Source organism: Tauraco erythrolophus, chromosome 2 (genome assembly GCF_009769465.1).
Source record: "Tauraco erythrolophus isolate bTauEry1 chromosome 2, bTauEry1.pri, whole genome shotgun sequence".
In the NCBI taxonomy this organism is placed as follows: domain Eukaryota; kingdom Metazoa; phylum Chordata; class Aves; order Musophagiformes; family Musophagidae; genus Tauraco; species Tauraco erythrolophus.
In genome coordinates, this window is record NC_141466.1 from 100,955,742 (window position 1) to 101,057,951 (window position 102,210).

General features: G+C 47.6%; 1 protein-coding gene and 1 non-coding gene across 2 annotated transcripts; one reads left to right on the top strand and one right to left on the bottom strand.

Moving 5' to 3' along the window:
- Window positions 1–690: 690 nt before the first annotated feature.
- Window positions 691–62,035, bottom strand: LOC104375982 (uncharacterized). Its single transcript, XM_009982463.2, has 5 exons — window positions 61,587–62,035; window positions 42,247–42,322; window positions 40,476–40,966; window positions 16,762–16,815; window positions 691–872 (listed from the first exon to the last, which is right to left on the bottom strand). The coding sequence occupies exons 1-5, from the start codon at window positions 61,689–61,691 to the stop codon at window positions 744–746; spliced, it is 855 nt and encodes a 284-aa protein (XP_009980765.1). The 5' UTR covers window positions 61,692–62,035; the 3' UTR covers window positions 691–743.
- Window positions 62,036–93,183: 31,148 nt separating this feature from the next.
- Window positions 93,184–93,270, top strand: TRNASTOP-UCA (transfer RNA opal suppressor (anticodon UCA)). The gene has a single exon. It is a non-coding gene; the product is annotated as a tRNA-Sec (tRNA).
- The last annotated feature ends 8,940 nt before the right edge of the window (window positions 93,271–102,210 follow it).

Below are 102,210 nucleotides of genomic sequence, written 5' to 3' on the forward strand. Positions count from 1 at the left end.
TTTTCTTGGATGGCTGAACACAGACCTTCCATTCTAGAATTTTATTCTAACATCCAACCTACAAGTGGGAGACTCATGCCTTCCATTTCAATCCCATTTTAGATGATACCACTGGGCTGCCAGCAGACCAACTGCAACACTGGCAGCTACATGTGCCAGTTGCCCCCTCCTGCCAACCCCTTCTGAGGGTCTTCCACTCAAGAGAGCTTGAAGTGAATGCAATTACAACAGAGAGGGATTATCTTGCTTTGCAAGCAGCCCTGTATAGGCTCTATCTCCAATCCTGAGCTCACTTCTGCATGGGAGAAGGGTCAGGTCTATAGCAATGCACTGTAGGTGCATCCCAGGTACTCTTGGAAAACAGACTGATCACCCTGATCACTCATCCCTACTGCTATGTAGGCCATACTAGCCCCTGAACCCCTCAGGGATATCTTCAATTACCACCATCCCCATGTTTGACACTGCCTTGGTAGCTGCCCTTGCAGTTTGTGGACCTGACTGGTTTGTTTTGCCCTGAAAGACAAAATTCTCTCCCTTTGCCACTATTCAGATGTGGCAATGGTATGAAAACAGGCACTGCTGCAAAGCCGCATGCTTCCTGCTGCCAGAGAGGCTATATTGCAAAGATGCGTCATTGTCCCCTTCTCCTCCCACCCACCCCCTTGGGTATCACCACCTCCCCTTCTCCCTGCCAGGCAGGTGGTTGGTTGACAGTTCCTGAGGTTTTTGGAGAAACTCCTTCAGTAGGCACATGACGGTTCTTCCACTGGAGCTATTGGGCTCAGCGGCTTCAAGGTGCTGAGGGAACGGAAGGCAAAGGTGGATGGATCATACACAAAGTGGGGCGGCGGGCGGCCTCCATTGATGCTCTGCAGGGGAATAAAAAGAGGGACAGAATCAGTGCTCATACAAGCTGCAGTGAAGTTCTTGCCTCAAGTGCTTTGTCACATCCCTCTCTGGTACAATTACATCTCCTTGATCAGACCGGTCATGCTTGTAGCTGCAGCAAATGGCACTAACATAAGTAGTAAAGTGCTTTGCTCATGTCCTTGCTCCTACCCCTCAAGAAAAAAGCATGTGTGCTCCCTGCCTCCAGGACTGAGGTCCCTGGGATCCACAACACCAGGACCCATATCACCTGTAGCCACTAAGCAAAACAGGATATCCATGACGCATTTATAGTTCCAGAGTCAGAACAGCACCACTGCCAGAAGGTATCACACAGAAAAACTAAATTCAGATTCACTTGGCCTTGAAAGAAGATCTACTACACTTTTAGGGCAGGGAGATAAACCAAGTCATCACTGAAGACTCATTCTTCAGTTCCATTTTTCAACAGCTCTCCAGTAAGGATTTACAAATCACCCTTTCTTAATCTATAAAGTTCCAGACACACTGAAACTCTCCAGAGTTTTGGCTCCAGACTCCACAGTTCAATGAGGAATGGCTGAGAGATGCTCAGAGGAAAAGATCCCACCTGAAGGCCTTATAGCCTGGTTTGTACCATGGCCAACAAGGACGATTCTCTTCCCTTTTGCTCCCTGCCTTCAGAGCATGGTCAAAGCAGATCCAGAGTAAGGAGGCCAGAAATACCTGTGCACTCCCTGCACTGCATGACAGGACAGAAATGCTGTTCCCCACTAAGCTTCGCTGGGACCTGTGGACCCCAGAGGAATTACGGTGTCAAAGAAGTGATTCCGCTCTGTTAAATATAAGTGTTTTCCTCTTACCTCTCAGGAACTTCATTTTGTTTCTTTCCTTACGCAAGCAGAAGCACCAATGAGGCAGCTGCTTCACGGACACTCTTTGGCCAGTAGAGGAGGTTTCACCATTCTATGGGCCAGCACAGTATTTAGTGATCCTGCAGAGCTAATGCCCCAGGGATAGATGTGAGCTACTGAGTGCCATACTCTGGCAAGCTGAGCAAATCAGAAGCTTGTGCAAATGTCCCCTATTCTCATCTCACTTCTATCACTACTGGGAAGAGCTTTACCATTGATTTCATGGAGGTTAGAAAAAACCCAGTGAGGGGAGATCTGACCTGGGCTCTAACATTATATGCCTGCCTGCTGCCTCTTCTAGGCCTTTCCTAGCAAGACCCAAAGCTTCCCTTGCTCAGCTTGCACTAAGGAACTGTTCCTCAAAGAACTGACAAGAGCAACTGACATCATCTACCTGGACTTGTCCAAAGTATTTGATATCGTCCCGCATGACATCCTTGTCTCTAAACTGGAAAGACATGGATTTGACAAATGGATGGACCACTCAGTGGATAAGGAACTGGCTGGATGGTCGCATTCAAAGAGTTGTGGTCAACAGTTCAATGTCCAAGAGGAGGCCAGTGATGAGTGGTGTTCCTCAGGGGTCAGTACTGGGGCCAGCGCTATTTAACACATTTGTCGGCAACATAGACAGTTGGGATCGAGTGCACCCTCAGCAAATTTGCTGATGACACCAAGTTGTGTGGTGTTGTGGACACACTGGAGGGAAGGGATGCCATCCAGAGGAATCTTGACAGGCTGGAGAGGTGGGCCTGTGAGAACCTCATGAAGTTCAACAAGGCCAAGTGCAAGGTCCTGCACGTGGGTTGGGGCAATCCCAAGCACAAGTACAGGCTGGGCGGAGAATGGATTGAGAGCAGCCCTGAGGAAAAGGACTTGGAAGTGCTGGTGGATGAGAAGCTCAACGTGAGCTGGCAATGTACACTTGCAGCCCAGAAAGTCAACCATATCCTGGGCTGTATCAAAAGAAGTGTGGCCAGCAGGTTGAGGGAGGTGATTCTGCCCCTCGGCTCTCGTGAGACCCCACCTGCAATACTGCATTCAGCTCTTGGAGTCCCCAACACAAGGAGGACATGGAGCTGCTGGAGCGAGTCCAGAGGAGGGTCACGAAGATGATTCGAGGGCTGGAGCACCTCTGCTATGAAGACAAGCAGAGAGAGTTGGAGGTGTTGTTCAGCCCAGAGAAGAAAAATCTCCGGGGTGATCTTATTGCAGCCTTCCAGTACTTAAAGGGGGCCTACAGGAAAGCTGGAGAGGGACATTTTACAAGGGCATATAGTGATAGGACAAGGGGCAATGGATTTAAACTGAAAGAGGGAAGATTTAGATTGGATATAAGAAAAAAAAACTTTTCACTCTGAGGGTAGTGAGGCACTGGAACAGATTGCCCAGAGAAGTTGTAGATGCCCCATCCCTGGAAGCGTTCAAGGCCAGGCTGGATGAGGTGTTGAGCAATCTGGTGTACTGGGGGATATCCCTGCCCATGGCAGGGGGGTTGGAACTAGATGATCTTTAAGGTCCCTTACAACCCTAACCATTCTATGATTCTATGAATTTGGCTTTTGAGGAACGATTACCAACTCTGCTGTCTTCTCTAAGACAGGTTCATTTTGGCACTTCAAAGTCAGGTCTATCAGACAGGTGCAACCACATAGGTGCATGACAAGCTGATGTTTTGATGCCACCTGCCTCTATCCTGGTTGAGTTTTAACTTGTCATCACAGGACAAACACAAGCAACTTTTCCCAGAAAGCTGCTTAAGTGTCTGGGCTCACCCAAACAGTCACATTAAGTTAGAGAGCACTACAGAAGTGTCCAAGCCAGGCCCTGGGTGCTCCAGTCACTGCAGCAGGATCTGGAAGCCTCTACCTCCAGGATCTTGGTCACAGCTCAGCCTCATGAGGCAGCCTTCATGTCAGAAAGAGTCTCTTTAAAAGCCAGTGTAGGCAGCATGTTCCTGCCTAGTTGGTACCTCCTCTGCAAATTAAGATGGGCACTTGAGAATTGAAAATGCCAACATGGTGCTTGGCATCAGCTGTGCCTAGAGTTTCAGCCAGCAAATCATGCCCTGCTACATCCCCCTGACACCTTGGCCAGCAGCATAAGAAACAAGAGAGGCAGATTTAAGGGCCTTTACTCAATAGCCACCTGCTGTGGGGTTATATATGGTGTGTGATCTGGCAAGCCTTAGAGTTGGAGGGTAACATAGCAACCCCTATTCAAAGCTAAGGGGCAGAATAAATCAGCACATTTGTCCTTCTCCAGAGCAGAGAAGGTCCCCTGCCAGTGCCAAGAGGGAACGGGAACAAAGAACCTGGCAGTCCCCTCCATTTTGAAATGCCAGACAGGATTAGGGAAGGCAGCTGAATCCGTTCATTTCTGGCGGACGGCAGATGGAGAAGAGGCTAAGGAAAGATGGGTCCAGAGGACAGACGAAAGTCATCCACAAAACTCACCAGGCTTTGAGTGGGAAGGAGCCCTGGGGTTTCTCTCTGGGTCTTCTTCTGGGGCCAGTGTGTGGGGCAGAGAGCCTTCCTGGAGCACCGCAAGGGAAGCGGGCACAGAACAAGGGCTGAGGTGAAGGACAGGGATTTGAGAAGACACAGGAGGATGCAGAGATTCACAGGTGGCCAGGCAGCTGCAATAAGGCTCAAACCACACCCATCCTGTCTCTTCATCACTGCTCCTCTTAAGCAGCCACAGGACCATGACCGGCTTTCAGCAGCACAGCCACCATAACAGCAGGAGGGTGGGATGAGAAAGGCCCTGTGTCCAGCCATAGGCAGCAACAGGAGAGGCCGTAATGCAACCGCCCTCGTTCATGGCAACGCCTCGACCAATCTGCAGTCATTTATAACCCTGAGCAGTACAGTGTCGGGGGAGTTTCTGGCTGCTACATGGGCTAAACAGAAAGCACCTGTGCCTCATCAAGACAGGTGCTGAGTCACATTGGTCAGCCGGAGACCACGTGACCCATGGAGGCTTAAAGGCAGGGCACTCCGAAGAGGGAGGGGGGCAGTTCCCTCCTGGAGACTGGAGTGGTAGGAGCCCCTGGAGAGCGTGAGTTGGAGCTCTCTGTTGGATTGAGATAGCAGCGAGTTTGGATCAGCCTTCTGATTGTGAGATACGTCGTGGTCGCAACAGCCGTTTGGTTGTGACCCACTGTGAGAAGATACAGGCAGTCCGCGACAGTACGGGTCTGTCTTGCACTTACTCCATGGCTGACAGGGTAGCACCTCTGCTAGGGACCTTGCTGGAGTGAAGAACAAGCACTGGCATCAAATCACTCCCCTCTCTTCTTGCAGAAGAGCATGTGTTCTTTGGAGCTCAAGTCCTGCTCTAAGGATGACCAGGCCTGATCTGGCTTAGTCCACGACACCATTTGGGATCACAGCATGTGGTAGTCTGGCTCTGATGAATAAGTAACACAAGGCAAAGCTCTACAGACGTATTCCCAGAAAGAAGACGGATAGGGTGGGCTGCCAGAGAGGAGAACACGTTCCTCCCACCCCGTCGCTTGGGCCAGCTGCCTCCCTGTAGTCCGGGCAAGTGTCCTAGCCAGCCTGCCCCTCCCCTTGGGCACCCAGCACCAGCTCGTGATGCCTGGGACACTGCTTTGACTACAGAAGGCTGTTAGAGTTGCTGCTGCTGCAGCAGGCCCCCAGGGAGCTTGCCATAAACCTGCCTGACAGCCCCTGCTGAGCAACCCCAGGCCAGCTCCTGCAGAGGCTCCTTGGAGCACAAACACTCCACGCTTGACATTAAAGGCCAGTGTGTTCACTCTAATGGCATTCAGGCAGGTCACACAACATGGAGCCTAATATGGGTCCTGCGCTAATGGCAATCATTAACCAGAGCCCTGGGTTTGTCAAGTGATGTGTTTACACAGCTGGAGAACAGCCGAGACACAAGCACTCACTGCCAGCTGGAGGATGCACACACTCGGATGCGAGCTGTCACACACCCCTGTGCTCACCTGCCCATGCTCACCTGCTCTCACACGCCTCAGGTTCTCCCCACTACACATGCACTTCCCTGGTCACTTGTCCACATCCCTCTGCCCACACACAGACCTCCTCCTGACTTGGGAATCACAAGAGCTGTCTCCTCTCCTACAAATCTTGTCAGCTCGCATTGTAACTCAAGCCAAGCAGGGCCCTAACTCCACCAGCATCCAGGGGACAGGCCAGGGGAGCACAGCTCATCACTTGCATGTACAACTGCCTGGAGCAAAAGGTAGTTTCAGTACCTGCAGCCATCCATGCTGCCTCATTGCACGCCTCATTTGAGTTAGATGAGCTCCTAAGGGAGCGAGCTTGTGTTACACACGTTTCAAGCAACGATGCGTAGACCACCTCGGTCATACGTGCTTGTCAGCACGCACCCAGCCACACGGTTCTTCCTTCATATCCACACACCTACATACACACTCTCGCAAACGTGTGCTGTAGTTGCTAGTTGCGTTATCACCATTAAATACAGGTGGTAAATAACCAACCAGTCTTGACACATATCTGAAGGACATTAACAAAGAGGCACACCTAAAGATGGTACAGATGCAGGTGGCTCAAAGGAGACCAGTGAGATTAAACACCACTGAAGAAATGCAGAATTTCAACCATCTTAACAGCCCTCAGAAAAGAGAAACGGGCAACTGCTCCATAAATCCATCTAGCATAGTTGTGCGTTTCAGCAAGGAAAAAGTACATAGGAAAATGAACAGGTAAAAAAAATCTAATACAAATAAATCTACTAATACAAACTCACATTCCTCCTGGAAACACATCCCTTACCCCTATGAAGTCTGGGAAAATATCCCAAATGCAGGTTGTGAAATAACTTGATTTTGGGCTCATGATTCCACAGAAGCATGGTTCTCTGACAAAGCAAATGGAAGCACAGCCTCCAAGCCTGCTTTTAGCTGTGGGAATAACAATCCCTACAGGAGGGGGGATATGAAGTTACTTAACACAAAAATTTAGAAGGGAGTGGTGTGTTAGGGGTGATACGAAACTAAGTCCTGCTTAATACTCTCTGGTCCTTTTTCGTAAGAGCTCTAGTATCCTGGTGGGATTCAAAATTGGATCAGCTTGTGCGCTCTGCCAACACGTCTCCTACTCAGGGCCAATCCAGCACAGGAGTCCCTTCTTTCCTACCCTTGGGCCTCAGTGGTTGGGAAACGCTGTCAAGCTCCATTTAAAGGACACTGCCTTCCAGTGGTGGATGCCTCTCAGTGGTGGGTGAATGATCCCTTTGCAGTCTGTAGACTCACTTGTTAAAAGTCCTTTGGGATGAAAGGCACCATGTAATTGCAAGTTGTAAAGGCGCATCCGATTCCCACCACCTCCCTGTGTGAAAAGGAATAAATCCCCAGAAGAGCCTTGGCAAAGGCGGACGCCTGCCTGCAACATGCCTGTTAGAGACAGTCGCCTTGCCCAGGAGCGGACAGAGCCAGAGGTAGTACCGATATATTCAGGCAGGGCACAGGTGGAATAAAGGCTGTCAGACTCCGCAGTGGAGCATTTACAGGTTCAATGCTTTAATTCCACTTTGCCCTCCTTCCTCTCACCCCTGACAGGTGGTTAGAAAAGAAACTAGTGACACTTCAACTTCAATGTGTGAAACCATCAGCTGTGAGCAAGGGCAGGGGATTCTCAGGCCTGCTCCTAGCTGCGTCTCTAATTCTGGAAACAGTCCTGACCAAGCCACTTCCCATCAATCTGTGCCTCAGTTTCTCACGTGTATAATACATACACCAGTCAGGCAGCCAGGAAGAACTAATTAACATCTAGGTGTTCCGACCTTCTGACAAGAGGCGATTTCCTTTCAATTACAGTCTTGCTTCAGGCAGTTTTCTAGAAATAGTCGCTGACAAGCAGTACCAGCTCCTCCAGTGGAGCAGCAATTCACATTTAACTGCTTCTTCATTAACTTCAATAGGGCCTCTGACAATTTATTCCAGTCACAGACCTGGAGCAGCTCAAAGAATAACTTTTCAAAGGCAAACCTCTTCCCTCCTGAAAGTCTCTCCTCCACTCCCAGGTTCATATGCAGTTTAATTTCACGTTACAGCTAAAAGACAGACCATGACAGAATTTCATTTTAAGACTACTCTTCTCCTTTCCCTTCCAAGAAAAGGAAATATCAACTCCAAATGCTGTTCTGACAAGGAAAACAAGACTTTGCAGTTAGCACTGTTTTTTCTGTGATCTCCATTACCCTTCCCTAAAAGGCTGAAAGGCCTGTCTTCTTCCATCAACGTAAGGCTGCCTAATACCTACTTCCCTCTATACAACTACACTGCAAAGACCAGTTCAATAGTTTACAAAGACATCACTGTTCCTTTTAGAAAGGAAATTTAAAAAAATAAAAAAAAAATCTATCAAACATTTGCAAATGGGCATGCAGAGTTGTCAGATGGCAACTACCAGACTTAGAGAGGTGCCACCAGACAGACAACACTGAATTTTTTTAGAAGGTACTTCAAAGGGCCTAGCAGATGCTTGCTGGTCATTTGCCCAAAAGCAGAAATAGGCCAGTTTCAGAAATAAGTCCTTGCTGGCACCAGTGTAATAAGCCTTTCTTCTCCTCCTTCTCACATGTCTTTGAGATGTGTCTTTGAGAAAGCTGACTGCAAGCTTTGATTTTGCCTGCCTGACAAGCTGAAGGAAGGAGACTCCACAATGAAAAGGGACAGATGGGTCGTTCAGAGGGGCAGGTTGTCAGTGCTCCCTGGCCAACTTCAGGAACTCACCACTCCAGGGTCCTAGTGAAGGTCATGCTCCGAAGGCCACACAAATCTCTTACCAACAAGTGAAGGAACTCACATAGCCCTACTAGTGAACTGTTTCTTGTTTCCACTCTCTCTCTTTTTGATAGAAAATGCCCTATGCTTCCCTGCCAACACCTGCAGCAGTTCCTGCACACACTCCAGGGTTTGTGTGAGCAGGAGGAGGAGCAGGGACGAGAGGAGCTCCAAGAGAGCACAGGCATAGGCAAGGCACAATCTGGCCCTAAACCTCTCAACAACGTCCAAGTGGAGTCCTTAGCAGTTTTGGTCTGTACACAAGTAACACTACCTTGTCCTCTCCTTCCTTTGCACCTTCCCCTTTCCAGTCCTTCCCTATGTGACAGGAACATCCTCCCTCCCTCCAGAGGGATCGCATCTGGCTGTCCTCAGAGTCCTCCTCCCTTTGGGCCAGGAGCCTCAGGTATGATGCTTCTCACAGAGCTGGCATGTGGTGCGTACTTGGGCATGTGCAGCTTCCAGTTTGCAGGAAGCCAAGGGCAACCCGATTCCCTCCAGCCAGGCAGGCTGGCACAGAGCAGCATGCTGCTTTCAACTCAAAGGGAACCCAAATTAAAACTGCAAAGTGAGTATTAATTAGCCTGGCATGAGCCAGCTGCAAACGCATGCTGACACAGTGCACTTGCCTCTGGACAAACCACCCCAGCTGTGGAAGCCAAGTGCAGGAAGTGGGTGTATTATGCGAGAGGTGTGTGGGAAAAGAGGATTTCAGCTCTGGGGACTGGGAGAGGGAACGGGTGCCAGGTTCCCACAGCCACGCGAACAAAGGGGAGCAGGGAGAAACTGCAGTGGGCCGGAATGTGGTGGTAAGAGACAAGTGTTCTGCCATCTTGGACTTGAAGCTCTGCCAGAAAACAGTGGCAGAGCCACCGTGACCCTCTGCCAACCCTTACCCCTTTCTCTGCTCCATCACCCAGGTGTGACCCAGAAGTCACCAAATCTGTCCCCCTCTCTGTGAAACGTGCCTTGCCACTTCCTGGTCCCTTGAACCACAGTACCACCAGCCACAGCCACCACTGATACACAGAGCTGTCCCAGGAGCAGCCTGTCACTGGGCTCCTTTCTACCTCCTTTCTACCCCTCCCCACCCCACAATTCTTAAAGCAGACCCACAACCCACATGAGATCACAAAGTACGGACAGTGCTGAAAAGAGGATGTCAGCCTCTTGACTCACCAGCTACTCACTACTTTTGTGGTGCTGTCTGGATTAGAGCTCTTGGTTATTCCACCACGTCTATTCTGCAAGCATTTACATGATTTAACGGGAGCAAGGGCATACATGGCAGGAATTTATGAAAAACAGGCAGCAATAAAAATTCTTTAAGGAAGCAGAAGAGAGACATGACAGCCCCTCTTCTGGCTGCTACGGACAGGCTGAAGGCTGGTTAGCCTTTGCCATGAAATCCAATAAAAGCAATGCTAAATAAAACAATGTCTGGAGCCAGATGTTTGGGATAGCTTTTAACAGAAGCATTCCCACCTTGGCTACACTGGATGCTTTCCCACGCTGAGGAAACTCTGGACAAAGTCTTTTGTCAGGAATTATTCAAAGGGCTAAGGTTTTCCAGGGACAGCTATCACTGCACAGAGACCTTCAGCAAGCAAGTCAGTGGCTGGGAGGAACGTTGGGGGAGCAGGTTTCCCCAAGAAGCAAATGGATATTTGTGCTCTCACTTAGCACAGAACCTTCTCCATTTCACTCAGGAGAGATAAGCCCATCAACAGGAAACAAGAGCTGGCCTATTGAACTGGAGTACTAAAATCTCCATGAAGGACCTCTGCCCAGCAAGTAACCCAAGAATGCAACTGGCCAGGGAGATGAGTCTCTCTTATTGATTCTAAAGGGCAGGTTCAGGTTTGGGCACTCAGTCACATACTGAAGGCAATCAGGAGGGTTTGACAAACTTTTAGCCAGCTGCAGTTTGGGATCTCTGCTGCCCAAGATGTCAGAGCCGTTTAGACTGCATGATATAATATAAATACAGACCCAGCTTAAGGAAAGCGGTTTGAAGATCAAAGCCCAGACTTCAGTTCTCCTCACACTGTCCCTCTTCAGGCAAGTCACATTCTCTGCTGGTTTCCCAGTTTAACTCTCTGAAATTGCAATCACGATATTTACCTGCCTCAGGAATGCTATATTTAGCAAGGCTTGCAAATCACCTTGGAAGCCTGTGATGGAAGGGGCAGCGTATATGTGTGTGTGTACACACAGACAAAGAGTCTTCTGATTTTTTTTAGAAATCTTTACTTCTTTCTGTGCAACCAGAACCAGAGGTTTGCACCAGTGCTGCTCTGTCACCTAGTATGCCTTCAATTTGTGAATAGCTCAGGCATCTGCCAAGAAGGCTCAGGTCAGCATATCTCCTGCTCAGCTCCAAGCTGAAAAGGTCCCTTGTTTTAGGAGAAGAAAACCCAGCATGTTTCTGCAGTGGCCTTTTAGGATGCAGACACAAGAGATAAGAGACAGGGAAGTCATTCCAGGGATCTGGCCTCTGTCCAAGAAGAAGGTGTTCTCAACACTGATAAGATCAAGGCAAGAGCACAAGAGGGTTATGTTCCAATTTAAAATTCTTATTTTATTTTTACATAGCAGAAAACATCTCTCTGATCAGCCAGGTTATCAGATTGGCCTTGACATCCTTACTCCCTTTCTGCCTGCCCCAACAAGAGCTCTTGAGATAACCAGGGGCTTGCCAGTTGCGTCTTCTACCCACTTACTGCTGCTGAGATAAGGCTGGCTCCACCAATCCCATTCAGAAACTGCACGTAGGAGTTTGCGAAGGAAGAACAAGAACAGGACTAGATGACACATGTGCAACCCTCATCCCAAGAGAGCCTGGAGAACTGAAGACTCTGGAAAATGGATCTCTGCATTCAGAGCTTCCTACAGCTGACCAAGCCTGGTCAAGGCAGAGGCAGTTACACCCTGTGAGCTGCCCTCCTTCCATACAGCTCCCTCCTTCCACCACTAGGGAAGTGTCTCCACACAACACCAGACTGCACCACGCAAACATGCTCTGGATGCTAAAATGCCCACACGTGTGTGCAACCCCTCTCACTCACACCTAGCACCCTGCTTCCAGTTACAGGCATTACACTGGCTGATGCTTTAGGGCACTGAAGTATTAGTGCCCTAAAGCACTACTTTAGGGCACTAAACTTATTTCAGAAGTCATGGCAGTCTGATGAAGTTCCCACTGACTGGAAAAGGGGAAACATAGCACCCATCTTTAAAAAGGGAAAAAAAGAAGACCCGGGGAACTGCAGGCCTGTCAGCCAAACCTCTGTGCCCAGCAAGACCATGGAGCAGATCCTGGCGACTATGCTAAGGCACATAGAAAATAAGAGGTAATTGGTGACAGCCAACATGGCTTCACTAAGGGCAAATCCTGCCTGACTAATTTGGTGACCTTCTATGTCGAGGTTACAGCTTTGATGGATAAGGGAAGAGCAACTGACATTGTCTATCTGGACTTATCCAAAGCATTTGGTACTGTCCCACACGACATCCTTGTCTCTAAACTGGAGAGACATGGTTTTGATGGATGGACCACTCAGTGGATAAGGAATTGGCTGGATGGTCACACTCAAAGAGTTGTGGTCAACGGTTCAATGTCCAAGTGGAGGCCAGTGACGAGTGGTGTTCCTCAGGGGTCAGTACTGGGGCAGGTGCTATTTAACATCTTTGTTAGCAACATGGACAGTGGGATCGAGTGCACCCTCAGCAAGTTTGCTGACAACACCAAGCTGTGTTATGCACAGGTTGGGTGAAGAACAGATTGAGAGCAGCCCTGAGGAAAAGGACTTGGAAGTGCTGGTGGATGAGAAGCTCAACATGAGCTGGCAATGTACACTTGCAGCCCAGAAAGTCAACCGTATCCTGGGCTGCATCAAAAGGAGCGTGGCCAGCAGGTCGAGTGAGGTGATTCTGCCCCTCTACTCTGCTCTCATGAGACCCCACCTGCAATACTGCATTCAGCTCTTGGAGTCCCCAACACAAGAAGGACATGGAGCTGCTGGAGCGAGCCCAGAGGAGGGCCATGAAGATGATCTGAGGGCTGGAGCACCTCTCCTATGAAGACAAGCTGAGAGAGTTGGTGGTGTTGTTCAGCCTGGAGAAGAGAAGGCTCCGCAGGTGATCTTATTGCAGCCTTCCAGTACTCAAAGGAGGCCTACAGAAAAACTGGGGAGGGACTTTTTACAAGGGCATGTAGTGATAGACCAAGAGGCAATGGCTTTAAACTAAAAGAGGGCAGATTTAGATTGGATATAAGAAAAAAAAATTCACTCTGAGGGTAGTGAGGCGCTGGAACAGGTTGCCCAGAGAAGTTGTGGATGCCCCATCCCTGGAAGTGTTCAAGGCCAGGCTGGATGAGGCTTTGGGTAACCTGGTGTAGTGGAGGGTTTCCCTGCCCATGGCAGGGGTTTGGAACTAGAAGATGATCTTTGAGGTCCCTTCCAACCCAAAGCATTATATGATTCTATGATTCTACTAGTGACCAGGTCTGCACACATACATTGCCAACCTCTTTGTGCAACATGCATGTAGGCCCACATCTACCTCTCACCCTCACTGACAACGTGCTACACTACATGTATCTATTATGCACAAATCCGTACTTCATACACATGCTGTCACCTTCAATTTATCTCTCCTTGCCTGCCTGAGGGGGCTGATTCTGCTGTTCCATTATCATTTACTGGGGGAGGATAGAAGGAAAATTTTTTTTTCTAGTATTTTCTCTTCACCGTAAGCCCTGATCTCTCACAGCTGCTATTCCTGAAAACATTGCAAACATGTCCGAGCTGCTGCATGTTTGAGAAGTTCATTAATCTCTCTGCCTTAATCTGTCTAGGTTCTTAGACTTGTCACATCACTGTCCCATCATCCCACTTAAGAACTGCTGAGCAAGCAGACAGGCTGTAGCCTAGCATTGCCTGAGTTGACCCATGGGAAGCTGAAATACAAGGAACAATGACAAGGTGGCATCTTCATGTTAAAACAGCACATGGAGAAGCAAAACACAGCCTAGGTCACCTGCTTGAGAAAAACTCCCAAAGACTATGAACATTTCCAAGGGCTGAAACTGTGTTTCAGTGCCAGAGGGCAAAGACACTGGCCCTCCATCTCACATTCCCATGGGAGACTCTTCCAGCAGAAAAGGGAGTAAGAGCATAGCTGGGATGATGCATAAGAGCACATCACCTTCCGTCCTGACATGCCAGCAAAGCCCCAAGATGTCAAGGCAACCACAATATCAGTCAGGAGGAGGGTGTTTTTTAAAAGCATGCATTATCTCACAACCAAATGAGACATCGTCCTCAGTAAAGACAACATAAAAATGCTTCATTGATGTTACTAGCAAGTCACTGTCATCATCTGCCTCACACAGGAGGGAATAAACATAATCTTTCCTCCTTCAAGCTACTCAGCAGCAGGAGAAAGGAGAAGAGAAAGCAGGGCTCCTTGCTTCAAACCCCTGGCATAACCCATCAGGTAGTCTGCCTGCTCCTCAGATCAGCTCATTCACTGCATCTCCATCCAGTCGTACGCTGTCTGGTGTTCATAAAGAAGCTGCATGCTCTTTACCTATGCTGAAACAGGAGCACTTGTGCATCAGGGCTTCTCAGGGCTACAGCAACACAAGTGAACCGGTTCAGATGGTGAAGTTTCCTGTTCAGGCATGCAGAGAGCTCCCTGGTAGCTCCTGTAACAGCTCATCAACCCCTTTGCTACGATACCCGTTCTCGTTTCTTCCACCCTCACCATTATGGCAAAGTCCCAACACTGAACCTGTGTCACCAGATCCTCAGCAACAGAGAACCAAGCCTCTCCCCTCGCCTCCTGCTATCATTCTTTGCAAAAGACCACATTCAGTAGGGCCTCAGAACAGCCCTCTCAAGTGAACTAAGGTCCCTGCTGTGCTATAACTCCATTACTGAGTGCTGGGCAAGAGTCACAAATCACAGAATGGCTGAGGTTGGCAGGCACCTCTAGATGCACCTCCCTCAGACGAGGGTCGGCAAGAGCACATTGCCCAAGACCATGTCCTGGTATGCTTTGAATATTTCCAGGGACAGAGATTCCACAATTCCTCTGGGCAATCTGAGCTTCCTGCGTTTCAACTTGTGCCCGTTATTTCTTGCCCTGCTGCTGGGCAACAATGAGAAGGAACCCTGTGCCAGGCATGTCCTATTGGCTGGATTGAGGTTTCCCTTTATATTGAGAGCACAGCATCATCCCTTCAGAGGTATCAACCTCTGTCAGCTGCTTCCAAAGCTGAGGCACTTCAGCAAGGTATTCTGCCAGGGATCTGCTGCCTCCTTTCTAAGCTGGGTACACAAAAGTGGGTACTCGCAATCATTTGAAAAATGGAAGCAAAACTGCTCCTTTACCTAATGGCTCTGCCAACAGACAGACCAACAAGAGGCTGTGAAGTATCATATGCTATTGTCATGGAAACCACACGAGCACCTCAGGTAGAGATGCACTGTCCCGGCTCGGCAAGGTTGGCCAGAGAAGCATGGATTCTGTGCCATCTGTCAGAATAGTGTGCTCTCAGTTTCTGCTGTTTATTTTACTGTGAGCTAACATGGGCTCAGTAGGGAGCAAAGGGTTAATTCTGCCTCTCAGATTCTTCAGGGGCACAAGAGTAAGTCGCAATAATGAGCTCAAGGTGTCAGGGGAAACCACCCCACTGGGGCATTGCTGAAACCCCAGGGACCAAGGGACTGCCACCAAGCAGCACTGGAAATAGCTGCAGTCCAGAGACACCTAGAAAAAACAGTGAGAACATGTGGGGCAGGTATAAAGGAAGGTAATAAACAAGTTGCACTAAAACACTGCAGCAGGATTAGACTGTCGGTAGGTCTGACGGACAGACACAGTCTGGGGAGAGCTCACAAGGCACACAAGGGGACAGCTCTACTGAAAACAATCCAGGTGAGAGCACAAGAGAATACATAACAGATCAGGATTAATTGTGCAGTCAGAAGTATCAGGTCACTGTGGGGCTGCTGGAAGACAGGACTGAAGCGCCCTGGCAGAAGGCATATGATGAGTTGGAAAAATCCTCTCCAGCTCTGCATAAGGATCTAGCCAGCCCTACCTGCTCCTCCTCCTCTCAAATACCAAATTCACCCACAAAGCAGCGATGGGTAGGGACACCCAACAGCATGCCCATAAACAGTAGCACTTCTGGGTACACAAAGGCATCAGTTCTGCTTCCTGCTGGGCAAGGTGTAAAACCTGAAGGATCCTCGTCTGCCATTCATCCCTCTTGCAAGGCTGTAATTACCGCAGTGAAAGTAGCAGTTTTATCACAACTGATATCTGTTTTCTTCACCCTGACCTGTTGTTGCCTGTGTATCACAAACATGTCGAGGATCATGTGGGGCTCAGTGGACCAAGGCACTTGTTTTGGCTGCAATGTGCAAGGTCATGCACACATCTCCTGCAGCACCATGTAGCACTGACAGAAAGGAAGCCAAAGTACCCATAAAGGAGACAGGAGTTGGCTGAAGAGTCAGGGGATGGGGTACTAGAGACAGACTCAGATGTGCAGGCAGCACAAACTACAAGCAGGAGAGCTAAGCAAACCTAGCCCTGCTAGGCACGTGTGTGCTCCAGAAAGGGAGATGCTCAGACACTGCAGTGTCAACCCAGCTACAAAGCCATCCAAGCAATCTAGCTCTCTTCTGCCATCATCTAGCCTCACATCCCATACAGCTTTGCAGACACCCGTGCACCATGCAGGTACAGTCCCTTTTCCGCAGCTATCTACCAGTACCTCTTACCCGTACTGAGCACGGCTTGTTACCTCAGATCAGCACTTCCCTTGGTCATAAAGGATCCGAATGACACCCTACACAGCAACTATGCATAACTGTATGAGCTCACAGCAGAGGATGTAGATTTTCACTCCACGGAAGCTTTGAACCCATAGTCTCCAAAACAGAAAAGCCAATGTATTATTAGCCTCGTCAGCACCTAATCTAAATTGCAACTACAGTCTATACTCCAGACTAGCAATTTCTGTTATACAGCTGATCAAGCCACAGGAAACCTGCAGAAATAACGTTCTGGGTGTAGATGTTCGAAGGGAATCACCACATTTAGATACATGTGGAAAGATGGAAGGAACTGCACCAGAAAAGGGCAACTTACACGAATTTTAATAACTCTAGTCTTCGCTCCACAATTCTTCTTGAGCAGCATCTTCTGAAAGAGAAGTAGAATCCAGGGATTAGTACCAGTAGCACGAGGGAATGGGAAGAAGGAGGTTGTAGGGAGTCTCTTTTCATCAACATTTAATTAACAAACAAGATGGATGGATGGTTAAGTGAGATATGAAAGACTAAAAAATCCCAGAGCTGGCCATCAAGCAATCAACCTAATTTGATACTGTCTCACTCAGCCTGGACAGAGTCCTTCGGCAGTGACTGATAACCCAAGGTTTCAAAGTAACATACAAGAAATTCCAGAGAGAAAGAGATGGAACAACGGCCTAAAAGGAAGTTTCTTCCTAGTTTCTGCCAATTAGTGGTTAGACTTTGTCCTGAAGCAGGTGAATTTATCTTCCTTTTACGAAGAAAAAAGTCCATTTAATGTTAATGTGGATGTTCCCATTATTTAAGTTACTTTCATTATGTTTATTAAGAATTTTTTTTAAAAAGTAAAAAGCACCTGCCCACAGTCCTAAATCCCTTTGCCATATACTGTAAGAGCCATTAAAGTTGCCATGACATATGAACCACACCATCTAGCAAACAAGATATTCTTAAAACAGCAATTACTCTGTGTAGCTACAGAAATAAACAAGAGAGTTGCAGCTCTATCCCAATTCTCAGGCAGTGCTTTGAAAGTTGGCAAGTGAATAAAATCATTCTTTCCTCTCAAAAAATTTTCAAAAAGCAACTCAAAGTGGAAAAACGAGGCTTCAAGAGAACAGTTTTTCCATAAAAAAATACTTTAACTATGTTTTTCATAGTGAAAAACCTGGTGATAGAGGCATGTCAGGAAGAATCTCCTCCATCAGCTTTGGAAAGGAAGAGATTTTCCTAGCTCCTCACTGTTTTCTACCCTTCTCCAGTCGGAAAGCTGTGTGAAGTGTGGGAAAACACTCTGCCCACCCACACACGCTTTAACAAAGCAACTGAAGTATTTTTCAGATTAAGTTCTTAACACAGAAGACCCATGGAAAGACATCCCACCATTTTACCAGTATGGATGGTAAATAGCAAGACTCTTCTACTTCCTCTCTCTTTTGTTTGTAGTCTTCCTGCTTTTTCCAATAGAAGACAAGATAAAACCAATTCAGTAAAAGGAGCCTTGGAAATGCAAAAAGCTTAAAAAAAATCCCCCAAATATACAAACAACTCACAAAAAAATCCAGAAAAAATAAAAACAAAACTGAAGACAGTGCTCAGGTGAAGGTATATATGATTTTTCCAGTAAAAAGTAGTGCTGCGGGGTGGGAAGAGAATTCTCACTCCTTTACCACCTTCTGTCATTCCACACTCCATGAGTACATCTTTGCAGTCCAAATCCACACAGCTGCCCAAAATTCAGAGGGTGCTGGAGACCCACCCATCATTTTTATGTGCAGCCTCTTGGATCTAAATCCAACCCTCAGCACACTCTCAGTCCACTTACATGCCTGGAAAAGACACGAGCACTGCAACAAGTCTTGAAACTTGTACTTGGGTAGTTCAGGACCTGAGGAAAGTGCATTTCTCTGTCTGAGCATGCATGGGGGAGAAGGGAAGTGCTGCAAGGATTTGGAGCTTTTTTTCTCTTCATCCTTTAGCAGGTGAATCCTAATGCTTTGTCATTCATCAAAGGGCTCAACAGCAGCCTGCCTGATGCCTCTGCCCCCAGGACTGACCTGGCAGCGCAGCACCAGGGTTTCTAAGCTAAAAGGTCCCAACAGGTCTTTGCACAGACCAGGTAGGAGGAGACAAAGGGAACTGCTGAACTGAACTAACCCGAGCCTGTGCTGTCCAACTGAACAAGTAATTCTCTGGGAATTCCTATAAAACAACGTGGGCTCCGTTCCCAGCCAGGCTGCAAGGCAGTTACTGTAAGATTGGTATTTACTGTGAGGTTACTGCCTTTAAGACCCCCCGCAACCACACAGTGAAAGAAACTGAGAAGGAGGGAGAACTTGGTGGGGCTGACTAACCCCAGGGGTGCAGGGAAGGGCAAAACGAGGACTTGTGAGGTCTTGCGGAGTTTTGGTCTCTCCATAAGCTTTTCTTCTGGACTGCTGTGAAATGCTGGCTGGTGGGGATGAGGAAGGGTAAGCTAGATAGCTCAAGTCCACTGGTGGGATAAAAAGTGCAAGGAAGTAGGGTCAAGCAGTGAAAGTGAGAATCAGGACTCCAGATTTTGAGCCCCATCCTTTAATGGAAGAGCACTGTTACAGTAGGACAGATCCTGCCGCATCCCATTTGACTACAAGCCATGTGACTTTGGGCGAGACTCTCAGCTTCTCTAGGCTGCTGTAAAGCTGAGCTTTACAGTTACACTGGGCTGAACCCCAAGGATGGAGTGAGGCTGTGACACCAAATTCCACAGTGCCTGAATAGCACCACAGGATCCTCTGCTGAAAAAGAAAAAGTATCTTTAAACACAACTCTGCCAGCCAGGGAGCAAATACACCATCTTCCAGTATAGTCCAGCAGGGTCCAATGCCTAGCAAGGACCCATCCACAGATCCCTCAATGACTATCTGCGTGCAACAAAAGACATTATTTCCCAATTACAAATTAGCAGAGGCAACAAAACCTTAACTTTACTCATCCTGGCCTTCTATTAAGAGGAACAGCCATTACAAGATGACAAAGACTGATTGAAAAGTTTGAACTTAGCCTGTGGGTGGATGGACAACCAGCCAGACCCTACCAAGAGGAATTCAAGTGCTCAGCTGTATCCCAAGTCCTACACTTCTGGCAGAAAACAGAGGTGCTCTTTTAGAAATAGTGTTGTGATGAGCTTTAATCATATGAGGATCTTACTACTATTTGCTCTATTGCTACGGTTCAAAGAGGTTGCATTGTGTAGCAGGAGCAGGATGCCCTACAAAACTATTTTTGTTAGTAGTGATTTCAAGTGATGTGTCTCTTGATGGACTTAGTAAAATGAAAACACGACCTCCCTTCATCCTCAGGCTGTAGAACTGGAACATAAACCTCTGCAGAGGAAGTTCTCTGAAACTGCTGGGTTTTCCTACTTGCACTTAGACTGGAAGTGGAGCAAGACCACTGGTGCTGCACTCTTCCAGCTTCACTGCAAGGGTTCAACATGATCAGAAGAGACAAAATGGGGGGGGGAGGCGGGGAGGGAAGGCAAGTCAGCCACATGATCCTGCAGCTGAGAATGAATAAATAGAAGGCCAGTTATCAAATGTTATTCTATTTAATCAAATTGCTTCCACCTGACTTGCACCCACACACACCCTCCACCCAGCACAGCAAAGCTATGCTTTACAAAAAGTACGTCAAGCATCTTTGTATGGTTTTCCATCCCTTGGTTTTCCCTTTCCTTGCCAAGCCTGAGCACAGACTTTCGAACAGGGAAGCTAAAACGCAGTGCTGCCTAGCAACAGCCAGGGACTTTCCACGGCAGCCTCTCCTCATCCTCCCTCTGGAGACCTCCACGTCACAAGCCAGCCACGAGATGCAGCAACTCATTAACTCCTATTTACATAGATACAAGGCAGAGCTGAAATAACATTTATTTGGCTGCATGACTTGCAGAAGCCTAAAGCTGGGAGGAAGGGCCTATAAGAAAGGTGACACATTCAGTTTAGTAACCCTGGGATCATTCCTAACTACTAGGCCAATCTGAAAGTGCCGGTTTATTTCCTCAAGTTATTTTTTTGGGAGCTATGAGAAGAGTGAAGATTTGCCAAAGGTCATTGAGAATGTTAGTAGCAAAGCTGAGAATAAACCATAGGGTTTGATTTCTGAGACTGTCTTCCACCTGCAGAAAAGGAAATGGAAGAAAAAGAGGCAGCTTCTGTGTTCAGCCTCCCTATTTCAATCAAAAAGTCTCTCCTGTTGGTCTCCAACAGAACTGCTGGCATCAGAGCTGAAACCTACAGCTTGGGAGCACTATTATTTGCATGAAGGAAAGTTTATTTTATGATCTGCTGTGGCTTCTACTTAAAAGGAGGAAATGACATGACTAAGGAAATGTGGAAAGTCTTTTTGAGGGCACAAGAGTTACATCTTACACTAGAAATAGGATGAATGGGAACATTTTAGGGTTAAACTCCCAGAAAACAGCAGTATCAGTTTTCTTATAGTCACCGACCCTCCCACCAATCTCACCTCCTGTTATGCTCTCTGCTTATAACCCAGTGACTCTCTCTTATCCTGGACCTGGATTCAAAAGAAAGTTGCAGCGACTGGAAATGATCACTTTGAGGGTTATGTATTTACTCAATGACACGCAGTAAGGAACCCCTGAACAGGCACGTGTGGCTTTGCTGCACATCACTACCACATCAAAACACCACATGAAGAGCAGAGATGAACCACCAGACCTGCCTCTCTCAGAGCACAGTTCTCTAGTCCAGCCTTGCTTCAGGAGACATCTCTGATTAAGCAGTAGTGCTCCAAGTCCTTGAACACTGACTTGAACAGTTCTGAACTAACTCAGATGGTAAGTTGTGCACACCTGTATTTGCTTATGCAACACAAGCTACTCTATCTGGAACTACTGGATACACACTGCATCATTCAGATGATTGTCATACATGTTAAACAAAATACAGGTATTCTTAATGCAAGGTCATTCCAGGAATAGCGAAATCCTCAAGAAAGATGAATTCATGTCACACTACTGCAGTTCAAAAATAAATATTTAAAACTGACAACAAACAGTTTAAAGGCAGGCATTGCAGCTTAATTTTCAAATATTTACAAGTTTGAACAACCTCTTAAATAGTGTACAATGCAAAATATCAGCTTGTATATTAATAAACATCTTTCATCTTATGTCTGCTTTTTATACGCACATTTTTAGAATGGTTTCATTTTCACTACCTCCATAGGACAAAGCTTTTTTGTCTACTGATGGGGTTTTTTAATTATTATTATTTTATTATATGGTTGTAGTTTTAAACCTAAGGGCCTGTCTAGAGTGGGATGCAGTTTAACTACTATCAGTTTTTTCAAACCAGTTTAGTCTATTTCATGCAAGACAGCACAGAAACTCTCAGTTCAACTTAACTCATTTAATTTACAATGAATCAGCACACTTCATCAAATGTTACATACGGCTATACTATCAGCTTGTTTCAACTTCAGAATTTTCCAGGGATTTTCACTTGTTTAATGAAAAAAGATCTCAAAATTGAAAGAAAATCTGCATTCAGTAACTGGGCTGTAACTTGACTCAGAGACCAGACTTTTAGAAGAACATCAAGCAGGCCAGAAGTCTGCCTTTCTCTAGTTTTGCGAGGACTTTCCACAGAAGGACTGGTGCACTCTGACTGAAGGTATGGACGTGTTGACATCTTAAAACTCTTGACAGGATACAAAGTTTTAAGCAGACCAAGTGTTAAGGAAAAATCTCCTCAGCTCCATAACTCTTTTTTTACTTCTAGCTGTTAACTCTACCAGCCAGTTTCCCAGTTGTCCAGTCTTCCAGAAACAACAAGGCAAACCAATCTGAACATCTATCACAGAAAGCAAATATAGAAACAGACTGATGATGTTGCTTTGTTTGCTCAGAAAAAGAACCAAAAGAAGAAACATTACAATGTGAGGAGAAACCGCACTCTAAGTCATAGCAGAAGGCTGATGTGAAGGGAGAAACCATGCCCAGTGATGCTATGTCCATAATGAGAAAAAAAAGGTGACAGCAAGGCAGTGAAGCAGCTCCATGGCTCAACAAACAGAGGGCTGAAGGGGCCTCAACAAAATACCTCTTCCTACAGGGAGGTGAAGCAGACGCCAGTGCAAAAGCAGCACCAGTGCGCAAGCTCCAGCCTAACACCACTCCCAGTGCACGTGCTGAGCTGGCTGGGTGAGCACAGCCCCTGGGCTCTTTGCTCCTGGGAAGGCGTTTGAGAACAAGGAGCCTGCCCAACCTCCTTCCCTAGCAGGCCCCAGAGATGGGTTTGGGCCAGGAGGAGCAGCCTCCCCCACTGGCCAGCTGCCGAACAAAGCTTGTCCCCTGCCCCACCACTGCTCAGGCCGGGAGAGCAAGCAGAGAGTTAAGGCGCAGGGCAGGAGCACAGCTGGAGCACAGCGGGCAGATAAGGTCAGGGCACTGCACAAAGTGGCTATTATGTGGCACACTGCAGCTGCAGGCTTCTGCTTGACTGAGTCCCACCTCCATCCCACCGTGTGACACAGGGTGGCCGGCCCAGGGAGCTGCAGACCCACAGCTGCTAGCCACCAGAGAGCAGGGAAACATGCATACAGGCAAACCAGCATCAGTCTCATGCTACCAATGAAGCACGTGATTCCAGCAGGGCCCTTTTTACAGCATGGGCTGAATTAAAGGAAGGGGATCAGCTACCCCCAATGGCAGTGCTCCCACAAGCCAGGTGTGCGACCCCACACGGCCCCAGCCAAAGTTCAGCAGCAAGGCTTAAGCTTTCTCAACAGCTGCACCCATCTCTGGGCTAAAATACCACAGCCCAGTGTCCTCTGCTTTTGTAGACATCTCCCACCCAAGCAAGTGGTGCTCTGCCCACGCAGCACAGCATGAGAACGCCAGACCATGGCAAGGTGGTGATGAGCACTCTGCAGGGGCAGTGCTGGGTCTGTCCTTCCAATCAGTTTAGGAGAATAATAAGCAAAAAATACCACCACACACTTTTAAAGCTATTTTGTAGGCTGGTTTTGGACTGGGTTTTTAAATTCCTTGGCACTGAGCAGTGCTGCTAGGGCACAGGCATCACCTCTTAGCTCTGCAGTTCAAAAACTGTAAGGAAAAAGAGTAGGTCACAGGCTCCTCCTCACTGTTGTAAAGCTGAAGCAACTCCAGCTGACCTTACCCCCTAGCCAGGCTCAGGCTCTCAGGAACACATCACTTTAATCAGCAAACAAGGGGACCAGCCCTTCCCAGCAGTCTCCTGAGGGTACTCTGTATTTGCATCACTCCTTGCAGCCCTCAGCCAGGGATACCCCATGCCAGGGGAGAACCCACTGCCTGGGCCCAGGGGGTGCAAGGCCACTACCCAGCACATCCACGTGCCAGCTCTGGACAAGCTCCCTGCAGCAGCCCTGTACCAGGAGGGCTGTATTTCAGCCACAGCCTTAAATCACAACTATCATCTGTCACAGTCTGCAGACTGCTCCTCCAGAAGTTAAACAGCCTCACAGCACTTTAAAATACAGGCTAATTCAAGTGGTTTGGCCAACGGTCTCTTCCTACAAAAACAAACCCCAGCATCCAAAGACCATAAGCTGTGGTGATACTGTGGAATATCCTGAAAAGCCTCTGAACTCTTCAGAAAGTTATTTCTGTTTCATATTCAGTTGAATTAGTCATTAACGCTTTTTTTGTCACATTTATCCTCAATCTGTCTGAAACCCCATTAAAACATCAACATGTTTGGTCGCTCAACACTGTCATAAAGGGCTCTAATCTCTATCAGACAGGGGAGCCTCAGTTTTCCAGGCAGCACCTCTGCCAGCAAGTGCCACAAATCCACAGCCTCCATATAGTGCAAACACTGACCGCTTAGCACCTCTGGACAGGGTAGCAGAGGAAATGCTGATTACGAAGTGATCACTGAGAGCAAATTCAAATTAAAAAAGAAAAAAATGAAACAGACAAGGCCTTACAAAAAAGCATACTGCAGTCACTTGCCCAGGATTACACACTCAGCAAATGGTGGACCATGAAAACCCCAAAGTAAATTCTGTGGTCACCAAAATCCCTTCCAACATGGTGTCATTAGTCACCTCATTTTGTGCACTACTGGAGGGGGGTCAGCTGTCACTGCTGAAAAGAAATGGGTGAGAGGACAAGGGGAAATGGATATAAGCTGGAACATAGGAGGTTCCGCTTAAACATGAGGAAGAACTTCTTCCCAGTAAGGGTACCAGAACACTGGAACAGGCTGCCCAGAGAGGTTGTGGAGTCTCCTTCTCTGGAGATGTTCAAAACCCGCCTGGACGCGTTCTTGTGTGATCTGATCTAGGTGGTCCTGCTCCGGCAGGGGGATTGGACTAGATGATCCTTTGAGGTCCCTTCCAATCCCTAACATTCTGTGATTCTGTGTGAGAGCCCACAGCAAAAACAAACCAGCCATGAACCACAGGTGAGTTAACTGACAGAACAGCAGGTCAATCTCACCAGTGACTGCTCTCTGAATAAGCCCAAGTCAGTTGCATCTCAATCCAGACAGACGCACAGCTGATCACAGCAGAGTGGCACCAGGATGCCAGGCCTGGTCAATGCCTACTACAGGCAGGTGTGAGCCAAAGCCTGGCCAGCAAGGTCTGCCACCTGGCGAAGCATCCCAATTCCCACTGCTCTCAAGGCCCAGAGAGCAGATAAAATTATTAAAATTACAGGCTGCTTCTTGAAGTTCTCCCTGAATATTGTACGAGAGCCACAGCTGATGCAAACACAGCTACCTACTTACACACCTATTGTCTAAGCAAACAGACTCTCTGCCTGTCTGTGGGTGACACTGGTTTTCTACTGCTCCTCTGTCACCTTTGTGGCATACAGTCTCCAGATATGCTCTGGATCTGTACAGAAGCCCTGTCCCCCTAGGCGCATATAAAACAGGCCAGATTTGCCCTGGCACTTTTACTACTAGCTCTTTTGATTTGAATTTGGAGATGGAGGAGATGGAGGAAGTGAACACCCTGTATGAAGCATCTCTGGCTCAGCAGCCACTTCCCCTGCTGCTCTGGCAGAGTCTGAGTCTGCTGATCTGCAGGGTACATCAGATGGTTCATCTATTCACTCCTCGCCAACCCCAAATCCCTTGCTGAGTTTTCTTTGAGGCCTGGAAAAAATGCAAAGCTCCATTTGTGCAGGAAACAGACCTGACCGAGGACTCCAGCACCTGTGGAGTAACAAAAATAAAAAGGAGCAGGATTCATTAATTCCCCATCACTCATCTGCACATGCCAAAGTCACCAAAGTTCAAATGCTGGGCTTGCCCCTCCTGCTCACTAAAGCCTGGGAAGGGAGGAGGGGTGCAAAGGGACCAAGGGGGTCTAGTTTCACAGCTGGCAGGCACAGTAGCAGTTCCTGAGAAAAAGCTTACAAGGCTTTTAATTCAGGGTTGCCAATGTGACTCTTTCCTCCCTTCATTCCTGGCCTTTGCTCCAAAGCTGTCCACAGGGAACGACCAGTCTAGTCTAACACATCATCTGATGTCTCTATAGTTTTGTCTCACTTCTGCAGTCCTCACTTGCGACTTAACTGAAGCCTTGGCTCGGATGTGACTCCAAAGCCCTCCCTCCCCACGGACTTTTGCCATAGGCAGAGCTGGGGCAGAAGGTACGCTGCCTCCTGCGGCTTTATCCCGTTCCCCTCAGCGCTGTTGCTCCAGCAGCAAAAGGGAGATGGCAGTCCTGGGGGCTTGAAATAAGCAGCCCCAGATGCTTCCACCATTTGCTGTTTAAACACTGTCCTCAAGCACACCAAGAAGGGGTTAAGACATTAGCACAAGTCAGGCAATAGAGTAAACACAGTTTCCTCTAAGCAGGGAGACAGAGAGGGTGCTGAAAGTCACACAGCTGTATACCCTGGGAAAGAAAAAAAAAAAAAAAAAATCAGTGAAAGGTACAGACTCATCAGCTGTGATATTACAGGGATATGAAGAGGAAGAGAACCCACAGATGGCTGCTCCAAACCCAATGGACACAGGTGCTACCAGTGTGTGGAGATTACCTTTACACCATCCTCAGCTAACAAAAACTACAAGACACTCCTAAGGCTCTGTGCAAGCCACAGGGCCTCATGCGTAACAGTCAGAAAGTGAACAGCCATCCAGGACACCAGACTTCCAGGAGAGACTGCACGCTTGCACAGGTTTGCCCCAACAGAGGAAAGGATAGCTGTATACATGGAAAGGAAAAGAAAAAAACAACGAAAAACACACAGCTCAAAATTGTTTCAACTCCAGATTTTTAAGCCAATTTCTTCATGGTTTTGACTCAACTTGAATGTTTTAGATGTTGATATCAAGTATTTATATCTAAAAGTCTAAAATCTTGGCCTTCAATGCCTGTTTGTCAGCCCAAAAACCTGCCCTAAAGGTATAGTTAGCACAAGGGACTTTTCAGAAGATATAAAGCCCACATTGTATCTATCTAATCCATCACAGAAAACACGCAATGGAGATCAATGGGTTTGTCTGGGGAGAACATGGAATGTGCACCTTTTCAGCAGATTCTTAGCCAGAGGGTTGGTCTTAGTGGAGCTTCTCAAAAATAGGGCAAAATATGGGGTATACTCACTGCACTAAACAAGGAAAGGATTTTTCAGCAGCACAAAGGCAGGCATGGCCTGTTCTTCACAATAGAAACCTCAAAAGGTGACTCTGAATCGCTTCCCACCCTCTCTCCAGCTGAGTGCAAGGGACATTTCCCTGTGAGAACTCTTGCCTTGGGTTCAGCTGGTGCTGCTGGGACTACTCACAAACACAACTTTAAGCAGAAAACACATAAGGTCACATCTTCAGACAAGAACTTGGATTTGTGGACAGTGGAGAAACATTGAAAAAGTCAAATGCAGACTGATTGCACAAACAGCTCCGGGAAGCTAAAACAAGCCTTTCTCAAACAAACAAGCAAACATCCCGAGCCACGGGGCTTGCTTGGGCTCCACAGAGTCTGAATGTAGGGCACAGAATCCCACTCCTCTTCCTGACACACACACACATACATGTCATGTCTGCCCAGCCCCGCAGCATATTTCAGCATCTTCTTTCACATGACTATGCCTATTTGTGAGATCTCATTTGTTTGCATGAGCACATGAAAATAATTTTACATAAACAAGTACTATATCAGAAATTACAGGCCAGAAGATGATTTAAAAGACAGAGACCATTTTTTGTCCTCAAATAGACATCCGTGAAGTGAGAATCGTAGAACATTATTAACCACAGCAAGAAATGATGACGTAACCCAACTGTTCCCACATTCCCACCCTACCACCTACTTGTCCCCCTGCTCCCCCGAATCTCACATACACATTAGTGACAAGGGAACATGCTGAAGTTGCTAGTAGCTAATAGGATAAAGACCTCTTACTCCAGGGAACTAATCCTTTTATGGACAACATCACTAACCACTGCACTTGAAGAATGTTGTCTCATGCCTGCATGCAGCAGTGCCTGTCCACACTTGCCTTGCAGCACAACGCTACACAGCACATAAGGCCTGGGGTAGTGTTTGCAGGTTGAAGCTCAGAGCTTGTGATGGGGTTTGACCTACCAACTTTGAAAGGGCCAGCCTAGGCCTACACCCATGTGAATAGTGCAAGGACTTCAGAGGAGCTGGTATCCCCTGTCTGGTGCTTTGTCCTTCCACTTAAGTAGGTACATGGTTCCCTTCAGCACTGGTGATGACCACTTGTGGATGCTGATACCCTGTTGCATCCCCTTTAGTCACATCCTCATGGCTGCACGTGGCTAAAGAAGACACAGAAGCTGGTCCAAGGAAGCCTTCCCAATATGAGAAGCAATATAATCAATTTGGCAAACAGTGCTTTTCCCTGGACACTTCAATGTGCTGAGCTTCAGCATCCCCACTTGTCCATGGGTGCCAACACAAGGATACAGATTACTCCTGCCAACTTTTTGAACCTCCCCTACACAAGAGCAGTGATGTGCCAGCTAGAGCCAGAAGCAGGCCACAACCCTTCTAAGCAGGTGTTAGCAGAGCATGGCAACCCTTAGAGCTATGCCCGAAGCTCTGCACGAACAAGTTGGAGAATTGCTGACCTCAAGTATTTCACTCCACTGTCTGTATCAAGATCCACTTTCCAAATAGTTGGAAATAAACCTTCAACTCAATAGCCTGTAAGATCCATATCAGAGCCTGTGTAACACATGCCAGTGCTCACAACATACACATCAATTTTAACACACAAATCATTTCAGTGTTTCCTTTTTTCGATTCAGGATTTTGGCTCATCTCATGCTTATGAAATGGTCATGTCCTAGGATCAGGAGGGCTTGTTCACCCACCACACTGGAGAAGGGCAAAAGTTCAGATCTCATTAAAAGAAGAAAGAGTGGAGTACAAAGACAGACCTGAATGTCTCAAGGCCAAGATCATTAAGATCCTCTGTGAAAAGAAAGGTTGATAATAAAAGCAAAAATTTCTACCACATTTATGTGAATAGTTTCAAGGGTGTTTGAGTGATTTGGATGCTTGCATCTGGAAAGCAAATGAACCAGTGTCTCAACTCAGTACAGAGTTCTATACAGTGGATCAAGCAACAACGCAAGTCTTTCAGTTGCAGTAGTAGTTACTGCCGCTTTCTACTTTTAGCCCTACCAGCAGCCACATCATGAGATAGCAATCTGATTTCTTTCAGCTTCTTGTGGTTTACTGTTTCACTTGTCTCTAGGGTCCTTCCATAGGCTGTTTAGCATAACTGCCCATAGTAAAAGAGTCTGCAAAATGCAGACGGGAAGAATTAGCACATCAAAAATGCCTTTCACACTTCTGGTAGCAGTCAGAGTTGAAAAGAACAGGAGGTGTATATTGAAAGAAGAGATACAAGAATACTAAAAAGATGGTGTACTAGAAGGCTCTCTCCTCAAAAAAACCCCACATTTTTCCAAGAGCACCACTTCTGCTGCTCATAATTACACTTATTCATCTAACACTTAGAAACTTACAGAGTTGGCCCTGTTATTCAGAGGACAGGAAATTATATTAAGTTGAAAACAAGTTAAAAGCTTGATTTGATAGCACACCAAATTCAGAACTACAATGAAAATACATGTGTCATTAACTCACTGTGCTATTTCAATCACAGCTATGAACAGAGCCCCACAGCTTAGGTTTCAAAGCTTACATTAAGGTATGCTCAATATATAGTCTTATCTAGCCATATATGCCACATTCTTGTGTGAGGCTTATCTGTTTTTTCCTGCATATACAGAAAAAAATAGCAATAACAGACTTCCCTGAACAAATCCAGGACGTTCTCTGACCTACGGCAGTTCTCCCAGCTGCAAACTGCATCACCTGTAATATGACAAGTAACAGGTTTACAACAGTACAAAAAAAAAAAATCAGGCATCTGACTGGCTCCATTTTAAAGATATTCCTACCTAGCCTAGGAACTGCACAGATCCACTAGCTTTGCAATTTGGAAAACGACTGGTTAAAGTATGCCTTGTTTCTTAATCATATTATGCCCACCTACCATCATGCCAGAGCCTACAAAGTGTCTCATGAGCCTCTGAAGTGATATGCAAGACAGGGAGTTCCTAAAGTCTCCACAGGCAGGCAAAAGACTTCTCTATGCTGTGAAAAATGAGCATGATTACAATAAGACTGCAAAGTAACTTGCAAAGTGATTCAGAGTTTCATCTTTTGTATAACTATTCAATCTATTTTTTTTCTATAATCAAACACATGAAGGTGAAATTACAGATTGCAAGGATATACCAGGATTTTAAAACACAAGAACAATTTTAGAGTTAAAAATATAGCTTGCCCTAGCATAGACATGACCACAGAGTTCTCATTGACATTCATTTCCTAACACTCTAGAGGATCCTTAGGTCTTCAAATTCATGCCTATGGAATTGCTTTGCATGAGTAAGCAAAGTCCAACAGGAGATTGAAAAGATCATTTCAGTGAGGAAAACCAGCAAACTTAATAGGGTTTCTCTTAAGTAACATCATTGGGGCTTTTTTTAATTTACCTGTGGCCCAAGGACACGTATGCTTTTGAAACCTTGAATTTAGAAGAAATGTAATCATATGGTTTTTGCTCAGAGAGGGAGGGTTCATCTCAGACTTATTGGTCATCATTTCCTCAAAACCAGTTGCAGCTCAACCAGAAGCGTGTATGCGGGAACACAGCCCAGGAGAAGGGCAGGGAGTTTCAGAAGTGAATCCGCTCTGGTTTAACTCAAGTCTCCATCTACACAAGAATAGATGCCTCTAATGAGTGCCTCATCCTGTGAGATGAGCCGTGGACCAATGCCCAAAACTCCCATTGACATCAACAGGCTGAAAGAAAGCGCGAGCAGAGCCCAGCAGCACGGTTCTCGTGTGAGCCAACAACGGAGAGGCTATTCAGAGCTAAAGCAAAAAATCAGAGCTAAGCCCAGCCCATGCCAAGGACAGCTGTGCTGTTGACAGCCAGGCTGGCTATTCTACCATGCCAAAGCTTGTCTCAGAAACAGTATTTCCTAGAGTGTTTACTCTAGTCCTGGGCTTGGCCTTGAAAGCTCAGCCCGCCTCTGCCTGCTGAACAGTAATGGCTGCTGCGTTTTCAAGTCTCAGACGAGCTCCAGGACAAGCTGCTTGCTTCCACTCTGCAGTGGCAAAACTGGAGCACAAACACCCAGCATTAATAGTTAATCTGCACCATCACATCATCGCCCTCTTTCTGCTGTTTCCAAACCAGCTCTCTCCTTCTCACTCACAGGCAGTATCCCATGGGGAGACTGCAGGGTGCAAAGCACGCCTGTGTCACCTCTCAAACAGCAGTGCCAAGCCATGCTGGCTAAGGAAGGTGTCCTACTCGAGATACAGGACTGAGCAGTGCCAGCAGAAAGCAAAGAGAAAAAAAGCTCTTGCTTTCCATTCTTTGTTCAAAGCACTACACAGAAGCAATGGTAGCAAGTCTCTTACCTGATTTTTAAGCAGTAGCAGGCCCTGTTATCTTGTGGGTGCTGACTTCTAAGAGACTAGTCACTTGTGTAAGTGCTTAAGCTGGGAATTCAACACTTGGTGGTAGTGGTAGAGTAGGAACAAAAGAATAAGCCTCATGTCCTCTGCTCATTTCAATTTCTTAATCTATATAATAAAGTCAGAAAAGCAAGTAGAATACTGCCACCACCATCACACGTTCTCTGGAGTACACAAGGAATAACCAGCTTGGTTCTAAATAGCCATTTGCCCTCTCCAGTCTCCTCAATTTCACCTCACTGATCCTCTGAAAAAGTAAACTGTAAGGCTGTCTCCTTTTCAGAGGTTGATACCATAAGCAAAAGATGTAACTTATCACGCCTGAAGAGAGATCCATTCATTCACCGAATACAACATGGGCAGTGACAGCATATGGTGAAGCCGCCTGCAAACTCCTTTTCTCCCCAGGCAATAATGAGATATTTGTATCACAATGAGCCACACACTGAGGGAGGAGTGGGAAGGGAAAGGTATCTGGCCAACTCAACAGCCACATTGGGACCCAACTCAGGCAGCCCTCCTAGTCCAGACACACCAAGGCTGGGGGAGGTGAGGGCAATCCAACCCTATTCCAGAAGACAGCACTGTAGAAAAGGTCCTGACCTTCACTTCCAAGCAACATCTACTGACTGGTCTTGCTGGAAAGTATAAACAGGTTGCAGCAAAACTTCTTAATCTGCCAGGCCCTCCAGGCTACTTGGGCTGAATTCAGAGAGAGAAAGAGAATGTGCCAGCATTATCCTTCTGCACTGTACTGTATCAAAACAAGAAACAAAACATCCTTTGGAAAATCTTCCTCAAAAAGGAGCCACAACAGCCAACACATAAGAGATAGAGATATGCTGCAAGATGGCCCCCCCTTGGGTATCCAACCCAGCACTCACTCTGTGACTGTCATTCAACCCACCTCAAATCACATTTTAAACAGTTGTGGGGTTGCTGCAGTTAGGATCTCTAGGTTTTGCTAAGTGATGCTTTTTGTGGCCTGCTGGCAGCCCACCATAAACCATTGCCAGTAGATATGGGAGACTGGACTTTTCCTTTTACTAGCTCAGTAGGAATTACTCTGTGGTGCTTTGAGAGAAAAATGCTAGAGGTCAAGACCTCAAGCTTGTTCATTCACATGCAGAGATTCTGGCAGCCACTTTCAAGTAGGAACATCTTTTTTTTTCCCTCTCCCAAATTTTCTCCCTCCAGGCCTACTCGCCCCTCAGACATACACCAAGAGTCCAAGTCTCACACAGTATCACTCAGGACTTCTCCCTAAGTCACATCCCAGGGACACATGCCAGTGGTGCCCATATGCCCATTCGATCTCCTATCTCTGGTCTGCAGCCAAAGAATCAGCTTTAGTCTAATACCTTCTTACCAGGCTTTAGAGCTTAGAGAAAAAAGAAAGACAGCAGTGTTGGGAAGGCAGCCAGCAAGCCTGCCAATCTAAGTGATAAGCCATTGGCTTTAACCTCAGGCTCATAATTTACTGCCACTGGTGCCAGGTGCTATTATTGTCCCTTTGGGAATCTTAATACAACAAAATCACCCTCTCTAGCTGTCTCTACCCATTCTCACCCTCCTCTTCCCCTTCCCATCCCACAGATCTCTCTTGCCTTGAACACATACTCTCCCAAACTTCAGCCACATCTAATTTCCTTCCCTCATCTTCCTTCTCCTCAACCAAGCTCCGGTGCACTGCAAATCACCCTGACGAACCTAATCCTCAGTCTTCTGTGATTCAAAGCAGGACCTCAAGAAACTAGGTTTCAGATGTTTCAGCAGATGTTCTAGTTACTGGCTCATCCTTGGAGATAGCCCAAATGGTACTTAAATCCCATGGTAGTTCAAAGAACTATATTCACCAACATGCAAGATCCCAGGAAAAGAAGGCAGAGTTACACAGCCAGATACCCAGGCAAAAAGAGAGATGTAAGTATTTCTGGATAGAAGCACTCATGTAGTGGCTCTCTTGTCCATCTCCCCCTTAAACTACTCTCCCTTTGCATAATTACAAAACCAGATCAAAAATGCACTCAGGCAAAACAAGGAAGGAAGAGATGAAGGTTGAAGAGCAGAAGCATTTGGTGCTAGAAATGAACAAGCCAAAGCACTCTGTGCCAGGGCTGACACAATGGTGGAAGAGATCCAAGAAGAGAAGTGTGATCAGAATGAAAGTCTGCTAGCAGCACACCTGAAAGGTGAACGTAGTATCAACAGATGTCATGGGGTAGGACAAAATGGGAGCAGACTTGCAGAAATTAATTCTGTATTTCAACAATGCACAGAGAATATAGATCCTCAGAGAAGCTGTTGATGTACAGGCTGAATGAGCAGACAGAAAGGCGAACTGAAAACTGGGTGAACAGCTGAGCTTGGAGGGTTGTGATCAATGGCACAAAGTCTAGTTGGAGGCCAGAAACTAGTGATGTACCCCAGGGGTCAACATGGAATCCAGTCCTGTGTAACATCTTCATTAATCATCTGGATGATGGGACAGAGCGTACCCTCAGCAAGTTTGCTAATGACACAAATCTGGGAGGAGCAACTGAGACACCAGAGGGTTGTGCTACCACCCAGAGAGAGACTGACAGGCTAGAGAAATGGGCTGACAGGAACTACATGAAGTACAAGGGGAAGTACAAAGTCCTGCACCTGTGGGGGAAAACAACCCCAAGCACAAGTATATGCTGGGGGTCACCCAGCTGGAAAGCAGCTTTGCAGAAAAGGATCTAGGGGTCCCAGTGGACACCAGTTTGAACATAAGCCAGCACTGTGCCCTGTGAAGAAAGTGAATGGCATCCTTGGCTACAGTAAGAGGAACGTTGCCAGCTGGTTGAGGGAGGCAATTCTTCCACCCTCTTACTCTGCACTGGTGAGGCCACATGTGGAGTACTCTATCCAGTTCTGGGGTCCTCAGTATAAGAGCAACATGGGGTACTGGAGAGATTCTAGAGGGCCACAAAGATGAAGAGATTGGAACATCTCTCCTATGAGAAGAGGGTGAGAGAACTGGGTCTGTTCAACCTGGAGAAGAGGAGGCTCATGGAGGAACTTAACTGTGTACAACTGAAGGGAGAAGCCTGGTACTTTTCAGTGGTGCCTCAACCAGGGCCAATGGGCACAAACTGAAACAGAGGAGAATGTTCCCTCTGAACATCAGGAAACTCTTCAACTATGGGAGTGATTGAGCATGAGTTGCCCAGGGAGTTTGCAGAGTCTCCATCCTTGGAGATATTCAAAAGCTGTCTGGACATGCTCCTAGGCAACCAGCTCCAGGTCATCCTGCTTGAGCAGAGAGGTTGGACAAAATGACCTCCAGAGGTCCTTTCCAACCTCCACCATACTGTGAAAATGCTCTAACCTCTGTCATGCTGATTGATGCCGAAAGCTTAAGAATAGGACCAGATTATCCTACCTGCCTTGCCCTTGGCATTTACAAGTGGGCACCATGAAGCAGGTGAGCCTTACCGTCAGTGAAGACATTGTCAACTCGCTAGTCTCCTTCAGGAAAGAAAAGGAAATTATCACCCTTTCTAGGAAACAACTAGGCCAAGTTCTACATGGGTTAGTGCTCTCTTATGCTCCAATTCATCCATCCCTGGCAGTACACAGGCACTTCCAATACAGGATGCTTTTGCATGGATTAAACCATCCAGGGAACACTTAGGAGACAGAGCAAGAGACAGATACCGGCTGCCTGGCGGAGTCATAATTACTCCCTCAGGGCAGGGTGAGGTTCCTCATGCCTTCCCCTCACTATTGTGCATTTGTCTCTCCCTACCTCCCAGACAGCACCCTTCCTTCCCACCCTCCCTCTCTCTGCCACTGTCAGGCTATAAATGCCTTAATCGGCAAACCAGACATCAGCTGGGTGGCACTGAGCCAAAGAGTCTTTGTATCAAACCAGAAGAGAACATCTCCTCAGCTCCTCCAAAGGCACAAAGAATGAGACATGTCTACCCCATGCCCCATCGCTCACTCATGTGGTACGTGTCTAGAGTCCCAGAGCCTCCTGCCACAGAACTACATCCTCACAGGCAAAGAGATGGGACAATCCAATCAATCATTTTCAGCCCCAAACTTTCTCATGTCAGGATTGCCTTGCAGCAGCCAGGCATAGCATTTGTTTTGCTGGCTTCAGTGCCAAATGCTGGCAGGGGTAAGACAGACAGGGGCTTCTGTGCTGGAGGAACAGCTGCTGTAAAATGTTTCTGGCGGTGAGAAATAAAAGCAAAATTGCAGGAGGTTACCAGAAGCAGGATTTCTCATTCTGTAATGGCGCAATCAGTTTCTGCAACAGTTTCCTTATTATATTGCTTCAACAAGCACTCTACTGCACCCAGAGACAACTTTTCACACCTGGGAGAGACAAGTTCTGGCACTGGGCCACTTAGGAAATGGTGTAAGCCTTTACGCTCAGCACAGGCTCCTGAACTACACTCAGTCACTCTGGAGGGCAAGACTCAGGGCAGAGATGGCCTGGAAACTATCACCAGCACCAGCAGTGAGTTTTCCAGTACCCCCTCGGCACAGAGGCAAGCTCAGATGGGCAAACAGATGATAACAATTTTCAGGAACTGACAAGGCCTGGATTCAAATGGGAGGCCGAGAGGTGAAAAGGACTCATGAGCTGACACATTCTCTACCTGGAAGGTATTTGTCAAGTCCTGGAGAGACAGGCAAGGGCAAAGCCCAGCTGTGCTAACAATACAGAACTCTCACCCTGGAGCCATCAGCAGCCCAAAGCCCAGACCCCAGCATAACAGGGGTCATGCACTGGCCCTCGGTCACGCATGGCGAGTTCTGTCCTGCAGCCTCTCTGCAACCAGTGTCAGCCCAAAGAAAGCTTTCAGCGCCGATCGCCCTACGAGGCCCAGTCCAACCAAAACATCAGTATCCAAATATCTAGCGGAAGGACTGTTGGGCTTAATATTACACAGCTAAGTCCAGATCAGGGCTCACACTGTATCCAGGCCACTTCCATGGTCAAGGCAAGGCAAACTTCCACTCACCCATCATGCACTGAAACTACTCATCCATCGAAAGGGCACAGCATCTGCCGTGAGAAATCCAAATGCTCGTACAGGATGTTCTGTGCTGGCCTTTTTTCATCCTAGCATCTCAAAGCATTTTAAATAATGCATTAAGCCTCCGTAAGACAATGGCATTTGCATTATCTACTCATACATGCAGGCTACCCATGGCAGAAGTGTTTCACAACTTGCTCAGAACTACCTAGTGACTTTGTAGCATAACTGGAAATATATCCATGTACCCAAACTCTCTGCCTTCTACTTTAAAATTACACTTTCCTTACCAGTCACCTACCCACACATAAACGAGGACAATTTGCATTGCTTATCACACCAACCCAAAGCTGCTCTCCTTCAAGAGAGATCTTTTACGATCTCTCTCCCTGCAAATGCTACACTCTGACTTCTCAAGCTGCTGAAAGTAGATTTCAAAGGAGCTCCAGCCAGTCCCACTAAACAGCACATGATCCTTTACTTCCTCTCTGTTTACACAACATGCCAAGACCAATTAGTCTCATCCCCTGGGAACAAGCTCAGCAGCTCCAAGGAGTCTTTGTGACACCATGGGCTTCCTTACACCTCAGCTGACCCTTGTGTCCCCCCCCCCCGGTACCTTCAAACTCGAGCCATCGAAGGATGTCCCTGCATTGCCAAAAAAGCTAGATCTGCTGAAGTTAACAGGGTGTCTGCAGCCACAGCCTTTCTAGGACATGCACAGCCTTCATTAAATAGCAAGCAGCTGGCAGCAGAGCCTGCATGTAATGATGTTGCTGTCCAAGGACCATGATCAAGGGGTGGCTGAGAGAGGGCATTCACTGCAGCAACACGGGTATCTGTGCAAGCCAGGGTATTTCTGCCCAATTAAGGGAGAGAAAGGAAGAAGTCTTCTGAGCTATTTTTCTGGTCCTTTGGAGGAGTGAAGAAAAGCACGCACTGAATTGCCCTCGCTCAGCCTCAATAGGGAAGAGGCTGGGTGGCCAGCTGACCAGCCAGCCAGAGTGGGAAATACGCTCACCAACTGTCCAAACTCCTGGCTGGGGCACGAGAAGAAAGAATCACACTGCCTTGTGAAGCTGGAAAGGCAAGCCTGGCACCTAACCAGAACAGGACTTTTTAAACCTGCCCCTGTGCAGCCTTTCCTGCTGAGGGAGGCTGAACTGAAAGGCCCAGATGATGGAGATTTCCATTTATCCATAGGTCATGGAGGCAGAAGCACAGCAATTCCCTAACCCCTTAAAAGCACTCAAGATTGCCCCCAACCCAATTGCCTCTCCCAAATTTGCTTCCCTTCCTTACCAAAAGGCATCAAACTACTGGAACACAGGAAGACATTTGGACACCACATGCCACTGATCCACGGCCTTCCGGTGAAAGCTGCCTTAAGCATAACTTAAGCATCCCAACACAGAGCCACTCCACACCACAACTCTTCAGACCAATTTTCCGCCACCATCCAACAAACAGGATTTAATGTAATGGCAAAGCACTTGGAATCTCTTCATCTACCCTTAAGTAACCCGTAATACACCCAAAAGTGTCTTCTTGTCTCAGAACACATTTGCTTCTGGCACAAGTTAATCTTGCCTGATACTCTTTGTCATCTGTCAGCTGCACAGAGCTGCAGGAATGGAAAGTAAAGCTCAGGGACAAGAGTGAAAACTGCATCTGCTGCTCTAAAAAAGTTTCCATCTGATCAAGCTTTTCAGCTGTATTCTCATGGGCAAGCACATGATAGTAAGTATAAATCACGGAGCAAGAATAGCTTGATGTTCAAAGCCTGGATTAAGCCTTAAAGTAGCCAGTTTAATATTGCCATTCCTCATTCACATTGTTCACCTGACTAAAAACCACATGATGTCAAGTGCTGCCCAGGTGGTTAATAAGAGGCATTTTTGTTGGAGAATGAAAACAGACTAAGACAGAAACACCTCGGTCCCATTTTACAGGTGGGGAATGGAAGTACTGAATGAGACTTGCCCAACTCCATACAAGGATTTTGTGGCAGAACTCAAAACAAAACCCAGATTTCAGATCACTGTCATAAGAGATTGATGATTTTAGCTAAGCTGATGGGAATCCAAATGTCAGTAGAAGACTGAATCTAAAACACTATTTCTATCATAATTTTTGTAGCAGAAACAAGTACAGGTAGCAAGAAGTTATCATAAAGCTTCAGGATGTTACCGGTTGAAGATTAACCATCTGAAACTATAAAAATAACATAAATGACCAAACATTGTTTCAATATTCAGGCTACATCTCAGTTTGCATATCCCCCCCAAGTACACTTTTAAATTAAAACCACTAGCTGAATATCCTTTCTTTAGCACAGGGATTCCACAAGCTAGAAGTGTTAATGACATCTACAGTAAAAATGTTATTTAAAAACACACACCCACCTCCACTCCAGATTTCAACTTCTTTTGCAAAGATCTTTGCCACAATTAATCCAGAAGTGTAGAGAGCAGATGGACTAGGAAGCAAATTGTTCTCACAAGGTTTATCAAAAAACCCACAAGAGTTTGGAAAGCTTATTTAAATTAGCCCCTAACCTTCACCAACACACTGCTGAAAAGAACTTCAGGCAGAGCAGGTAGATCCTATGCCTGGGATCCAAACCAGAGAAAGCATCTGGGCCAAAAGGAACATTTCTCCATTTACTCACATGCACTCTGAAAAAAAAGCAGGCTGGGCACAGGCTTACCAGCTTTCTTCTCTCATTAGGATGTGAGGCTAATTAAAGTCTGTCAGTATCAGTAGAAGATTTGGGTGATGTGAAATGCAAGACTGGGCCTTTTCAATGTTCTGTGAGCAGAAACTTGGCTAGAAGGGCGAAGAGAGGGTGAAGAAAAATGTACTGAAACCACAAGTCTCTGCATTATGTATTCATGGGATGTGTGCTGCCAGCAGGACTGAGAACAAGCAGCAATATAGCAGGGAAATGGAAGGGTCTCACTTTTATAGATCTTGGAGAATAAATACATAGTCCTTTTCTTTCAGTGAGTCCATCTTGTAGGCTTAAAGAGGCTGTTGTTAGTGAGGTTAAAACTAGTACATCCAACTAGAAGCATTGAAATTTTCCCCTAATGAGAAGGAATTCAGAATTGAACATAACTGTCTAACTTACTGCAATTTACCAGGGTCAGCAGATGTCTGCTGATACTCTTTCAAACTGACACTACATCAAGAAGACAGACAAATAATGAAGAGCGAGCTGAAATACTAACTCCACAGCAATGCCTTCTGAAAGAAAGGCACCAGATGGGCACTGTGCAGGGCAGGCCACCCCACCAGTACCAGGCACTACGCATTTCCCAGCCTCTGCAGAGATAAAGCAAACTCCTAGCATTTACACACCTCAATCCAAGGCCCCACAAGTCCTGCAAAATCGAGAGTAACTGCATCTAGAGAAAACTGTAAACAGTTTGTAAAGCGTTAAGAAGGCAAAAAGCACTGTTCCATATTGCTGCAAAACTCCTAAGAAGTATAAAGAGGCCTGGGCCCAAGAAGGTCAACAAGCATACCTATCATCATCAAGTCTACAAGCACTTTCATCACAAAGGTATTTCTTTATACATCTCTAAGCAATTAATTTATTTTGGAGTAAATGGTACGAGTCAGATCACGACAGCAGGGGTAACCCGACAAAAGCAAACTCCACTGATTTGGTTCCTGTGTCATGCAGCGAACTGGACAGTATGGGTGCTGCCTTCCTAATGGGGGTAGCAAAAGGACAGCCCAGCTATAGCAAGAGCTGCTCAAACAGCAGCAGCTTTTCCTCTCAGGAGAAGTATCTACACTGAGGTTAGTTTGTCCTAGACGGACAGCAGAAGCACCAGTTATGTCCCTGAAGACATCACCACAAGCAGCAACCCTATGAATTTACTGAACCTTGCCTCAACAACCCTCTTCTGTCTTTGCTTACAACACTTCCTCTCAAGGGCTGCTGCTTTCCTCATATGCAGTTCTGCCTTACCTGCTGCATTTTTTCCAGGTCGAGGCTGGGCCTGCTGACCTTATCCCCGTATCCTTGTCGATGTCTCTTACATGGCATGACTTGCTCCAGGCCTGCCCCGACGCTCGTGAGGATTAACGGTCTGGAGGCTGGGCTCCGCACCAGGGGCTGGAGTCTCTTGGGAGGGGAGGCACTGAACAGCACGGGGCTTGGGCTGGCATGCAAGCCATCGGCCTGCTCTGCCACGGGCCGGAAGGACATGGTGCACAAGTTCTTCACTTCTTCGTCACTGGAGGAGGTGTTGTTGCTGTCACTGCAGCAGGCAAGCCTGCTGACCTGGGACCACTTCCGCTTCTCAGCGGCGAACTCTCGGTTGATGCGCTCCAGCTCCTCTTCTGAGCTGTGGCGGTCAAGGCTGGCATGGAAGAGGGCCCGAACCTTGCAGCATTGGTTCTCCTGGTTCTGGAGCTGGTTGGTGGCCAGAGGGGTCAAGGTACAATTCCGTCTTCTCTCTGGTGGGAGGAGGAGATAGAGGAGTGGCAGAGACCTGTGACCCACACCCTAATAAACTGGGCCTGCTTTATCCTGACCTGGTTTTTTTTTTTAGCCTCCTCCCAAGTAAACTTCTGAGCTGTTTTCCTACCTTTTCTTCCCCAGAAGAAACATCCCCCTGCCCAGCTGAATGTTTCCCTTTGGAAGTTTCCAGATCTTTGGTTAGACCAGACTGCTAGACATCCCCTTGCAAACTGTCACCTGGAAGTCTAGCTGCAGAGCAAGAACACAGACTTGCCACCCACCTCATCCCCTGAATGTGGGGAATACATCTTAGAGGTGTGTTGTTAGGCACTTGCCTCTAGCTAAGAACATTAAGTTCTAGTGACCAGTTCTCAGGGCAGAGGAGGCAAGTTGCATTATTTTAAGCAGCATGTCTGTGGCTCAAATAGAGGTCTGGTTTCTGGAGGTGAAAGTCCTCTTTCTATTACAAGGCTTGTCATACAAAAGAGCCTGCCTTCAGCCATAAGCTGGGCACACTTTACCTGTTCTGCTGAGCTCTTTTTATGTTAAGCACATGGAGCAGGGATTTGAATTTCAACAGGACATGTCCCGTGGGTCAGGAATTTAACTTCTCCTGCCTTTACATAAGAATCCATTTGAATTTGGTTAAACAATGATAAAACACAGGGCACGTAGAAATGGCAGACTTAGCATAGCTCAACAGATGTATTTACTACAGATTTCACCTGCAGCTCTAAGCTGCTTCATACCAGGTCCAAAAACAATAGCAGAGCACCTGTCTCTCCTCTAAGAGCAAGAGCCTTAGCTAGATTAAAGAATAGGGCTGCCCAATACCAACAGTACAGAAGAAAGGAAGCAAGCTAATCAGACAATGAGTCCAAGGGAATGAGGAAAGTTAAGGTCAAAACTCAAAATGGCAACGAACAAGAAACTTAGAACAAAGATGATGCAGGTGCACAAGCAAGGAATAGAAGATGCATTTTTAGTCCCAGCTTTGCTGCTGGTCCAATTGCAGACCTTCTCTGCAGCATGCCTGCAGCACTGGGGCCTTAACACGTGGTCAACAATGTCTATCTCTGGTAAGAAAAGTGCGACTGTAGCGTCTGGTAACACCAGTTTCTCCCTGTGAGGTCCCAAAGGCTTCAAGGTGACTGATTTAATGCATCTGGTTGTGGTACATTGGGGAGAGTGAAGGAGACACTTCCAAGACTACAAGTGAAAAGCAAAATGGACTTCCACTGTAGCATTCTAGGACCCTCCTATGTCATCCCTTTACCTCTGTCGATCTGAGCAAGTTCTTGGTTCTCTCCCTCAGAGTCATCGCTGTCCTCATCACTTGGGGGGTAGGAGATCTAAGGGGCAAGGAGAAAGAAAAGGCTTCATCATGAACACTGAACACTGCCCTGCTGCTGCCCAAGCCACTTCCCCCCCCCCCCCCCCGCCATATCCTGCAGGCATCCACCCCATCTAACCGCACACGCCTGGACGCAGCACCCCCCTATATACACACATCCTCATCTCCCAACCTCAAACTCCCATTGCATCCTTTTACTTACGGCAACACAAAACATACAGCCTACCACCATTTCCACCTCAGCGCAGCACCAACTCTTTCCCAAGCACAACGAACATACTCTGTCCTTAGCTCCCCAGACACGCAGCTTATAACCATCATGGCCTACCACATTCACATCACGTGGACAACTGAATCTGCAAAACCCATCACTGAAATAAAGACACATCCTGTCAACAGCACTATCATCTTGCCAGGCACCCACAAATGGAAGTGGCATGTTAACTTTAACCATCCTATGTATGTACCCACACTTCCCCCTTGAAAGCATACACACAAGCCAAAGAACAGTCTCATTTTGCTTTCCTACAGGACAACTCTGAAGAACATAATAGAAATAAGAGAAACTGATTTCACAGAAATGCAAACAACAACATTATGCTGTCCCTGTGAGCAAAGAATCTTACAGCACCACTGAACACCCTCAAATGCTCCAAGAGTAATGACAGTTCACATTTTGTCTACCAGGAATTTTCAGGAACATTTGCTCTTCGTCAGACAAAGGGCTTCACCAAACCACTTGCTGTATACCCAAATACTCATTACTCAAAACATGTTCTAACACTGAACAAACTTGTAGCTGCCTCTTGAGAAAGGTTGAGAGATCCAAAACTAAGCTTTTGTAGGTCAGATCCCACTGTTGCTGAGTTTCCTATATGGAGGAAACTACCTACCTTGTTCCTGAAGTAACTTTTGTTCTGCTGCAGAGAGTACACCTAGAAGTTATTAGATCAAACCCAAGTTATGCAGTTTAGTATGTGTCTCTGGCAATGGCCAAAACCAAATGAGTCAAAGAAAAATGCAATACTTCAAAAGAAACCTTTAAGAGACAGTTCTGGAATAACACAATTACTGCAAGAGGAGCTTTATTATTCCTCACATCTTTTTATTCAGAACAAACATTCCCACCATTCTTATCCCAGTCTCACAAGCTACTTGCCCACAACAGAATCCAGTGGCAACAGGTTTCAAAAGGTTACATGCTGTGTTTCCATTGTAAAAGCATCTGATGTGCTGTGCTTGACTTTTATAGAAGATAAGGCAGCATGCAACCATTACACTGATACGGACCCATTTCACCTCCACCACTGTTCCTAGGGAAACGTCCTTAGAGGGTCTGAGCCTCTCAGAGACCCAAAAGAACAACTACACTTAACTAGGTGCCTATGAAAGACACACACGGCTGATGCAGAAGCAGTAATAGTGGAGAAATTCTGACTCATACTGAATTTTACAGCTATTAAGTCAACATTTTGTGACCATTCTCCAGGATTGCGTTTGGAGGCTTTGTTCCTTCAAAAGCCTGTTGCCACCTTTTTTTTCTCATCCTTTTTTAAAGGTACCTTTTGCCCTTCTATATTTACATTGTCCTTTAAGAAATTAGAAAATATTTTCCTTCCTTGCTAGTCTTTAAACTACTTTCCCTACTGTGAAATGATGAAGGAGGAAAATGGCACAGATTTATCCCTATTGCTGATATTCTTGAAGTAAATGCAGGGGGTTATTTTTCCCACTGCAACTACAATTTTTTGGTACCTATTCACACACGTGTCATTTAATAAAAAGGCAGCTGGCACTGAGGAACACTGCCAAATTAACAGACTTCTGGTTGTCCCCAGAACAGGTATAATACCTTGTTTGTGCTATAGTAGTTCACAGAGGGGACAGCTGACACTGAGGTGCCATTGTGCTAGCTGCTGTACAGACACACAGTGGTCCTGTCTTCGTTACAAAAGCTAAGGCTCCAATTCTAACTCGAGAGGTACTGACCTTCGACTGTGGCTCATTCCCACATAAAAACCTTTCATTTGGACGCAGCAGGGTTTTCAGTGAGGTTTAATAGTTCTGCGTGGGAAACCTATCAGCTCCAGGTTTTGTGCTATGTTAATGTCAATACATGGCATGGCACTGCTTCCAAAAAAAGAGGCAATGACATCTAGCACATGCCGGTCAAAGAGCTACTGCACAATGTCACTGGCTTGAGATGCTTAAGATAGGAGTTGGATTTGAGTCAATGATTGACATTTTGAAGGTCTTTGTGTCTACCAGTCCTGGGCTTCCTAAATATTCACTCCTTGCACAAGTGCGATTTTAGTAGCCCCTAGTCTCATATGGATAACTCTCCTCTACCAAGTCCTCCTCAGTCCCACAGGCAGCCCAACACTAAGCCCCTGTGCATTGCCTTGAACACTTCTCTAGAGGCTTTGTTCAGAGCACCTGCAAGAAAAGAGAAATCTCTCAAACAAGAAGATATCAAGTCTGTGGATTTGGTCCCATGGCATGCCCAAAAGAAATTAAAGTGGTAGGACAATACAAAAGGCTTAATGGAAAAAAGGCTTCCAGAGTCTTGCTACTCTAATACTAGCCATGGACAAAAGTAAGCACCTGCTCTTCTACAATCAACTCTGATTTTTTATGAGCAACATATCAAGCACTTTTCAGAATCAAGGCAATTAGAGACACCTATTGAGCCACTCTTCCTGACATCCACCTTTTCTTTTGGAAGAACATACCAGTAGCACATTTCTCCCAACATTCAGACTTGGTTTCTCCCATTAATCTCATTGGTTTATTATATCCTTGTTCTAGACAATACCCTCAGAAATTAGAATATTTTCATAATATACATCATAGGCTAACCATAAAAAAGCCTTAAAATCCAGCAATTGTGCATTTTATGTATGAATGAAGTAAACAGATAAGACTCAGAAGTCACATTGCCTCTGATGTCCCATGATCTGCACTGTCTTTCGCAAGTCCTCTCATCTCTGATTTTTGTGTAGGTTACATACATGCAAATACCTTCCTGCTTGGTCTTCACATCTTTCAGCCAGAAGCATCATTATTTTCCTCCTATTTGTCATTTACCAAGGTCTTATATTTCAGTATTGTTATGTTCTCTTTTTATTAGTAAATCCTTCCACAAATTCTGTCCTGGTTATGGAAACTGAAGTCTTCCTAAGCTCCTATGGACGAGACTCTAGCTCCCATGTTCCCAAACAGAGAATCATCGTTCGTAGCAGACTAACCATTAATCTTGAAGAGTTCAAATTTTACACATGAAACTCCTTGCCATAATATACCACTCAAAGATTAATGGAAGATCAAAAAAAGGACTGTGTCTGTATGAATAAGAAGGAACTACAGAAGCTATCAAAATATAGGGAATCAGAGACTAATGCTCTGACTAGTTGGAGATAAATGCTCTCTCCCTTGAATCTTCCCAGGCTTTAACAGTAACACTGTACTCTCTTCAAAAGCATTCCACTAAACACAGCAGTATTGTGTTCCAGCCTCCCTTGCACAGCCCCTGTCTTATATTAGCCACAGATTTACTTTTGTCTGAGGCAGCACAGCCTTGTTTGCCTCACAAACTCACAACTGTGGCACTGTGATAACACAAAACTTGATCTCCATGTCGAAGATCTCACTAGATCATGGCTTCGTTCACAGCATACGAATCACAGAACTATTTAGATTGGAAGAGACCTCTCGGTATCATCTAGCCCAAGCCGCTGCTCAAGCTAAGTCAACTGGAACAGGTTGCCCAGGACTCTGCCTAGTACACTCTGTACAAAATGTGCAAAATTAAAGAGAAGAAAAATCTACAATTCACATAGATGTGTGAATGTGTGCAAGCCATGGCACAAAACAAGGCAGAAAACAAAGGACAGGTACCCATCCACCCTCCAGTCTTTCTTCAGGAAATGTATCAGCTCTGAAGTTCAAAGATAGCAGCCTTCTGATGAGGATCTCAGTCTTACACCTGGGTGCTTCAGCTCCAGCACCAGGCATGCCTTCTGTCAGGCTAAGGACTCTACCATGCCAGATAGAAACGTAGACAAACTTCCCCACGCATTTGACTTTGCATCAGTCTCCAGCAAGGAAAGATGGGTTTGTGAAGAATAACCAGATGGTATTTAAGGAGAACTCAGTGTAAAGCTTATAACTTCGAGGAAGATTTAACATGAAAGATAAACTAGCAGATAGAAGAAAAAGCTAGAGATAGAAAAGTGTTTGTCTTTCTCATCACACTGCTGCTTGTCAACTGAGTAATGATAACTCACTACAGCCAGAACTTTCCAGGTTCTAAAGGGTCTAGTCACCCTTATCTGCTTAAAGCCCTGAAATATACCAGACAATAAAAACTGCCCACCGTATTAAAGCTAAGTTCCTCTTAGTTTTGCTTACAGAAGAGAAATGAACCCGCTAACATATGATCAAAAGTAATTACATCGAGAATCATCTAGTAGCTTACAAAAGAGAAGGGAACCTCACTTCTAAGGCAGAACAAGTATCTCCCAACAGGCTTCACTTAATGGCTGCATTGTCCTAAAAAACTAAACCACCAGCAACGTGGTTCGGTGCAGTGGAGGGTGTCTGCCAGGGGAGCAGACAAGACAAAGATACAACTGACCACAGGCAACTCCTCATTCCCAGCTTGAATGAAGAATGCAGACGGGCTGGAGGGCATCATTCCCAATGCCTCTCTGCAAGAGAGGGAGTGAGCTTACCTCCATGTAGGTGGCTTCCCCAGCAGAAGCCAATGCTGCCTGTGCTGCCATATATAAGGCAGTTTGTGACACAGGCTCATCCACTTGAGCCCTAGCACTCCAGTAAAGCCCCTTCCATGTGCCAGAAAGACTCTGCTGAGTTGGTCTCACTCACTGGTTCCTGGCACAAAAGCAGAAATGGATGAGCAGCTTACCATGACTACTGATATCTCTGCTATAGGGCACCAGTTTCCATTTCTTCAGACCGAAGAAATGAAACCAGTGCTCACTTGCCTTCTCCCTGCCACACTGTCTACAGAGCGGCTGCTAGAGACAGGAGCATTGTACAGCACAGGGCTCTGCTGCGGGCTCTTCTCCATCCCAAGTGCTTGGCTTTAGTAAAAATATTACATTACATTTCCCTAGTGTTACTTTTCCAGGTCAACAATTGCTGTAGTTGCCATGGGACACTGCCTGACCTTGAATGAGGGAGGTGACATCCTCCCAATTATAAGAAACTGAATTAGAGAGAGTGGGGAAACAAGGGAGATTGTGAGACACTGAAAAGCAGTTTTGAGACATGGAACAACATGAGGAAGGAATGAATGAGTCAAACAGACGATCAAATTAACATCTAACTCCTCTCCCAAGTTCTCATTTAAATTTCATTTTAGAGATATTCAGTATTACAGCGACAATTTATGCTAGTAAAAGAGGCTATAATGCTTGCTCTCTCCTCATGAAAAGCAGCAGAGTTAGAGATCAGAGGAAAGGCTCAGTTCAGTCTTCGAACATCTACAAGCGAGATATGACTGCCCAGACTAGATCTGGGTTTCACAGCTGGAGTCCTTCAACAGCTAAACTTCCAGCCAGTACAGTCCTAGTTTGGAAAAGCTTTCTAAAGCCTTTTTTTCCATTGTTATTATTATTTTCTTCTTTAAATGATCATAATAGCTCTGCCTCCAAACTCCTTTCCCCATCTCCTTGCAAATGGCTACAATTCAAACCCAGGGTTCATAACCCTTGAACATTGTCCTGTTTAACAGAGCAGCTGTCTGGTTGAGTCAGTGAAAGCAGTGATGGGGCAGTGGGACACAGCACTCCTCAGGGCCCTTGTTTTCCAGGCCTGCCTCCTGCTGAAGACAGTAAAATCCCTATTTTTATAGGAATGCTGCAGGTTTGGTCAGACATCTTCTGCACAAGCCTAGGGTCTACTTAACTGTCAGTGGTTTCACAGATTTGAGGAAGGCCAAGAATCGCTCTAGGTAGCTGAGTCCACAATGTCTTAACAATACAGGTGTTATTTTTGTTGAATGTTTACCTTACACAGACACAGGCAAACACAGTGACTGGCAACTCTCAGGATGCAAGTGGTGGGACTCATTAACCAAAGAACATGGAAACCAAGCTTCTTCTGAGGAACAATGACTGAACTTGATTTCCAGAAGCATGGTCTTAAGTCGGGTTACCTAGATCTTAAAGAGGAAAAAACAGGCTTGCACGGAACAATGAGGACACTAGTGGTAGGTGGGTGTGGGGAGGTGCAAGTGTGGTCGTCCTGTTGTTTAAATCCTCTCCTTCATCCTTCTGTAACCCCACAAACAAATTAATATGTATGTTTTGAATGTACTGCTTGCACTGCACAGCAAGATTATGTTTATCTACTCTCTACAGCTCCTGGACAGAAGTTAAAACTGTGGCCAAACCTGACTAGAACTACAGAGGTGACCGGGCACTGCCCTAGGCTTGGGGACCCTCATTTGCAAGCAGAGTGAATCAGAGGACTGTATGCAGAGACAAGTGCAGCTGCCCAGCCTTCAGCACTCTCCCTGCTCTTCCTAGGGCTAAGCTGAGACGATTTTGCAGGGGAAGACTAAAGAAAACAACGCCAGGGGTTTTCACAAAATAAAACAACAGGAGGCCTTGATGCTTAACCATTGCTCCAGAGAAGTACAGTTCACAGCACCAGTGAGCCTATGGCAGATGAACACATGGACTCCGTAGTCATCAGAAATGGCAGACATTTAATGTTCTCCAGTCAGAAGGAGCTGAAAGGATTTGATGCCTACAATTGAGCTCCACTGTTTTACAACAGCTAGGGATCAGGTCTTAAACATAGGTACCAAGTGAGACCCAGTAATAGCCTTTTCCCTTGACTCCTGTCCACCATGGGTCTGTTCTCAAAAACTCTAGGTGAATATTGTTAGAAGAGCAAAACGAAGATCATCCTTTTAAATTCCACTGAAGATAAACCTCCAAAAGGCAGTACTTGTAAAGGGACTAGAATAGACTCAGTTCTACCCAGTAGAGACCAGTGGTATAGACACCCACATATATTCACACACTCCTTCCACCAGACATCAGTCAAACTTGTGTGGCAACACAGGACAAAAGGAATGCTAGTAATTAAAATAAACTTTAAAAAGCCTCCTAGGCAGAAGACACCCAGACTCTGGTCCTTAGCAGTCAAACTACTCCAAATCTTAGAGAACTCCATTCAGTTTATTTATCCTCAAAGCCAGTATGAAAACCAGAATCTTTGTATAAACATAGCTGCAGTCATGTTTGGGGCCATGATTTAACAGGTCACAACATTGCAAATTACGGATAGAATGACATCACTACAGCCCTCACTCAGCAGGTGGATGGGGTCCAGTAACAAAGGTGTTACCACTGAAAGTACAGCCTTTAATCCTCCAGTTTTGTCATTGCCTCCCAGACCATAATGTTTTACCAAATAAGACTGTTTCTGATGTACAGGAGCCAGGATAGTGCTGCAGCTTAGTGCTGTGATATGTATCATCCCTTCTGATAGCAAGAACTTTTACAAAATTCTCAAAATACCCCTATGTTGTTAGCTTACAAGGCTGGCTAAGGTTTATAACTCTTACGGTGGTGACAGAAACCATATACTCTTCCAACTCCACTTCTACCTGCAAGTGAAGCTTCCAGATGTGCCATTTCCCAGTATGTCTCCAACTCTTCTCCCATCGCTCAGTTTCTCCTCAGTGCAAATACTCATCACTGCCTGGCCTCAGCCAGCAGTCACCTGCATGTGATGAACCACGCGAGTTTCTCTCCAGCTCTGTTACCCTACTTATGGATTTGCTGATGTGATTAAGAGTTTTATGGCTAATGCATATCCAAGTTTCAAGGATTCTCTTGGAAAACTAGCATCCACCTGCTACCTTTCTCATCCTATGCATGGAGACTGCATTTTACATATATAGTTCAAAATGGAACTAGTAAAAAAAAAAACCAGCAGTAAAGTGTCAGGAACTACCCATCAGAAAGAAGCAGCAACCTACAAAACAGTTGTGCTGCAAAGAGATCCCTTTGCAAAGGAGGTCAACTCCTCTGACAGTTCACAGCACCGAGCCCTGGCATTCCCCTGGCTCACACCCCACAGGAGCACTGTTATTCAGCAGTGTTGACACCACAAAGCACAGCAGTCAAGAAGGAGCCTGAAGGATTAAAGACCTTCATTAGGAGGCCTCATCCACCCTGCATTAAGATACAGTGACTTAGCTCCATCTGTAATTTACAGCCCATTTGCTGCTGAACCTCAGCTCCAAACACAGTCAGATTACAAGTATCACTATTTATCACAGGCTGACAACCCTCTCAGACATAAGGGGAAGAGAGTACAAGGGACACCTAGAACTGGAGAGGCACTTACAGAATAGTTAATCTTATCGGTAATGCATGTACTGAGAGGGAAGCACAGAAGATGGCTGCTCACACCAGCGCCAACCATCCCTGCCTAGGCCACAGGCATTCAAATACACCCTTCCCAACTCACACCCCATCCCCACTGGCCTAGCTCAGTTATTACACTGCTGTGGTGAGAAGAGGTCCCTTTGCACAGGTCAGCTTCTCTCGCAGTTTACAGCTGCTCCCTAGCATTGCATGGGTACCCTCTACCAGGGAAGTACAGCTGACAGCAGCTGGCATAAACACCACATCTGGTAACAGTTTTTCCATTCCCTCCTCAAAAGACCCAGAGAGGGAAACTGCAATTGCCGTGAGATACTTCATTAGCTGAGAAGAAGCTGCCTGTATTGAGAGACCTCACTCGACACTCACCTCTGCTCAGCCATAAAGAACTACATTAGCCAGATTTGCAAACACAAGGAACAATGCCTTACAGTCACGCTGGAAAATACATTTGGAGCACATGAGACATTTCAGGCTTCTCCTCCTCGGACAAATCCCTTATTAACCCTTCTGAGTGCAAGTGAACATGGGCTGTTTCATCTCTGTGGATTAACACCAAATTTACTGTGTTTTATCATGGAGCATGCCAGCAATATAGGATAATCCTTCAAGACCAGATCTTTGATCCATCTGGTCAGGCATCTTTAAAGTAAGAGTCAGGACCATGTAAAAACTTGCAATGGCTCTCATTGCATCAGATCCTTCCCTGGTAGGCATTGTGTGATTCCAAGTGGTTCCTAGTTGGGAGAATCTGGCCAAAGAGGTGGTCTCCTCACCCCGCATAGAGGGAGAATAGGCTAGAGATGAGTGGCGCAAAGTGTCAGCCTCACCTCTGTGCCTGGCAAGGTCATGGAGCAGATTCTCCTGGGAACCATGCTAAGGCACATGGAGAGCAAGGAGGTGGTGGGTGACAGCCAACATGGCTTCACCAAAGGCAGATCGTGCCTGACCAACTTGGTGGCCTTTTACGATGGGGTGACAACATCGGTGGACAAGGGTCGACCAACGGATGTCATCTACTTGGACTTGTGCAAAGCTTTTGACACTGTCCCGCACGACATTCTTCTCTCTAAACTAGAGAGTCATGGGTTTGATGGATGGACCACTCGGTGGATAAGGAATTGGCTCAATGGCCGCACTCAGAGAGTAGTGGTCAACGGCTCAATGTCCAAGTGGAGACCGGTCACGAGTGGCGTCCCTCAGGGGTCCGTGTTGGGCCCGGCCCTCTTCAACATCTTTGTCGGTGACGTGGACAGTGGCATGGAGTGCACCCTCAGCAAGTTCGCCGATGACACCAAGCTGTGTGGTGCCGTCGACACGCTGGAAGGGAGGGATGCCATCCAGAGGGACCTCGACAGGCTGGAGAGGTGGGCCCGTACCAACCTCATGAAGTTTAACCAGGCCAAATGCAAGGTCCTACATCTGGGTCGTGGCAATCCCAGGCATAAATACAGACTGGGTGGTGAATGGATCGACAGCAGCCCTGAGGAGAAGGACTTGGGAGTACTGGTGGACGAGAAGCTCAATATGAGCCGGCAATGTGCTCTTGCGGCCCAGAAGGCCAACCGCGTCCTGGGCTGCATCAAGAGGAGCGTGGCCAGCAGGTCGAGGGAGGTGATTCTCCCCCTCTACTCTGCCCTCGTGAGACCTCACTTGGAGTACTGCGTCCAGTTCTGGAGTCCCCAACATAAGAAGGACATGGACCAGTTGGAGAGGGTCCAGAGGAGGGCCACGAAGATGATAAGAGGGCTGGAGCACCTTTCCTATGAGGACAGGCTGAAAGAGTTGGGGCTGTTCAGCCTGGAGAAGAGGAGGCTCCGGGGTGACCTTATAGCGGTCTTCCAGTACCTCAAGGGGGCCTACAGGAAAGATGGGGAGAGGCTGTTCAGGAGGGCCAGTTATGATAGGACAAGGGGTAACGGTTTTAAAATAGAGGGAGGTAGGTTCAGGTTGGATATTAGGAAAAAATTTTTTACCATGAGAGTGGTAGAACACTGGAACAGGTTGCCCAGAGAGGTGGTGGATGCTCCATCCCTGGAGACGTTCAAGGCCAGGTTGGACAAGGCCCTGAGCAACCTGATCTAGTTGGAGATATCCCTGTTCCTTGCAGGGGGGTTGGACTAGATGACCTTTGAAGGTCCCTTCCAGCCCTAACCATTCTATGATTCTATGATTCTATTAATCAGCTACCCAAGGCCAATCAACAGTTTGTTCCCTAGAAATGTTAGAAACCAAGGTCTGACCACTCTCGTTGTGGACATTAATGAATGTTGAGGTATTTGGGAGTACTTCATCTTGTTCTTTCACAAATCTAAATTCAGATAAGGCCCATTTACCTTGCAGTCAGGTAGCAAACCTCAGGTCAACCCATCCCTGAAAAGAGACTAAGAAACCTCCTCAGGATGCTTCAGCTCCAGCACTGGTTTCCTCTTTTCCTCAGAAAGTGTTTCTAGCCCTGAACTCTTAGGTCTTTTCATATGGGCTGATGCTGGACCAAGGATTGGGAGGTTATCCCAGTGTCGTAAAAGGCTTTTCTGGTGTGTTTGCTGAGTACAACAACCAACCAACCTCATCACACCAGTCCCACATGACAGCAGCTCATTTGAGGAAGAGAATCTATAGCCTCACAGTTCAGCAAGCCTGAGGGACACCTTCCCAGGTTTCACCACACCTCCTCACTGACACCACTCATTTAGAAGGTATATACCAGTGGGCCAGAGGAATCTCCGTTCACAGCACTGCAGCTCAAGCCTTGACAAGCTGAAGGGGCTCTGCAGCAGCACTTCGTTTCTACAGTGAACCTGGATGGTGGGCTGCCTGGCTACGAGTGCTAGGGAGAGAAAGGGCTGGACAACAAAGACCAGTCCACACAAGCTGCTTGCAAAGCTGATAGTCACGCATAGAACTGTCTTTGGGCTTTTAGTCCCTGCCACTCCCAGATGACATTCTGCCATGCTAATCCAGAACAACTAGAAAGACCCAGGATTTGGATTATTGCACATGCAGCTATGTGGCAGCTTCAGTGCAAATCTTCCAAGTAAGATACTTTCTTACATCCTGGTCCACTGGGAGGTTTCCATAAGCATCCACAGATTTCACCCTCCATTAAGCTATCAAGACTGCACTAGAGAGGCAACCACGTGAGCTCTTCACATGATATACCTACACAAGGGTACTTTGTTGTAGCTTTCCTATTCTCCTAGTCTCAAAGACAGAATAGCAAAATATCATCTGGCTGAGCACTTGGTGTGCTGCAGTAATTCCAGAGGAGGACAAGAGACTACTTACCACGTAAGATCTGTTTGCTCTGCCTCAACCAGCTCCCAAGATGCCCCAGCCTCAAAACACCTGTCCTACAACTGAATAACTCAAGTCTGATGGATATACCGGAGGCCAGGTCACTGTCTAAAGAGACCAGCCCACAGCAGGGAGGAGGTTATACTGGGTCTGAAAAGCACAAAGAACATAGCAAGAGAGGGGAGAAATGCCCAGAGGCATCCTCCACTGTCTACCCCCAAGGAGTGACCAAGCTGGTCCAGAAGAAATCAGACTTTGAACAGTTTCACCTGTGTGCCATATCCCCACATGTGCCCATATTGACATGGAGACCCTTCTGCATAGGTCACATTGGGTCATACGTCCTTTACATCAGCCTTTAGGCCTGGGTCACAGCAGACTTCATGCAGCACAGGGAGCACTTTCTGTGCTGATAAAGGTCACAACTAATTGGCTTTTCTCTAAATCCTTGCCTGGGTGTTCATGCTGAGCAGTCGTGGGTGGTGCTGGTGCCTATTCAAAAACAGCTTAGCTGGCTGACTCGGCCGGTCAACAGTGGCAAGAGGACAAACGGGCTCTGCCCACGGCCACATACAACAGTTACTGCAGCAGCAAATAACCCTGAGCACACACATACCTGTGATGCTGGTTGCTAGGAAGAGTTGGGTCACCCAGCAACCCAAATCCCACTGAACAGGAGAACAGGGGCTACAGATAGATAAATGCATGGAGGTAGGAGGGGTTGGTGCTGCCTACTCTGCAGGTGGGAGTGTATTTCCCCCTGAAAAGGAAATAAAACCCTTGCTTCCCATACTGAGGCATCCCAACAACACCTCTGTGATCCCAGGCATGCTCCAGGAACTGGAGGAGGAGGAGGAGGAGCTGGTCAGACTGGCACCCTACAGCAGAGTGGTGCCCTGCCCACCCATCACTTCAGAGACCTCTTAAGTGGATGCAAGCTTGCTTTTTGCTTGAAAAAAAGGGGAACCTATTGTTTTCCAAGAGCCATAATTAAAATAACTGATAACCCAGGTCTGCTTCCTATTTTCACTTCAAATAAGCTATCTTCCTGCTCAGGAAAACTTTTAGCATCCCAAGCAGTACAACATAAATTCAGGAGCTGTAAGACAGTGCATGACAGCAGGAAATGAAGTAGAACTGCACTGTCCAGCAAAGTAAGATGGATTAATTTATTTTCACTGAAATGTAAAAGTTAGTTTTACATCTTCAGAATTCAATTTTTCATTCAAATAAAAATGAAGAATTGGGAAACACAAAGAAAAGTAATGAGATTTCTTTGTGACACTGGGGGGTGGATTGATTTATTTATTTATTAATCTAGCTCATATTTTCATATCAGTCAAGAGCAAGGCCAGTTGAGAGGATGTCTCATTGAACTACCCCAATGTCAGGGAACTTCCTATTACGCTGCATTTGCAATATCTGCAATTTGTCTCAAGTCCCACTCTCTGGAATTAAGTCATTGCAGGATAGTATCAATGTTGAATGTCTACACAGGAAAGACGACAATAGTTGAAAATTCAGACCTTAGAAGCCAAGTAGAAAGAATTACAAACCTGTTATTGTACAATGCCTCAGGCCGAAGTCTCAAAAACTTAAGGTTTCTGAGTGGCTGGGATAGCCAAGGCAAAGAATAGAACAGGCAAAGTATCTATCACAGCATTTCTGACCCACTAACATAATTTTAGCCCAAATTATCACAAGCCTAACTTTAGTTATATTCATAGATACTCCAATTGCCAAAATTGTACTTACATTCATGCAAATGCTTGTCTCCCTCCTGAGTGAGATGAAGACAAACGAGAAGCATCTAACTCTACTAGGAGTTCACAGAAGGAAAAGCAAAGCTTCAATGTAAAAGAGAGTCCTCCAGCCCTAGAGGAATGAATCCGTTTGGTCGGAGACCAGTGTCAAGCGGTGTTCCTCAGGGGTCTGTTCTGGGTCCAGTGCTGTTCCAACATCTTTGTCAGAGACATGGATGACAGCATTGAGTGCACCCTGAGTAAGTCTGCCGACGACACCAAGCTGTGTGGTGCTGTGGAATCACTTGAGGGAAGAGATGCCATCCAGAGGGACCTTGACAGGCTTGAGAAATGGGCCAGTGCAAACTGCATGAGCTTCAAGAAGTCAAAATGCAAGGTCCTTCACCTGGGTCAGGCCAATCCTAGGCACAAATACAAACTGGGCACAGAGGGGTTAAGAGTAGCCCTGAAGAGAAGGATTTGGGGTGTTTATAGATGAGAAGCTCAACATGAGCCGGCAGTGTGCTCATGCGGCCCAGAAGGCCAACCGCATCCTGGGATGTATCAAGAGAAGCGTGGTCAGCAGGTCAAGAGAGGTGATTCTCCCCCTTTCCTCTGCTCTTGTGAGACCCCCACCTCGAATACTGTGTCCAGTTCTGGTGTCCCCACCATAAGAGAGACATGAATCTGTTGGAGTGTGTTCAGAGGAGGGCCATAAAGATGATCCAGGGGCTGGAGCACCTCTGCTACAAGGACAGGTTGCGGGAGCTGGGATTGTTCAGCCTTGAAAAGAGAAGACTTCAGGGGGACCTAATAGCTGCCTTCCAATACCTCAAGGGAACCTACAGGAAGGCTGGGGAGGGACTTGTTTTACAAGAGTGTCCACTGATAGGACAAGGGGAAATGGGTTTAAGTTGAAGGAGAACAGATTTAGATTAGATCTTCGGAAGAAATTCTTCAGTATGAGGGTGGTAAAACTTTGGAATAGATTGCCCAGAGAGGTTGTGGATGCCCCCTCCCTGGAGGTGTTCAAGGCCAAGTTGGACAGAGCCTTGAGTAGCCTGATCTAGTTGAGAGGCGTCCCTGCCCAAGACATGGAGGTTGGATTAGATGATCTCTAAGGTCCCTTCCAGCCTATGCCATTCTATGATTCTATGTACTGAAAAACCCATGAAGGAGAGAAAGCCTTCACACACCACAGGAGATATATGAAGCTAAATTTTCACTTTGCCAAGCTATATTCAGCCAGCCTGAAGACCAGTGGCTGACTGAGCACATGACAAGCAGTCAACCCAAAGAAAGAAGGAAATTAATTTGTCCTCATTCATACAAAGCCTGAGTCCTCACACAGATCTTTGAAAGCACACCCACTGTGCATCAATAATAACGATGATATTCCACTCTTTTTTTTGGTCTGAGGAGAAAAAATTTAAAAACACACTCCTGGCTCTGCTGAATAACCAGCTACAACCAGGAGAGTGACTCAGAAGTCACTGCCTGCAAGCCTGAGGCTCGCTTCGCACAACCAACTGAAACCCCTGCATATAGGAAGGATCAGAATGATTCCCAGTCACTTGTCAGGGCCAACCAGTCAGACTAGAGCCTCATAGCTGACTCTGGATGCAGATGCTAGCAGAAAATAACTGACACGACTTGCTGGTCCCCAGCTCTGTATATGCATACATACAAGCTGCAAGGGTACGTGAAGTGAGCTGACACCATGGCTTTGTTACTGCCTAGACCATAGCTCCCTTGTAAGCAGGCATAAGGCTAAAATTACCTAGCAGAGAAATGCAGTTCTCTGTCACCAGAAGAGACTCACACATGACTTCACTTCCTTGATCAACATCAGGGAAACGACAAATATGCCTTAATCACCTCTGCCCAGGACAAAAAGGAATATGCCAAGTATGTAAGTAATTTAACAACTTCTGTGGATTAGAACATCAGTTGTATCACCTCCAAAGTTGTTTGTGTCAACAGTAAAGTTGGAATGGAATTGCCACCCTTAAAGTGCTTGGTTTTCTTCAGCTACATGTTCCAGCCAGTTAATTTTTTAACACACCACAATCCAACTGTTTCATTCTGATAACACCTAGGGCCACTAATTAAGGGCTCAGTTTGAATGGCAATGCACAGACTTGTTCCAACCAAGATGCTCCCCTGCCCCAAGGAGCTTGCTTGCGAGCAAAGCTTAGAAAACAGACACCTACACTTTAGCCACTACACAAATATGCAAGGACACAAGACTTGAAGAGGGATTTGGAAGAAACACATTTGTGTGAGAAACCCCCACCTCCAGTTGCAGGGATGAACAAGATGTTTCATTTGTAGAGAGCTCTTTGAGTCAGTTAGAGGGCACTCCTAAGGGCTCAATAGCAGCACTCCATCACATAAACCCACATGTAACCCCAGGATATGCATTTTAAAAGCTCCTGGAACAATTTGACTTACAGTTCAGGAAGGGCTTCTCAGGGCTACCAGTCCAGAACTATGATAGAAAATAATTTAAAAACTGTACTAGACTGTAATACTAGACAACTAACAAAAAACCTCAGGCCTTGAGTTACAGGTCCCTCTCACTTTCCTTATTTGAAGCATTTCACTACAGTATAGGACAACCGCCTGTTCTCTCTCGTCTGTCCCACAAAGACTGCTCTGGAACAGACCCAGTTGCCAGCTGTTATCAAAGATGAGCCCCAACCTGTAAAGCCAGATCTGCTTTTGGCTCTTGATTTTTAACTGTCAGCCAAAAATTGGAGGTTTCTGAATCCAGCCTAATCTCTAGCAAACAACATCAGACCATTGAAGCAAGAGGTGGAACAACAGGCTGAGGCACAAGGCTCCAATTCACAATCCTTTCTTGAATTTAGCCGCAGCAGCTGAAGGATTGTAAGCCAATGGGCTGGACTATGGACCGCAACAGCTCAGGAGTGGACACGCTGCCACTGAGCTAGCTGCCCCTGCTACAGGGGCACAAGCATCCAGCAGGGAGACAGCAAGGTCAGCAGGACCAAGTCTTCCAAGGCTAGAGCAAATTTGAATCATAGCACCCTTCACAGCCCAGCCACCCTTACCAGAAGTGGCTGGCAGCGCGCACTGACCCAACAGCAGGTGAAATGTCAGTCAATCTCTCCCTTCCCATTATGGTGACTTCTGGTGAAAGTGCAATAAAGGGACACTAACTTCCTCAACAGCACTAGCACAAACCAGTAGACCTCTTGAGCCAGCCAAAGCCCTCTGAGCAGCCTTAGTTACCAACTTAGTTGCCTAAAGACCAACTTTACGGGTGGGGGAAGAAAAGTCCATTACATCAGCACCAGAAGTTTGCATATTTCCTGATTTCACTTACAGGAGGCAATGGCAGCCTCTCAGCTTCTCCAAATGGAGAAACGTTAGAAAGACCTACCACAGCCATACTAAACCAATTCAGGACACATGGCACCAAAACAAGATCTTCACAGCAGGCAGAAGTTTCAGCCTTCCCAAAGCTTGAATGCCAATTCAAGGTTGGTCAAATCTCCCAAGCTTACAAAAATGAGTTGACAATTTACCTGAGGACAGTGTCCCAGAACTTTGCCTAATGGCAGTACTGTTTCAAGCTAGAAACATAACAGCAGCTTGTTTTCCCATGAATTTGGGAACTTCCAACAAAGGTCATAAAGTGCAAAAGCAAGTGAGTGATGAAGGAGAAGGGCAGCTAAGCATGCTGGTTTTGTAGCTCAAGAAAGGTCTTGATTTGGGTGGTGGATGCAGATCAACTCTTACTCCACCTGAATTAGTCATTCGTTCTCCACTTCCACACTTACAGACCTGATTTTATACTCACACCTAACTAACTTTTCACCATGTTTCAAGGACAGCAGACTTGACCTCTTAAATGATGCACGTACCACACATGCCAGAATACGTACACACCTGCACAGACACAGACCAATGTGAGGAAGTTGAGAAGGCAGAAGTTCAGTCTGTGCCTGGCAGTCCCACATCTTCCGAGGGCAGTAGAGGGAGATGGTATAGGACATTTGGCCTCGTCACAGGGTCCATGCACAGTACAGCCACAGGAAGCTGCCACACTGCTCACTGCTTGTGACACCAATCCCATGTCCACACCTACCAGGAGATCTGGCCCAACACCTAAGACAGAGCACTGCACGCTCTGTTAAGTGATTAGTATGCTGGTACAAGGCTCAACCAAGACCAGGCAGCTGCACACGGTCCCCAAAGACCTACAAAACATATATAAACTCAGAGTTTGAAAGTCTGGCTTTCTGCCCATACACATGTATACCAGTCATTGTACCACTGCCCATGGCAGACTGCAATGGTACCTCTGAAGGTCTACGCATTAGCCTTCCAAACAACAGTGCAAGCTTAAGTCTGTCTTCTCTATCGAGCATGCAAAAACGCAGACCACCTGTTTGCAGCACGAAACCTTGGCACTAATATGAACAAAATGGCTGCAGATACCCACTCCCACGGGTTTTCCTGCATGCCTCTGAGCATCCTGAAGGCTCTATATACCTCTGAGAGCTCCTTCCAAAGATTCTCACACTTTCATAACCTGAAGAGGTTTTCATAACCAAGAGACAAGCAATAAAGCTAAAGGAGGCAATCACAGCCACAAGGCCCAGAAACACAAGTGTTTAAAAGAAATCCCCCACTGCCTCTGCAGTGATACTCTGCACTGAATCTGTCCACTACAACCTAAAGCATTGCCCTTATTTTATTTCCAAAAATAAAATCCAATTCCACCTTCCCTAAGAACCACCAAACGTGCAATCCTTGCAGGAAGAAGTACACAGACACAGTAAACTTTGAGGAAACATTAGCACCGTTTCTAACAAAGTTGCCATCAGCCTGTCCAGAGTGACTGCGCAGGAGTGCAGTCACACGGCAATCCGCCTCTGTGTAATCCATACAAAAGACTCCACTGGAGTCTGGTATACATAGATCCCCAGCCCCCAACTCGGGCAACGAGGGCTGCTACTTTTCCCAGATCCTTTCTTTGACTTGGGGCCAAGCACTACACTTCCCATAGTACTGATGCCGATCCAGAGTAACTCTGCTGATTTCAGCAAGTATCCCTCAGTTCACAACACTTTCGCCAAATCAGGATCTGATGATTTTTTCCTAAGTAACTCATCACGACTCCATTTTTATCGCATTGCATATGGCTCAAAAATTCCTCCTTGTGTTTGGCATGAAGGACTTAAATAGTCCTTATCCCAAATCTGTGATCCTCATTTTTCTTTTGAGCACTAAGAAAGGATGCAAGCAGAGTTCAGAAAGCCATGGGTCAATGCAGTGAGCCAGACTGCAAACTTCAGCTCAGATTCCAGCCTTCAGGACCAGAAGGGAGAGAAATGCAAATAACGAGTTGAAAGGCATTTTAGGCAAATCATGTTTGCACATTACCTAGCACAGTGGGGTTCTAGCCAGGTGAAGGCTGGGAGACTACAGCTTGCACACATACAAGGGTAACTAGACAGACAGGCAAATGCCTATGTAGCTAAATGTGAACCCCGTTAAAAGTAAATACTTCTAAAGAACAGATACATCTACCTTTATCTACCTTTCCACATTATCTATTGAATTGTGCAGGACAACTCTGAGAGCAAAGGAACAGGACTTTAGTCAGGAATACAGCCTAGGCCAGTTCCTACCGAGCACACTAGCTGAGAGGAAACTGGCCCAGCATAATAAACACTGCAAGTTACTAGCGTCTTAAGGCCCCGTTATTAGTTACCTGAAGGGTGCAAAAACCAATCAAGACAGAACCGGCTCTTCTTACCTTTAACTGGAAAGGTTGAATTTCGTTCAAACTCTGGTTCCTGAGCTTTTTAGTGAGGATATTCAGCATGGTACAAATCCGAGGAGCCAAAAAAGGGTTAAGCATACACACGCGCACGCATCTACATCTGCCGAGCCGTCGCTGCTACGCCTGGAGGAGCTCCGCAGAGCTTGCATCCAGCACCCCCCAAGTACACGGCGGCTAGGGGGGAGGAAGGCTCCGGACAACCCGCTTCCAGCTGTGCCACTCGCTCCTCCGCCAGCGCACTCTGTCCTACAGCCCTCCGCGGGGGAAGGGAGAGAGAATCCCTTTCCAAAGCCTAAAGCGAAAAATAAATACCAAACTTCCTTTGCTTTCCACCCCCCTCCCTGGTTACGCTTACAGAAAGGAGGGAGGTACCAGCTGGCAGCGTGCTGCAAGGGACAAGAGACGTTCGGCGCAGAGCGCTTAACGAGGGACGGCAGAGCTCCCTAGCCGAGGCCCCAGGCTCCGCTCACGGCAGCGCTCCCTGCCACCCGCCCCCATCAGCCCCGCCGCCGGCGGCCGAGGCGGGCAGCGCGCCCCGCTGCCGTCGGGCGCCGCCACCCCGGGCTCCCGCACCGCCACGGCCGCCCCGCGCCCCGGCTCGCGACGGGAAACTTGTAACGAACGGCGCCCATTGGCCGGACGGGCGGGACGGGGCGGGGCGGGGCGGGACCTCCGCTTAAAGGCGCCCCGCCAGCGTGAGCGCTCGCGCCTGCTTCTTCAGCCCGGAGCAAAGCTCCATAGGCGGGATCCATGCACCCCATCTCGAGCTCCTTGAGCCACCCAAGGAGCTTGCAGAGGGCCAGCAACAGCAAGGAAGCTCACCGCCGCCGTTTCTTAGAGCGAATGCAAGTGTGGGGCCAGGATGACACGGGCTGCTGGTGCACCAGCTGCCCTCGGGCAGGAGCAAAGTGCTCCATTTCCATGGCCCGTCCTCCAGCACCTCCCTGGCAAAACAGTCAGGAAAGTTATCGGGGATTGACTGATACGCTCCCAGCCACTTTGAACCCACAGGAAGCCACCGACACGCTTACCAGCAGTAACAACAAAGGGCTTTCTTTCACCCACTGCCAATTCCATGCCAGCGACAAACTCCCCACGCCTGGGTGAAATGTCCCTTTTGCCCATTACCACTCCCTTGGAGCCAGCAGTGCCTTTCGTCCCGACCTTCCTGCTGGGACAAGTTCGGAAAAGCTGAGGAGGTCTCCACGTGTGTACAAATTCTAGAGGGGCACCGGGTGGTTAACGTATCGGTTCCCTGTTCTCAGCCAGCACGGCTGTAACGAGATAAGGAGAAAGCACTCATAAAATGCTGGCTGCAGGGGAAAGGAAAAGCCTCGGCTCAGCTCCAGGTAGCGAAGTATTTTTCCTGAAGGAGTACCACAGGCACAGGGTCTGAGCCAGAAAATGATGTTTCTGCTTTTCGGATAGTGCCTTCTTAGAAGATGCCCACAGTAGGAAGCTCTCTCATCTATTAAACCACGCTTGCCCTGTGAGTTCTGCACTCACACTGTGGACTTAGTTTCACCTGGTTTTCCCCAAGTTCAGACCAAACTGAAATCACCATCCAGTCTTACGACTCTAAGTCACCATACGTTGTCACAGGTACGTCTAGTTTCCTTATTGCATGAACACAGCAAAACAGGTAACAGTGCACGTTGTCAGATCGCTAGTCTGGCATCCTGGCTCAAACAGGAGAGAGTGAAATGCCAGACAAAAGCAGAAATCCTCCATCCAATTATGCAATAATACGTCTAAGGTTAGGTAAGAATTACTCCTGGTCCCTAACCAGTAACCAACCCAAAGACTGACAACTGAGAGTCTCTTACTCTGGTGAATGTCACTTTAGAAGATTATTTTTCTGGCACTGGAGCCACTGGCTTTCCTCATAATGGTCTGTAAGATATGACCCCTGAACCACAGTCAGCTTAAACTACTGGGTACGATTGCTTTCCCATATTTGAGCTCTCTGGGTTCAAGTGTTGGGACAGGCACATGCCAGGGCCCAGTTGTTTATCTCAGAACAGATGGAGCTGAAAAAGCTCCCTGAAACACAGAAGAGCAGAACCTGCCACCCCACCTGCAACACCTAGAAGCCTTTACCTGAACTCACACCATCCCACTGCAGCTCAAAACAGCAGCCGTGACCACAGCCTGGTGGTGGGTTCATGCTGGGCTGCCTACCCTGCACCTGGTACAGTGCAGCTAAGGTCAAGCGGCAAAAGCAAGTGCTGATGAGGCTTTCTCATGGCGCTTGTGAGGTGAGAGAAACTAATACTGTAATTCCCTGTATTAACTCCGCTTCTGCAGTCTTTGCCTACATGTGTTTCAGCAGATACCTGCAGAGTAGCTATTTCTTTCTTGCTTTCTATTTCGTACAGCCACAATAGCCAGAAACATTAAGTTTAGGTACACCCAGGTCTTTTGAGGGTCAAGTTGTACACACCTGCTCCCAGTGTTTTCTCAGATTGCATAGCCATGAGCATCTCTGTGTTCCAGCAGGCTCAGGAGAAACTCATGCTTTCAAGTTCCTCCCCAGCTAATCTTGCATCTTGCACTGGTAAAGTACCATGACCTCTCTCCTGCTCCACTGCCGCAATGCCAGGAGCAACTGATCACCAGATCACAAGCTCTGCAATGGTCCACAGCATCCAGCATCTCCTCTGAATGAGGCACAGTGACACACAGCTGCAACCAGCAACAAGCCATTTAGGAGACCCCCAGAGGAAAAGAAGCCCTTGCAGAAAGCAGAACTGCAACCTACTGCTCCAACTCTTGTCTTATGTGATCCCTGCCCCGAGGATGAGGCTTGACATGCTAGATGTGTTCCCAGTAGACGACAAGTCACGCTGCTGAATCATATACTGACAAGAAAGCTTCCTGAGAGGTCTGGAGGTGTTGCTCCTCCACACACATACAGGTTGCAGAACACTACCAAGTAACTTCTGTCCAAGGATAGCAAAATATTTTCCAGGGGTAAGTAATAGTGTTACTCTCAAAGGAGAAAACTAAGTTAGAGGAAGGTTTCTGAAGGTCACTGAGGAAAGCTATGGAAGATCCAAGAATAGAAGTGGTATCTCCTGGCCCCTAGCCGCATGGTCCCAGACTGTAATCTAGCCTGTTACTAGATCCACTGCTGGAGCTATGCAAAATTCAGTGGTTTCACTTCCCAAGCATCTCATGTGATCACTTTGCTTTGGTTTTGGTTCCTGTGGGTTTCTCACCCCTGGAGTTTTGATCTGCTTACTGGGTTCAAACCAAATCCAAATCTCAAACCGAGGCCAAGTTTCCTCTGGTTGCACGATAAAAACATGAAAAATGCATTGCATAACATTTATGGTAAGCCCACACCCCTGCTCCTGCATTGCTCGAAGATCTCTTTAAATTCCTCATGGCCAGATCGGGAGCAGAAGAGAGACAAATAGCAAGCTCCCCCTGCAAGAACGCATGGCATTGCAGAGACAGGGAGAGGGCAGGGGCCTGTGAGCTGAGCCAGGATCCACTTCCACAATACCCACAGGTTCCTGCCTGCTGCTGCCTTGGGGAAGACATCCCTGGAGAATTGCCTTAGCTCTTGGAGTGCCACATCCTATTTTCCCTCTGAGACATTCCTCTGTGGGAATCCTGGCCAAATAGTGCAATAGGGGAGACAGGCAGGATGGGTGAAAGCAATGCAGCACGGATTGGTTTAATGCACAGATCCCCTCTAAGCTGTGTTTCCCGTTGTGCGCAGAGGACAATCTAATACCTTCTGCAGCTTATCCGGCCCAGGGTGTACCCCTGACACTGCAAGATGCAAGAACAGGAATGCGTGGGTGCAGAAGGCCCAATTAGGCAGGTCTGGCCAAGCCTTCTCATAAGGAAAGAGATGCTGTTTTCACCCTTTGAAGCCACCGGGGGATTTGCTGGGTCCACCTCGCACACTGAACTGCTCTTCTGCTTCCCTTTCCTGCACACTGGCCTGTGCCATAGCAGGATCGTGTTGCACCTGCGCGGCGACTGGTCTGAACGTCCCGATGTTGAAGGCAAAAAAACTGCCGGCGAAGAGGTTCAAGTGCCATCTATTGGGGATCTCCCCTCATTACACCAAAGGAGGGAGACGGATGAGCTGGAAAAACCCCATCCATGCCCTCTCACTTACGGCCCTAAATGGGTAATGTCTGAGACAGACACTGGAGCTACAGCCAGTGCTGGGCACGAAAAGAGTATCTGCCTGCCAAGGGCAATGCTAAAAGCAAGGCAGAAGCGGGATGAAAGCTGAGCCTAGAGCTTGCTTGGAGGGAGATGTGGGCCCAAGCCAGGCACATCTTGAATGGTACCACGGAGCAGGGCCGTCCACCAGCTGTCTCAGCCACAGTCCAATGTACGTAGATAAAAGCAGCGGAGAAGGACAGTCCACAAAAATGATGAGAATTGTTCCCAGAACAGTACGACTGACAAAACAGGCAAAGGGCACTGAGCTCTACCCCTGAGCCAGTCACCAGTCACTTACAGCAGGTACCACAGAGCATTTCTCCTCCCAGTGTGTGAATTGCCGAGCCTGTAGGCTCCTCAAGAAGGGATCATCTCTGACTTTGCCTCTGCACGATGTCTGCCCTAACACGGTGACCACAGCCGAGTCCCCACCATGTAAACTGTAAACATCCTGTGACCCAGCTGCAGGGATGAAGTTGCAGCTTCTCCAAGCTCGGGCCATGTTGTCTTTATAGCAGGAGTGTGGGGCAGGCAGTTGGGAAACATCCCACACGTGGTCACAAAGGAGCTCTTCACTAAGGCTTTTATAGGCACCCAAAGGTGAGAACTGGCCACAGTTACTTTAACACTGTCCCAGAACTGAGCCAGCTGCTGTCACGGAAACACTTTGGACATTCAGGGAGTATCAGGAAGTGCTGGTCAGATATGGCTGAGACTGACAGCTGTCCTCTTTCAGATACATCTCTTCTAGGCACATCTGAGTGGTGAACTACTAGTATACATAGTTTTGCAGATGCGGTTTTTGACTGCCACGAAAAGAGGAAAAGAAGCAGAAAAATTGAAGAGAAAGGTGTTCAGAAATTACTGATCCCTGCTATTTGATAGAGAAACGATGACCATGCCAGCATAGGCCATGTGACAGCAGTAAGGAAAAGAGATGATCCTCTTAACAGCACTGCTGGGCAGCCCCAGTTCTGTTATAACTCCCTTGCTGCCTATTCTCTCCCTGCAAATTGCTCGGGCAAACTGGAAAGTCACCGTGTGGATAATACACTGAGAACCAGGGGGATCAGGATTACCAGGGCCGTTCACACTGTGCTTCTCTAGCTGGTACTGCAGACATTTGTTCTCTGCAAACAGGCCTTGAAGGGGCCCCACGACACCCACTTGGTAATGGGCTGCTTGGCCAGCACTCACAGGGCCAACAGTTTAGCTTGGCCAGCCGGAAGCTCCCAGAGGGGCAGCCTGGCCTCTCAGAAACATAAGCAAAGAGAAGTAATGATTTCTGCTTTAGATAACTTCTTCCCTCTAACCTCTGGGGAAGAGGAATCATCTCATCTGGCTAAAGGATCTCTGGCCTTCTTTCCTTCAAATATGGTCACTGCAACTCAGTCATGTCTCTTCCTTTTCAAACACCTTCATGATAACAGTCTTCAGCTGGGATCACACAGTGGTTCTGAGCCCTGCCAGGTAGCTAGCCAGGAGCAGTCAGTCCAAAGATGAAAGAAACATCCAGTCTATGCATCCTACCCCCGCAGAGAGGGTCAACCAACTCATCAGCTGCCTCAGACTTGAGGTCTTTAGATCAAAGACAAGAAATCTCTAACTTCAATGCTTAGAAAGGCCTAGGTTCCTGCAAAAGCAGGAAACTTCTTAAGCAAAAGTGCTAGGAAAAGAGCACACACAGTCTCTGCAGAGGAAGGGAGAAAATATTATCGTGGCTGCTAGTTTGATGGGGGGAAATTCCTTTCTGGAGCTTCCTGGCTGCCCAGACAGCCTCTGGGCTTATCCTAAGCATATGAATAAAATACAGCTTTCAACCTCAAAGAGGTTTCCCAGTCCCTCTAGTTAGGCACCCCATCTAGATCTGTATTTGTGAGCAGTTTCAGTGCTTCTAAGCAAAGTGAAAAAAGAGCCAGTTTAGTATCACCAGAGAAAGAAATCCCAGGAAGAATTTCCAGGAAGTGCAAGTTTGAACTTGCTGACTTGCAGCCCATCCCTACCGTGGGCACGGTGCATGGATGAGGACAGCAACAGCCAGGCTGCACTCACATTGTACCCTGGCTGGCCAGCCTGAGGGACTCTGGGTCACAGTGCCTCACTGCGAGCCTGGCCAGACCTCTCAAATTGCCATCAGATGATCAGAAAACACTAGCCAGGCACTGGTGATGTTTGACAGAACTGCTAGGACCCTCCTCAGCCTGAGCCCCATTTCCAGCTGCTGCCAGGCTCCAGTTCATCAGTGGCGTGGTGTCGTGGTTTAACCAACTAATTCTGTCCCATCCAAAACCAGGACAGGAAGGAAGACAGTTATGGGTCTGCAGAAGTCAATGTGTAGACCTGTGCCACTGAGCTGCTCTTAGCATGGCAGGGAAAGCTGAGCAGAGGAGGAGTACCGCGTGCGGCCTCTGCAGGAATGACAGCATGTCAGAATCCTCAGAGAAAGGCTTGAACGTAACCTAAACAGCCCTTAAAACGACTGTAGAACTGAAAATGGCTGAGGATTTGTGGCCACAAACCAGCTGGAAGCCAACCAAAAGGGTCCAGTATTCAGTAAAACTGCACTTTGAGGAACAGAAAAAGACAACCTGTCTTCACAAGCCTCTGCCTCAAAAGCTCAGATTGCTAGAATGGCTGAGGAAGGAGTGACCTTAGAATATTTTGTAATGAGAATAAATCACAATCACGTGTCATTTACCCTTTGCTTTCTGAACTCTGCGAATGTATGTTGCATCTGTACATCCCCCCCCCCAGCCCCCCCTGGCTCTTCTAGAGGCCAAGGCCAAATGCTGAAACCTTTATCAGTTTCTCACAAATAAGGACAGTTATTAGCAAGCTATCCACCACAAATCCCAGTTGGAACAGCTCTCTAGGCAGCATGGCTGTGTAAACAAGGATGAAAATGGCCTTGAGAGGGAGGAAATGAGTTTGGCATCAGAAACTGTGAGCTCTGCATGCAGGCACGCTAGCACTAAAAATGGTCAAAAAAGGGGGCAAGAGAGGATGGGCTAAGACAAAGGGCAGATAAAGGTCTGGGATGAGATATTTTCATGGAAAGCTTATCATACATCACTCCCTTATGTCTCTCTGTTTCCAGGGTAAAACCTTTCAGCTAAGAGGTGCTGTCAGAACAGGAGCAGGATCTGGGTGATCCATGGAGACACGGCAGCCATGGCCCGCTCCTGTCCGACAAACCTTCCCTGTGGGGGGCCTGGCTAAAAGAAACCTCGTGAAACGCCCTACAATGTACCGGACGCTTTCTGTTGCCTGTATTGCATACCAGCGGTCCCCAGAGGGCACAAGAGACCATCACTTTGCCTGTGCACCGGCTCCCCCTCTCACACCGAGCACTGCCAGGAGAAAGGACAGTGGTCTGGAGGAGTTCTTGTTTTTTCCCGGCTCTGCCTCTGTGTTCTTCCACATGGGCTGAGGGCAGAACGGGGATTACCATAGAGCAGCAAGGAGCTGCTTTATGTTGACGAGCACACGCGCAAGCAGGATGTTGCGCTTTATTAGCCAAAGGTCCGGGTGTCTCACGCACAGCCAGCCGGGTTGCTGATCCCAGGCTCTGCACGCTCCCTTGTCAGCGCTTCAGCCCAGAACAGTGCAAAAGGCCAGAGGGAGAGGATCAGGCCTGCCTCCGAATCTCACTCTAGGATGACCTCTCCTTTTCTGAGTGTGGGAGATGGGCAGTTGACCCTGACTCTAGTTACACCCCATCACCAGTCTCTCCTAGCCCTCAAAGGAGAATGAAAGTATGGCCAGAAAAACCTGACTGCGTTAGGATGAGGCAATGCAGAAACAAACTCTCTCGGTCTTAGTTTCCACACCACAGTCAGCATTCCTAAAGGTATTAGAGAGTCATTGTCTGAAGCCTTTCTTCGAAAAACCTCTTTTCTTCCTCAGCCAAATCTACCCAGCTGCATTCTGGCTGCCCTCTAGAAGGGTAGTGGGCCTAGATACATAGCATCAAATCTCCCAAATTAACCCGCTCACATGTTGCAAAGAAGCACACATAGCAGGTGCGTGAGATTCCGTCCCTGGAAGACGTGTGTAGCTGTGTAGCAAATTGCAAGAAAAATAAGACGGACAGATTCAATCTAAAGGATCAGATGTTAATCGCATCACTCCCCAGCCCTCCCTTTTCCTCTCTTGTAAACCCAAAGAAGGACTACAGAAGATCCAACCAAATTTTCTGTATGTATGGCAGACACTCATCACACCTGCAGATAAACCAATTTTCAATATACTTCTGCCCAGTTCCTTGCTGCTATCATCCTGTATTGTCACCACAGTATCAGACCGGTCCCAACACATATTTACACACAGAGCGGGCTGTGGTTGGGATGGTTGGATACTCAAGTCACATATTGCATAGCAGAGTGGCAGTCCCACTAGATGAACCAGACTCGCAGAGATAACAAGGCACTATGTCGGTGTTCATCTCAGCCCTGGCCTACGTACTCTGATGCTAATGTGGTGGCTGCATTGACAGAAATGAAGCTCAAGTTATGGTAAGAGTCTGGCTAAGAGGATAACGGCCAGAAAGAGTCAGGAGAAAGAGTTGTGCTCAGATCAAACAGATGGGTCAGGAAAAGTATATGACTCGGAGCGCTGTAATTAGCATCCTGATCAATGAAGTTTTGTTCTTTCATATCAATGCAGGTTTGCTGCTGTCAGTCAGACACCTTTCTGCGCCGTTCTTCAGAAGACACAGAAAAGCTCAAATCTCAAGTACATTCACACAGTGGAAACTCAATAGCACTGTTCCCAAGACATGTTATACCACAAGGATCGGTACAACTGAATATACTTGCAGGGCTGTTCCCTTGCAAAACCTAGTCAGCCCCTCCATAATTTCATATAGCAAAATTAGCGTAATCTTAAAATCTCCAGGTTGTACCTGAAGGCAAAGGAAGCTATTTTCTACAAAGCCTGATGAAAATTAGCTAGGCTTTTAAAATTACTGTTTCATATGTTTGTATTTTTTCCTCTTACATTTTGCATTACTTTCTACTTAAAAATATAAAAAATGTTAATTAAACAGAGGTCACTGTTGTTATATGCCACTGTCATGAAGGCAGCAATAACAAAACTGTATAATTGCAGCCCACTTTACCTTTCACAGGGTGTCTGCTATTTAGGGAAAACACTAAACAGTCATTAACACCAGAAGGCAAAGCTTTTTAGCTAAGGTGATAGAAGATTTAAAGGATCAAGGCCCATGTCCACAAAAAACACAAGGTCCCATAAAACGGATCTTGGGAGAAATCAAGTATCTAAGTCCAGGCATGCAGCCCTTAAAACTCTGCTTAATCCCTTGGGCTCCTAGACTATGTCTATACCATTAAATTAAACATGCCCAGGACTGTTCTCTGGCACTGAGGGCCCTGGCACAGGATGGCTTGCACCCATAACATTAAACTCTTTTATCCTTCAAGCAAGGCATTTGGATCCAAGTGGTTGTAGGGAACAGCCCGTGGCCCACACCAACTCCCTCAGCCATGCCTGGGAATTGTTTGGAAGAGCATTAACTGGCACAGGCCAAAACCATGGCAAGAATAAATTAACAGGAATCAGTTACTGATTTCATAGACGATGGAGCTGTAGTGCCCCAGAACATTTGCTGACACAGACATAACCCTGAAATCCTATCATGCGTACATATAGTATCTATATATACCCTTATATACTATCTATATATATACATTGGTGTAGAATATTATGTGCTCATATTGTATACTTACAAGTATCAAGTTTGGTCTGCATAGAAAGGATTTCTTGGCAAAAGTGTGGCGGATAAGTGTTTATGTTGCTGGTTGACAAGCCATCGGCAGTCCTTACTTTCAAGTGTTTTCATTCCTCCCTTCCAGATGAACCTTGCATTTCCACCTTCTCGGACACTGCAATTTTATTCTGAATAATTGAAAACATTTGGGGGTAATTTTCACATTTATTTTCACAACTGGAGCGTGTATTCACCATGCTTAGAGGTGTTTGTCTGGAGATCGCCTTTGCTTTTGAGATTTGCTGTGAATCTCTGACGCTGTCTCATGTCTATGCTGTATGTGATCTGTCGGATCCCAGGAACAGCGCCAAGTCCAGGACTCCCCTGTGACTGAGCACCTCATGTCCAACTTGCCTGAAGGGAAACTGAACCACAAGCTCTACTTGCTCTTCATGGTAAACACCGCAGCACTTCAGAGCTGGAAGCCATTGCTCTGTCTTGTCTCCCTGACGTCAGTCATTTTGCAGAGGCAAACGGGATACACAGGGATGATGGGATTGGCACAGCATTTTTGGGCCGATTCCTGTAGCACATATATGACCTTGAGTGTGTCCCAAATTACAAAGTACACTTTGATTTCCCCTGCTAGTAGTAGTTCTTTTTCCCTAAAACTACTCCAGGCAAGTCATATGGAGGCATAAGGTATTTATTTACAGGCTTAGCCTTCAGACCACTCCTGTTTATCCACGGATAAGATAGCATCCTCTGTCCATCCAGTCGTCTTGCTTCAGCGGCAGAACATGAGCAGTAGCTGGTCTTGACTTTTACAGGAAGGAGCCTAAGCTACAAAGTCAAAACCCCACGCTGTAAAAGAAAACTTCAATTCATAAAAATTTGTCCATATAAATTGTATTATGTACTTGTTCATATAAAATAATACACTTGTGCACATCTTAGATGCAGGACGCAGCCTCTAAACAGTCTGGACAATATCCAGATTTAGGCTGTTTCATTGTACCAGAGGCATCTGAATCAGCACGAGCTAAAACTTGCTGCCTTAAGACCTGACTCTGCAGGGTGTGCAACGCTGGGACACTCACAGGAGCCTGTCGCTCTGTGCAGCAGATCTTCCATGCTAGCAGGGCAGCCTGAGCTCAGAAAGCCGGCTCAGCGGCACTCTGAAGCTGACTTGCCTGGCCCGCAAGCCATGATGACACCTTTAAATGAGCAGGGGATATATAAGGGCCATCGAGAAGGCTGGGGAACAGCACCCTGCCATCTGCAGCTGGCGCCTGATGGGTGCTCAGGAGCCTGCAAAACCAAAGCCCAAGGCTTGTCTCCAAGCTGCTTGTAGCCCATGTGTGAGCAGGAGAGTTATGTCTTCACATCTGAAGACCTGAGCCAAAAGTCAGAGCAATATATTCTGTGACTGATGCCGCTGAGTCAAGAGGAAATGACCCACTCCTAGATAGCGCTGCAGGAACTGCTGCAGGGATGGAGTCATACATACGCACGATCAGGCAAGGCACTCCGTAACCGAAAGCATCTGCGATCCCGCTCGGCGGCAGGGGCCCAGCCAAGCCATGCGCCGCGCGGGCACCACGGAGGCCTCGGAGAGCCGAGGGGTCAGGAAGGAGGGCGCAGCCCGCCCTGGAGGGGGCTCTCTGCCGACCGCCGGCGAGGGAAGCGTTGCTCATCCCTTAACCCGTCAAAAAAAAAAAAAAAAAAAAAAAAAAAGAGCCGTCGCGGGGCCTCTGACCCGCTCTCCTCCGCCCGCCCGGCGGCCCCGTCCCCTCAGCGGGGCTCCTGAGGCGGCGCCGGCACGCGCCCAGCAGGGGGCAGCAGCGGCGCGTGCACCAACGGCCGCCCGCGCGCTCCGCTGCTGTCCCGACGGCCGGCGGGGCGCGGACACGCCCCGGGTCCCGCCGCCCGCCTCGGGTCCCGCCGCCCCGGGTCCTGCCCGCCGGCGGCTGCCGGGCACCCCGCGCCCCGGGGGAGGCGGGCGTCTCGCCTGGCGGCGGGGCGGTGCGGCGTCGGGCTGGCGCGGTTCGGCAGGGCGAGGAGCGCGGCTGTGCCCTAGGGCGTCCCGGGGCAGAGGCTGCTGCCCGGCGTCACCGGGCGGTGCTCCGTCCGCAGGGGCCTCCGCAGCCCGCAGCCCCTGCCCGGCACCCCCGCCTCCGAACAGGGCCGCCTGAGGGAAGCCCGTGCACACTACGAGAGCGCTGGTGCGCGTTTTAGAGCACGCAGCGACCAAAACCATCTCGGTCCCCTTCTCCCTTCGTGGGGAAGCAGTATCTCCAGGTTTCCTGTCGCTACAGGAGGGCGGTGGCCTTGAGCCGAAGGGGAGTGTAGCCTCTGCCACCTCCACACTTCATCCCAAGGCCTCAGCCAAACACACCGATCCAGGGTTCAGGATTATGGCTGCCTTTACACCCCCTCTTCTGAGCTTTCCTCACTTCGGTGTAATCCCTTCTTGTAACAGTTGGGACATTGAGGCCAGTTGCAAGACTGCGTGTGCAAAGCCCTGCCAAGATTTTTCCCATTGTCACGGCTTGCTGAGTTCCTTCCCCTTCCTCCACCCACCAAATCCTGCTGGTTTACTGGAAACACTGCAGTCCTAATGTACCAGTGTCTTCAGCCACCTATGGCAGAAAGGGATTTTTCCAGGAAAGGCATTTAAGACAATCATCACAGTCGTTCCCGACTTCTTTGCCACTTGCAATTGCTTCTTCCTTACTGAAAAGGAGTGATAACCTATTTTGACAGCATAAGCTACCAAAGGGGAGAAAGAAAGAAAAAAAAAAAATCGTTAGGTGACTGTTCTCCCAGCTCCAGGATACAGCCAAGCTGGCCAACCTTGTCCATATAAAGCCCACTCCAGTTGCTGTCACTTCCGTGGTCACCAGCCAGCAGGTGTGCAGATTGCCTAGAGAGTGGCTCCCTCTCCTCCCAAACCTTAGGAAACTTGAGGAAAAAAACCAGAACTTTTATTTTCCAAATCCTTGATCACATTTCTTAATTTCTCTGAGTCTCATGATATTCAATATGGCAACATCCTACCCACTTGTGCAGTGGCGGGAGCATTCTTGATGAAGGCCACTATGTAGGCAGGCACTTTAATTATATATGTTTAAAGTGACAATTGGATCTTTTTATGACTGTGACCTGAAGGAAAATCAGACTGCCAATTAACTAGAGGTGGAGAACACTCCATTAACGAAGGCAATGAAGGCAGGACTATGAGGTTCTTGTTACCTTTCTTAAGGCTGGATTATGCTGTAGTTCTGCAAAAGCAAATTCACTTTTAAATGCTGTGACTCCTCAAACTGCAAAATGGAGGAAAATGCCTATTGCACAGGAGCCACATGAGATTTATTTATATAAATAACACTGGCAAGGTTCTTGGAAGTTGCTGGATAAAGCATGTCACATAAGAACAGAGAACAAAGTAAATATGGCCGATAGCTTTATCGTGAAGGAAGTAACAAATATCTTTGTCTTTATGACACTGAGAAATATAAGGAATGAGCAGTCTCCTTTTGCATTATACCTCCTATTTGCTTGCTGAACATTCCCTGCTAGATATCCAATTTGCTACTGAGTAGAACTCAGAAGGACTCACGCGTTATTTTCTTAGCACATCAGACACGACCCTACAGAGAGTGAAATGCAAACAGAGAAACAACCAGAAGCTTTCTTGTACCATCAAAGATGTAGGAAAAGGAGCAAGGAAAGGTGGCAAACCACAAAGCTTGCCCAACAGAGAGGCCGAAAAAGGAGAGAGAAGCATCAAAAGCAGCCACAGGCATCTGAGAGGGAAGCACAAGTGAGTGGGAGGAAGACAATGCAAGAATACAAAAATAAAGCCCCTGGCCCATTTGGGCACATTCAGATTAAAGGGCAGGGGCCAGACTGACAACTATCTTGGAGCTCTTCCCTAGGGAGCAAGACGTTGGGTGCTTTTTGTATACAATAAAAAAGCTTTAGGCGTTTCTGTTCATGCCAGCTCCCTTTATTACTTGTTCCTCAGTGAACTAGAGTCTTCCCCCCACGAAGGCTTTCCCCAGCAGCCGTACCTGAACCCTTCAGGCAAGTGCTGCTTTCTTCCGCCCGCAACAGCAGCAAAAGACAACATCCCCAACACAACACCCCACCGTTGCCTGCCCACCAGGCCTACCAAGGTACAAAATCTGCTGGAGCAACTTGCTACAGACTTCCTTGTTTTGATCATTCTGAGGGCAAAAGTCACAAGGTTTTGGTCACATCTTTACCTAGCAGACCCCCACTGACCTCATGCATGAGAACCATTGAGCAATGCTGGCCAGCTGCGTTGTATCTTCACAAGCATAGGAGCACACAGCGAGCCAGCCCTGTACAGCACTGTAGTGGTGCAAACTGGAAAGGCAGCTAGGAAATCTCCCTTCTCTCCCTAACTCCAGAAAAGATACACACATGGGAATACCCTGACATGCTTTTTAAGGGCTTTTAAAACATTCAGTTCTTGCCCCACAATTCAGAGCCCTCTGCGTTTCAGCAGCATAGCACATGCAGTGTAACACAGCCCAGCAAAACCTCGGCGTGATGTAGGTGGACTCAAAGCCCCTTCTCCCATCTAAAACTGTTCTACAAGAAATCATCCTCACAGCCCCACTCGACCCCTAAGTAAATTCAGCTCCTGTTTTGGCATCCTCTGTGAACTGCTGGAACCTCAGGACTCCTCCTTGTCTGAGAAGACCTCATAGCATAAAGAGCAGGCCCTGTAGTTGCCCTTTTCTCCTCTGTATTTGTGGAGAACTGGACTGGTGGGAGCCCCTGGACAGCACACTCTGATGGTTGGGAGAAGTACAGCAACCCAGGAAACGAGAGAAAAGCTGATAGCACTTCTGGCTTTTTGTTGTCTCCAGGTAATTAGGGTGTGATCCGGCCTCATCCTGCTTGAAGAATCTCCAGCCAAACTACCCACTGTTCTTTAACGAGATGCATGAGGCAGAAAGGACACAGCCTGGTTTCCCCCACAAGCTTGGCTCGCCAGGCTGATGGCAGAATGCTTTTGGGTAAAAGGATGGGAAGAGCCTGAGCATCAGAACTGCTGTTTCTCCTGGCTCAGAGGTTCGCTAGGGAAACCTGGTCCTTTTGCTTTCCTAGATCTGAGGAGCTTGGCTTGACTCCAGAGAGATTAAAGGTGCTGAACTAGGAGGGCTGCCATTAATAAAGGACTGGTTGCAAGTCGGGGGAAGGAGTCTATTCCGTTATTAAGATATCTGTGTTCCTTCTGGCAGCCTTTGACCTGGAGGGAGGGTCTGAGTTCAATGTCATTCTTCAGATAGGTAATTAAGCAGGAGGCTGGTGTAGGAAGCAATCTCTTCAATCTCTCCTTCCTGCTCCTGTCTCCATAAACTTCTTGCACCATGAAACAGAAGTCCTTATCTGTGCACAACCCTTACCCATGGCCAAGTGTTGGGAAAGCTATGACTTCAGGAACTGTTATGAAAAGGTTACTGACCTGCTGAAAATCTGACAACATCTCCATCACATCCAAACCATGGCAGACAGTTTGCGCCCTGCACCTCCTTCCACAGCTTCAGCAGAAAATGGGCAGCCCAGCAGTTAATGCTTGCAACTCAGAGTAATTGAAATTGCACAGGGCCCAATTCCAACCCTGCTATTGTGCAAGTCTGGGAAAAGCACCAATTCTCTCTGTGCTCTCATCTTCCACCCCTGAGTGAAACAAAACACCCATCAAGCAGCAGGCTGGCTTGTCTGAATGAATTAATAGCTGTAAAACAACCTGAGTGCCACACAGGTCCATCAAAGCCATTATCAGGAGTCCGACATTGGCTATCCCCTCCTCCTTCGGAAACAAAGGGCAAAAAGAAGCCACATCAGGCAACTGCAGAATGACCTAGCCTCAGAGAGAGAACTGACATCATGCAGATACCTAACAGTAATATTTAGCCATGAGGACTGACACAGACTAGACTTCAGCCAGGCAATCTGGAGATTCGTAGCCACCCTCTTGGCTCCTAAGGCTCAGAACTTTAAAAGATTTAAGCATCTAAATAACATCAGCTGCCTGAACCCTAAATACCTTTGAAGAGCAGGGCCTCAGGATTAGCCTGCTAACCAGAAAAGCCTAACTTCATGCCACTGGGAACACCAGCCCTGATGTCTCACCTGATATTTGCAAAGAGGCAATCGAGGATTGAGAACCCACCTAGTCAATTAAAGCAGCGTAGTATCTCGCTTTTTAATAGGGAGATATAATCAATGTTAATCTTCTGGGTGTGCTACTAAATATCCAAAGGGGATGTTTGTTCTGCAATTTCCCTCTTCCTTAATGGCAGCTTTTCCTTACCCTGCACAATCAGTCACCCTGCGATTCACAGCTATAAATATTTTGGCTTGCTAGATAGCTGTAGCATTTCAGTGTCTTTCACCTCAAGCTTCACCTCATCCATTATCCTCTGCTCCTTTGTGGCAGAGTTTCTGAGCCAATCTCCTCCTGTTAAGCTGCACAGGCTGTGAGCTCTGTGTAGACTTTTCGTGAAGCTCTGGATGCCAAGCTGATCCATACCAGGTACCTGGAGGAGTAGTGTCAAAGGAGAGCAAGCTCGTGCGTCGGGCAACTCAGAGAAGATGCAAGCCATTCACCTGAACCACCAGAGACAGCAGAGATGTCCATCTCTGACTGAAGAAGATGCATTAGGCTGGGAGGCAGGGTAGATTGAAAAAGGGAATAGAGAAGGAAAGGGACAGGATGGGTAGTCAGGAGAAGGGCAGGGGGAAGCATAAGGCAGGGGAAAGCTGAAGCAACAGAGGCAGTGGGGGAGAGGCAAGATGTCCAGGGATAAACATGGTTTGAAATAAAGGACTGGGGTGACTGGCAAAGTGGGCATGGCTTAGAGTCAGACATGAAGTTTAGCTGAGGAGCCAATGTACATGGAAGAATAGAGATCATGTGGAAGAAGGCAGCAGTTGTGGGTATGGATGGAAAATCTAGTTATGGATATACTTAGATTCCTACCTACCAAGTCCTAGCTATGGGAGCAATTTTGGAGTTGCTATACAGTGGCCTTAGCAAGGGCCAAAAAATACCCAACAGCTTTTTACAACGAGGCTTGAGAAATCTCTGACCTGATGTCTGGAGAGGACATGTCTAACATGTGACTGGAGAGGATGAAACTTTGTAACCTGGAGACTCTTCCTAGGCATAAAGTTCGGGAGGCTTGAGCATAGTTGGTGAGTAAACAGAAGGTGGCCTTAGTATTCTGGAGGAAGAAGAGCAGAAAGGGTGTGCAGAGAATATGAATGGATTGAAGGAAAAGCAGTGCTGGTACCGTTGTTCCTAGCCTGTAGGGCAACCATGTGCAAGTGCCCTAGATGAAGCGGCTTTGCTACAGGCTTTACAGCTAATGCCATTTTGATTTCTGACATGTCACTAATGGAGAAAGATTTTACATTTATTTATTCAATGTCACTAAAAATACTCCAGCAGTTGCAGGGGAAGGAGGATTGGTCTAATTGATGAGGGAGGCTGGGAAGGACCTGAACTTTTGTAAGGACCAAAATGTGATGCTTACAAGTGGGATTTGGAAAGGCTCTCTCTCCCAGTAACTGCTGAGTATCCTCTGCCATGAAAACCTGCTGTCAAGTGTCGTGTCAAATCAGGGAGACTGTGGGCAGAGACTGAGAGAGACCTTTTTCCTAAGTGCAGCCTGATGGACGGGGAGTAATTGCACTGCTATGGCATTGCCTGAACCTGGCAGGTTCTCACTAGAAACAAATACTCTTTGCCTGGTAACGAAGGAAAGGTTTAATATGATTTCACTCCAGATGAGTGTTCAGTACAACAAGTTCCTTTGCCACTGTTAACACACACTGCGTTAGCCGTGAGTGGTCATCTGGCAGGATTTAATCTGTTTCACAAAGTCTGCAGAAAGTGTGGGGAAGTAGATCAGCTAGGAGGACAGCTGGGTGCGTCATTTTCTTCCACCTTCTCCTGTGTGGTGCAAAGCCAGGTCACTGGCTCCTATCCTGTGCTCCTCCCTTGTCTCTGCATGGAGAGGCTTGGATCTGCAAGGAGGGGTGGAAGAGGGCCTTCTGTCTTCTTGCCCCAGAGCTGGATGCAGCTCTGATGCACAGATTGTGCAGGCTGTACAGACCTGGCCCTACTTCCACATTGTGTGACCTGGAAGGTAGACAAGACACCGGCCAGAGGACCATGGCTCCCTGCATTCCCTTGGTAAACCTGCCCTGCCTTCCTTGGAATAACAGAAAGAGGATTTAATGCCTCCTGAGCCAGGAGTGACCACGATGTCCTGACTTCTCCAACCCAACTGGGCTTTTGGTCAGTAAATCATAAAGCAACAGGAGGCTTCTCTGCCCACAGTATGCAGCTCTGTCCTTGTGCTTGCTAATTAGAGATGGGCTCACATAAAATGCTAAGATTCGAGCCTCTGTGAGCACCAAGGGAGCTCGGATCCAGATTAGACAGTGCTTGGATGCTTTGGTGATTGGCACCTTAGGAATTACATAGATAGACAGAGCACAGTGGAAATAGATGAGACTTTGCAGCTTTGGCTCTTCTCTACTAGTTATAATTATTCAAGATGATGTTTCACATCACATTCAAGCTCCTGTGCAGATAGCGGCGGCAGAGAACAAGAGATCTCAGCCACCTAGGAGAGGATTATGTGGATATGACAATGTTCAAACCCACTGGGCTCTGCCACGCTGCATTATTTAAGCCCAGTAACCAAATTTAGTAACCAGCCCCTGAGGCGCTGAGAGAAAAACACAGCTTCCAGAGCTCCCTCCCTGCAGTCCTGTTGGCCTCCTCCCTTAAAGGAGCCACCAGCTTTTGTCTTCCTCTCTCCGCCCCACCAGCCAGGCCTGACCTCCCACATTGCTCCCACAATGAAGTCCTTTGCCAGGTGCCACGCATAACCCAGGTACAAGCCATCACACGCAGCGTGAAGCCATGGGAGTCCTGGGCAGAGTTACCCGCACGGAGAAAAGAAGAGCCGTCCCAGCTCCGGGCCTTCAGGATGCAGGGCACAGAGGTTGCACCTGTGCAGTGAGCGTGAGCTCAGGTATAGCCAGGCCAACCCTACAGCTACAGCACAGCCTCTCTGGGCTACGGGCTGCTTCCCAGCTGTAGCTCTGTGCTAGATATCCATGTGTGCTCAGGCTGCTGGTGCTGCCCGCTGTGCCCAGTCCCGGCTCTCACCTTCTGGGGAGCTTTGCAGCTCCAGCTAAATCTATTCATGAACGTGCCTCCTGGTAAAATGCGTGGACAGAAACAATTCTGGACATATGACAGGCTCAAACTTGTGTTTGGGTGAAGATTCCTCCTTGCCTCCCGTGCCTGCCAAGTGCTACAGCTGGTGGAGAGATGTGGGCCCAACGCTGCCTCTCACCAGCAATAATAGCCTGCCCTCAACAGCAGAGCTTTGTCACTGCTCCACAGTGTCACGATACCAAACAATGGCACTTGTTAACCAATTTTCAAAAGATAAAGGCAAAGGGAGCCTGGGGGGGCTTGGGCAGAACCTCTTGGCCAGCAGCTCAGTCTGTTGGTCATGCGGCTTGTGTTGAGTGAGCAGCTGTTATACCAGAGCAGGACCTTGTCTCCCCGCTAAGACAGGACTGCCCAAGTCCCTGTACATGGCCAAGCTGTCTGGAGCAATCTAGGGGAAGGAGAGGTTGAACAGAGTGAATATTTAACTAGCACTGTGTCAAATGCAAACACATGCCCACTGTGAGTTTGCCATCACAGGGCACTGATCTTGTACACACGTTTGAGGCAATGCAGCTTAACTCCCCGCTGATTCTGGCAGAGCTGGCTTGAGAGACCCAGAATTTACCTTAGCATGTGAAGAGGTCATTTCAGTAAAACCCAAGCTCAGCCTCAGGGAGCCACGAAACAGTGCTGAGACCTGCTGGTACTGTAGGTGACTCCTGCCACCATGGCTATTAACTGCAAGGCGTGTCCTCTCCACGGCGGCGATCGGACGCCACAGCCTCTTAAAACTGTCTGCTGTCTCTTAGATCCCTCCCTGGCCTTCCGCCCAGAGCCCTGGGGGCAGCGAGTCGGAGACTGGTGTTTACAAACACAGCCTTTTTTAAACTGTGCGTGGAACGAGAAGAAGAGGCAAGCCCAGCTGAAGGGCCCTGGGAGGAGCAGATCTCATCAGAGGTCACAAGGAACGTCTTCCTGAGCCGCCTCTCTTGACCTAGATGAGCCATGGCTGAGCTGCCAGAAGGAACAATGGCAGGCCAGCAGCAAGGAGGCCCTCCAGGCAGCCAGGTCTCCTGCCAGATCTGCCTTGCATGAGCTGGGCCTCACTGGTTGCTGCCATGCCAGGGAGCACACGGAAAGACTGATCGTGAAGGCCAGCTGTGCAAGGAAAGAAAGACTTTTGGGTTGCATGGACGGTACCAGCCAGTCCACAGGCCATGAAATCTCTGCCATTTTGTGCCACTCCCCAATGCTGAACTGTGGGTATTCAGGACTGATCAGGCTTTTTAACTTCTTTCTTGTTGGTTTTGCAATAGTCAGCCTGACCAAACTTGAAGATGGGTTATTTATCACATACCTCGAATGCCATGACACATATGGCCCACTGCACCAGTGCCCCTAAGCTACCTCTGGCCCACAACCATTTTATCTGTAAACCACAAGCTCCTTCCCAGTACTCCTATTGTTCCAGTGACCACCAGAGCTGATATCAGCATTGGCCTCTGGTGGATGGTCCCGGCAAGCAGGAGACACTCAGCATAAACTGAAGAATTCTCCCTCCCTGAGCCCCCGTGCCCACTCAGCACTTCCCTCCACCACACGGACCCCCGCCAAGGTGCTGCAAGTCTGTGCCAGCAAGGATGTCAGTAGTGGCTGTCATGTGGATGTCAGTCCTTGGAGAGCTGTCCTCATCCAACACATTTCCCACCAAACGCCTGTCAGTGGCTGGCTGGCTCCTGCTGTGCAGCACTGGGTGTGACACCCGAGAGCTGGGTGATTTTCAGCGAAGCCAATTTACTCAAGTCCTTTCTGAGGTCTTGTCTCAAGGGGGAAATTCTCCAGCATTGCTGTTGTGGGAGAAGCTATTCTGCAAAAACTTTTAAAATAGCTGCCCATGGGGACACAGTATGCTGGAAAAACAGTCATTTCATTCTGCTGTGATCACTCCCAATTCGTGAGCCTGGCTCTTTCCCCCCCCTCCCATCCACTGGAAATTAGCTCGCTTGATTCAGCTGCAAGGTCTTTGCAGGCAAGGATTTGAGGGCCATGGCTCGGCCTGTGACAGCACAGCCGCCCAGATCCATGGGCTGGTGTGCTCTCCTTGCTGCTTCAAAACAAACAGCAAAGTGTGCAAATGTGCAAAGCTAGGACGTAGCCTGCTCTTGGGAAGGGATGTGACTCCTCAGCCTTCTCTAGGGACCTGCATGGAAACCGAGCTGTGAAAATAAAAATAATGGTCCTGGTGAGAGCACAGCAAAGACTTCCAGCAGCTGTGACTAACATTAAACCACTTGGCAAAGGGCTTCTTGTTCTTGCTCTCTCTGCCTCTCCCTCTCCCTCTCTCCAGGAACCTCTGAAAGGGCATAACTGGAATCCCTGTCTGGGGAAGAGGAAGATGAAGAACATGTAGACGCCCAGCCTGGGATTTCCTACAACTATTGCTCGTACCAGGCAGACAAGAGCCACGTGCAGTGGCTCTGAAAGCAACTCACAGGAAGGGAAAGGCGTGAGATTGTTTGTGTGAAATACATACACCAAGGCTGGCTGAGGGCAGCCCAGACCTCTGCTTCCTTGGATGCAGAAGCAAGGATCAGGGTTTTGCCAGCAGCCTGCCGCCACTCAGCCTGCTCTCTTATGCTAGCAGGGATGCATCTGCAGCAGCAAACATCCAGGCAGAGGGGATTTTCAAGACGGGTTGCTTGGCAGGGAGGGAAGGGGCAAGTGGGTGTGGAAGAGGATAAACCTGTAATGTTCCTCAGTTGGGGTACAGAAGCAGGCCTCAGATTTCCTCCTAGGGCTCAAACTTACAAACTCCTAGGGCTTTTATCAGTGCTCAGCCACTCACTCACGCAGGGAAAGAGCCACCACTACCTGATGCACTGGGCCCTTCCTGGGACTACAGGCTCCATTCTTCTTCTGCCCTAGACAGACACAGTGACAGCCTTCCTCAGGGCTGACTTGGTTGCGCCAAAAGTCACAGGAGATACATGGATGCAGAAGAACCAGACAGACATAAGCTGTGCTCTGGCACAAGCAGGATGAGGCTGTTGTCTGTGGCAGAAACTACTTGGAGGCTAGAAATCTGAGAATTGCCTTTACACAGAAGCAGGCTGAGGAGAGAAATCCCTTGTAGAGTAGTTGAGCTCTGTCCTGTCTCCTCTAAGCCACAAAGCATGTGCCACTGGTGTAATACTCTTCTTACCAGACAAGAGTACACCAGCAGTGGGCCGTCATTAGCTGCTGAGCAGTATCCTTCCTTCCCAACCAGACCATCCTCTGTACGCTAACCTCTCTGAGGAGGGGGGAGCAAGAGAATGTCACTTATAAAGCAATCTGCCCTGCAAACCGTGGCCCAAATATTGTTTGTGCTGAAGTTCAAAAGCAGGAAGAAGATCAGCCTTTTATCTTTTTTTCCGGGCAGTCAATAACTAACCTCTGGGATCCGGCTGCTTACGAGACACAGAGAGAAAATGTCTAAAAGACAGCGATAAAGAGGACGTGGGTGCAGGGGGAGGAGGAAGGCGGGGAGGGGGAGAGGAGGGATACGTATGTCACAGCTTACCTCAGAGCCAGAATTAGAAGCTGGGCAAAAAAAATAAAATCACAGCAGGAAATAATGTGTAGCCTAAAATAGCAACATCAAATGGGAGCGAGAATGGGGAGTGGGTGGCATTTGAGGTTGCTGCTCTGTTCCTCCCTCAATGGCAGGGTGATTAATATGTCTACGCTACTTGTGTTTATGTAACAAAGGGCACTAAAGGCCAAAGCCTCATTTTCACTAACACTGCAGGGGAGCCTGTGAATCTTTTCTTCCCCCCATAGCATTAAGTGGGAGGATCTGCACTTGCGCTTCCTGCCCCAGAAACAACAACAAAAAAATCTAAAAAATCTACGCTTCATCACTGCACACGCAGTTACATTTCCACGGCTTGGCAGGGCGGCACAGAGACCTTTAAGGCTTTGAAGGCATGCTTCTGTCTTTCATGGCTCCCCACAGAAAAAGCCTGTTCCCAGAGCACACCTGTAAACGTGGTCAGCTTGTCTCTGGCTGGAGGCTGCGCTGTAATAGCACGCAGGGTACCACTGCATGTTACTACACATTTTCGTGCTCGTCCTCTGTATTTGCAGTGAATCATAGATCTCCGAGACGGGTCATGCAGTGCATTTCCTTGCCAGTGCAGGATTGTTCCCAGCCATATACTTAATCCCTCACGTTTCTCTTGGGACACAATGATTCAGACTGATCAATCTTTTCTCTACACACCTTGTATCCTGAGAACTGCATTAAAGACTGGCAAGCGCTCACGTGTTTTGGCAAGGAAAGGATATTTCTCTTGGGTGCGTCAAGAAATATTCAGCCCACCTCATCACTGTTCACTGATGACGCCGAAGTTACCTAGCAAAGTGGCCGGGGGAAGTATGGCACTTTTTTTTTAGACTGCTGTGATCTCCTCTGGACTAATAAGCAGAACAGGCCTGCTCTGAATTTGCAGAGAAAGGTGGGAAAGCGTCCCAAATGAGCCCCAAGAGGTGCGGGAAACTTGCATCTCAGTTGGTCACGCTCAGTACCTCCCACTCATCTGAAAGGCGGTGTGCTGCTACAGCTCACCCCTCTCAATGTTGGGTCCCCTCAGAGACCAAAGACAAGAGCAAAGACTTTCCTTCACCTGCACACACAGCATAAGCCTGCACCCCCTCGCAGTCACTCCTCCTATCAAAATACCTGTTTGCAAATATCTGCACATGCAAAAAGCGTAAGACCCAGTCTGTGGTGTGATAAAAACCTGCTAAGCGGGCCTGATTCTGATACTCTCTAACATCAGCAAATATCTTTGACATAAGTCGGGCCATGCTGCTGTCAGTGTAAGGAGAATCTGGCCCAGATCTGATGTAAATCTTCCCACAGGCAGGCAGAGCAGCACGATTTGTTTAAACATGGGATGCTGGTGGCTGCAGACAGAGATCACTCCCAGTAACTCCATCAACATGTATAATATCCTGCTAGTTAATTCCAGCCATGGTAAATATCTCCACCATGTTATCCCTCCAAGCAAATATAGTACCTGTATGGAAGAAATTCCTCAGGACGTTTCCTGTCTGGAGCTGAAGCTTGCCAGGGACTGAATTTCCTGTGAGGCTACAGTTGGGAATGCAAAGCAAAGAAGCTAACAAGAAAATGAGATGATACATACTTGAACCTGCTCTACACACATCCTCCTCAGCAAGCACGTTTCCCTCTTGTTTAAATAAAAATGAAGCACTTAGATTTTCAAGTATCGGCTGGGTTATTTTTCTATTAGTAATTCTTATTTTTACCCCATTGCCTCCCTTTCTGCCTATTTTTTTCCAGCTGCAATTCTGTGACTTACACATCCTGAAAATGAAAGAGGTTGTTTTTGCCAATATTAAAGTGCTATGCATCCTTTCAACCATCTGGAAATGGATTTTTTATTCTTCCTCTCTCACAACCACACACGCACGTGCACACACACAACCAAGTCTTTGTCTCTTGGAATCATTTCCCGCACGAAAGCTGATGGCCATGAAAAGAATTCAATAAAAAAGTTCCACAGGCATTAAAGGGCTGAGACAGAATAAACAGGGTGACTTCCTGGGCACTTGTTCTCATCCAAACTGCCACCTCACGAGGAAGTGATGAATGCAGTGGAGCGTACGGTTCAGTGGTTAGAGATTAAGAGAGGTAGTTAAGGCTCCTGGTTTTTGTCCTGGCTCTGCTACATATCTCCTTTGTCACTAAAAGCAAGTTGCCTACCTCTTAGTGCCTCAGCCCCCCCAGCTATTAATAGGGATACAGATGCTTTCTAACCCTGTGTGATGATCAATGCATTCGTGTTTGTAACGTGAGCTGATCTCCAGAGATGAAAGAAGTAATCTAAAGTGAAAATTGCCACGATGGCTCTATGCTGAGACTAATAGAGTCAAGCAGGACAGTCTGGGAGCTGGAGACTAGACTTGATCATCTCCTGCCCAGAGGCAAATGTTAAGTGAGCTATGTCACCATGCTATCCAGATGACTGCAGGTCTGCAAGAGGCGGCAAAGAAGAGCCAGAGCCACACTGACTGGTACAAACATGCTTACGGTGTCCAGCTGAGAATGAGTAACAGCTGCTTGCTCATCATTCTGATTTCTGTCACTACTAGTGTTTCTGAATGCTGAAGTGTCCCAATGCTGTGACTCAGGGCTGTGAGTCATGGGCTGTATGTCTCTACCGCATGGAATCACTCACTTGCTCTCTCCGATGAGATTGCAGAAATCACAGATCATCTTGGGTCTCCTACAGTGGTAAGTCTTAAAAATATAGACAGATATTTGCAAACACATCTAGAACAAAGTCATTCTGTCTCCACTAACTCTCTATTGGAGATTCGTACTAGAGATCGATTTCACGTGCACACCCCAACCCAAAAAATGTAGAAAAAGTAGAAGTCTGTGTTTTACTTCTGTGGACATTTAATTCCTATATCCCCAAAGCTCTAGTAAATCTGGACTAAACAGATGCAGCGCAGGTAGCACTCAACCTTTTGCCCCCTCTGCTTTTACCAGGCATATATTTAGACCTGAAATGCTGACAGCAGGGCGACATGCTGCTTTTTGGCACTGGATCTGCCTCCTCCTTGTCCAGGCTCTCCAGCCTTCCTGGTAAGGAAGCTTTGTTCTCGTAGCATTCTCCTAACCTCAGTGCTAGGCTGTAATTAGTTGCACGCAGAGCTGCATCAGGAGCCCTCTCTCAGCTGGCTGGCAAGACCTCTGAGAAGACACCAGATACTCCCGAGGCATCATCAAGACCTGTGTTGACCACATACAACGTGGCGGACAATTTTCCCATCCACAGACTGCGACAGCAACCAGCTGCGTGTTCAGGAGCTCTGAACCTCCAGTTTATATAAATTTTCTGTTGATACAGGTGCAGCTGAAACGGCCGCCGCTTCCTCTCGAGATGGGGGAGCAGGGGCTCACCTTGGCACTGAGGTGCAAAGCCCCTAGTGATCTCACTGGCTGGGAACCTCCTGCGCTGCCTGTCTGTACAGCACCTAATCAGTGAAGCGGAGGCCCCACGCTGACAAGAGTGGGATTGCCGATACTCCTCTAGTGGCAGCGTGGTTTGCGTTGGCAAAAGAGTGTTTCTGTTGGCATGTGCCTCTTCCCTGCATTGATGAAGTTATGCCTGTTTTTGCAAACATCTCTGCAGCAAGGTGTTTTGCTGGTATAAAGCTGTGGTAAAGAATCACCCTCCTTGCTCACAGCCAGTCCGAATCCTTCCCCCAAAATGAGATAAAAGGCTACTATGGCAACCCCTCTGAGCGAGCTTTCTGTGTGCCGAGACGGGGCGAGTGCACTTACTGAACTAATGCAGACAACCTCTGAGATCTGTACTAGGAAAGCAAACACAATGCTCCGAGTACAGGGACTCCCAAGTGATAGGAAGTGACTTCAGCACACCAGTTCCTCCATTCCCGTAACTCTCTGTGGGTTTGCCAATAATCCTTATCGTCCTTGCTGAGAAAGGAGTGCCTTTGCTAACTGATTACATCCTCTTTTCCTTACTGTGGTCAGCCAGTTGCTGCATGCCAGAAACAGCTGGTATGATCGATAGATAAGCACATGTCTCAATGTATTTTCCTCTGACTGCTGTAACCACATCCACCCCTGCAGCCACTAGAAAGGCAGTTCTAGAAAGGAGTGAAACAACACAGAGCAGTTTTGTTACCAGTATTAGTTTTCTAGAAACACTAATCCAGGGAATATCGACTTTTCCCGTATTTCCATACAAAATACCGCAGGTCTCCATGAATGAAGGCAGGATGGTCCCAACCCTCCCTACCACCTCCCATCAACAGCACGTCCCATAGCCCAACAACCCTTGCAGATGAGGCAGTTCATCTGCTGTGCCAAGAAGATGCAGAGTTTAAGACCCTGAGATATCAGAACTCCGAGATACCACCTCTCAGACAGCATCCATGTTCTGCACTGAGGCAGGGTTGGGTCTAACAACACAACCTGAGACTAACCAAGAAATGTGCAAGACCAGACTTTTCAAGTATGAATGCATTTGGAATTTTACCCCACTTTGATTAAACCTCTGTGCACCTTGAGTTCAGCATTTGTGGATAGCCTGAAGGCATTCTTTGAATGCAACACCACAGTTAAGTAATAAAATGCTTCAAGATCACCTCTACTCCAAGCGCATCTCCTTCTTTTAAGCAGCACATCATGACAAAAGGCATCTCAGGCCAATTTTCTCTTTCATTTGAGTCACAGGAGTGACATCAGAGATGGAGTTAGCCCAGCTTGTTGACTAGAAGATGGCCAATTTTATTTTGGTTTCTTTCTGAACTAGTTCCTGGAATCTGGTTTGTAGACGTGGCCCTTCCCTTGCTGTTAACTCACGCCATGAAGTGGGCAGGGATGTTCAAATAGCATCTTTTTTGACCTTTCTGGTATGAAGATGATTGTTCTTGCTTTTTTGGAGACTTCTGAGAAGCTCCCACAAGTCTCTGTGCCCCCATCTCCTGAACTGCATCTGCAGCATCCAACCACAGTCCCTCTGGAGGGCAGCGTGGCTCTCACAGTGACGACACCACACTCCTAATTTGTTCCAGCCTGTTTCACACTGACATTTTAGCACTGACGTCATCAGCTGCTGAAACTTCATTGCTGCTGCTAAGAATAACAGCCCCTCTCATCTCCCACCTTACACCAAATAATTATTTATTAATACAGTAGGTATCCAGGCTTATCTTTTCTGACACAAATCAGGTTCTGGTGGTTAAAAGAAGAAGTAAGAACAAAGCACCAAAGATGCTTATATGTTCTGTTCAGCCTGGGACCAAAAAAAAAAAAAAATATCAAAAGCATATTGTTAAGTGGTAAGAGTGCTATAAAAAATGAATGGGAAAAGTTCAGATTGATTTGTTTTAAGGCTTCCTTGCCGGACAGTCTTAGGCACTTTGAGTTGTGAAAATAGCCTAGGCTACAGTCTGCCCCAGAAGTCCCTTACAAAGTCCCCTCCAAATTCTCCAAGGCTTTGTACCTTGAGTATTCACTTATAATGGTGCAGTGTGGGCGTAAAATACTGCCAAATCAGAATTCCCCATTGACTCTGGGGCCTGAACCAAATCCCATCGATTTCCGTGGGAGGATTTCTATTAACTTGGATGGGCATTGAATCAAACTTAAATTGGCAGTGCTCTGCACCCATTTGGCATGGTGTATTTGTCTGCATAAGGTGGAGAATCAGGTCCAAAGACACTGAGAAATGCTTTAATTAAGAGCATTACTGAGGAGAGCGAGCTTTTCCATCATTAAGCTGATAAACTGAATTTGTTCTACACTTTTAATGGCAAGGGTCAGATTTTCAAAAACACTTGGTCTAAAGGCGAAGCTGAGTGCTTACAGGATTTCCAAGAAATGTTTAAAGGCAAATGAGGTGCTGAGGAGCTGTTCAAATCAACAGGTCCGTTAACTTATTTATACACTTTTGAAAATCCTAGGAGGTACCTATTTGCCTTTTTGGTAGCCTTATAAATCTAATGATAAGCCATGAGACGACCACTATCTGCAGCCAGCAGCCAGCTCTACCCACTGATTCCTGATCAGTGCCTGGGCCCTCATAAGCACGTTGAGCAGCAGCTGAGAGAAGCTGGCACCAGGAGTGGTAGCTACACCAAGTATTGCCTATAGGTACCTGCCCCCTATAGCCCCTCCTCACAGAAGGAGACTGGCACCTCTGTCAGACACAGCAACTCCTCAGCAGTCCCTCCTAGTCAGTGGTGACAAAGGCCATTAAAAACCAGACACACAGAGGTCCTGGAAATGTTATTTTCAACCACTGCTGGGGAAGTCAGTGGCTAGCACAGCTTCCTCTCCAGCAGCAGACCCGAACCTAGATGGGCTAGCATCCGGTCAAGGAGAAAATTGTCAAAAGCTCTTTGTTACCGCTTCCCCACCAACTCTGAGGTCCGGCATCATTTCCTATGTTGCTGCTGACCCTCTTGGGCACCTTCCTCCACTGCTTGATCTTTAGAAACTGCCACATTCATTATCTCAGCCTGTCCCTTTACTATGGAATAAGGGAAGCTTTAGTAGCTGGCCCTTCTGATGGATCCTTTGGATACTTGGCTGGAGTATTTTGCCTGGCTGTTATTTTTCACTTGGACTTGAGTGCTTGGCGTAGTCTTTTTCTGGAAAGCACAGGGAGATTGATCACGAGACATGAAAGACAGACATCTCTGCTTAAAAATCCTAGAGGCCACAAGAGAGAGATGAGAGCAGCAAGATGCCTGAAGTGCTGCAGGGTGAGATCCAGAAAAGGTAGATGCTAGGGAGGAAAGCAAAGAGAAAGTGAAAGTGTTGTTAAAGGTGAGCCTTGAAAATGAAGTACAGGAGCTAGGAATGCCTCCTCCGACCCCTGGCAGCCATTCTGATTCAGTCTGAATTGGTCAGCAAGGTCACATGCCGCTGGGCCGACAGGAGCATATCTCTGAGCTGACGTGCTTCTCCCAGCAGATGTCAGGATGGGCTTGGCTGGAGGCCTGAGGGATTGCTGTGGCCACCTGATTTCCTCAAACCCCCGTGCTAACCTCTTCCTCCGCATGACTAATTTCCCTGCACCTCGTCCCACGTACGCCCCCAGTTCCTCACCCCGTGCATTTTTATGTACAAAAGAAACTTGCTAGATTACGCCACCTGCTACTGGGATAAAGCAAAGGTAAAAAGATAGGAAAGTACCAGTGAATATGACTCCTAGAAACGAAGGAAGGGAAGAAAAACTCCTGCCTGGCATTAGCAGGCACAGGGGCAGCTCTCCAACCAGCTCCTTCTGATAAAAGCCCTGCTTCTGGGTTGGAGTTAAAAATGTGCTCAAAAAAACATGTTGAAGATGCTAAAAAAGCTGTTCGCTACAAATGATAAGGCTTCAGATACACTCACACCCGTGTCGGGGAGTCAGCGGGCCAGGTGATACCAGAGCTGGTTCTGCTCCGACAGGGTAAGTCATGGCTTGGAGCCACGCACTGAAAGCAAAGCCGTGCCCAGCAGCTCTCCTGGCTGTGAGCAGGAACAGTCCTGCCCCACCATATATTTTTCGTTTTCTTTTGCTGACATCTACCAAACTGTTCCCAGCTTCGGGCTGTGGCCCTGGTTCTGTTCCCTACTAGTTTTACCCTGGTGCTGCTCCACCGAGGACCAGTTCTGAGTCTCATCTTCCTCAGGGCAAGCAAGAGGGGGAACGGGCCTACGGTTTTATTTGTTGCTTACACCAAAAAGAATCATCTAATTAAAAATCACTGGAAACCACATGCATTTGCAGAAACAGCTCTACTTCAGAAGAATCTCTCGAGGCAAGTGAGTGAGTAATTTTTCAAGGGTTTAGACATTTATGAAAATAGCCTCTATAGTTACACTCGCTAGGATAAAATTACAAGTGTTTTCAATCCTCATACTCCAGGGCATAAGTTGATCCTCAGCTGGGGGCCAAGGAGGAATTTCCTCCCAGAGGATATTATTGTTCTGCGAGGTATCTCAGGGGAGATTCACGTCTTCCTCCAGAGTATCTGGCATTAGCCACAGCAGGGGAAAAAAAAAAAAAAAAAGATACTGCAATAAAAAACCGAATACCGCGAAACGAGCCAGTGCTCTGGTCTCCTCTGCCGAGCCCTGCGTGTCATATTTACATGCTCTTAACTAATTGGGCAGCCATATTTAACCCACTTAACAAACCAGGCAGCCCTGCTGACGGGGACAGAAAGCGAGGACCCGCGCCCCGGCCGTTCTCTCTCGTGGGAAGCGAGCTCGAGTGGAGAAAGGCACAAGAGTGTCAGAACGACACCAGGTTCCGAGGGCAGCACAAAGCCTGATCCCGCATCGCCCGCCGCTCTGACAGCCCCGGATCGCCGAACAGGGGCGATCATATCATCTCGGGGACCAGGACCGGGGCCGGGGCGGGGGCGGCCCCCGTTGCACAAGCTGCCCCATCCGATGTTGTAACGGACCCCGGAGATCCGGGAAGGGCGGCTGGAAGGGCGCTGGGCGGCCGCGCTGCTGGCACGGCCCCGCTTCTTCTGGGAAGCGCAATGACTCAGCCGCCGCCCCGGGCCCGGGGGGGGCTGCCGGGGCCCCCCGCCCCGCCCTCTCCTCAGAGATAACGAATCACCATCCTTTATATTTGCATACAGCGCCCGGGTGCTTCTGGGCCAGCAGCGGGGTGGGAGGAGGCCACGATCACCCTCTCCCCTCCCGCCACAGCAGCATCCCGGTCCGGTGAGGGGGCGGTTTTCACACCGGGAACTGGTGGAGGGTGCATCCCTCCGGGCAAAGCGTCACTCACCATGACCTCAGGGCGGCAAATGGGTGGGAGTTTATATACCGAGGACATGGAATTTTGTGAGTTGCCCGGATGACCCTCAGTGGTCTGGGGTGCAGGCTTCAAACCTGTAGCTGTCTAGCGACAGAGTGGTTCAATTCCACCTTTCGGGCGAGGGGCGAAGGGACAACCCGGCGAGGCGCCGCCCGTTTTGCCGCGGGGACGGTAGTGGGGCAAACGACCCACGTTGGCACGACCATCCCCGGGGCAAAAACGCGGTGCCCGCTGGAGCGTTATCCTGAGGTGTCCTGGTGCAAGAAGATATTTTGCTCACCTTCCTTGCCCCTCAGAGCAGCTTCTTGGGGCACAACAGGGAGGTTCCATCCGTTGATAAGTAGCAAATAAGTTTTTTTTTTTTGCTTTTCGCTGTTTTTGACTGTCCCCTCGGAGCGCGGCACCTGATCGATGGAATGGCAGCGTGCCGGGTGCGGCCGAAGCAAGAAAAATCTCCCAAGGGTGCTTGGGTGGCAATTCTGATTTTAATTGGATTCTGCTGAAGCGGATTTTTGTTAAACGGTGTCACGGATCTTACAAGAACAGAAAAGAAGTAAATAACAGAAGCCATTCTCTAGATCTGTTCCATATTGACGATAACCCATCTCCCGCCCACGCTACGACAAAGAAGCTTCACTTCAGCAGTAAGCACGGGTGCTAATAATGTCACCCAGCCCCGTGAAAAATAAAGGTTAACGTGAAGCTAAAAAGCATATTCTTCAAACAGAAGGCATTTATTTCGTGACATCCTATCGCAACGACTCCAGCAGATGATTTGTGGAGCCTCTAAGTGAGGACAAGACCCCAACCATCCTCACCACAGGGGAGAGCGAGGATTTGGGGGGCATTTCCTCATCGCCTCCTGGTCCCACGGGCAGGAAGGGCAATTCTGCCTGGTGAATCCTCCGAAGGGAGAGAAGAAACACTGAGTGAATTATCAAGTCTCGCGTGTTTCTGGGTGCTTTTTGGGGGGTGCAGTGCCATCCGGAGTTAAGTAGGTAAGCACCCCTGAGGATCTAAGCCCGGATGACTGTGCTTCCTTTACACCAAATGACTCACTCCAGCTGAAGGCCTGGGAGGAGAAGGGAAGGGCACTGAGGGCCCTACCACCACTCCTGCTGGCTGCTACTGCTTCCAGCCTACCCAGCACCTGAGTCAACTGGAGAGGAGCAGCCGTGGTGCCAGCAAAGCCCTTCGCTATGGAAATACACTGACCCATTATGGGAAATCTGAGGGGAAAAAAAGCCCTCCACAGCTCACGGGGCACAAGCCAACTTTTTTATGGCCGTGCAAGAGAGGAGCATGCGCTCTTCCCGGCGCAGCTGGGAGCGCCCCGAGCCCCTGATGGCTATCTGCTCCGTGCCGCCTCGTCTACCAGCCTGCCCCCTCTGCCCATAATGAACTTTCTATGTGGAATTTCTCTGCGGCCTCAGAAATTGGTATCTGCACTGCAGTTTGGCTGGGGGCTTTTGTTTGCGTCAGGGTGGGGGGGAGCATTGGAAAGGTCTTTGCCCAGTAGTGGGCAGCTGAGAACGTTAGCATTCGATGTCAGTTACCAAGTAGAACATAATACGGCTCTTTCATGTGGTGTTTATAACTGAACATGCTGTTTTGTGTCGGCCTGTTTTTTTTTGCTTCCAAGAAGTAGTTTTGGATTAAATTATGACAATTACATTCTTATATTCACCCCCCTCACCAACCCCCACCCTTCCCCTGCGTGCACACAAACACAAATGGGAATTATGTGCTCTGAGCGCGATTTGAACTATACAGCCTGGGATCTGTGCCTGGCATTGAGTTCACTTTTTTCCTCCAGAACAAAAAAGGCCACATCCACTCCGCACTCTTTCATCGCCTTAGGATAAAGTGGGATGGTCAGATTGCTGGTGTGGGTGATTTTTCCCTCAGGGAGCTTGTGGGGAAAACAGACTTTCAAGCACATGAGAAAGGAGGCCAGGGAGCCTCAGCCAGGGAGGCTGCGGTAAGCGTTGCAGCGGTCTAGGTTTGTGAAATCTTGTGTGAATCCCCACTCCGAGCTGCTTACACCTCTCCCCGGCTGGCTCGTGTACCTGGGCAGTGCCTCATCTGGTGGGTCACGCAGGCGCATAGCAGGAAGCAATCCCATCCTTTGGGGCTGAGTGCTCCAGGGCTGCACTTCCAGCACGTGGCTGAACCTAGGGAAACGTGGGGTTTCCTTAGGACAGGAGACACGACGAGGCTGCTTTTGCAGCCTTTAGCTGACACGGTAGGTGGGCAAGGCCTCAGGAAACAGGGTGCCCTATATTTTGGTGCCATTTTTTAAACACTGATTGGAGGAGAACAGCAGTGTGGAGGACTGTGTAGATGAGCTGGCTGTAGGAGGGACATTTCACACAATGCTATCCATGCCTTGCCTGAGTTGGCTTTGTTTGGAGTCACTCATTAGTTAGGCAAAGCTTTTAGCATTTCAACCTGAATATAATTTTCTTTCCTGACAAAAGGCCAAACTAAGAGGATCTAAAGGCTTCGCCCCTGGTTAGAAGGCAATCCAAGGGTTACTCAGAGCCAAGATGCACGAGAGCCTGGCTCCTCAGCCGAACGTAATCTGCCTCCTGTTGTTTTCCCCATGGAGTCACAGCGCGGTGAGGAGGATGTGCTGGTGACAGATGGCTGACGCGACTTGCTAAGCGTACGGGTGACTGGGCTGTGACTCAGCAAGTGTTCAGTTACAAGAGATCAGGAGCATGTGCTTTTGCACTGCTAATGGTGGCCCTAGCTGGGTCTCCTGGAGGACTAAGCATGGGCTGTCATCTGAAGCCTGTGACCACCATCCTCTATGGGAGGCAAGCAGGCACGCGTGGCCTATTAGAGCAGAAAGTCAAGTGCCTACTGTTTACATTGGTAATGGATACTGTCTGAGCGTGTATGAATATATGACCTGCCAGCAGTGCTTAGATGTCCTACTGGCCTTCAGAAAGGAAACCATTCAACATCCTGGCCTAAAATAATGACCATCTTGCTTGGAAGGAGTAGGAGTCAGAACACTTCTTTTGCAGTTGAGTCACTAGAGGGGGACAAAGACCTAGTCTGGGTATGCTCTCATCTACTAGCTTCCCCACTGCAGCTATGGGAGACACCTTGGAGAGGCAGAAGCAAAGATGGCTCTTGTCTTCCTTAGATTTGAAGGTGCCCAAGTGCTAGGAGAGCTTTCCAGAGGCTGAGCAGGCAGCTGGGGATCAGCAACCAAGCAGCCTTTATGTTGGCTCTTCTAGGATTTCTCCTTGCCTAGGGCCAGCCCATTGATAGCTGCCCAGGGCATTTGAAGGCTAAATTCCAGTCATTGCACAGCCCAAGACACCGTCACTCAGGAGGAGAACCCAGACAATCATGCATGTTTACAGACACATGCCGTTTTTTCGCCTTTCTTCTCTTCTATGAATGGGGAGAGCTGAATTCCCAGGTCTGGCTAGGTGCCAGTTGTTATTATTGTCTCCGTGAGTTAAAGACATCATGGAAATACTGGAGCACTTGAACTCGAACAGAGTGTACCTGTGTGCATCCCACATGCACACAGAGAGCCAAAGTGGCTGTGACAAGCGGCAAGGCAGTTTGCAACTAACATATTGACCTGAAGAGCTTAAAAGCCACTACACACACTTCCCTGGTGAAATGGGGACCGGAATGACTCATACGAATGGATCGTGATACACAGCCCTCAGCCTAGCCAGGCTGTGCGTGGAACCAAGACACTCCCATTTTCTCCCCTCCAGCATACTTCCCTGACCAAATCCAGGACTGAGCCTTTGGTACTGACTGGAGCTGGTCAGAACATGTTTTTCTTTTCTTCTCTTTTCCCCTCCTTCACCCGTTGGAAAATGTTGACATTTCAGCAAAGGGCTGAAAACCCAAACCCTGAATATTTTCCATTGGAAAATGCTAAGGGAAAGGGAGGGGAATAATCCCCAAACTGCCAACAATGAAATCTCTTTGATTTTTAAGGCTTTTGAGTTTATGAGACAGGAGCACACTTGGAGGACAGCGAACACTTTCTATGAAAATATCTGTGCTCTCAAACCCCATTTTTTTCACTAGAAAAGTGTTCCAACTGGCATCCTCTTCACTGGTGATGGTTTGGACATTCTCTATATCTAATTTTGAAATCAACTTGAAGAAAACTTAATTTATTTTATTGGAATTTAAGGCACAAATGACACTCCCACAGCACAACTGGTACCCGCTTGGTGTTCTCAGTATCATGAGAATATATCCTGATATTTTCTCTTTGTCAACAGTGCTGTTTGTATAAACATCTCAAGCAAGTTTGGAGCCTGGTGTCTGGAGATGCCACGCTCCCAGAGCTCCAGCTGACTTGCCTCAGACCTCAGAGCACATTCCTGAAGGGAATCTACCTTTCATAAGAACACATCAAAGGCTGTAAAGGAAGCAATGTGTACTCAAAGGTGTATTACCTGTAACTATCCCTTGAGTAGCTGATAGCACAGAAACACTTACAAAGCATTTTGTTCTGATGTCTTCAGCTGATTTAAATTTCTGTCTGAATTGTAATGTAGACCTGAAACATCTGTTTCATCTTGTCTTTGCGTATTATTCAGCTTTCCTGTAAGTTAAAAATAAAAAAGAAAAGGGACAATGTTAGCACAGCAGAACACGCATAGCTCTAGGAGATGAATTATGACCTAAAACTTTTACTAAATGTGGCTAATAGCAGGTTAGAGTTTAAAAAAAGGAGACATCTTAAAATGGAAATACACTGGTCATAAATAAATTCAAGCTGCGAACTAGCAGAAGCTTTCAAAACAACAGCAGAGCAAAGTTCAGAATAACCTCCAAAGAGCAACAATGGGAATAAAAAACTTAACTGTTTGAAGACAGATCTTCGTCAGTTGAGGGATATCATGACAGCAGAGGAGTAGATTCAATGACCCAGAGGTCCCTTCTAATTTGTCGTGCCCCTTTCCCCATTTTTTTCCATGCTGAAGCTTCCCAGTTACTCTTTACATTCTCTCTGGTATGATCTAGCAATTGCACGGCTGCATTTCGTTCTGATTTAGTACAGGTCTCTATCACTTGTCACCTCCATTTTTTTTCTGAACTAACCACCTGTGTTTGAATTAAGTCAGCACCAAAGAAGAGGCATGTTCGACTCCATCAAATCCCTATTTTTTATAGCAGTGGGTTAAAAAAGATAATGATGCAAAATCTCAATTTTAGACCTCACCTTTGTCAGTTGGGGACAACTAAATTGCATATTGATAAAAGGAAGAGGCACTGAATGTCTCCGATACCTTAGTGGCAAGAAACACGGAGCTCCTAAGGACCTGCATTGGTGCTGTGTGTCCTTTGTCATAATTTTCCAAGATAAGTACGCAATTTTTCACTTACAGAGCTCTACACTTGAGTTAATAAAGTCAGAAGATAAAGAGCTTTAGTCCCTCACCTTGGAAACAAAACTGCATGCAAGAAGCCGCAGCAGACACCTGAGCAATAGCCATCCAGAGATGCAAAGCTGTAACGAGCCATTGGACACTCGAACACACCTAGCTCAGACATAGCTGTACCATCTGCCAAAGGCTGAGCTGCCCTCGCTCCCATCAGTATTAAAGGGGCAGATGCCGAAAGAAGGAGATCCCAAGTAAGAAGATAAAGGGTCAAATGAATCACTCAGTCACTGTGTGGAATGTAACGACTGGGAAACCAAACAGATTAAGCCAGGGCTTGTGACTGTTCACATTCATGGAAACATGTGACAGAAATCCAGGTTTTTGAGGAAAATCTGATTCTAGCTTCCTTCTGGTAATTCAAAGAGGCAACAATCTGTTCATATGACCTTCACAAGAACGGCCCTTCTGGGCCAGAGCAGAGGTCCTTCCCGCCCAGTGCTCTGCTCCCAGCTGGGGCAAGGTGAGAGAGTGTCCAGGGAGAGCACACGGGCTTAGACATTTCCCTATCCCTTGTATTTCCTCAGCATTCACCTTTGTAGGATTAGGATGTTAGATGGCACACCTTGCCTGTTCTCTTTATTGTCCACTTACGGACCTGTTGTCTACAAAATTGTCTAATTCCATTTTGTACCTGCTGATATTGTCTGCCTCTACAGCCTACTGGGTCAGGAACTTCCAGCAGCTCTCTACCTAATGTGATGCAATTTCTTTTATCTATTTTAAACTCATCTTCTACTAGTTTCACTGAGCGCTCCCTGTTCTACTGTTGAGGGATTTGGCTACTAATGGCTCTGCATTCACCTCAGCCACCTTGATTTTGTGAATCCAGTCCTCAATCATCAGAAAAATAGTGGAGAACTGCAATATCGGGTTGCTCAGCTCACTTCCCTCCCTGTCGCTTGCTGACCTGCCCAGAGTTGGTTTTTACACCTGGAGCACTCTGGCTGTTACCAAACTCGGAGGGGAGAAAAACGACAGCAAAGCAAATGGAGTGCAACTTCCTTCCAGTGCTCTACTCTCCACGCAGCTGTTCACCGGTGACGCAACGGGTCCATTTTGCGGTTAGGAGAGCTGGATGCTGATGGCCTTGTCCTTCCCGTGGGGCCCTGCAGTTCCCTGCCCAGCAGGGGGCTGCAAAGCAGCAAGCAGAATTTCGGGGGGGGGGGAGGGGGGTAGGCTGGCAGCCCCGGCGGGGGTGTCAGGGGCATCTTCCAAAGTGGCTTTAATTAATGAGCACATGTGCAGCGAGGAGAGTTACAGCATCCCACTCAAATTGTTGACTTGGAGCTGCTTCTGGAGACAGCCGTATTCTGCTCATTAGGAAAGAGCTTTTTTGCAATGCCCTTGGATTGGACGGCTCTTGGATTGCGCCATGAGAGCAAGTCCACGTACGGGCTGCCTGCCTTTCGGCTGCCAGCTCCAAGAGGGTTGTTTTTCTTGTCTTCTCATTCTCAAGGAGCACTCAGCCAGATGGCCTGTTTTCGAATGCACTGTGCGTTGGTTGGATGTGTGTTTGGAGAGTCTGCCAGCTTCATGAGAAGGAAGAAAGAGCAAAAGAAAGGGAAAAAAGCACCATTTGGTATCTATCTCTGGGACCCAGCCAGAGTTGGGGCTCTGTTTGAAGAAGGGGGGAGTCTTAAGAGAGAAACTCTAGACAAAATTGAAAGCTGGAAAAACTTTCAAGCTTGACAGACTGGGAGACTGAAGTTCTGTACAACACCCATCCGCTACCTGGCTCCCTTGCAGACGTGTAGTGGAGTCCCTCAAGAGCAATAGTAAGAGCAAGCACAAGCACAGAGTGTCTTCCCTCACTGCCCTCTCAGCCTACCTCACCTGAGATGTGGGCTAAGATGCGGAGAGGTGACCCAGCCAGCCTGCCCACCAAGGCTGGGTAATGCTACCTGTGGCTTCTGGGATTTTGCTCTCAGTTCACCAGAAACTGAAATTACAGCATGCAGCCCGGACACATCAGCCCAGGAAGCGGAGCCACGATGGAGTAGTACGAACTAACCACCACCGTGGCCCAACTCTCGAAGAAGCTAGCCTTAATTTTACTACAGGCCGGTGTCATTTTCTTGCACATCTCAATGTTTGCTTCCCAGAAATACCTTCTGTTGATTTTGGGCAGCAAATAAATACAGGCCAAACCAGAGCAACAGCTTTTTCCAGCACTCATTGGCAAATAATTTGAACCTGACGAGAAAAATCTGTTGGTGAAGGGAAGGGGGAAGTTTTGAAGTGGAGTGGATTGTGCTTGGCTTTCTTTTCTTAACTGGATGTCGTGTTGTGGTAACAACACATTGTTCCAAGCAGCAGGAGGAGGTCTTGTTAAGCAGAGCCGGAGAAAACCACGTTTGTAACCATCCCCGCTGGCTCACACGCCACTGTGCCTTACAAGCAGACTTGTCTGCTCGCTTACTGAAACCAGGGCACAAAGAAGATGGTTGCAGGAGCGTGTGTATCTGTGTAGGTGGGTGTGGTAACTGCAAACCCCATGTCTCCACTGATTGCATCAAATTATTTTAACTGAAGTGATCAGAATTCACCGGCCCAGGGCGGACAGTATGTCCACAGCAACACTGGCTGGGCTGTGGGTTGCAGACACTCTGCAGACAGCCAGGGCAAAGGGAGCTCTTCTCACTCCTGCTGTGGGCCACACATCCTGGGCAAAACCTGCCGGTATCTATGGCATGCCATAAACATCTGTGGCTTCCCGGGACTTCCTGACTGTCATTACATCAGGTCCAAGAGGTACACAACGTTCACTTTACAGCAGTAGCAAGGACAGTGTTTGCAGTCCCCAGCACGTAAAGAGCAAGACCCTTCCTCGAATACAGGGAAACATTGTCAGCTGTTGGCAAATCAGTATCTCTGACACTGAGACCTAGTGGTGCAGATGCCATCCTGGAAGGGAAGGAGGATTAGCTGGTTCAAGACAGTGACTACATCGCACAAATACATTCTTGCACGGGTAGGAAGGCTGCATGATGAGATCACCTCCCTTCCCACTCCAACAGGACCCAATTTTGGTAAATAGCCCTGTCATTAAAACCAGGCTGCAGTACCTGCATTCACAGCTAAAATCATTACAAGATATTTAATTTTCTATCTGTCAGAAAACAAGATGGGAAAATCCAACAGTACGTTCAACCATTCTCTCCAGGGCTTCAGAGGGCTCACTATACCATTCAGGTGATTGCCTGATTGTCACTCAGTGCTGTGTCACGGAATTGGTAAAGGAAGGATTTCTGTCTTTAATAGCAGAGAAAATTCAGGGGTCCAGGAGTCACAAGACTGGGCTTGGCCGCAGCCTGATGGGCTGCCTTAGGCTAGTTACTGCGCGTCTTGGCAAATGGAAACAAAAATTACCACAATATTCACGAGTGCTGTTGGGAAGAGGTTCCTGCATGTTTACAAAGGTCCTCAGTGCACTTTGGGTGATCGGCTAGAAGCAACATCCAGCCATCCACTCACCCGAGCTGCGCTGGCTGTGTCAGACACCAATACCAACCTCTATTTTTCACGTATGGTAATTTTCATATGCTTTATTTCATTGCCCGACTCCTGGACAAGTGCATCTCCAGCACACAGCCCAACATGGGGCTCCAGCCATGAGCTG

Coding starts and splice junctions, on each gene's coding strand:
- LOC104375982 (XM_009982463.2), bottom strand. CDS start 61,691: ATGCTTAACCCTTTTTTGGCTCCTCGGATTTGTACCATGCTGAATATC. Junction 40,967..42,246: donor ACTTGCTCAGATCGACAGAG/GTAAAGGGATGA, acceptor TCCTCCCACCAG/AGAGAAGACGGAATTGTACC. Junction 16,816..40,475: donor ACCTGGAAAAAATGCAGCAG/GTAAGGCAGAAC, acceptor CTTCTCTTTCAG/AAGATGCTGCTCAAGAAGAA.